This window comes from Apodemus sylvaticus, chromosome X (assembly GCF_947179515.1).
Source record: "Apodemus sylvaticus chromosome X, mApoSyl1.1, whole genome shotgun sequence".
Taxonomy (NCBI): Eukaryota; Metazoa; Chordata; class Mammalia; order Rodentia; family Muridae; genus Apodemus; species Apodemus sylvaticus.
Window position 1 is genome coordinate 134,662,089 of NC_067495.1, and position 144,179 is coordinate 134,806,267.

Sequence of the window (144,179 nt, forward strand, 5' to 3'; positions counted from 1 at the left end):
GTTTCTTTTTGTTCTAGGACTTTCAGGTGTGTCGTTAAGCTGCTAGTGTATGCTCTCTTCAATTTCTTTTTGGAGGCACTCAGGGCTATGAGTTTTCCTCTTAGCACTGCTTTCATTGTGTCCCAAAGATTTGGGTATGTTCTGCCTTCATTTTCATTAAATTCTAAAAAGTCTCTGATTTCTTTCCTAATTTCTTCTTTGGCCAAGGTGTCATTGAGTAGAGTATTGTTCAGCCTCCATGTGTATGTGGGCTTTCTGTTGTTTTTGTTGCTATTGAAAACCACTCTTACGCCATAGTGATCTGATAGGAGGCATGGCATTAGTTCGATCTTCTTATATTTGTTGAGGTCTGTCTTGTGACCAATTATATGGTCGATTTTGGAGAAGGAACCATGAGGTGCTGAGAAAAAGGTATATTCTTTTGCTTTAGGGTGAAATGTTCTATAAATATCAGTCAAATCCAATTGGTCCAAAGCTTCAATTAGTTTTACTGTGTCCCTGTTTAGTTTCTGTTTTTCCGATCGGTCCATTGAGGAGAGTGGAATGTTGAAGTCCCCCACAATTATTGTGTTAGGTGCAATGTGTGCTTTGAGCTTTAGTAAAGTTTCTTTTACGAATGAGGGTGCCCTTGCATTTGGAGCATAGATGTTCAGAATTGAAAGTTCTTCTTGGTGGATTTTTCCTTTGACCTGCAAGAAGTGTCCTTCTTTGTCTCTTTTGATGACTTTAGGTTGAAAGTCAATTTTATCTGATATTAGAATGGCTACTCCTGCTCGTTTCCTGTGACCATTGGCTTGTAAGATTGTCTTCCAGCCTTTTATTCTAAGGTAGTTTTTATCTTTGACACTGAGGTATGTCTCCTGTATGCAGCAAATTGTAGGGTCCTGTTTCCTTATTCAGTCTGTTAGTCTATGTCTTTTTATTGGGGAATTGAGACCATTGATGTTAAGAGATATTAAGGAGTAGTGATTATTACTTCCTGTCATTTTTGATGTTCTTTTTATATTTGAGTGGTTATCTTCTTTTGGGTTTGATGAAGGAAGGTAACTATCTTGCTTTTTCCAGGGGATAGTTTCCCTCCTTGTATTGGAGTTTTCCTCCTATTTTTCTTTGCAGAGCTGGGTTTGTGGAAAGATGTTGTGTAAATTTGGTTTTGTCATGGAATATCTTGGTTTCTCCATCTATGGTGAATGAGAGTTTTGCTGGGTATAGTAGTCTTGGCTGACATTTGTGTTCTCTTAGAGTCTGCATGAGATCTGCCCAGGATCTTCTAGCTTTCATGGTCTCTGGTGAGAAGTCTGGTGTGATTCTGATAGGTCTTCCTTCATATGTTACTTGGCCTTTTTCTCTTACTGCCTTTAATATTCTTTCTTTGTTTAGTGCATTTGGGGTTTTGATTATTATGTGACGGGAGGTATTTCTCCTCTGGTCCAGTCTGTTTGGAGTTCTGTAGGCTTCTTGTATATTCATAGGCATATGTCTCTTTAAGTTAGGAAAGTTTTCTTCCATAATTTTGTTGAAGATATTTGCTGGCCCTTTCTGTTGTAAATCTTCACTCTCATCTATACCTATAATCCTTAGGTTTGGTCTTCTCATTGTATCCTGGATTTCCTGGATGTTATGGGATACAAGCTTTTTGCATTTTGCATTTTCTTTGATAGTTGAGTCAATGGTTTCTATGGTATCTTCAGCATCTGAGATTCTTTCTTCCATCTCTTGTATTCTGTTGTTTATATTTGCATCTATGGCCCCTGATTTCTTCTCAAGGTTTTCTATCTCCAAAGTTGTCTCCCTTTGTGATTTCTTAGTTGTTTCTACTTCTGTTTTTATATCCAGGATGGTTTTGCTCAGTTCCATCATTTGTTTGTTTGTGTTTTCCTGTAATTCTTTAAGAGATTTTTGTGTTTCCTCTTTCATGACTTCTGCCTGTTGACTCAAGTTCTCCTGCATTTCTTTAAGTTTTTTGCCTTTCTTCGTTATTGGCTTCTATCTCTTGGGCCTTATTCTCCTGCATTTCTTTAAGTGTTTTTTGTGTTTCCATTATACGGGTTTCTAGCTTTTTCATGTTCCCCTGTATTTCTTTAATAGATTCATTCATGTCCTTTTTGTTTTCTTCTAGCAGCATCATGAACAGTGATTTTAAATCCAAATCTTGTTTCTCTGGTGTGTTGGCATAAGCAGGACTTGCTGATGTTGGAGAGTTTGGTTCAGATGCTGCCATATTGCCTAGATTTCTGTTAGTAGCGTTCCTGCGTTTGCCCTTTGCCATCTTGTTCTCTGGAGCTAGTTGGTCTTGTCTCTGGCTGGTGTTTCAGCCTCCTGAGAGGGTCTAGGGTTATTTCTGCAACACTGGATGGCAGGGTTTCCCCTGTTGCAGATTGCTGATGTGCTTTCCTCCTCTTGGGTGCCCTTGTAGCCCTAGTGTGTTTTGCCCCAGATTGTGTCTGTCAACCAGGTGGTGCCTGTTTGCTCCTTCAGGGAGTGCTGAGGGTGTATGCTGCAGGGACCTTTTCTGTGTGCTGATCACTCTGCTGGCCAGCGGAACTCCCAACCGGGTTGGTGCACACAAGGCTAGCCTTGCTGCTCAGGCCCTGAGTCTAGGCAAAAGCCTGGCAGGCCAATGTCTGAGCAAAGTTCCCCTCAGCTGTGAGTGTTAATTAGGTCTGTCTGGTGGTGAGGATGGTGGAGTGCGCGCGCTCCCTGAGAGTGCCTGGAGAGTCTGCTGGGCTAACAACCTCCTGGCCGGGTTGGTACACAGATGGCCCACCTAGCAGCCCAGGCCCTGGGGGCAGTCCAGGGCCTGACCGTCTGAGACCCCTGCTATGTCCGCCTCGGGCTAAGCCTGTTAGCCAGTTTGGTTTTGCCTGCTAGGACTCTCTGGCTTCCCGTAGGCAAAATGTCGGGGACAGGCACGCCTGCCCGGGCAAGCAACCTCCTGCCCGGGTTTGCACACCGGTGCCCCCCGCCCCCCCCCCTCCCACCAGCAAATTGCCTGGGTGCAGGCCAACGCCCGCCGGGCTTAGACCCCCGCGATGTTGGTCTCGGGTTGTATTTGCGTACCTCAGTCTGTCTGATTTCTCTGGTGTCCAAGAACCAATATGGAGGCCTGGCAGGAGGCAGAGTTTTGATGTCGATGTTGAACATTTCTTAAGGTGCTTCTCAGCCATCCAAAGTTCTTCAGGTAAAATTTTGTTTAGCTCTGTACCCCATTTTTAAATGGGGTTATTTGGTTCTCTGGGTTCTAACTTCTTGAGTTCTTTGTATATATTGGATATTAGCCCTCTGTCGGATTTAGGGTTGGTGAAGATCCTTTCCCAATCTGTTGGTTGCTGTTTTGTCCTTTTGACAGTGTCCTTTGACTTACAAAAACTTTATAATTTTATGAGGTCCCATTTGTCAGTTCTTGATCTTAGAGCATAAGCTATTGGTGTTCTATTCAGGAACTTTTCCCCTGTGCCCATGTCCTCAGGGGTCTTCCCCACTTTCTTTTCTATTTGTTTCAGTGTGTCAGGTTTTATGTGGCAGTCCTTGATCCACTTGGAGTTGAGCTTAGTACAAGGAGATAAGAATGGATCAATTCGCATTCTTCTGCATGCTGACCTCCAATTGAACCAGCACCATTTGTGGAAAAAGCTATCTTTTTTTCCACTGAATGTTTTCAGCTCCTTTGTCGAAGATCAAGTGACCATAGGTGTGTGGGTTCATTTCTGGGTCTTCCTTCCTATTCCACCAATCCACTTGCCTGTCATTGTACCAATACCATGCAGTATTTATCACTATTGTTCTGTAGTAATGTTTGAGGTCTGGGATAATGATTCCCCCCAGAAGTTCTTTTACTGTTGAGAATAGTTTTATCTATCCTGGGTTTTTTGTTATTCCAGATGAATTTGAGAATTGCTCTTTCTAACTCTATGAAGAACTGAGTTGGAATTTTGATGGGGATTGCACTGAATCTGTAGATTGCTTTTGGCAAGATGGCCATTTTAACTATATTAATCTTGTCAATCCCCGAGCATGGAAGATTTTTCCATTTTCTGAGGTCTTCTTCAATTTCCTTCTTCAGAGATCCGAGGTTCTTGTCATATAGATCTTTCACATGTTTGGGTAGAGTCACACGAAGATACTTTATGTTGTTTGTGGCTATTGTGGAGGGTGTCATTTCCCTAATTTCTTTCTCAGTCTGCTTCTCCTTTGAGTATAGGAAGGCTACTGATTCGCTTGAGTTGATTTTGTAACCAGGCAACCTGCTGAAGTTGTTTATCAGCTGTAGGAGTTCTCTGGTAGAGTTTTTTGAATCACTTAAGTATACTATCATATCATCTGCAAATAGTGATAGTTTGACTTCTTCCTTTCCAATTTGTATCCCTTTGACCTCCTTATGTTGTCTAATTGCTCTAGCTAGGACTTCAAGAATTATATTGAAAAGTATGGAGAGATGGGGCAGCCTTGTCTAGTCCCTGATTTTAGAGGGATTGCTTCAAGTTTCTCTCCATTTAGTTTGATGTTGGCTACCAGTTTGCTGAATATTGCTTTTACTATGTTTAGATATGGGCCTTGAATTCCTGCTCTTTCCAAGACTTTTAGCATGAAAAGAGTGAAGGTTAAGTTCATTGTTCCTCCAGGTCTACAAATTCCTGAATTAAGCAGGTGACCCCACCCTGCTGCCTGAGCAGTAGAGCCAAGGACTGCCAGAAGACTTCCCCAGAACTCAGCCTGGAGTCTAGGGGGAGGGGATTGCCCAAACTGTTAAAAGGTGTGACCTTGATTAAAGTTGGGGCCTCAGTCTGTAAACTATCGTCCTAGCCTCGTTCTGTTCTTTTCTCCCCTTGCCCATATATCCGCCAGGTTCTCTTCCAGCAACCCAGTTCATAGTAGCTGCAGGCAGCTACAGAATACAACAGATTGGTGCCAGAACACGGGGCTGGACACAGGAAGGCCTTCTGACGTGACCCTGTCTTGGCGAAGCTTCCCAGAAACGGAAAAAGATGGTATCCTGCATGGTGAGCAATTATATGTGCTAGAGGATATGGACTAAGTGAGGCCGTGTTGACCCAGCCCTGAACTACTCGCTTAGGAGGCAGACAGTGGAAAATGAGGTAGGAACTTTATAGGCATTTGTCCACAGCTTTTAAGAGCTGATTCAGGTGAAAAAGAAAAGGGTTTAAAAATAGGCATATGTCCGAAGCCTCCAAGAGCTGCTTTAAGAAAGTTTGAAAAATGAGAGAGTAAGAGAAAAGGAAAATGGATGTAATTGGATGCTTAACAAGCACGCTTTTCTTTCTGTGTATAGTTGTTTGTCCCTGGTGCACTGACCATTTGTCCATGTGTACATTTATGTCCTCTCCGTGTTTGTGTGTGAATGACTTTGTTTCATGTTAAAAAATAAAAATTGGTGAAAAATTTCATCTGCTGGCAGCCTCTTGAGCTGGCCACAGTTTGTGTGTGTGTGTGGGGGGGGGGGGGCTGATTTAAAGCAGTGCAGTGTGCTCACCTGGGAGGCAAACATAGCTGGGGGAAAAGCAGCTTTTTAAAAGGCCTCAAGTTTTGGGGAAAACTTTGATTTAACTTATGAGATTCCTGTAATTGCTTTGTTCTTGTTTTTAATTGGTCTTAATGGTATAAGGTTTTACATATCTTGACTATAGAGTTATAATAATAGAGGCTAAGTTGGAGCTGGTAGCTCAGAGTAGTAGCCATTTTGAACACGTGGCATGATGCAACCCAGGAAATACAGGCCTCTAAGATGCTTCTAAATTGGCATGGTGTTATGCCAATGTGTATGAATCTTAACCTAGAAATTAGACTTATATAGATTAAGATTTAAAATGAAGTCTCTTCAATTAGTTATACTGTCATACACTTGAACATAAAAACTGGCAGACAAAACTTGTGCTGTAAAAATAATGTGTTTGCCATTGATTTTAAAGAAAATAGATTGTTTAAAATTGGGTTTTGCTTCCAAAGTTGTAGTTATACTCTAATATTGCAAGAAAAAATTAAGAGTTACAATAAAAATTGCCAGTGTGCAGTCTAGTTAAAGGTTTGCAGTCTAGTTAAAGGCTCACGATTCTTAACATATTTTGTAATTAAGATAATTTTAAGAGTGATACAGCTGTGGCCATTATAGGCCTATTGCCACTTTTCCACAAGTTTATTGGCTACAATGGAAGAAGCAAAATTTAACCCTTCAAGATTAAAAAGGAGATCTCAGTGGAAATTTATTTGATATCATACAGACTCCTTTGATTACTATGAAACAACAGGTAGAATTTTTCTGGGAACCCTGAAATTACAAGTTCCTTTTGTTATTCAATCCTCAAAATGTCCTTGCAGGACAGGTGGGTTTGGGTTTGATCTTAGATAAAAGGCTCAGATTAGAACATATTTACATTTGAGGAACCTCATACAATGTCCTTGCCAAGGACTCAAGGTGGGTCCTTGGGCAGAGTAGAAACAAAATTATATTTGATTTATTGCAAAGCTTAGAACTGCCTCAGTGGAAGCTTGTAAGAAACTGCTTTTGTTTTACGGATCCCACCTAGGGAGTATTTGGCCTAAAGAACATTCTTGACACACTTATCCAGGTGTGGTTTAAAATGCAGGTCAAACTTATGAAAGGTTAATAAGGCAATGTAGAACTTATGAAGGCATTAAAATTTGGCCTGGCTACTCCATACAAAATTATTATAGATTTAAAGAGCTGTTTTTTTGTCTTGCATTCTGATAATTATAAAAGTATTTGCTTCAACCTTTAAAGAAACAATAAAGCAATTTCATTAGAAGTTTTTTTCCCCTCCAGGAATAGCTTATAGCCTTACCTTATGTGAGAAAAAATGTTTTGTCTCTGCTTCAGTACAAGAAGCTGGGATCTTAGATTTTTCAATATATTTTGTTCATGAAAGGTTTGTTACAGGCCTTTGCTTTCAACTACGGGTCTTTTAAATTTTTTAAGTAAATGATTTTCAAAGGTTGTTGGGATATATTAACTGGCTTTATCTTATATTAACCTCATCTTAAGCTTGCCATGGGAGGACTTTAACCTCTGTTTTCAAGGCAGAAAACGTTTGTTCCTTGTTTCAAACAACAATAAAATTGGTTATTACAAAGCATTGATGGTTGATCTATTACATGGCAACCCTTTTTAGGCAAGATTAATAGTTGTTATCCAAAAGATAATTTGTTACTATCAGAGTGCATGTTTGTTCCTTTGAGTTTCTCCCTGCTTCAGCAAAGATACTTGACTTGGGTTCTATAGTTCTATAGTGACTATTTTTAAGATGTTAAAATAGTAAATATATATATATCATGGTTTATAATTGCTTAAAATTGTTCCATTTTTAATACTGCTAATTCTTAATTTTTACAATTGTTTATGCAAATGTAATTCAAATTTAAAAAGATATGTTCTTTAAATGACTGTCCTCTGGATATCTAAGAGCTAATCCAAAGGCTGGAGAGACAGCCAAGGGTGCTGGGAGCCGAACTCTTGTATTTTATGGTTGTAAGACTGGAGAGATGGCTCAGCCGTAAAAGGATAGGCCCTCAATCATGGATTATGGGAGTTCAGATCCTAGGAACCAATGATGGCTCACAACCACCTAGGATGAGATCTGACGTCCTCTTCTGGTGTGTCTGAAGACAGCTATAATATACTTATATATAATTAATCTTTAAAAAGGTACCTGGACATGACCCCTTAAGGCAAGGCACATAAAATTTGTATCCTAGCCAGGCTATATAGAAATGATCTAATGTACAAGCATATTATTTATATCATTGAAAGGGTAATGGCTTAAAAAATAATTTTGTATTTTTGTGCACATCAAATTATAAAGATTTGTTCTTGATGTCCTCAGTTTCTACCTCTACCACATAATGGTGTTAATATTAGAGGACTTAATTAATTATTACAGATAAATGATACTCATATTTCTAATTTAAAAGATTAAAGCATGTGCATGTGACTAATAATTCATTTTTGGGCTTTCTAGTTGCAACTGCTTTAGCAAAATGCTACTGGGAATGCTACATTTATTTTCTATAATTACATAGTTATTGCCTATGTTATGGTATATGCTTTGTGTTCCAACTTAAATTAATGAAACAATATCTACTTGGAAGAGAGAAGAGAAGGGAAATTGTGTCCTCATGCATATCATTTACATTATTCTTGCATATATTTAAGAAAAATTTAAAATTTGGATGCCGAGGAACTCCCAGCTGAATGTATATGACATCCTGTAACTAGGCATACTGATGCCTGGATGAAATGAAGGAATTCACGTATCAACATATGCTATCATCCTGACTTAATATTGGGAAAGAAGGCATGTCTATGTTTTGTCCACAGAATGTTGCATAAGCATGCTAGCTGCCAGAGTGATTGGTGTGGCATGCTGAAGATATGCTGACTGTGTGCTTGCTGAATGTCCAGACAGTAGTAACATAAGAGCTATATTCCAGACTGATTTCCAGAGTGGTTGTACCAATTTGCAACCCCACCAGCAGTGGAGAAGTGTTCCTCTTTCTCCACATCCTCACCAATACCTGCTGTCTCCTGAATTTTTTTATCTTAGCTATTCTGACTGGTGTAAGGTGAAATCTCAGGGTTGTTTTGATTTGCATTTCCCTAATGACTAATGAAGTTGAGCATTTTTTAAGATGCTTCTCAGCCATCCGAAGTCCTTCAGGTGAAAATTCTTCACTTCCGGAGGATCCTGCTATACCACTCCTGGGCATATACCCAGAGGATTCCCCAACATGTAATAAGGATACGTGCTCCACTATGTTCATAGCAGCCCTATTTATAATAGCCAGAAGCTGGAAAGATCCCAGGTATCCCTCAACAGAAGAATGGATGCAAAAATTGTGATATATATACACAATGGAGTACTATTCAGCCATTAGAAACAATGAATTAATGAAATTCTTAGGCAAATGGATAGAGCTGGAGAACATCATACTAAGTGAGGTAACCCAGTCTCAAAAGATCAATCATGGTATACACTCACTAATAAGTGGATATTAGTCTAGAAAATTGGAATACCCAAAACCTAATCCACACATGAGGTACAAGAAGAACGGAGGAGTGGCCCCTGGTTCTGGAAAGAATCAGTGTAGCAGTATAGGGCAAAACCAGAACAGGAAAGTAGGAAGGGTTGGATGGGAGACCAGGGGGAGGGAAGGGGGCTTTTATGACTTTCGGGGAGTGGGGGGCCTGAAAAAGGGAAATCATTTGAAATGTAAATAAAAATATATCAAATAAAAAAAATAAAAAAAGAGCTATATTGGGTATATGTTCTTACCTTGCTTCAAGCTTTTAGACTTTGTGGGACAGAACATGGAGACTGTTATACTAGTTTAGAAAAATTAATCTAAAGAGGAGTTATAATGACTCATCTCTTTCCTTTAATGTGATCAGCTGACTCAACCATAGACTGGTCTAGAAATAAATCCAATATTGGAGATTCCAATTATGAAGATGGCTAATAATCATCTTCAGCCAGCTGAGTTAAGTTAAAATATAGTCTCCACTTTTCCTGAGAAGTAACAGCTTATCTCTTGATACACAAGGCTACTTCCCCCTGAGGCCAGGTTTTGTGTCTTTTATACCTCAGGGACATCACAGACAAGTTAATCCTGTTCCACCTTTAACTCTTGACCTTGTTTGTTAAACAGACTGGCTGTCTCCACCCAGGCTCACCTGGATGGAAAGATCTAGTGTCTGTTAAAGACACTTGCAGACCCCCTGGCTTCATAACTTACACAAGTGGATCTCCAAAAAGGGAGCCACATAGAATTCAGATCTATGTGTGTTTGTTTATGAGCAAACATGGTTACCAGTGAGAGGTGCAAGGCAAAGCACTGCGTGGGGAGGTGAATTTCTGCCTCTGAGTCCCCAGGAAGTGCACCTAATTACATAGGGGTTGATGTCGAAATGCTGTCCTTAAAATAATAAGGGAGCCTATTACCCCTCTTCTGCAAAAGTCTTCATATATTTAAGAGGAATTATGGCCAATACTTTCCCTCCTTGTTAAGACCTGCCTTCTTATGAAGGATGTTTATCCACTTGTTTTCTTTTTTTTCAATTAATTAATTTTTTTATTCGATATATTTTTATTTACATTTCCAATGGTTTCCCCTTTTCTAGCCCCCCCCCCCATTCTCTGAAAGTCCCATAAGCCCCTTCTCTCCCCCTGTCCTCCCACCCACCCCTTCCCACTTCCCCGTTCTGGTTTTGCCGAATACTGCTTCACTGAGTCTTTCCAGAACAAGGGGCCACTCCTCCGTTCTTCTTGTGCCTCATTTGATGTTTGGATTATGTTTTGGGTATTCCAGTTTTCTAGGTTAATATCCACTTATAAGTGAGTGCATACCATGATTGATCCTTTGAGACTGGGTTACCTCACTTAGTATGATGTTCTCTAGCTCCATCCATTTGCCTAAGAATTTCATGAATTCATTGTTTCTAATGGCTGAATAGTACTCCATTGTGTATATATACCACATTTTTTGCATCCATTCTTCTGTTGAGGGATACCTGGGTTCTTTCCAGCTTCTGGCAATTATAAATAGGGCTGCTATGAACATAGTGGAGCATGTATCCTTATTACATGCTGGGGAATCTTTTGGGTATATGCCCAGGAGTTATCCACTTGTTTTCCACCTCCTCATTTTCAAATTAATAAAAAGGGAGGAAATGTACAGAGCCATATTGGGGTATCATGCCACATGGTAGAAACTTGACATTGGCCAAAGGCAAGGGCTTCTGGCAGGAATCTAGCATTAGGGCATAATAGGGAAGTAGGTTATAGCAGGAATTTTTATCCTTAGGTGGAATGAAGGTGACATTGGTCAAGGTGAACTTCTCCTAGCCTTGGTTGAGCAGGGAATCCCGTGCTAGTCAGTATCCTGCTCCACCTAGGGAGTGGTGGTTAAGTTCATTGTTCCTCCAGGTCTACGAATTCCTGAATTAAGCAGGTGACCCACCCTGCTGCCTGAGCAGTAGAGCCAAGGACCACCAGAAAACTTCCCTGTAACTCAGCCTGGAGTCTGGGGGGAGGAGCTTGCTCAAACTGTTAAAAAGTCTGACCTAGATTAAAGTTGGGGCCTCGATCAGTAAACTATCGTCCTGGCCTCTTTCTTTTTGCCCCTTCCCCATCCAAACCTCAGCTTCTGTTACAGCAACCCAGTTCGTAGTAGCTGCAGGCAGCTACAGAATATAACAGAATACAACATTCTTCCATAATTTTGTTGAAGATATTTGCTGGCCCTTTAAGTTGTAAATCTTCTCTCTCGTCTATGCCTATAATTCTTAGGTTTGGCCTTCTCATTGTGTCCTGGATTTCCTGGATGTTTTGGGTTACAAGATTTTTGCATTTTGCATTTTCTTTGACTGTTGAGTCCATGGTTTCTTTGGTATCTTCAGCATCTGAGATTCTTTCTTCTATCTCTTGTATTCTGTTGTTGATATTTGCATCTATGGCCCCTGATTTCTTCCCAAGGTTTTCTATCTCCTAAGTTGTCTCCCTTTGAGTTTTCTTAGTTGTTTCTACTTCTGTTTTTAGATCCTGGATGGTTTTTCTCAGCTCCTTCACTTGCTTGTTTGTGTTTCCCTGTAATTCTTTAAGAGATTTTTGTGTTTCCTCTTTCATGAATTCTGCCTGTTGACCCAAGTTCTCCTGTATTTCTTTAAGTGATTTTTGCATTTCTTCCTTATTTGCTTCTATCTTTTGACCCATATTATCCTGAATTTATTTAAATGATTTTTGTGTTTCCCTTGTAAGGGCTTCTAACTTTTCATCCGTTTTGTCCTGAATTTCCTTAAGAGATTTATTTATGTCCTTCATGTGTTCCTCTAACAACATCATGACCAGTGATTTTAAATCCAAATCTTGTTTTTCTGGTGTGTTGAGGTATCTGGGACTTGCTGTTGTTGGAGAATTGGTTTCAGATGCTTCCATATTGCCTTGATTTCTGTTAGTAACATTCCTACGTTTGCCTTTTGTCATCTAGTTCTCACTGGTGTTAGTTGGTCTCGTCACTGACTGGTGCTTCAACCTCCTGTGAGCCTGTAAAGCTATTTCTGCAGCACTGGATGACTGTGTTTCCCCTGGCCCAGACTGTTGATGTGCTGCCCTCCTCTTGTGTGCCTTTGGAGCCCTGCTGAGTCTTTCCCCAAGCAATGTTATACTTGGGTTGTCTCATTGAACCTGGTGCTCCCCGTCTGCTCTGTCATGGAGAGAAGATGGTGGCAGAGAGTCACTCCAAGTGCTGATCACCACATAGGACAGAGGACCCACGACCAGCTGGCACATAGACGAACCGCTGATCTGCCCAGGCCCTGGGCACAGGCAGACCCCCAGCGTTTGCGCCCCCAGAGATCTTAAACTCAGGATATATCAGTACTTGGTGCTGCCCTTCTGCTCTGTCAGGGAGTGAAGATGGTGGCAGGGAGTCACTCCCTGTGCTGATCCCTCATGTAGGGCACTGAACCCACGACTGGCTGGCTCACAGAGGAAGCACCTATCTGCCCAGGACCTGGGTGCAGGCAGACCCCTGGCGGTTTGTGCCCCCAGAGATCTAAAACTCGGGCTATCTCAGTACCTGGTGCTGCCTTTCTGCTCTGTCAGGCAGCGAAGATGACATCCTGAATGCACACATTTTTTTTCAGCAATCAAAACAGCCAGTTCTCCATTGTCTTCTATTTCTTCTGTCTTCACTGACTTCTTGGCAATGTCAGCTAGGACCTGGACCTGATAAAATGTCCCCAGAGATGCAGGCCTTCAGTCCATCTCATCTCTGATATTTTTCTTTCTTTTCCCCTGAAGCAGTTGCATCCTGTCAACAACACTAGGTGTGAGGTCCAGCACAGCAAAAGAGGAGGGTCTTGGGAGGGTGGGAAGTTGAAGAGATTGCTAGGATTCACGAGCGGATAGGACATACTTTCCTCTTTCTGCACAAAAGATGTTTGGTAGGCAGTTGTCAGTAAGCATCCAGGCACATACTGGCATACATGGCCATACTGAGGCAGGTGGCACACAGGCTACATGTTGACAAACACACAGGCCTAAAGACAGACACACAGTATGCTGGTGAAGATGGAGGCAAGTCGCAGGCCTCTGGCCCCAAGACTGTATTTATACAGAATCACAAAATGTGGCATTTTGCCAATACCAGTTATTTAACAGATTGTTTTAGTGTTGTTTACTTTGGGGGTCCTAGGATATCAGGTACACAGACATACATTAGCTGACTCTTTGGATAGATATCCTCAGTGCTCCCATTTGTCTAAAAGTAAACTGGCCTTTACAGCCTTCCTTTTCTTATGGGTCTCAGTGTATAGCCTTGGCTGCCCTTGAATTCCCAAGATTTGTGTGCCTTTGCCTCCCACGTGCTGGGATTAAAGTGTATCACCATGTTCTATTGCTTCTTTGTGGTTTTATGAAAGTGTGTCTCTCTCTGGTCTGGAACTCACTGAGTAGGCTCTAGCAGGCTATCCAATGATTGAGGAATCTGATGTCTCAGCCTCCCCAGCTTTAGGACCACAAACCACAATGCGTAGCTAGCCTCACCTCCTTTTTGATTATGATGATGATGATTAGCAGCTCAAAGAATCAAACAGGATTTATGCATGCTAGCCAAGCATTCTATCACCTACCTCTCTTTCCAGCCCTCTTTCATATTTTCTCCTTTTTATTACAGGGTCTGGGATATCTAGGCTTCCTCAAACCCTCTGTAGCTTAGGAAAACCTTGATTTTTGTATCCTCCTGAATCAGTCTCTGGGTGTAGCTATCCTTACAGGCTAGTACCACAAGGCCTGCTCAGTAGATTTTTTTTAAAAAAAAGAGGAGTAAATAACGATCAGATTTGTGTTATCAGCTTAGAAGAAATATATCTGGAGAAACCGGGAAGAAAAAATGTCAAGGCAGGAAGCCTTGGAGATATTCTAGTCTGGCTCTATATGCACACTATAGACATAGTATGTCTTCTGGGGCTGGCACTTGATATACTATGGCACACTTGCTCCTTTTTGACCCTCCACAGTGCTGGTTTAAGAACATTCTTCATTATAGTAAGATTCCATGGTATGACAATATTTCTTTGACCCAATATTTATAATTGGTGTGTACACAATGAATTATTGGATACATAGACTCTTCTGTGGTGGTTTGAATAGGTTTGGCCCCCATCGACTTGTGTTTGAATGTTTGGACCATAGGTAATGGCACAATTGGGAGGTGTGACCTTGTTGGAGGAAGTGTGTCACTTTGGGAGTTTCCAGTGCTTAAGCCATGCACAGTTTGGAATTCCAGTTTCCTCCTGCCTGTCTGCAGAAGACAGTCTCTTTCTGGTTGCCTTTGGATCAAGATGTAGAACTCTCAGCTCCTTCTCAAGCACCACATCTCCCTGCACACTGCCATGCTTTTTCATCATGATGATAATGGACTAAACTTCTGAAAATGTAAGTAAGCCCTAATTAAATGTTCTCCTTTGTAAGAGTTGCCTTGGTCATGGTGTCTATTCACAGCAATAAAACCTTAACTAAGACATCTTATATCTTTACATGGTTAGAAACTTACGAAATGAACTGTTTGAGAACTAGTTGTTACATTAATATATTTATGCATTTTCTTTAATATGATCAGAACATCCTTGTTTGCTATCACGACATATCACAAATACTATGTTTTAGTTTCTATTTTTTAGGAGTATGGATGTTTTATTAGCATGTATGTGTGAGTACCACGTGTGTGTATGATGCCTATGGAGGCTAGAAGAAGCATTAAATCTTCTGGAACTGGAGTTTGATGGGTTGTGAACTGCTGAGAATTGAACCCATCTACTTTGGAAGAGTAGTCAATGCCCTTGTCCAGTGAGTCATCTCTCTATCTCCATGTTTTAGTTTCAGTTATTTTTCTATTGACATGATAAAACATCGTGACCCAGGCAATGTATAAAAAAAAATAATTGGAGCTCATGGTTCCAGAGGGTTAGAGTTCATGACCATCATGACAATGAGCACAGCAGCAGGCATGCATGAGGCATGGTACTGGAACAATAGCCAATAGCTCACATTCTGAGACAACCACCACAGTTCAGAGTGGGGTGGGTGGTAAGGAGAGAGGGAGTACTAACTGGAAATTGTATTCGTTTTTATAAAGCTCAGTGTCCAGCCCCAGTAGCATACCTTCTCCAACAAGGCCACATATAACAGTTCCCCCAACTGTGGCTACTTAATGAAATACATGAACCTATGGAGATCATCCTCATTCAACTTTATCAAGCCATATCACTGAGATTCAAACAAATATTGTCACAATCTCCTACCTTGAGATTCTTATGTTCCATATAACTTTTTGCATTGTTTAATTTTGAAATATTCTGAATTTTAACAGATGCATCTGATTATTTTTGTACTGCTACACACTTTACTTTTCCTTTTTCTACTATTTAATTTGACAACTCTTTTACATATTAGACCTTCTTTCTAGCCTCTTCATTTTTCTTTTATTATTATTATTATTTTATTTTTATTATTATTATTTCTTTATTATTATTTGTATTACTGTTAGTTCCCCCCACCCATTGTTTCTGATACAGTCTCATGTGGCCTAGGCTGGCCTGAAACTAGCTGTGTAGCCCAGGCTAACCCTGAATTTCTGATTCTCCTGCCTCCTGGTGGGATGAATAGCATGCTCCATGATTGGCTAGTCTCACCTAGCTAGGTAGACTAGGACAAATTAAGTTTTCCTCTCCTGGCTTCAGTTATTTCACATAAAATGGAGTTATCAATTAATTACTACCTTGCCATGGAAAATGGACACTGGAAAATTCCCATGAGACGATGAATGATTCATTATTGTAGCATGTACATGAAGTACTCCCTTTGTAAGTACCTATATTTCCAGAACTAAGGAGGTAAAGGCAGGAGGATCAGGGGGTTAAAAGTATGTAAGTAACCAGGGCACATCTTCGTAGTGTTTATCTGGTTTCTGGCTCTTTTCCAGTTCTTCCTACTTCCTGGTTCATATGAAGATAATTTTTTCAGCTACATCCTTCTGCCATGATGGCCTGCCTTACCACATGACCAGGCCTTAAATTTCTGAAAGCATGAGCCCCAATAAATCTTTGATCGTTTCAATTGTTTATTTTAGGTCTTTTGTAAGGGGAAGGAATGGTGATTCTTAGTAAACTAGAACTTTTTAACCTGTTAAAGAGCCCTATGAAAAAAATACATAGTTGATATCAACAGTAACAGAAGATTGATACCCCCCCATACACATACAGAAGATCATGGGAAGGAAGGCTGAGAAGCCCATCCTCTGCATTCTGTTCAGTATTCTATTGGAAATCCTGGCTAGTTCAACAGACCAAGAAAAAGAGAGAGACATACAGATTCAAAGGAAAATTAACCTCAGTACAGTGGTACCTGCCTTTAATTCTTGCATTTTAATCTCAGTCATCCCAGGCAGATCTACAAGAATAGAAAGAAAAGAGCCCCTGTTTGTGCACAGCAGACAGTATAAGCCAGGCCAGGTTGCACAGACATGTAATTCAAGTTCAGGGGCTGAGGCAAGGGCATTGCAATTACATTGTCTATATAAGCTATAGGGTAAGTTCAAGGTTAGCCTGGGAAACTTAGAGAGTCCTTGCCTCAAAAAAAAATAGAAATAAAGGAAAAAATATGTAGAAAAAATAAATAGAAATAAGAAAAAAAATAATTAGGGCTTCCATTGAACCATAGTAAACACCCTGGGAGGGGAGAGAGAGAGAGAAAGAGAGAGAGAGAGAGAGAGAGAGAGAGAGAGAGAGAGAGAGAGAGAGAGAGAGAGAAAAGGGAAGAAAGGAGGGGGAGGGAGGGAGAAAAGAGAAGAGAAGGAAGGAAGGAAGGAAGGAAGGAAGGAAGGAAGGAAGGAAGGAAGGAAAATCTTTTAAAACAAGTGCACAATGACTTCCAATAAAATCTCTGAGTTCAAGGCCAGTGTGGTCTATGTAGCAAGCTGCAGGCCAGCCGAGCCAGGACTATAGAGTGAGACATGTGTAAAATAAAATAAAATAACAAAAATTCCCCCAAAATCTGGTAGTCATATTTCAAAATAAATAGGTAAAATAATTTTAAGAAAAACAAAACAAAGACACTCTTACATTGTTTTGTTACCTCATTACAAAGACAGCTATTTAAAATCAAAGTACTCTATTGATTGTCCCCATTTTTTAAAAAAATATTTATTTTATTTATTATTCGCTTTACTTGTTCACTTTACTTATTCACTGCCACTGCCTCCCTCCTGATCATCCTCTCCCACAATCCTTTCCCCATCTTCCCTTCCCTTTTCCTCTGAGCAGGTGGGGGTGGGGGCGCTCCATGTGTAGAGATTTGATGTACTTCCCTTTTTTTGGATTTGTTTCCCCCCCCCCCCCCCCCCCCCAGACAGGGTTTCTCTGTGTAGCCCTGGCTGTCCTGGAACTCACTCTGTAGACCAGGCTGGCCTTGAACTCAGAAATCCGCCTGCCTCTGCCTCCCAAGTGCTGGGATTACAGGCATGCGCCACCATGTCCGGCTAGGACTCCCCTTTTTTTGAGACACGGTTTCATTATGTAGTTCTAGATAGCCTGAAATTAGCTACCTAGTTTCAGCTAGCTTCAAAGGTCCAGAGATTCGCCTGTCTAGGTCATCAGAATTCTGGGATTAAAGATGCCCATTGATGAATGGCTGTAAAATCTTTATACACACCCATACTCCTTCTAGTATATCTCACAAACTCTGCTGACAGAAAAGATAGGGGTGGATTGATAATAGTGTTAAGAGTATTTTCTTTTTCCAGCTTAATTACATTTATTTACTTGATTCGATGGGGGACATAAGCCATGTTAAGAGGAACTTGTGGAGGTTGAGGTAGGAGAACTTGTGTGTGTTGAGGGGAATTAGTTCTCTTCTTTTCCATGTTGTCGGCTGTTGGCATCAAACTGTTTCTCAGACTTAACAGAAAACACCTTTATTCACTGAACCTCCCCTCACCCCGCACCATAATTTTAGTTTTAGTGAAAAAAACCTCTCAAAAGTAAGACTTCATGAGGTTGAAACCACTAATACGGCCTCCCCTCCCCCACCTCCTCACTACGCCCCTGAGAGGTAGTTTGACACGTGGCTAAAATGGCGGGAAAGTTGGGCCTGTTTTCACGCAAGGTTCATGGGACACACGAATGCACGCATGCGCACTTCACGTGCTCACTAACTTCCGCCCTGGTGTCCTAGCAACAAGGTCTTCAGCCATAGGCTAACAAGAGCCTCTAACGGTTCTTCTGGAAAATTCTTATCCCCGCCCACTCATTGCTTCATTTCCTGGTGCGTCACATACCGTTCAGTTCCCATCTTGTGTCTCTTCAGGTTGCTTGTTCCTGAGACACTCTTTAAGATGGGTTTTCGTGGTCGCGACTGCGACATGGAAACCAAGCTCTGCCCTGGCCTCTACTGGCTGAAGTGTCAGCTGTTGCTGTTTTTCTTGGTCACTACCTGTGAAGCTTTCTTCTTCCCGGGCCTGGTTCCCATCACCTACTGTGAGGAGGGCCATTCCAACTCCTACTGTAAGGTGAGGAACAGAGGAAGAAAAGGGTCCAAGAAGGCCGCAGTGCCAAAGACACCGGATGGTCCCGGACCCACCATCCTACTTTTTTTATGGGTTCTGTTTTTGAAGCGTCTCCCCCGCCTCTCGGCCCATCCTCTCCCGCCTCCGGGCCCATCCTCTCCCGCCTCCGGGCCCATCCTCTCCCGCCTCCGGGCCCATCCTCTCCCGCCTCCGGGCCCATCCTCTCCCGCCTCCGGGCCCATCCTCTCCCGCCTCCGGGCCCATCCTCTCCCGCCTCCGGGCCCATCCTCTCCCGCCTCAGGGCCCATCCTCTCCCGCCTCCGGGCCCATCCTCTCCCGCCTCCGGGCCCATCCTCTCCCTCCTCCCGGCCCATCCTCTGTCTCCCGGCCTCCATCTCCTGACCCATCGTCTACCGCCTCCCGGCCCATCCTTTGCCTCCTCCCGGCCCATCCTCCGCCTCCCGGCCCATCCTCTACCCTCACTTTGCGGTGTATCCCCGCTGGTTTGCCTAGGCCGCAGGCCCTTCACCTGGCTCTTTGGCCTTAGGCCTCCGTTCTGCCCTGGTTCTGGCCTTGTGGCCTACTCCATTCTAGCCTCCTGAGGAATCATCTTTCTTCCTCCCCACCTCCCCTCACTCTTCAGTTCCACCTTCCTGCCCGAAGCCTGTCCTTTTCCCTCAGCTTCTCCATCCTCTTCCTCTCCCACTTGCTTTCCTCTCCTCAAGTCCTCTTACCCTCCCGCCATTTTCCCGCCATCCTCACTTATGGGAACTTTTCACCTCTGATTCTTGGTTACTCCCTCTGGCTGCCCTGGTCCTCCAAAATGTATTAACACTCATTGTACTGTCTGTTTCTACAAGCAGGCGAGCATTTGCCACGCAGGATGTTTAGTAAACTTTCAAGTAATGGAACTGTAGTCTCTGCACTCATAGGCCTTTTCCTCCCCACCCTCCCACCCTGAGTGCTTTTTAAGTCCGGATCTGCATCTACGCTAGCCTTGAACTCAGCATCTATTCAAATTCAGACTCAAATATGGGCTAATATGCTTTATTTTTATTCTTATTCTTATTATTCTTATTATTTAATTTTGGGGACTTGGTCTCCTGTAGCATAGTCTAGCGGTACCCACTGTCTCTCTGCTAATCACTGTGCTTCACCACAGTTTTTTTTTTTTTTTTTTTTTGTAAGAAGGTCTCACCATGAGACCTTGAATTGGTAATTATCATGCTTTCAAATTCTGCTTGCTAGGATGAAAGGCAGACAGGCATGCGCTTAGATGAACATCTTTGTCAATTTTTTTTTTCCTTGAGATTTGGTTTTCTTGAGTAGCCTAGGCTTATTTCCAACAATAGCCTACCACCCTTGTGTTTCAATCCTGTAGAATGTTGGGATTACAGGATATAACATTGTATATCCTGATTCTTTTTCTTCTTTCTTTATCCCTCTCCTCCTCCTCCTCTTGTTCTTTTTGTTTGTTTTTCATGACAGGGTTACTCTGTATAGCCCTGGCTGACTGGGAAATCACTCTGCAGACTAGGCTGGCCTTGAACTCACTCAGACCATCTGTGTTTGCACACCCCACATGCCAACACCAGTGCAAGGATAAAGGGAATATGCTACTACCACCCAGATTCTTTTTTTTTCTTTTCTTTTTTTTGGTTTTTTTGAATTTGTTTTTTTCCGAGACAGGGTTTCTCTGTGTAGCCCTGGCTGTCCTGGAACTCACTCTGTAGACCAGGCTGGCCTCCAACTCAGAAATCTGCCTGCCTCTGCCTCCCAGAGTGCTGGGATTACAGGCGTGCACCACCACTGCCCGGCACCACCCAGCTTTTTAAAAAATAATTTTTACTTTGTGTGTATTGGTATTTACCTTACATGTATGCCCATATGATGGTGTCAGGTCTCCTGGAATGTGAGGTACAGACAATTGTGAGTTGTCATTTAAATGCTGGATATTGAATCCTGGTCCTTTGAAAGGGCAGTCAGTGTTCTTAACCACTGACCACTGAGCCATTTCTCCAGTGTTTTTAAATTTAAATTTATTTTTATTTTTATATTTTTATTTATTTCATTTTTATATTTTTTTTTGTAAAGAGAAGGTTTCTTTTGTATAACACTGTCTAGTCTGGGGCTCAACATCAGTTTGCCTCTGTCTTGGATGTGCTGGGATTACAGGCTGCACCATAGCACGGGATTCCTGCTTCTTTTTATTATATTATTATTGTTGTCATTGTTATTATTGTTATTTGTATTTTTGAGATAGAGTTTCTCTGTAGCTATTATTATTATTATCATCATCATCATTATTATTATTATTTGCATTTTGAGACAGTTTCTCTATGTACCTCTGGCTGTCCTGGAACTCTGTAAACTGGCCCCTGCCTCCCAAGTGCTGGGATTAAAAGCCTGTACCACCAAGGCCTGCTCTTTTTATTCCTTTTTTAAATTTCTTTTTAACTTTTTCTTTCTTATTTTGCTCCTTTTTTCTTTAAAACAGCTGTGATTAGCTCAACTTTGTGCACCTTTCTTTTATTTATTTATTTAATTTATTTACATTTCAAGTGTTATACCCTTACCTTGTTTCCCCCTCTGGGAACCCCCCCCCCCCATCCCATCCTCTTCTCCCTGCTTCTGTGAGGGTGTTTGGGGGAGTTAGAGAAAGGACTGAAGGAGCTGAAGGGCTTTGCAGCACCTTTCTTAGTTTAACAAGAACTTGAAGGCTATTTTCTGTCATGGTATAGCTTTCCAGCTGTACTCTCCCATACTTTACTCTTTTCTCATTGTTTTACCCGCTTCCTTTCTCATTTTTTCTTTGCATTGCTTTTCATTTCCCCCCCCCCCCCCCCCCCCCGTCTGTCTCTGTTTTGCCTTTGCCCTTACTCTTTTCTTGTTTTGTTGTCCTTCCCCTATTTTTACTATTTCCGGTTCTTTAAATCTTCCTTTCCCTTCCTCTTTAGGTTCCATTCACTTTCTTTCCCCTTATGTTTCTCACTGAGGCTCTTTCCCCTTTCTTCCCTTTCCCTCTTCTCTCTTCCCATCTCTCTTTCTATTGTCTTCTGTTTTATTTCTTTTGTGTTTTCCCTTCATTTTCTACCTCCTCTTCCACTGCATTTCTGCATCTCATTCTGTCCTTTTCCCCTCTCCCTTTTCTTTGTTTCCCTGTCCATTTCTTCTCCCTCATTCTCCCTGTCTTCTTTCTCTGTTATGCTGCCTTGCTTCTGTTTTGCCCTTTCTTTTTAATTTCTTCATTATTACTTGTTTCTTTTTTTTGTTTTGTTTTACCTTAGTCAATGTCTTTCTCTTTCCTTTTCTATCTTTGTGTTTCCCTTTCTTTGTCTTTCTCACGTCTTCCTTATTCTTTTTTGTTCTCTTAAACTTTCATTATGTTGTGTTTATCTGAGACAGGGTCTCAGGTATTTCAGGCTGATTTCAAACTCGAGGCGTGGCCACGGATGCTCTTGGACTCTGATCTCCTGTATGTATCTTCCAAGTGATGAGATTACAGGTGTGCGCTGTTATTCCTGGCCTCGTGTCTTTCTTTCACTCCCCCATCCCCGTTTCTGTCTTTATTCTTCTCTCTCCTTTTCTGTTTTGTCTTTCACACGTTTCCTTTCCATTTGTTCTTACTTTTCTCCTTTTCTCTCTCACATTTTGTCTTTCTCTTTATCTTTCTGCATTTCCCTTTTTCTCTCTTATTTCTGTTTCATTTCCGTTCACATCCACTCGTTCTTTCTCTTTTTCTCCTATTGCTTTGTCTTCTCTCATTTTGTGTTTTTGTCCTTTCCTTCCTCTCCTATCTATATTTCTGTTTCTTTCCCCTTTTACCCTCCTCTTTCCCCCCTCACCTTCTGTTCCTCTTTCTTTTTTCCCATTTTCTTCCACCTCCCCCTTATCATGGTCTCCAACCTCTGCCCTCTCTCATCCCTTTCTTTTCCTCTCTCCCCTTCTTACCTTCCCTTTCTTTCTCTATGACTTGCCCCCCACACCTTGCTTTTTTCCCCTTTCCCTCTCCTGTCTTGCTTTGTAGCTGAGTCTGGCTTGATACTCACTATAAAGACCTGGCTGGCCTAGAACTCATGGGTGGTCCTCATGCCGCTGTCTCCATAGTGCTTCAATTACAGATGTGTGTCACCACTCCCAGATATCTATCCTCCCTTCCTTTCCCTCTCCTCCCCTCCCCTTTTCTTCCTCCCATACTTTTCTGTTTCTCTTTTTATTTCCTTCATTTTTTCTTTCTATGTTCAGTAGCTTCTTTCTCTATTTTTTCTCCCTTTCCTTTTCCTCTGACTTCATTTCTGTCTTTTTAAACTCTTGCTCTCTGCCCTCTTTTTGTTTCCCTCTTATCATTCTGTCTTTTTTGGTTTCTTCATTTCTTCTTCTGTCTTTCTCTCTTTTTAAACTCCCTCTCTTTTTAAGTTCTGAATCGTGGCTCTCATGGTTGTATGGTAAATGCCCTTAACTGCTTAACTCTTTGGAATTCATGCTCCTCTCCTACCTTCTCTTCCCCTCTCTCTCCCCTCCCCTCCTCTCCCCTCCCCTCCCCTGTCTATTTTGCCATTCTCTTTTCCCTTGCCTTTGTTTCTTTGTTCCTTTCTCCTCCCTCCCTTTTTGTTCCTATCTTGCTCTTTTCCTCTTTAACCCTCTCCCTCTAACTCTCCTCTTTCTTCACCTTCCATCTGTTTTCTCTCTCTTTTTGAGACAGGGTCTTACTGTGTCTCCCTGATTTACTTAGAACTCACTATGTAGCACAGCTGGCTACATCCGTCTTCTCCTGAGTGCTGGAATTACAGCTGTAAGGTACTTTGCCTGGCCTTGGTTTCTTCTTTTTCCCTCTTTCTTCATCTTTCCCCCTCCTTTATTTATTCCCATGAAGTTTGGGAAGGTCGGCAGACAATCTTTGGAGTTCTCTGTTTTCTTCTTCCACCTTTTCTTGGGTTCCAGGGATGGATCCCAGTTTGACTTTGAGCTCTGGATTCTTTACCTTGCACCTCTCTAGTCTCCAGGATTGCAGGTTTGCAGCCTGACATCTTCCTGACTCATCCTTAGCATTTGCTTTTGAGCTTGTGGGGACTCACAACTCACAGTTGTGGGGACACTTAAGTCAGGAAATTAGTCCTTTGTGTGGTACATGTTGCAAATACACTTTCCCAATTTGCATCCCCCTTTTGTCCTCTTACTGCTTTAGCTTGAACTTCAAATACTATATTGAATAGATAGGGAGAGAGTAGTCAGCCTTGAATTGTCTTGGGTTTTAATGAGATTTTTTTTTATTGAATATAATCTTCATTTACATTTCTTTTTTTTAATTTTTTTTATTCGATATAATTTATTTACATTTCAAATGATTTCCCCTTTTCTAGCCCCCCCACTCCCCGATAGTCCCGTAAGCCCCCTTCTCTTCCCCTGTCCTCCCTCCCACCCCTTCCCACTTCCCCGTTCTGGTTTTGCCGAATACTGTTTCACTGAGTCTTTCTTCATTTACATTTCTTTTTGTTGTTGGTGGTGGTGGTTTTTTTCCGAGCCAGGGTTACTCTGTGTAGCCCTGGCTGTCCTAAAACTCACTCTGTAGACTAGGCTGGCCGCGAATTCAGAAATCCATCTGCCTCTGCCACCTGGCTTCATTTACATTTCAAATGGTAAAACCTTTCCTGGTTTTATCCCTCCCCAACCCCCCCACCCCTCCTCCCACCCCCTGCCTCCAAGTATATGCCACTCCACCCAACCCACTCCCCCTCCCCCCTTGATTTCCCTTTGTTGGGGGCCTCTGTTGAGTCTTCCACCTGACCAAGGACCACGCCTCCCACTGATGCCCAACAAGATATTCCTCTGCCACACTTTTGGCTGGAACCATGTGTACCCCTTGGTTGATGGTTTAGTCCCTGGGAATCCATGGGGCTGTAAACCCCTTCAGCTCCTCGGGACCACCCTCCAGCTCCTCTATTGGGGACCCCACGCCCAGTCCAATGGTTGGCTGCTAGCATCTGCCTCTGTATTTGTAAGGCTCTAGCAGTGCCCCTTCAGGAAGAATTTATAACTGATGGTAGCAGCAGGAGACCAGAGTCCCTCTTTGGAAGCACCACTCATTGTATTATTAGTAAATGTTCTTTTTCTTTCTTTTAGTCCTCAATTCAGGTGTATGCTGATAAATTGTACTCAGTGGAAACTGTGATGTTCTATGACTATGATAGGTAAGTGTAGCATAAGTGTTTTAAAAAACATCTTCAGAGACTGGAGATGCTGAGGGGATTTGCTGCCTCAATTGTCAACTGGCCAGACCCCTGGAGCTCCTGGGGGGGGGGTATCACTGGAAACCAACCAAAGAATACACATGGAGGGACCCATGGCTCCAGCTGCATATATGGCAGAGGATGGCCTTGTTGGGTATCAATGGGAGGAGATGCCCTTGGGCCTGATGGTGTTTGATGCCCCAGTGTTGGGGAATGCCAGGGTGGGAAGTCAGGAGTGGGTGGGTGGATGGGGGAGCACCCTCACAGAGACAGGGGGAGGGGGGATGGGATGGGGGCTTCTGAAAGAGAGACCTGGAAGGGGAAAAACAATTGAAATGTAAATAAAGAAAATATCCAATAGAAAAAGAAAAAAATATAAATAAAAATACCTTCTGGGTTGTAGCTTGACTTTAAAACACTAAAATATGAGACAGGTTCATATTGAAGTTTTAGTGAGTGATGTTTTGTTTAGTAATGCTCTGTATGACATGATCAGCTTAGTATGGCTTAACACTTGGAAAAAAGAATTATCTATATTAGAGAAAAAAGACTAAGATGTCCTTTGGTATTTGTATCTTCTAAAATCAGATCTAACTTTCATTATAAGGCAAGGCTTAAATAGAAGGTAGCATGAATATTTAAAGTATATAAAATACCTTGGTTTTTCTGTCTTTTTAAAAATCTTCCTATTTATTTATTTACTTTACATCCTGATTGAAGCCCATCCCCCTCCTCCTCTCCCAGTCCAACCCTCAACTCCCTCCCCACATTCCCTCTTCCCCTTCTCCACTGAAAAGGGGAGACATCCCCCATTGGTACCAATCCACTTTAGAACATCAACTTACAGCAGGACTAGGTACATCCTCTCCCACTGACATCAGCCCAGCTAGGGGAAAAGGATCCAAAGGAAAGTAACAGAGTCAGAGTCAGCCCCAACTCCAGTTGTTTGGGGACCCACATGGAGACCATGCTGTAAATCTCCTGCATATGTGTAGGGGGCCTAGGTCCAGCCTTTGCTACATGGGATCAATCTTAAGTGGGCCAGTCATTGGTTATCCATTCCATCTGTTAATCTGTTTTCCATCTTTGTCCCTGCACATCTTGTACACAGAGCAAATTTTGGATCAAAGGTTTTTTGGATAGGGTTGGTGTCCCCCCTCCCCCTCCTTCCATTGGAAATCCCACCTGGCTACGGGAGGTGGCTACATCAGCTCTCTGTATACTCTGCTGCTTGAGTCTCAGCTAGGGTCACCCACATAGATTCCAGGGAGTTTCCTCTGTCCCTGGCTTCTCCTTAGATTGTACAGATCTTTTGCCATTTAAAATACATACACGATTTCTGTGTATTTGATTTTCTACTAAAGTCATCTTATATTCATAATAACTGAAAGAAAATTCTAATTTGTTTTATTTACTGAGTTTTTTTTGAGATTATATGGGAATATGTTTAGGGAAATCTTTGTTCGTTAAATTTGCTTTGACTAGAACTAATAATTTTTTTCTGAATATATTGAGTTAGAATTAATATGGACTTGAAACTGTTGGTTATTTATTTTTGTGTAATATAAAAGATAACCACCCAAATATTATGAGGTGTCTTTTTTCTTTTTCTTTTCTCCCAAGACAGGGTTTTTCTGTATATCCCTGACTATCCTGGAACTCACTTTGTAAACACAGATGGCCTTGAACTCACAGAGATTCTCCTGCCTCTGCCTTGCGAGTGCTGGAATAAAAGGTGTACACCACCTCTGCCAGGCCTGTGAATTTTTTTTAAATTGTCATTTCCTGTGTTAAAAAACTTCAAATTCAGTAACGAGCCTTTATGTAATGCATTTAGCAATTACACACACTAAAGAGAAATTTATATAGTGCGGCACATAGTTCATAATTGTACATAATCTTGGTCATAGTTTTATTTGCAGTCTTGTTAACGATAGAGACATTAGACAATTATAAAGATCAATTTCTTGCTGAGTATTAAAACACGGTACTTGAACTTCTTTCTTAGCTTTGACTTCTGTCAAGATTCTTTGAAGAGAACTCCCTCTGAAACTCTTGGACAAATCCTATCTGGAGAACAAGTAACATCATGCCCATACAAGGTTATTCAGCTGATCTTATTAGTATATCTTATTCTTGAAAGAATTTTCTCAAAAGTATTTAAAATTGAATCTCTGTTTTGAAGGAAAAAAGAAAAAAAAGAGAAACTCATGTTGATAGAGGAGTCTGTTAAAATATCTGTATTAGCTGGATCCATATAAAGGATAGAGACAGAGAGACAGAGAGACAGAGACAGAGACAGAGATAGGGAGAAAGTGTTTGGGCTCTAGGCATCACATAAGCTAAGCAGGTGCTCTATCACTGAACTTTGCTTCTAGCCTTTTTTATTTTGAGACAAATTCTATTGTGTAGCTCAAGTTAGGCTTGGAGTATCAAATGTATCCCAGGTTGTCATAGAATTTTGGAGCTGAGATTATAGATGTAGCCATCAGGTCCAACCTTTTTTCTGTTTTTCTTTATCGCCCAATGAGAGTGTCACACCCTATAGTCCAGATTGTCCTGAAATTCACAGCAATCCTACTTAGCACCACAATTTCTGCTATTCCAAGCATGAGCCATAATTTCTGGCTTGCATAAGGTTTAATTTCAAGGTTTTTTTGTTTTTGTCTTGTTTTTACTTTATAAAGAAAACTTCATATTTTGAGTTGGGTGATATAAGGAGATAAAACTGGATGCTGAATATACATTCATTTTACCCTCAATATCTTTTTTTTAAAATTTTTTCTGAGACAGGGTTTCTCTGTATAACCCTGGCTGTCCTGGAACTCACTCTCATTTCTCAAACTTAGAAATCCACCTGCCTTTGCCGCCCAAGTGCTGGGATTAAAGGCGTGCACCATCACCGCCGGCTACCTTCAATATTTTAAAGAATAGGAGGCTAAGACTATCTCAAAACAGCAATAATTAAAAACAAAGCAAAGCAACAACACACTAGAAACAGGAGGAAGAGATAGTTTAGTTGGTAAACTGCTTGTCACCAAGCCTAACAACATAAGATCAGTTCCTGGGATGCACGCAGTAGGAGAGATCTGACTTCTCCAAGTCGGCCTCTGATTGCCACGTATATATGTGTACATATGCATATATACAAACAAACAAATGCCATGGAAAAAAAAGAAGTGTACTTTGTCTCACAGTTCTGGAGGTGCAAGGCCCAAATAACACTGTATCAGCTCTGTTAAGGGCCCTCTGGTTTGATTCATAAAATGGTAGGCACATGTGTGAGTTTTTCCTTTAAGTTCACTAGGATTCATAGGAACCTAGGTAAAATATTAAGGTTTAGACAAAATGTTAAGGCCTAGGTAACAGTTACCTGGCTAGATTGCCATTATAAGTAAAGGTTCTCATGTATTTTAACTGTTACTAGGAAATTTTCTTTTTTTTTGGTTTTTTGAGACAGAGTTTTTCTGTATATATAGCCTTGGCTGCTTGGAACTCACTCTGTAGACCAGGCTGGCCTCAAACTCAGAAATCTGCCTGCCTCTGTCTCCCAAGTGCTGGGATTAAAGGGGTGTGCCACCACCGCCCTGCACTAAGAAATTTTCTAACTCCCAGTTTGATTATGTTTTCTGTTATGTTCTGTGCCCTTGAAAACCTATCACAATAGAAGTCAGTAGAAACGTTTTGTATAGTTACCCACAATAAGCATGGACCTGAAACAACCACCCAACAGCACTTCCTGCACCCATGTATTAAGTTTTTATGGTATATGCTGCCCCTGAGATTGACCCCCAAAACATTCAGTTAGGAAGACTTTACCCTAATGGCTCAATCTAATCACTTACTATGTGGCCCACATCAAAACAGTGTAGTCAGAGTAAATGTTCGACCTCTTAATTTCACTGTGACTTCAGGAAGTTAAGTTAATGATAAAGAATGATGCTGTATTAATTTGCGGGCACAAATCAGAGTCAGACCCTATAATATGATATGAGAAGACAAATCCTTCCCTTCAGTTTTAAAAGCATTTTATATTTATGACTAGAATAGTAACAGAACCTGAAACTGGAAAGAGACAGAGTTGAGAATGGTGGTAGACATATCTTTGAAGGGAAAAAATATACCTATAAGATAAACTGCTTAGTTGGGGACATTTGACTTATCACATTTAACCAAATTTCTTAATATTTTCACTTTGTATAGTTTTCTTTTAAAAAAGAAGAAACATGTAGAAAAGTCTGTGTAAAATCTTACGATCCAGACAATGAAGATGAAATGAACAAGTTGGCCTTTTTAAAGAGAGCAATAAAACAGAATTACCATCACCACTGGTATGTTCATCTAAAACTGTCTTTTTCACTCCATTTTAAAGTAATTTATATTTTACATTTTATGCATACTGGTGTTTTGCCTGCATATATATCTCTGTCAGAGTGTAAGATCTTGAAGTTACAGACAGTTGTGAGCTAGGTTGTGAGTTGTGGGTGCTAGGATTTGAGCCTGGGTTTTCTCAGAACCGTCAGTGCTCTTAACCACTGAATCATCTCTCCAGCCCCTAAGAGTAATTTAATTGACATATAAATTATGTTCTATTTTTGTGATATGAATTTGATTATAATTGAACTTAAATATGTGTAAAGTAACTTTAATGTTTTTCAATATGAAATGTTTATTAATCCTTTTATTTAAAATTATTCTTATTTAGGGTTATTGATAACACAGGAATAATATGGTGTTATGACACGGAAGATAAAGAACACCATTGCGTGTCAGGATTCCCAATAGGATGCTTTAATGTCCCAAGTGACGAAGTGAGAGGTTCTTGCTTGATTAATGTGAGTATTGCCAACTTACAACACGAGTACAAGTTAACTTAAGTTTTAATTTCTATTTTACTCATTTAGAAAATATTAATGGAGCTGGGCAGTGGTGGTGCACACCTTTAATCCCAGCACTCTGGGAGGCAGAGGCAGGCAGATTTCTGAGTTCGAGGCCAGCCTGGTCTACAGAGTGAGTTCCAGGACAGCCAGGGCTACATAGAGAAACCCTGTCTGGAAAAAAAAATCCAAAAAACCAAAAAAAAAAATATTAATGGGACAGCTAAGTCAAAGAAATAGGCTTGAAAAGAAATCAATGCAACAGTATGTCTGCTTCTGGTTCTCTGTATTTGTTTCCATCTACTGCAGGAGACAGCTTCTCTGATTATTACTGAGCAAGGCACTAATCTAGGAGTATAGCAGAATATCATTGTCATTTTATTGACACTATATTTTTTACACTAGTAGTGCTTGGTTTTGCCCTCGGTGTCTGAACTATCTAGTCTCTGGTTCTTCCTTACCCAAGCAGTGTTGGGCATGGATCCTGTCTTACAGAGTGTTCATTAAGTCAAATCAGAAAATTGGTTGGTTATTCTCATAAGATCTGGGCCACCATTGTTCTCACATAACTTACAGACAGGACAGATTATATAGGTCAAAGGTTTTGGAGTTGTGTTAGTGTCTATGCTTCTCTTTTGGTAGCCTGCTTAGTTTCAAGGTCCTAGTTTTGTTTTTTGAGTGGGTCTTATTGGCACCCAAACTATTTCTATTCTCCCTCCCTCCCACCACTCCCCTCCCTTCCCCTTGACTCCTTGTCTTTTTTCTTTCTCTCTTTTTCTTTCTCTCTTTCCTTCTCTCTGCCCTTCCTTCCTCCATCCCTTCCCTTCCTTTCTTTAAGACAGCATCTCATGTAGCCTGAGTTGGTCTTTTGCTTCTGAGTACTGGGTACACACTGCATTATAGGTATACACTGCATATGTCAACTTTTAATATATATTATGTGTTGAAACTTTGAGCAATGGTTAGGGATGAAGGGCAAGGGCAAAGTCGAGCATAGAAAAACAGCTAAGTTTCTGCCTTGATTTGTAGAGTTGTTAGCACTCGTGTTTCTTTTTGGTATGAAGGGTAGTTTATAGAAAAGTTTGGTCATTCATGTACTATTCTGGGGACTTTCCTGTAACTCTTGTATTATTTGCCTAGTTTTTACGTTTTTATTTTGTTGAGACAGGTTGAATTGGAACCCACTGTGTAGCCTAGGCTAGCCAGGAGCTCATGGGGAGTTTCTTGTCTCAGCCTCTTAAGTGCTAGCATTGCAGGTGTGATTGCAGATGTGTGCCACATGTCTGGTTTTTTTTTTTAACTTTTCTTTTTCCTTTTTAAGAGGTATACTAAAAACAGCACAGTAGCAATCTAAAAAGAGACCTAAGTACTCAAGGGAATATAAGTGTATTATAATGACAATATAATCAAACAAAGTTTTATGAATGATATTTATAAAAATGTCTTGGAAAAATTCTGCAGGGAGTTGCCATTGAAATCTTTGTACTCAAATGAAACTCAAGTGACTGGAATGTGAGTGCTTGTTTGTTTTAGACAGGGTCACATGCATCCCAAACTTGCCTTCAGCTCACTGTGTAGTCATTCTTGACTTCAGACTTCTGTTCTCCTGCCTTCTTTCCAAAAGGTGGGATTATAGATGTGTTCCACTGTATCAGGTTTGTGTAGTGTTTGGGGTCAAACCCAACACTTTGTGCGTATGAGGCAAGAACTCTACAAAGGAGCTACAGCCATAACCCAAGGATTATAATGTTGAAAACACCCACGATGACCTGGAATTTTCACACAGCTCCTGTGGAATGTGTACACTCTACCCTGGCCCCGATACACAGAATATATAAAAATGTAATAAAAACTCTTAAACCATAATGGTTTAACTATAGAAAACAAAGACTTTCTTTTCCTATAATCATTCTTCAGCATGTAAGTATCAAAGTAGTATATCTTTGGATTATACAGTGTTAGAATGTTTGATTAAAACACTTACTGTTTGAGGATCTGGAGATGTGACTTAGTAGAGTACTTGCCTAGCATGCATGAAGCCCTTGGCTTGATTTCCACCCCTCAAACTCAGCATTGTGACATAGACATATAATTCCAGTATATGAGAGCTAGAGGTAGGAGGATCAGGGTATTCCTTTGTCATACAATAAGGGGGAGTCCAGTCTGTGCTATACAAGACACTGAATTGAAAAATGTGTGCTTTGAGTTGCTGATTTACATTTCATAAAATAACAAAACAAACCCCTAGTACATGGATTTTGGCTTGGAATTAGTGTAGGATTACCCATAGTTTCCAAAACAGCATTTAACATATGTATGGCATTTCATATTCCATATTTATGTGATGTGGCATACTTAGTGTTGATTATAAAATCAAAATATTGCCGAATGCTGGGAAACGCTGAAGATATTATTTTCTAAAGTGTCAACAGTGTGCCAAGTTTTTAATTCTCTGTGTAAAAATAATTAAGCACATCAATTTTGTTAGTTTTAAAACATGCTTTTCTCTTTAATGAATGCTAAAATTATATGGTACCAAAGAATTAATTTCTTTTATGGTTTATCAGTAAAGGTTTGAGACAAGATTTTGTGAAGTTTGGCCTAAGCCCAAGTTGCTATGTAGCTGAGATGTCGTTTGAACTCATAATATTTCTGCCTTCTCCTCCTCTTCTTCCCCACTTCCATTTTATTGAACATAGACTTTTCTCATGCAGCATCTCTTGATTACAGGTCCCTTCTCTTTGATCCTCTCTATTCTTCCCCACATTTCTTCTCATACAGATCCATTCCCTTTTTCTCTCTCTGTTAGAAAAGAGCAGGCTTCTAAGAGATAACAGCAAAACACAGAATAAAATATAAATAGACAAAACAAAAACCATCACATAGAAATTGGACAAGGCAAATCAACAGAGTGAAATAAGAGAAGACACAAGAATCCGAGACCTACTCATTCCCACACAGGAATCCCATAAAAGCACTGACCTGGGCGCTATAATCCATTCACAGGGGAACTGCTGCAGACTCGTGCAGGTCCTGTGCTTGTTGCCTCAGTCTCTGTGAGTTCCTATGAGCTTTGCTCAGTTGATTTAGAGAACCTTGTTCTTCTATTGGCCTCTATCCCCTCTGGTTTTTATTACACTCTTTTTGCCTCCTCTTCTGTGATGTTCTCTGAGCTTTGGGGGTAGGGATTTGATGGAAACATTACATTTACAGGTGAGTATTCCATGGTTTTTCTGTATAATGTCTTGCTGTGGATCTCTGTATTTGTTCCCATTTGCTGCAGAAGGAAGTTTCTCTTATGACTGAAGGCTAAACTCATGGTTAAACTTTATACATTGATGACTTATTTCTTTTTAAGAAAGGCTCTCATTCTAGCCCAGGCCAGTCTGGAATTGGAGTCTGTTCTTTTGTCTTAGCCTCTAAAAAATATGTTTGAATCTATTGATACTTTATTACTTAATTTTATTACTCTGTATCCTTGTGTGATAAAAACTTAAAAAATGACATATCTATAAGTATTACAGTTTTACAATATTATTCCTTTAACAACTGTTTAATGCAGAGTTAACTAATACTTTAATTATTAGGCCAAATATTCATGGTTGTGGTTTTAAACTTATAGAAACATAGTTACTCTTCATATGCTTAAGAAATTTAGGTGTATTTGTGTTTTGCCTATGTGTATGTTAGTGTGCTATATGGATGCCTGATGTGTGTAAAGGTCAGAAAAGAGCATCAGGTCCCCTGGAACTAGAGTTAGAGTAGGTTATAAAATATCATGTGGATGTTGGGGAGTAAACCCCGCTCCTCGGCAAGACCAAGTGCTCTTTCCTGATGAACTCTCTCTCCATGTCCACAGGATATTTAAAAAAAAAGTATTAGTGTATCCATTTTTTATTCCATCATCAGGTTTTGTATTTTGTAGTTTCTAGGAAAAATTCAAAGTTTCAAAATTCTTTTATCTTTTTACAGCCTGAATTCAACAAAAATAATAGTTTGTACCTCTTCAACCACCTTGACATTACTATTACATATCACGTAGAAAGTGACACCAGCAAGGTTGCAAAGCTGATTAGTTCCAGAATTGATCCCAAAAGGTAAGAATAGGGTTTCTTTTATTTTGGTGGGTGCAGCAAACTTTATTGACGGTACTTAAGATAGCAGGAAGGGCTCCCTAGGCCCCTGCTGTTATTATGGGGATCTGGGACGAAAATTGTGAGGGAGATGCTCAGTGTTGGGCACCAAGTTGGGACAGGGACTCCTCAGCAACCAAGGGAGGGCTGCTCTCTTGCTCTCAGTGACCTTGCTGGGGTGGGCGGTCCAGGGCTTCTTACTCCTTGGAGGCCATGGAGGCCTGAGGCCCACCACCCTGTTGCTGTAGCTGCATTCATTGTCATACCAGGAAATGAGCTTTCCACAGTTGTCATTGAGTGCAATGCCAGCCCCAGCGTCAAAGGTGGAGTTGCTGTTGAAGTCGCAGGAGACAACCTGGTCCCCTGTGTAGCCCAGGATGCCCTTTAGTGGGTCCTCGGATGCTTGCTTTACCACCTTCTTGATGTCGTCATATTTGGCAGGTTTCTCTAGGAGGCATGTCAGATCCACAAAGTACTTCTAATGATTTAAAAATGGGTTTAAAAATGTAGATTTCTAACTTGATAGTTTTTACCTTTAAGATACCTAAGTGATATTATATCACATAGTACATTTGTTATCTGTAATCTGTCTGCTAAGAGCTGAATATCACACAATGTGAGGAAGAAGTAAAAAGAATAGATTTATTGAGAGTGTTCTAACTCTTCATTTCGTTGCTGTTTTAGTATAAAGGGGTTAATATAAATATATTTTGATTTGTTTTTCTTAAGAGGGAAGCTTTAGTATCAATAGATTTTTTTTAGGAAAGTGTCAGGTATTATCTGCTAATAATCAGGGCTCTTCACAGCTGAATAAGCAACCTCAAGAATTATTGAGTACTTTATCCCTAGACATATGTAAGAAGAGTCTGGAGACTAATTTTAAAGAGGCTGAAAAATTAGAGATGTGCCATTGTATTCTGAGTCCTAGTCCATTCCTAATGAATTGTTCATTTACCTCCAGTTGACATACCCAGAAGTTAGGTGGGTGAATCATATACAAACCTCTATTCACTTTTTTATGACAGCCAAACTAATTTACACTGCCATTAGTAATATATATGAGCAATATCTTTCATTGCTAAGTTTGGTGCTTTCTACATAGTAGGTTCTTACATGCCTTGGTGCTTACAAATACAATTTCTTCTTCATGTACTTAATATTCTATACCTACAGTTAAAGTTACATGATACTGCACTGAAGAACTTCGAGGAAAAATAAGAATTGCTAAAATTTATTTTCTTTCTATTCACAAGCAAAAGGAATGTTCTTAAGTGTAAAGTTTTAGGTAGTATATAGAGTTCCATTTGAGTGCTGGGAACATTTAGAAATAAAGGTATTTTAAATAATGAAGAACTATAGATGGATATGGTATTCAGTCTTGTAATCCAAAAATTTAAAGTCATGAGGTGGAAGCAGAAAGATAGTGAGTTTAAATAGAGTTTTAAATAAGGAACATAAGAGGAAGCTGTTTGTCTAGACTGCTATTATGTATCTAAATAACAATGAATTGAAAATTTTATATCAGTTTCATGTACAAAATCCCTCCCAATTTTTCTCTTTTATTAGCTATAAACATTCAGATGAAGACCACCTGACTTGCAATGAACCCCCTATGGAAATTCCTGAAGAAGATACAGAGATTTTGACTGTGGTGTACACATATTCTGTGAAATTTGAGGCAAGTATGGCATGCACTCACCTTATTATTTTCTAAATCAGGCACATAACGCCATTTATTTAATATTAAAGCTGAACCTTTCATAACCTTAAAAGTGTAGTGATGAGATTAGAGCATGTATTAGGCCCTAGTTCCTTCTTTAATCAATCTGCCTCTCTCTTTATCTTTCTCTCTCTTACTGCCCCTTCCTTTCTCTTCCCCTTCCACCCCTTTCCACTCCTTTCCTTCTCCCTCCATTGTCTGCGGTACCACATCTGTCCTTGAGCATTCTCTTCCCTTCATCTCTTAAGAGCTGGGATTATGGCTGTGCACCATGGTATCTGCTTTACATCTCATATCATTTAATTCTTTTCAGAAAATGTAAAGGAGCAGAAAATTTTATAGAGTTGGTGTGATTAATATGTGGGTCCCGAACACCTGGAGACAGGCTATCCTAAAGCTGTTGCTTAAACATAGGATATTTCCTTCTAGCTGGGCTGCTTTGTATGACCTCAGTGGGAAGCACCTGTCCTCTCAGTGACCTGAAGTTCCAGGGTGGGGGGGATATTCATGGGGGGGCCATCCCACCCACTCAGAGGAGAAAGGGATGGGGGACAAAGGGTGGGGGAAGGATTGTGGGAGGGGATGATCTGGAGTAGGGCAGTGAGTAGGATGTAAAGTGAATAAATAAACCATGAAATTAAATTTTAAAAAATATATGTAACATATGATGTATAATATATGATATATAATAATTATAATTATAAATTATATGTAAATATAAATAATTTATAATTATAAATATATAATTATATACTATATAAAGTTAATATATATTTTATTAATCATTTTATTCCTTTACATTTCAAATGCTATCCCCTTCCCAGTTTCCCCTTCACAAACCCCCATCCCATACTCCCTCTGCCCCTTCCCCTATGCCTTTATTAGGGTATTCCTCTATTCACTCACCCACTTCTGCCTCACCTCTGTAGCATTCCCCTACACTGGGGTATCTATCCAGCCTTCTCAGGACCAATGACTTCTCCCTTTGATGTCCAACAAGGCCATCCTCTGCTACATATGCAGCAATAGTCATAGATCCCTCCATAAATATTCTTTGGTTGGTGGTTTAGTCACTGGGAACTGTGTGGTTTGGCTAGTTGATATTGTTCTTCCTATGGAGTTGCAGTCCCCTTCAGTTCCTTCAGTACTTCCTCTACCTCTTCCATTGAGGTCCCGTGCTCAGTCTGATGGTTGGCTGTGGGTATCTGCGTTTGTATTGGTCTGGCTCTGGCAGAGCCTCGCAGGGAACAGCCTTATCAGGTTCCTGTCAGCAAGCACTTCTTGACATCAGCAATAGTGCCAGGGTTTGATGTCTGCAGATGGGATGGATCCCTTGGTGGGGCAGCCTCTGGATGCCCTTTCCTCAGCCTCTGCTCCATTTTTTTTTGTCTTGGTCTTTCTTCTGGACAGGAACAATTCTGGGTTAAAAATTTAGAGATGGGAGAGTAGCCCCATCCCTTAACTGTGAGCCCTGTCCATCTACTGGAGGTGGTCTCTACAGGTTCTATTTCCCCTTTATTGGGTATTTCTGTTAATGTCATCCCCATTGGGTCCTGGGAGCCTCTCACATCCCTGGTGTTTGGGACTTTCTAGAGGCTGCCCCCAGTTCCCCATCCCCCACTGCTACATATTTCTATTCAATTTTCTGATCTTGCCCCCCCCCCATTTTCCCTCCCTCCCCTCTCTCCCTCCCTCCCAAGTCCTACCCTCCCTCTACCTCCTGTGATTATTTTGTTCCTCCTTCTATGTAGGATTGAAGCATCCACACTTTGGTCTTCCATCTTAAACTCCATATGGTTTGTGGGTTGAATCCTGGGTATTCTGAGCTTTTTTCCTAATATCCACTTATCAGTGAATACATGTGTTCTTTTATGTCTGCATTACCTCACTCAGAATGATACTTCCTAGTTCCATCCATTTGCCTGTGAATTTAATGAAGTCATTGCTTTTAATAGCTGAGTTATATTCCATTGTGCAAATGTGCCATATTTTCTGTATCCATTCCTCTGTTGAGGGACATTTGGGGTGTTTCAAGCTTCTGGCTGTTATAAATAATGCAGCTATGAACATAGTGAAGCATTGTCCTTCTTATATGTTGGCGCCCAGCAGTAGTATAGCTGGATCTTCCGATAGTACTATGTCCTATTTTATAAGGAAACTCAGACTTATTTTCAGAGTGGGTGTATCAGCTTGCAATCCTACCAGGAACAGAGGATAGTTCCTCTTTCTCCATATCCTCTCCAGCATCTGAGTTTTTGACCTTGGCCATTCTGACTGGTGTAATATGGAATCTCAGGGTTGTTTTGATTTGCATTTCCCTGATGACTAAGAATGTTGAACATTTTCTAGGGGCTTCTCAACCATTCGGTATTCCTCAGTTGAGAATTCTTTGTTCAGCTTGGTACCACATTTTTAAATAGGGTTATTTGGTTCTAACTCAAGTCTAACTTGAGTTCTTTGTATATATTGGATATTGGTCCTCTATTGGATAGAGGGTTGGTAAAAATCTTTTCCTGATATGTAGATTGCTGTTTTGTCCTATTGACAGTGTCTTTTGCTTTGTCATATTGTGAGGTCCCATTTGTGAATTGTTGATCTTAGAACATAAGCCATTGGTGTTCTGTTCAGGAAAATTTCCCCTGTGCTGATGTGTTTGAGGCTCTTTCCCACTTTCTCTCCTATTAATTTCAGCATATCTGGTTTTGTGTGGAGGTTCTTGCTCCCCTTGGTCTTGAGCTTTGTACAAGGAGATAAGGATGTGTCAGTCTTCTGTAGTCTTCTACATGCTGACCTCCAGTTGAGTTAGCACCATTTGTTGAAAATGCTGTCCTTTTACCACTGGATGGTTTTAGTTCCTTTGTCAAAGATCAAGTGACCATAGGTGAGTGGGTTCATTTCTGGGTCTTCAGTTCTATTCCATTGATCTACCCATCTGTCTCTGTACCAGTACCATGTGGTTTTTGTTGTTGTTGTTATCGTTTTTTTTTTTTTTTTAATCACTATTGCTTTGTAGTTCAGCTTGATGTCAGGGAAGGTGATTCCCCCAGAAGTTCTATCTATCTATCTATCTACCTATCTATCTATCTATCTATCTATCTATCTATCTATCTATCTATTGGATATTTTCTTTCTTTACATTTCAAATGTTTCCCCCTTTTCAGGTTTCCCTTTCAGAAACCCCCATCCCATCCCCCCTGCCTATATGAGGGTGCTCCCTTACCCACCCACTCCCATCTTCTACACTGGGGCATTGAACACCCTCAGGCCCAAGGGCTGTTCCTCCCATTGATGTCCAGCAAGGCCATCCTCTGCCACATATGTGGCTGGAGCCATGGGTCCCTCCATGTGTATTCTTCCGTTGGTGGTCCAGTCCACAGGAGCTCTGGGGGGGTCTGGCTCTTTGACACTGTCTCGCCCCCCATGGGGCTGCAAACCCCCTCAGCTCCTGCAGTCCCTTCTCCAACTCCTCCATCGGGAGCTCTGTACTCAGTCCTATGGTTGGCTGCCAGCATCTGTCTCTGTCTCTGGCAGAGCCTCTCAGGAGACAGCCCTATCAGGCTCCTGTCAGCAAGTACTTCCTGGCATCCACAATAGCATCTAGGTTTGGTGGATGTAAATGGGATGGATCCCCAGGTATGTGTGGGGTTTGGGGTCTCTGGATGTCCTTTCCTTCAGTGTCTGCTCCACACTTTGATTCTATATTACCTCCTGTGAGTATTTTGTTCACCCTTCTAAGAAGCACTGAAACATTCACATTTTAGTCTTCCTTCTTTTTGGGCTTCATATGGTCTGTGAATTGAATCTTGGTTATTCCGAACTTGTGGGCTAATATCCATTTATCAGTGAGTACATACCATGCATATTCTTTTGTGACTGAGTTACCTCACTCAGGATGATATTTTCAAGTTCCATCCATTTGCCTGCAAATTACATGAAGTCATCATTTTTAATAGCTGAGTAATAATTCATTGTGTAAATTTCCCACATTTTATGTATCCGTTCCTCTGTTGAGGGACATCTGGGTTCTTTCTAGCTTCTGGTTATTATAAGTAAGGCTGCTATGAACATAGTGGAGCATGTGTATTTATTGCATGTTGGTCAAGAAGCCAGATCATTACCATGCAATTGGACAAAGGAACAAATACTTATCCAAATATGATTGGTTGTATTTTTAGTCTAGTTCTGACAAGGAAAGCACCAAGCTTGAAGCTCTGTCAGATGGGCTATGAAATGCAAATCAGATGGTCCTCAGCCTTTAAGTAGAACTCAGTCAGTGAGGTTCAGTGTAGACATGCAAGGCTGCATGGGACAGAAACCCATGCTTTATGGTTTTCTTCATGTCTGTGATTTCTTATGTTTATACTATTAACATTTTCCCAAGTATTAAACAATTAAATAAAACAGATGCCAATTAAACCAAATAGTTACCAAACTTTTCTGTTTTGGAGAGTTGGAAAAATACATGTAAACCCATTTGAAAGAAATGTGACCAGCAAGGAGATAGCTGTGAAGAATCTCACAAAGCAATCTGTCTGTCATGAGAGGACGCATGTAGTTTTGGAAATACTTTATGTGTATAAGTGTTTTACATGAATGTATGTGTGTGCACCATGTATGTTCAGTTTCCATGCAAGACAGAAGGGAGCATTGGATTCTTAAAACTATAATTACCAATGATTGTAAGCAACCATGCAGGTTCTTAGCAGAGCAGTTAGTGCTCTTAACCACTAAACCATTTCTTTAGACCCAAGGACCCAGGTTTTAGCCCAGGTCTAGTAGTTACTAGCTATTTCAGTAAGGGGTACTTTGCTGTAAAGAGACGCCATGACCATGCCAACTCTTTATATATATTATTAAACTAATAAAATTTATATATAACTCAATATTGACATTTTAAGTCATCAAAATAATTTATAATAGTTAAATGCCTCTTAAATATACATAGTATCTTCTGAAACTAAAAGTAATATGCACTCAACCAGTTTTTAAAATCTATTTGGAACATTACACATGATAGAAGTAGAAAAAAATCTCTTGTGAAGTCCTCTATGAAAGGAAATTTTGATAAGTTCCTGATTCTTTTTTTTATGATTATTTTCTTTTTTTTTTAATTTTTTTATTCGATATAATTTATTTACATTTCAAATGATTTCCCCTTTTCTAGCCCCCCCACTCCCCGAAAGTCCCGTAAGCCCCCTTCTCTCTCCCTGTCCTCCCACCCACCCCTTCCCACTTCCCCGTTCTGGTTTTGCCAAATACTGCTTCACTGAGTCTTTCCAGAACAAGGGGCCACTCCTCCTTTCTTCTTGTACCTCATTTGATGTGTGGATTATGTTTTGGGTATTCCAGTTTTCCTGATTCTTTTTTTTATGATTATTTTCTTTTTTTAAAAAATATTTTTATTTTCTATATTCTTTGTTTACATTCCAAATGATTTCCCCTTTCCCAGATCCCCCCATCCCCAAGAAGTTATTTTTTTTTCAAGAGCCAGGTAGGCCTGTACAGAGGGAGAGAAGGGGGCTTACGGGACTTTCGGTGAGTGGGGGGCTAGAAAAGTTCCTGATTCTTGACAGAAACCATTCCATCTCCAAGTGAAAATACTCAGCATAACTGTGGCTTCATAGAATAAATTGGGTAGTGTTCCCTCTGTTTCTATTTTGTATAATAGTTTGAAGAGTATTCGTATTAGGTCTTCTTTGAAGGTCTGATAGAACTCTATACTAAACCCATCTGGTCCTGAAATTTTCTTGGTTGGGAGACTTTTAATGACTGCTTCTGTTTCTTTAGGGGCTATGGACTGTTTAGACCATTTATCTGATCAAAATTTAACATTGGTATTTGGTATCTGTCTAGAAAATTGTACATTTCATCCAAATTTTCCAGTTGTTTTGAGGATAGGCTTTTGTAGTAGAATCTGATGGTTTTTTGAATTTCCTAAGTTTCTGTTATTATATCTCCCTTTTCACTTCTGATTTTGTTAATTTGGATACTGTCTCTGTGCCCTCTGGTTAGTCTAGCTAAAGATTTTTCTATCTTATTGATTTTTCTCAAAGAAGCAACTCCTGGTTGGTTTACTTGATGCTTTGTATAGTTCCTTCTGTTTCTACTTGATTGATTTAAGCCCTGAGTTTGATTATTTCCTGCCATCTACTCCTCTTGGGTATATTAGCTTCATTTTGTTCTAGAACTTTCAGGTGTGCTGTGAAGCTGCTAGTGTATAGACTTTCCAGCTTCTTTTTGGAGGCACTCAGAGCTATGATATTTTCTCTTAGCACTGCTTTCATTGTGTCCCATAAGTTCGGGTATGTTGCACCTTCATTTTCATTAAATCCTAAAAAGTCTTTATTTCTTTCTGTATTTCTTCTTGACCAAGTAATCATTGAGTAGGGCATTGTTCAGCTTCCATGTGTGTGTATGTGTCTGTGCATGTGTGTGTGTGTGTGTGTGCGTGCGCGTGCGCGCGCACGCGCGCGTGTGTGTGTGTGTGTGAGAGAGAGAGAGAGAGAGAGAGAGAGAGAGAGAGAGAGAGAGAGAGAGAGATTTCTATTGTTTTTGTAGTTATTGAAGACCAGCCTTAGTCTGTAGTGATCTATGCATGAGATTATTTCAACGTTCTTGTATCTGTTGAGGCCTGCATTGTGACCAATTAAATGGGCAATTTTGGAGAAGGTACCATGAGGTGCTGAGAAGAAGGTATATTCTTTGGTTTTAGGATGAAATGTTATATAGATAACTGTTAAATCCACTACTTCTGTTAGCTTCAATGTGTCTCTATTTAGTTTCTGTTTCCATGATCTGTCCATTGATGAGAGTGGGGTGTTGAAGTCTCCCATTATTGTTGTATGAGGTGCAATGTGTACTTTGAGCTTTAGTAAAGTTGCTTTTATGAATGTGGGTGTCTTTGCATTTGGAGCATAGATGTTCAGAATTGAGAGTTCTTCTTAGTAGATTTTTCCATTGATGATTATGGAGTGTCCTTCCTTATCCTTTTGGATAACTTTTGGTTGAAAGTTGATTTTATTTTATATTAGAAAGGCTACTCCAGCTTGTTTCTTGGGACCATTTGCTTGGTAAATTGTTTTCTGGCCCTTTACTCTGAGGTAGTGTCTGTTTTGGACACTGAGATGCATTTCCTGTATGCAGCAAAATGCTGGGTCCTGTTTAAGTATTCTGTCTGTTAGTTTGTATTTTTATTGGAGAATTGAGTCCATTGATATTAAGAGATATTAAGGAATAGTGATTGTTCCTTCCTGTTATTTTTGATGTTATTTTTATGTTTGTGTGGTTATATTCTTTTAGGTTTAGTGAAAGAAGCTTACCTTCTTGCTTTTTCTAGGGTGTAGTTTCACTCTCTGTGTTGGGGTTTTACATCTATTATCCTTTGTAGGTCTGGATTTGTAGAAAAATATTGTGTACATTTCATTTTGTCATGGAATATCTTGGTTTCTCTGTCTATGGCAATTGAGAGTTTTGCTGGTTATGGTAGTCTGGGTTGGCATTTGTGGTCTCTTAGGGTCTGTGAGATATCTGCTCAGGATCTTCTAGCTTTCCTCGTCTCTAGTGACGAGTCTGGTATAATTCTGATAGGTCTGCCTTTATATGTTACTTGACCTTTTTCCGTTATTACTTTTAATATTCTTTGTTTTGTGCATTTGGTGTTTTGATTATTATTTGACAGGAGGAATTTCTTTTCTCTTCCAATCTATTTGTAGTTCTGTAGGGCTTCTTGTATGTTTATGGGTACCTCTTTCTTTAGGTTAGTGAAGTTTTCTTCTATAATTTTGTTGAAGATATTTACTGGTGCTTTAAGTCGGAATCTTCACTCTATTCCATACCTATTATCCTTAAGATTGGTCTTCTCATTGTAACCTGGATTTCCTGGATGTTCTGGGTTAGGAGATTTTTGTATTTTGCATTTTCTTTGACTGTTGTGTCATTGTTTTCTATGGTATCTTCAGCACCTGAGAGATTCTTTTTTCTATCTCTTGTATTCTGTTGGTGATGCTTGTATCTGTGGCTCCTGATCTTTTTCTTAGGTTCTCTATCTCCAGGGCTGTCTCCCTTTGTGATTTCTTTATTGTTTCTATTTCCATTTTTTTTCCAGACAGGGTTTCTCTTTGTAGCCCTGGCTGTCCTGGAACTGACTCTGTAGACCAGGCTGGCCTTGAACTCAGAAATCTGCCTGTCTCTGCCTCCTAAGTGCTGGGATTAAAGGCGTGCACCACCACCACCCTGCTCTACTTCCATTTTTAGATCCTGGATGGTTTTGTTCAATTCCTTCACCTGTTTGGTTTTGTTTTCTTGAAATTCTTTAAGGGATTTTTGTCTTTCCTCTTTATGGACTTTTGCCTGCTTATCTGTGTTCTCCTGTATTTCTCTAAGGGAGTTATTTATGTCCTTCTTAAAATCCTCTATCATCATCATGAGATGTGATTTTAAACCAGACTCTTGCTTTTCTTGTGCATTGGGGTATACAGGGCTCTCTGTGGTGGGAGAACTGGTTTCTGATTATGCCAAGTAACTTCAGATTCTGTTGTTTATGTTCTTGCCCTTGCTTCTCACCATCTAGTTATCTCTGCTGTTAGATGGTCTTGCTCTCTCTGATGGAACTTGTCCCTTCTGCAACCCTGTGTGTCAGTACTTCTGGGTTATCAGTTCTCTCCAGGAGGAATTTGGGTATGGAGAACTGTGTCACAGGGTCAGTATTGGGGTATAGATGGAAACCTGAGGGATTCTGTCCCATACTGCTCCTTTGTTCCTGTGTCCTGAGGGTTCCAGGATGGTCCCTCTGAACAGAAGTGGCGGTCTTACCTGTGGTCTCAGGTGTTTCCACATTCCTGGGAGACCAGCTCTCTCTACTTGGTGTTTGGGTATGGAGTGCTGTGGCACAGGTTCAATCCTGGGTGCAGATGATAACCAGAAGTTATTAACACTATTGCTCTGTAGTACTGCTTGAGTACTGATTCCCCCGAAGTTCTTTTATTGTTAAGAATAGTTTTTGCTATCCTGTGTTTTTTGTTATTCCAGATGAATTTGAGAATTGCTCTTTTTATCTCTGAAGAGTTGAGTTGTATTTTGTCAAAGGCTTTTTCAGCATCTAATGAGATGATCACATAATATATGTATGACATATGATATATAAAAATAGAATTATAAATTATATGTACATATACATAATTTATAATGTTAGATTATAAATATATAAGTATAATGTATACTGTATAAAATTAATATATTATACATTATATATAATTTTCCTAGTGAATATTCTGTCTGATGGTTCTGTTTTCTCAAGTTTTAGTAAACTGCTTATTTTTATATTGTTTTTTATCTTTGCTTGATATTTTGGGGGAACAAAAGTATAGTATTTTTTCATTATATGGACTGTTTCAAGTGTAGTATGTATTACTACTGAAGGGTTATCTTAGTATGACCCAAGCTTCAGGTGCCACATGTGACTAGTACCTGTTCCTTTGGTGAAGGTATTGACCTCCACATGTGCAATTCCTGTCTCTGTCTTCCACACTTCCCGTAGTACAGAAAAGTTCATCACAGGCCCAGGACAAGGATTGATTCTAGACCCTGTAACTTGGTAAATTACAGTGTATTATCCTGCTTTGGACCATGAAAAGTCTTACATGTGCCTCTGGTATACAGGCAATCAAGAAATAGGATGGAGGGTTGTAGGTGTAATTGTGACATGAGGATGACAAAGGGACATAAACTGAAAGCCAAATTCTTTACAAATATTGAACTGCTTAATGGAGGTCAGTGCCATGCAGCAGGTACATTCCCCCAACTACCTGAGTCTCTGTATACCCAGGACTACTTCTGCGACGTTAATGCAGCCAGCTACCTGCACCTGCTATCTAGACTCAATAGTCTTTGAACTTGGGTGGGATTGGCAGCTTGAAACCCTGATCAGGCAGATATCAGCCACAGAGAATGAAGTCCAATTAGTTTTTTCAGGTTTTGTATTGGCTGTTTTGGAGATAGGAGAAGTGTTGAGATAGAATTTCACATTGTAAGATGGGCTGGCTTGGAACTAATGCTGCAGCATAGTCTGGCCTTAGATTTGTAGTGATTTCTGCTTTAGCCTCCTAAGTGTTGGGGTTATCAGTATGAACTTATGAACCATCATGCCTTCTTCTCTTTTTTTCTGTTTCCACCCCCCCCCCCTGCCCCCCGAGACAGGGTTTCTCTGTATAGCCCTGGCTGTCCTGGAACTCACTCTGTAGACCAGGCTGGCCTCGAACTCAGAAATCTGCCTGCCTCTGCCTCCCAGAGTGCTGAGATTACAGGCATGTGCCACCACCACCTGGCTTATGCCTTGTTCTTACTTTGTCTTTTATTTAAGAATCTTTGTAAATGCAATGTCTTCAGAGAATGATACATGTTCTCAAATAATACAAAACAATTTATAATACATTTATTCAAAAGGAAAGATGAATAATTTATATTACTATTTGACTAAACACTATTTTTATTACAAATATTTGAATTCTTATAAATTCGTTGCCTTCATTACTTTCTATTATGAATTATGGATATTGAGTGTCTATTAAGAATCATTGAATGCTTGTTGAAAATGCATGTGTTCATAATACTTTTATTTTATAAACTGTTTTATAGCATTGAAAGGTCTGAGACAGGACAGTCATGAATTGGAGGCTAGCCTAAGCTACATCGTGAAAGCCTATTTAAAAAAAAAAACAAATACTGCACTTCATGTACTCCTATTTTAACACAGTGTCCATTTAGTGAGAGAAAATATATGAAGTTTGGAGAGAAAGGTGGTAGGGAATATGGGAAGAGTTAGAGGGGAGGGGAGGGGATGAATTTGTTTAAAATTATGTTGTATGCTTGTATTATCCTCCCAAATAATTAAAAATGCAACCAAATAAAAATAACTGTAACATTAAAAAATTATCGAAAATAGATTCTTCTCTTATATTGTGCACAGTTTCCCCTTCCTCCTCTCCTCCCAGTTCCTCCCCTACCCGATGTCCCCTCCCCACCAGATCCACTCCTCCTTTTTTTCTTTAGAAAGGAATAAGCCTCCAAGAGACAACAAACACCACAAAACAAGGCGCAATGAGGAAGGACAAAAACCCTGATACTAAGGCTGAACAAGGCAACCCCATAGGAAGAAAAGAATCCAAGAGCAGACAGAAGAGTCAGAGTCAGAGATAAGAGTCCAGCTCCAACTGTTAGGGGTCACACAAAACACCAAGCTGTGAGCCATAGCACATGCAGAGGGCATGTTGCAGACCCCTGAGGTCCCTGTGTGCGCTGCTTCAGTTTATGAACCCATGTGGGCCTTACTGTTTTCATACTATCAAACAAAGATACATTTGCTTCATCCTAACGATGTATTTTTGTTGTAAATTCTAGTTAAATAAGCTTCGCTTATGAGCTAGCCTGAGACTCTACCTACTTTCACAGAACTGCCTGTTTGTTTTCTAGTGTGGAGTATGGAACTCAGGGCTTTGCCTGTGCTAGGCATGCTTTGTAACACTGGGATATACCTGTTAGCCTTATGACTTTTATTGGAAAGTGCAGTTCTGACATTCAGACAGCATAGGCCAATAGCTGATGAAGAGTCAGAAGATTTGTGGTCTGGCCTGCCTTAAACTAATATGACTCCAAGCAAGTTCATTCTCCCATTTACCTGGGGCCCCAGTTTCTTTCTAACAAAACGAGGAAGCTAAATTGGGTCAGGGGCTTTCAACTCTTATCAGATTGATGTCCTTTAATAACAGATGTTTTACAACTCTCCCAGTGCTATTCTACCATACTACTAATAGTTAATAGAAAACAAAACTTGTCTATGCATTTCATTTTAACTAGTACTAGTTAAATAATGACATTAAGGAGAAATAGTAGTAACTATTAATAAAATATCCTTTCTGTATTTTATCCATTTTATGTTTGGTCTATGTGTATGGTCATTGTCAGTGTGATAGTGGGTAGATAAGAATATTGCAAATTTTTGGCCCCAATACTGCTATTTTTCCAATGCTATGACTTTTTGAAAATGTCTGTCAATTTTGGTAACATTCCCAGACAAGTATAGTTATATTTTTCTCCCAGTTTACATGAGACAATGCCTTCTTGGGTGGGAATATTTAATGTGTATTGAAATCATATAAAATACCTTACAGAGCGGAGCTATAATCAAAGGGTAAGCAATCATAAGCAGTTTCTCACCTACATGAATTTTGGATGGGACACTTGAAAAGTGTGGGGGCACAGCACAATTCTTCTCACTCCTCTGTTATGCACATATCCCTGTGCACCGCAGGACACCCGGCTTTTTGAATGCCTGTAGCAGCTGCACGTTTTTACTCTGCCCTGTACTGCTCCCGGTTTCCTGTTGAAAACCATTGGTCTAAAGATAAAATTCCCTACAAAACTGAGTCCCTGTATAATTTCACACATCACATGGGATACTACATTATACATAAAGAAGTCTTTACCTCTGCCTTGTTGCTGTGTCATTGGTGCCATCTTGCCAGCTGGAAAAATATAATTTTGCTATATGAACTTCTCACTTTTTTAAAGTCAATTCTGTCTCATAGACATATCTCTTATAAGAATTGCTAGCTTACAAAAAGATTTTGATCCTTTGGCATAAAGACCAAGAATAATTAATTAATTAAACCAGATCAAAAGTAGGTTCTTTGTTACTTAGTTATCATTTTATATTTGTCATTTTGTTCTCATGTGCTTTATATTTGTAAAATAGTTTATTTTCTTTGGGATGACTAATACATGTTATGACACAGTATTTCCAGAAGATGGCAGTATTTGGTACAAAAATGATGCTTAAACACTACTGACGTTTTGGCTGAAAAATTTTTCCCATTTTTTGTTTTGTTTTGTTTTTGTTTGTTGTTTGTTTGAGATGGAGTCTCCTGTAATACAAGTTGTCTTGAACTCAACTATATAGCTGGGAATCACCATGCAATTGTAAAGAGCAAAGCAGTTGAGTTGTAGTAAACAAGTTGTCTTTTATTTAACTCAATATTGAGGCTGATTGTATATTTGTGTGTGTGTGTGTGTGTGTGTGTGTGTGTGTGTGTGTAGAGAGAGAGAGACAGAGACAGAGAGAGACAGAGAGAGAGAGTAAGTGTAAGAAAATTCTCTACCTTTATTCTATTATCCTTAATTTCTCTTTATGAAAGTGCAGCATTAATTTTTTTCTAATTTATCCTCCCAGAAAAATGTTTGCATCTGTAATAGACTTTCAAGTGGGAGTGAAATTTTTTAAAAATTAAAAATACTATTATGTGTGTGGAGGGAGGGAGAGAGAGAGAGAAAGTGAAAGTGTGTGTGTAGTGTGTAGGTCAGAGTACAATTTTGTGGAGTCTATTGTCTTCTTTACTTGTCCGTGGGTTATGGGAATCAAGTTTGCTTTGTGTTTATGCAGCAAATACCTGCTGGGCCATCTTGCCAGCTGGAAAAATATAACGTTGTTATATGTACTTTTCACTTTTCTAAAGCCAATTCTGTCTCATAGACATATCTTTTCCGGTGCACAGATCACCATCATCTAATTTTAATTCCAAAGAGCATTTTTGGTTGTAGGTATTTAATTTTACAAATATTACAGTGACTGATTATATAAAATTTTATGCACTTTTTTTGCAAGTATAAAAAGTTATGGCATAAATGGAAATAGGTCAGGATAAAAGGGAAAGGAAAAGTGTCTGATGGATTTGTGACTATAGCTAAAGTAATAGAAAGATGCTGTTTTTGTCGAATAGCACCAATTTTCTTCCTAGTTTGTACTTTTACTTTTTCATTTTTGGTTTGGAGACAGTCTTTCTTTATAGCCCTGGCTTCCTTCAACTTGCTATGTAGACTAGGCTGGCATTGAACTCACAGAGATCAATCTGATTTTGCCATCTGGTTCGATGAGGTTCAACATTACTAGGTGAAAGCAAGCTTCATATGTAAAGGTGGATATGGTGATTCCATGACGATGGAAATGGCAAAACTCCATGCAGAATAGGCTTCTTTGTGCTTAAGTCATTTGATTTTCTATTTCATTTAGGAAAGTAAAGCTACTGAGTGGTCCTCGGAAGAGGATAATGATTTGGAGACTACAACTGAAGCCAACCTTCAGTGGATTAGGTAAGCACTTCAGGAAATACATTCAGCGTAGCTTGAAGGTTGATAACTTTCTCTGATTTTTAGCTGGGGGTGGGACACACTGGTGATTGGGCCTGGGATCTTGAATACACAAGGAAGGGCCTCTACTCCTTGGTTGTCTCGTCCTCCTACAAATACCATTTAGCTATTACTGCTTCAAGACAGTCTCATGTATCCTGGGTTTGCCTTGAAGTTGCTGTATAGCCAAGGGTAGTTTTAAATTCTGGATCCTCCTGCTTGTTTTCCCCAAGGGTTAAGATACTTTCTTTTAAGTTAAGCTATTTTGTCACTACTGATGACACTGAGTGATATTTCTTTTGGGCTATTTCCCCCTCTCTTTCTCTGCTTCTGCCTCTGAACATATCTGGTGAAAAGAAAATATATTTTACATATACTAATGTTTATGCTGAAGGGAAAGGAACCTGTGATGTCATACATACTCAGTCTTCATGAGGACAACATCATGAGGACAACATGGGGTGGAGGTGGGCAATATATGACTGAAAGTAAACTTTATGCAATGGATGAAAACCAGAGTTGGGCATAGTGACACACACTAGTAATCCCAGTAGTTGGAGGACAGTAGCAGAAGAATAGGTCAACATAATGTGTAAAAAGTAGAAAGTAGGACAGATAGTAAACAAAAGAGAATGTGTTGTCTATGGGCTCAGATGGTCTGAGCAAATCCAAGACCAATTTGCTAGGTAATGGGAGGTTGGAATGCCATGAAAAACTGGAAAGAGATTGTTGAAAGGCTTAATATGATGAGTCAACAGTTTTTTTTTTTTTGCTTTTTTTTTATTCGATATATATTTTATTTACATTTCAAATGATTTCCCCTTTTCTAGCCCCCCCACTCCCCGAAAGTCCCGTAAGCCCCCTTCTCTCTCCCTGTCCTCCCACCCACCCCTTCCCACTTCCCAGTTCTGGTTTTGCCAAATACTGCTTCACTGAGTCTTTCCAGAACCAGGGGTCACTCCTCCTTTCTTCTTGTACCTCATTTGATGTGTGGATTATGTTTTGGGTATTCCAGTTTTCTAGGTTAATATCCACTTATTAGCGGGTGCATACCATGATTCACCTTTTGAGTCTGGGTTACCTCACTTAGTATGATGTTCTCTAGCTCCATCCATTTGCCTAAGAATTTCATGAATTCGTTGTTTCTAATGGCTGAATAGTACTCCATTGTGTAGATATACCACATTTTTTGCATCCACTCTTCTGTTGAGGGATACCTGGGTTCTTTCCAGCATCTGGCAATTACAAATAGGGCTGCTATGAACATAGTAGAACATGTATCCTTATTACATGGTGGGGAGTCTTCTGGGTATATGCCCAGGAGTGGTATAGCAGGATCTTCTGGAAGTGAGGTGCCCAGTTTTCGGAGGAACCCCAGACTGATTTCCAGAGTGGTTGTACCAATTTGCAACCCCACCAGCAGTGAAGGAGTGTTCCTCTTTCTCCACATCCTCTCCAACACCTGCTGTCTCCTGAATTTTTAATCTCAGCCATTCTGACTGGTGTAAGATGAAATCTCAGGGTTGTTTTGATTTGCATTTCCCTAATGACTAATGAAGTTGAGCATTTTTAAAGATGCTTCTCTGCCATCCGAAGTTATTCAGGTGAGAATTCTTTGTTTAACTCTGTACCCCATTTTTTAATAGGGTTGTTTGGTTTTCTGGAGTCTAACTTCTTGAGTTCTTTATATATATTGGATATTAGCCCTCTATCAAAAGGAGATTATCTTTTATTATTTGAAAGTTTCACACATGTCAACAACAGACCTGATAATGCACATTCCCAGCTCTTCCCTTTCTCCTCCTAGGCCCTGTAACATGTCCCCTCTCCTTTTTTGTGTGATATTAACATACTGAGTGGAATTAGTGCTAATTAATAAAAAGTTGACTGATTTTGTTGACTTGATCTTATGCAGTTAATCATAGCTGCAGAGAGGTTTGTTATACATGACTGTTATGTTCCAAAGACAGCATTTCACAGCACTTGCCTTTATCTTGTGGCTCTTATATTCTTTTCTTTTCTTTTCTTTTCTCTTCTTTGATGCTCCCTTGGGGGTAAGGGTTGATATAGATGTCCCATTTAAGGCTTGACACTCAATAGCCAGTTATTCTCAGCATTTTGGCCTCTGGATTAACTGCTGACCAGTGTAGACAGAAGCTTCTTCAGTCACGTTTGAGGGCAGAACTGATCTATGGATGTAAACATAAATATTTAGAAGGCAGTTTAACGGCATATCATTTAAATTCCCCTTCTTCCATGGCCTGTGACCTCTCTAGCCATAATGGGCTTCTGACTATCTGTATAACACCAGCCCTAAATTCCTTTCTGTGGAGAAGGCCTCAAATCTAATCCAGAAGCAGTTGGTTGCTCCAATAACTTTCATGCCACTATCTTGCCAGTGGGTACATATTACCTGGCAGTTCAGTAATTGGAGCATGCAGAATTGGCTGTAGGTATATCTTTGAAACTTTTCTCCCTAGAAGCTTGCCTAGTACCTTCTGTCACAATGAAAGCTAGTTAGTAGGGAAGAAGTTTTCAGGTCAGTTCAACCTCGACAAACAGCTCTCAAATTACCCATCTCATGAAAGCAGGTTATACAGCTTGGAGGAGGGTATGGAAATAATGTCTGGCAGAGAGAGTCCATTTATTTGACAGGATGTTCTTTTAGTTTCTGTTATCCTGAGTACCGGTATAATTTTCATGTGGCTAATGAAGTAGAAAGGTCTCTGCTTAAATTATGCTTCCACTGAAGTATCTTCCAAGTAAAAATAATCTTTAGGGACCTTCGAAAGGATCAAACCACATAATTGGAAATCTGACCATGGAAGGAGCAATTTCAGTGTGGGTTTGAGGGATACATAAACTGAGTCCACAATGATTGGGGTTGTTAGAAAAGGCTGACAATGAGAGAGGAAAAGTTGACAGCTTAGGAGATCATGTAGAGAAGAAGAGCAAATGTGTGTGTTTAGTGTTTGCTCTCTACATCTTGCATCTACTACATCATTCTCATTTTCTATAATGAGGCAACTGAGGGCAAAAGAAAGCTGTAAAAAGAAACTGAAAGTAAGGATACATACTGTGATACATACAGTCTTTGCAAGGTGCTGATTTTTCTTATATTCCATTGCCTTTAAAATGAGGTTAGCCTCTGACCCAAGTGGTTGCACACACTGTGATCCTAGCACTGGGGGAGTTTTGAGGCCAGTCTCACAAAGCAAGACCCCCCTAACCCCCCATCATAGAAGAAAGGGACTGAGAGAGAAAATGAATATGTTTTTCTCTTTATTTGTTATTACCTTCCTCTACCATATAGTGAATTTCTAGAGAAGTATTGTTTAGAAAGCACCTTATTGATCAAGCTACACAGACCCAGGAAGGCTCCTTGGAAAGAGATTTTTTAATTTTCTTTTATTTTCACACACACACACACACACACAAACACACAGCATGGAGGCTGTAGAGACACAGAGAGGCAAGGATAGAGAACACAGAGAAAGATTTCCTAATTTTTTTTTAAAAGACAGCATCTCTTAAACTAGGTGGTCCTTGAACTTGTAATCTTGCTTCAACCTCCAAATGATGGGGTTACATATCTACATTCCATGCCTATCCTATTCTTTGGAGATAGTCTCTCATCTATAGTATAAGCTGGTCATGAAAATAGGTATCATCTTACATCCTGGGATCATAAGCATGCATCACTGCTCTGTGTTACATATTTTTATTTTAATCTACAGACAGTAATTTTACTTATATATAGGGACAGTGTAGCATTTCAGTCAATATACATTGAAGTAACTGGAATATCTCTTACCTTAGATGCATGTTACTTTATTTTCTTGGGAGCATTCAAAACCATCTCCTGATTTTGAAATATACAGTAATCTTTGTGAGCCATATGTATCTTACTGTGTTACAGAAAATTAGAAATTATTATTTTTGGTCTCAATAAAATAGTACACATCTTTCTATTAACTGTTTTTTTTTTAAGTCATGTGTAGATTTGGCTGGGGGTTGACATGGCAGAATGTACTGGTTTTGATTTTAGAATTTAAAAAAGTTTTGATTTTAGAAACAGTAATAGTTGATAGGGAAATCCTTGGAGTTTTAGCTCTGACTCTCACAAATAAAAAACATCTTAGACAGTTGGCTAAGAAGAAGCCAGTAAGCCTGTGACCCTGAACTTTAGCTCCCATTTCCATGCTCCAAAAGTAAGTTTATGATACTGACACTGATGTACTTCTTATTTTTCCTTGGGGATAGATTTTTTAAAAAAAAAAAAATAATTGTGGTTACCACAATTCCTGTAGGAAATAAAGCCAGTCAAAATTCCAGCATGGATTAGGGAGAGAGACTCCAGAAGTCCTCCTTGCTAAGGAGCTCTTATTGGTAATGGGGGCTGCTGGGGGAGGCAGAGTCAGTTTTCTTTAGGGATGTGGCACCGGAGAGGCTGCCTGGCCTCCAGTAGATGCTCATACAGGCAGCACCATGTGGACACAGTGAGATGAAAGAAAAAGAGCACATGAAGCTGGGAAGGAATTGGAAGGCAGGAAATGGGGGAGGATTTCATCAAAACACACATCGATAATATTCTTAAAGAACAAAAAATCTCATCAATTTATTGTGCATGCATGTGTATAGCATGTGTAATTTGTGAGAGTCGGTTCTTTGTTTCCCCATGCGGGTTATAAGGATCTATCTAATTCAGGTCTTCAGGCTTTAGAGCAAGGTGCAGTGACTTCAGGAGCATTTCCAGGCTGGCCTCAAACTTGTGATTTTTCTATCTCAGCACCCCAAGTGTTATAACGAGCTGCTGGAGCACACCAGTATGTCTGTCTGTCCTGCAGGCACTTAGTCTCAAATTTCATTCTGGAAAGTGGATAGACTGGGTGATCATTGTGAATGTCATTTTCTTTTATAGTTCACATATTATCTATTTAGTGTTTAATTAAACAGTTTGAAATCAGTGGTGATTTCAAAGTCCCTGACAAGTCTGGCCTGGCAGCATCCTGTCACAGACAGGAAAATGCTCATGGCTCATGAGTGGACCTTCCCCAGTTATCTATAGGGAAATGATGCTAGCTCATGAAGCCCCACCCTTCCCTGAGTATCTGTAGGCAGTTAATGATTGCTGGGGAGGGAGAGATAATTTCTTCTATGGAGTAGCCAGTATTAAGGACACTACCAGTTCTCTTTATCTCGCATCTATGATCCTATAAGCAACCTTAATGGAATTCATCAGTGAATGAATGAATGAATGAAGCACGCTAGAAGAGAAAGAAACTAGGTTAGAAGAGGAGGGGATCAGTGGCAGGAGATGGGAAACAGGAGAGCTTAATGGGGTGAAAATGCTAAAAATACATGATATGTGTATGAAATAAATTTAAAATTGAACTTCTCAAAAGACCCACAAAACAAAAAATTTAAACAGAAATTCAGCATTTTTCTTTGAAAAATATTTTATTTCATTTGTCTTTGTTGCTTTTCTATTGCTGTGAGAAGACACAATGACCAAAGCAACTTATAAAGAAAACATTTCTTTGGAGGCTTGCTTCTAGTTTTAGAGGGTTAGCCCATGACCACCATGGTGGGGAGTTTGGCATTAGGCGACAGCCATGGCACTGGAGCAGTTGCCCACAGCTTAGACCTTTTCAGCAAGTTGCGGGCAGATAGGGAGAAACGTGGCAGATCATGGGCTTTTAAAACCTCAAAGCCACTGGGTAGTGGCAGTGGTGGTGGGTTACACCTTTAATCCCAGCACTTGGGAGGGAGAGGCCAGTGAATCTGTAAGTTCAAGGCCAGCCTGGTTTACAAAGCACATTCCAGGACAGCCAGAGCTACACAAAGAAACCCTGTCTTGGAAGGAAAAACAAAACAAAACTCAAAGCCCACTCCTAGTGATACACTTCCTGTAGCAAGGTAACACCTTCTAATTCTTCCTCCAACTAAGGACTAAGCATTCAAATATATGGGCCCTTCAGGGCCACTCCCATTCAAGCCACCACAGGCATTTTTATTTATTTGTGTAGAGTGTGTATGTGCAGGTGTGTGCTTGTGCTTGTGTGTGTGTGTGTGTGTGTGTGTGTAGAAAGAGACAGAGACAAAGGGGGAGAGAGAGAGAGAGAGGAGAGGAGAGAGAGAGACAGAGAGACAGAGAGAGAGACAGAGAGAGGGGGAGAGGGGGAGGGGAGAGAGAGAGAGGAGAGAGAGAGAGAGGAGAGAGAAAAGGAAGGCGAGAAAGAGAGAAAATACTTGAAGTCAGTTCCTTGCTGAAACCATATGGGTCTCAGGGATCAAACCTCAGACTGTCAGTCTTGGTGGCAGACACATTTACCTACTGAGCCACCTTGCCAACCTTAACTTGTTATTTCTTTCTGAACATTTCTAGACTTGTCAACTCCTTTTTTGTGGTACTTTCCTTATGTGGAGCGATGATTATCCTCATCTTAAGAAGTATCTGTAGAGACATTGCCAAATATAATCGTATAAAAATTTCTGTAAGTAAAATCTGCACATTTTGATTCAACTTGATATATGTTCTGCTTAGTTATCAGTTATTGAATTTCTACTAAGTGTATAGCACCTCGACTACAGCACATTTCTGCTGTCTAGAATTTTATATATTAGCAATTCACAACCTTTGTAATGCTGCGACCCTACCATGTAGTTAGTTCATCATGTTGTGTGACCCCCAACAATAAAATTTTTTTTACTACTTCATAACTATAACTTTGCTGCTGTTATAAATCATAATGTAAATATTTTTGTTTCCCAGTAGTCTTAGGTGACCCCTTATGAAACAGCATTCGATGCCCCACGGGGTTCTACTGCACATGTTGAGAGCCACTAAATTATGCAGTCAAAGTATAGAATTGTATAAGTTTGCTTAAAAGTACATGTTTATTTAAAGAATTGTTTGCCATTAATTCTGGTTATATTTTGTGTGTTTCTCATGATTATGAATATCACTTTTAAGAAACTCTTAATTGGCTTGAAACAAGATAGATACAGCAAACATTGCAAGGTAGTCTAATTTATGTTATACTGTATTTACAGATTTGGTTTTTGTAAACATTTGCAAATTGATGAATTTTAAATTTCTGTGCACCTATTGAGTTCCTTAGGTTAACTCATTTTGCTTGTTTTCTGAATATACTGCCAACTGTGTGTTTTATACAATTAACAAGCCCAGAACATAAATCAGAGTGATTTATTCTTGTAGTAGGTTCATATAGCATCCAGAAACCTGCTAAATCCATAGCCTTTACTTTCCAGTTAGTTTGTCTTGAGTGGAAAATTCCATTCCGGCTACCTTATCATATGAGCTTACATGTTTATTAAAGAATCTTTCACCTACAGCTATATGACCGGAGGCAGTTTGGTTGGAGGTTGATTCATGGGAGTGTTTTCAGGCTCCCAGAGCATGGAATGTTGCTGTCCATCCTTCTTGGTCAAGGAACACAAGTTTTCATAATGACATTTCTGTCTTTATGTGAGTACATTTAGGTATAGCTTAAATATTTGTAGTGAACTTGTGACATATATTAGGCTTTGATTCATAAGTACAAAATTAAAATTAAAGTGAAGAAAATTAATTTTTTATATTTATGTTTCTTTTCAAATTCCAAATGTTAAGTTTTTTTATTTATTTAATATAATCTAATCTTTATTTACATTTCAAATGATTTCCCCTTTCCTTGATCCCCCCTCCTCGCAATTCCTATAAGCCCTCTTCCCTTCCCCTGTTCCCCATCCACCCTTTCCCACTTTCCTGTTCTGGTATTCACTGACACTGCTGCACTGAGCCTTTCTAGAACCAGAGGCCACTCCTTCCTTCTTTGTGGACATCATCCAAATGTTAAGTTTAAGGATATTCCTATATCAGAAACCTTCCATAGCTTCTTCAATTCTAAATAATTTGTTTCAAACTCCAGCACAGCCAGGCATAGTGGCATACATCCAGCCCGTGAGAGGCAGAGACTGGCATATCTCTGAATTTTAGGCTAGCCTGGTCTACATAGTGAGTTCTAGGACAGACAGAATTTCATAATCAGACTCTTGACTCAAAAAATAAATAACCCTCCAAACCAAACCAAATAAAAACCCCCAAACTGGAGCATGCACTTCTTACCTTGTAAGATAGATGAACTTGTGAAATTGGTACCTGAGTTGAATCGTATTTTCAGTGGAATGGGGAAACACCCAGAACAAAGGCTAACACTAAAATCTCACAGCACGCTTAAGTGGAGGGTTTGGAGGGTTTGATTTGTCTGTTTTCTGTTTGTTTGTTTGTTTGGTTGTTTTGGTTTGGTTTTGATAAACTTTCTTATCAAACTGGTCTGGAGCTTAACAAGTAAAGTAGGCCCGCCAACCAGTGACCCCAGAGAGCCATCTGTCTGCCTTCTTAGAGCTTTGACCACAAGTGCACCACCATGCCCAGATGTTTTTTAGCACAGGTTCTTGATATTGAACTTGGGTCTTTGTACTTGCAAGGTAAGAATTTTGCAAACCTATGGCCTGAGCCCACAGGTACAACAGATCTTTAAGTGTATAGATGGAATGGAATTCTTTGTTTGTTTGTTTGTTTTTTACATCTTGCTTTTAATATTTACTTATGTAGAGTTTTATGTCACTAAGAATAAAATTGAACCTCTCATCATCTTTCTCCCTCCTCTCAATGATGATACTATAAATAGACACTTTTCACCACAACCAGTTCACGAAGCCCTGGGGATGAAACCCAGGACTTAGTGCCTTAGGCAAGCACTCTACTAATCAAGCTATATCCCCAGGCTTCTATTTTATTTTTTGAGTCAGGATCTCATGTAGCACATACTGGTCTAGATCTTTCTATGTAGCCAAGGCTAGCCTTCTCCTGATTCCCCTGCCTTCAATTCCCCAACTCTGGGATAAAAAGCGTGTGTCACCATGCCCAGCTATGGAGCTACATGTTTAGTAGTCATTCTGACAATGACCTGTGGATAATTTATGCGCAGAAGGTGGAGTTTGGCCCTGTTGTATAGCCTGAGTAATGATTTTGTAAGCAAAGCTGTTGCCGTAAGTGCCTTATTAGATGTTTCAGAGGACAGTGGTCATTTCAAATGGTCAATTTGAAGGCACTTTTCCCCTGAAACTAAATCTTCAATATTTTAATTCCTTACTTTGACATAATACAGAAAGAAGAACGTTTTGAGGGAAAAATAATTTGCTATCCTTAATATGACTATTGGAATAAGGAAAGGGAGATAGTATATGATTTTCATCTAGTGAAATTAAAGACTAATTCAATAGTTTTAGCTATCCTGGGTTTTTTGTTGTTCCAGATGAATTTGATAATTGCTCTTTCTAGCTCTGTGAAGAATTGAGTTGGGATTTTGATGGGTATTGCATTGAATCTGTATAGTGCTTTAGGCAAAATGGCCATTTTAACTATATTGATTCTGCCGATCCATGAGCATGGGAGGTTTTCCCATTTTTTGAGGTCTTCTTCCATTTCCTTCTTCAGAGTCTTGAAGTTCTTGTCATACAGATCTTTCACATGTTTGGTAAGAGTCACCCCAAGATACTTTATACTGTTTGTGGCTATTGTGAAGGGGGTCATTTCCCTAATTTCTTTCTCAGCCTGCTTATCCTTTGAGTATAGGAAGGCCACTGATTTGCTTGAGTTGACTTTATAACCTGCCACTTTGCTGAAGTTGTTTATCAGCTGTAGGAGCTCTCTAGTGGAGTTCTTTGGGTCACTTAGGTAGACGATCATGTCGTCTGCAAATAATGATAGTTTGACTTCTTCCTTTCCAATTTGTATCCCTTTGACCTCCTTATGTTGTCGAATTGCCCGAGCTAGTACCTCAAGTACAATATTGAAAAGATAAGGAGAAAGGGGGCAGCCTTGTCTGGTCCCTGATTTCAGTGGGATTGCTTCAAGTTTCTCTCCATTTAGTTTGATGCTGGCTACCGGTTTGCTGTATATTGCTTTTACTATGTTTAGGTATGGGCCTTGAATTCCTGTTCTCTCCAAGACTTTAAGCATGAAGGGATGCTGAATTTTGTCAAATGCTTTTTCAGCATCCAATGAAATGACCATGTGGTTTTGTTCTTTGAGTTTGTTTATGTAGTGGATTGTATTGATGGATTTCCGTATATTGAACCAACCCTGCATTCCTGGGATAAAGCCTACTTGATCATGGTGGATGATCGTTTTGATGTGTTCTTGGATTCGGTTGGCAAGAATTTTATTGAGTATTTTTGCATCGATGTTCATAAGGGAAATTGGTCTGAAGTTCTCTTTCTTTGTTGGATCTTTGTGTGGCTTTGGTATCAGCGTAATTGTGGCTTCGTAGAAGGAATTGGGTAGTGTTCCTTCTGTTTCTATTTTGTGGAATAGTTTGAAGAGTATTGGTGTTAACTCTTCTTTGAAGGTCTGGTAGAATTCTGCACTGAAGCCATCTGGAACAACAAAAAACCCAGGATAGCTAAAACTATTCTCAGCAACAAAAGGAAATCTGGGGGAATCAGTATCCCTGACCTCAAGCAATACTACAGAGCAATAGTGTTAAAAACTGCATGGTATTGGTACAGTGACAGACAGGAGGATCAATGGAACAGGATTGAAGATCCAGAAATGAACCCACACACCTATGGCCACTTGATCCTCGACAAAGAGGCTGAAAACATCCAATGGAAAAAAGATAGCCTTTTCAACAAATGGTGCTGGTTCAACTGGAGGTCAGCATGCAGAAGAATGCGAATTGATCCATCCTTGTCTCCTTGTACTAAGCTCAAATCCAAATGGATCAAGGACCTCCACATAAAGCCAGACACTCTGAAGCTAATAGAAAAAAAACTGGGGAAGACCCTTGAGGACATCGGTACAGGGAGAAAGTTTCTGAACAGAACACCAATAGCGTATGCTCTAAGAGCAAGAATTGACAAATGGGACCTCATAAAATTACAAAGTTTCTGTAAGGCAAAGGACACCATCAAGAGGACAAATCGGCAACCAACAAATTGGGAAAAGATCTTCACCAATCCTACATCAGATAGAGGGCTAATATCCAATATATATAAAGAACTCAAGAAGTTAGACTCCAGAAAACCAAACAACCCTATTAAAAAATGGGGTACAGAGTTAAACAAAGAATTCTCACCTGAAGAACTTCGGATGGCGGAGAAGCATCTTAAAAAATGCTCAACTTCATTAGTCATTAGGGAAATGCAAATCAAAACAACCCTAAGATTTCATCTTACACCAGTCAGAATGGCTAAGATTAAAAATTCAGGAGACAGCAGGTGTTGGAGAGGGTGTGGAGAAAGAGGAACACTCCTCCACTGCTGGTGGGGTTGCAAATTGGTACAACCACTCTGGAAATCAGTCTGGCGGTTCCTCCGAAAACTGGGCACCTTACTTCCAGAAGATCCTGCTATACCACTCCTGGGCATATACCCAGAAGACTCCCCACCATGTAATAAGGATACATGTTCTACTATGTTCATAGCAGCCCTATTTGTAATTGCCAGATGCTGGAAAGAACCCAGGTATCCCTCAACAGAAGAGTGGATGCAAAAAATGTGGTATATCTACACAATGGAGTACTATTCAGCCATTAGAAACAATGAATTCATGAAATTCTTAGGCAAATGGATGGAGCTAGAGAATATCATACTAAGTGAGGTAACCCAGACTCAAAAGGTGAATCATGGTATGCACTCACTAATAAGTGGATATTAACCTAGAAAACTGGAATACCCAAAACATAATCCACACATCAAATGAGGTACAAGAAGAAAGGAGGAGTGGCCCCTGGTTCTGGAAAGACTCAGTGAAACAGTATTCAGCAAAACCAGAACGGGGAAGTGGGAAGGGGTGGGTGGGAGGACAGGGGAAGAGAAGGGGGCTTGCGGGACTTTCGGGGAGTGGGGGGGCTAGAAAAGGGGAAATCATTTGAAATGTAAATAAATTATATCGAATAAAAAAAAAAAAGAAATAACTTAAAAAAAAAAAAAAAAAAAAGACTAATTCAAGTATGAAACTTCCATATAACTTAAACTGAAAACCAAACCTTTTCACTTAACAGATTGTTTGTTTGATTGCAACATGGTTTAAGTAGTACCCTTAGAACATCTCCTTGAATATTGTTTTACATAAAGCTTTAAATGGCAGTAATACTTAAGTTCTTAGACAGTTTTTAGGCTATTCTCATGCTATTTTGTTTTTCTGCCTTTAGTTTTGGCTGGCCTTGGTTTTCTTACTCCTGCTGATCCAAATGTTTTAGTGAGCTATGGTGTTGTGCTGTGGCTCCTACTGGAAATCCCTGCTGGATACGTGTCTGCCAAAATGTACAAGAGTAAGCATTACTGCTGTTATTATTCCAGAAAGTTGCTGTGTTAAATATAGGAATTAAAAGACCTTAAAGAAAAAAATCAGAAAAACATTACAAGGAATTTTAGCCAACATACTCAATTGTAATTATATTCTGATTACACTACTGTGTTGATAAAATGATATAATTCAAGACATTTCATTAACTAATCTGTTTTTTTTTTTTTTACTTCCTTAGCATTTAAAGGTGTAAACTGGAAGATGCATTTTTTGTTGACAACATTGTTATTTCCTGGGTTAGTATCTATATTCTTTTATCTCTATACAATTATGTTGTTTTTTTAGGTTTCACCTTGGGGAAAAACATATTGTATGCTATAATGAAGAGTAGGAAGGCGTTGAATGACTACTGTGTTTCTGTAGCTGCACTATTCCCTTACTTTTATGTCTGCATTCTTTCTGTCTTCTACATTTTAACTCTAGTACAGAGAGATAGCAATCATACATGTTCCATTTTGATCTTTGTTTCTGAAGCAGATTCTCAAAATACTTATCATACGTAAGCGTCTTGCATTACACATCATACTGTGGTGACAATTTATGTGTAGCATTTTGTTATTCTCCTTGTTGCTGTCTTCAGTGATTATTTTTTCCTGTCTCTCCTTGTCACCGCAGCATCATTAGTGACAGTTGTCGGTTTATTTATAGTCAATATGGAGGTGGGGCTGCTGCCATGCAGTGGTTGTGAGAGTAGTTCATTCAGTCCTTTAATGACTCTCTCTCTCTCTCTCTCTCTCACACACACACACACACACACACACACACACACACCTTCTCTCTCACCCCCTCTCTCTCCCTGTGTGTGTGTGTGTGTGTGTGTGTGTGTGTGTGTGTCTATGTCTGTGATTACAGGTATTTGATACTGCATTTGGCTATACGTAGTGCTGGAGATGAAAGGGGACTTCGAGCTTGCTAAGCAAACACTGTAATGATCAACATTACGTACTCCTCCTACTTTATTTCCTTGTCACATTTTGAGAGGTTTTTAAATGTGTATAACCCATTTCTCTGAAAACTATTTCTTGCAATGCTTGTCTTTTGTATAGTAAAAAATGTGAACACTGATGTGTCCTGTTTATCAGTTTTCTTTTATAGCTGTGCTTTTTGTTTTGTATAAATTGTATTACTTTTATTTTTTATAGCACTGGGAATTAAAATGAAAGCTTTGCACATGCAAGGCAGGTGCTTTTCTGTTGACATCTTTTCCAAAGCTGATTTGAATTTTGCTTTGTTTGGATTGTTTTGGTTTGAGACAGAGTCTCACTATGTGGCCCTGGCTGGCCTAGAACTTGCTCTGTATGTCAGATTGGCTTGTTTGTAGCAATCCCTGCTTTGTTCTCATAAGTATGGAGATTTGAAGCACCACATCCAGCTTTTATTTCACTTTCTAGATTTTGAAATTTTTCTGCTTCTTTTGCATTATCACCATTAAGTTTTTAATTTGTTCATTTTCTTAATTAGATATTTGCTTTATTTTTATAGTAATGATATGCCCTTTCCTTATTACCCCTCCAAAAACCTCCTGTTCCATTCCCTCCACCCCCTGCTTAGCAATCCTACCTCCCACTTTCCTAACCTAGCATTCCCCTACTGTGGGGCATCGAGCCTTCAAAGGACCAGTCTCTCCTCTCATTGATTTCTGAAAAGGCCATTCTTACTATATATGTAGCTGGAGCCATGGGTCCTTCCCCGTGTACTCTTTGGTTGTGGTTTAGTCCCTGGGAGCTCTGGAAGAACAGTTTAATAAATATTATTGGTCCTCCTATGGGGCTGCAAACCACTTCAGTTCCTTGGGTCCTTTCTCTAGCTGCTCCATTGGGGACCCTGTGCTCAGTCCATTGGTTGGCTGTGAGCCATGGGTATTTTGTTCCCCCTTCTAAGAAGGACCACACTTTGGTCTTCCTTTTTCTTTTCTTTTTTTTTACTCGATATCATTTTTTATTTATATTTCAAATGATTTCCCCTTTTCTAGCCCCCCACTCCCCGAAAGTCCCATAAGACCCTTTCTCTTCCCCTGTCCTCCCACCCACCCCTTCCCACTTCCCAGTTCTGGTTTTGCCAAATACTGCTTCACTGAGTCTTTCCAGAACAAGGGGCCACTCCTCCTTTCTTCTTGTACCTCATTTGATGTGTGGGTTATGTTTTGGGTATTCCAGTTTTCTAGGTTAATATCCACTTATTAGTGAGTGCATACTATGAGTCACCTTTTGAGTCTGGGTTGCCTCACTTAGTATGATGTTCTTTAGCTCCATCCATTTGCCTAAGAATTTCATGAATTCATTGTTTCTAATGGCTGAATAATACTCCATTGTGTAGATATACCACATTTTTTGCATCCACTCTTCTGTTGAGGGATACCTGGGTTCTTTCCAGCTTCTGGCAATTATAAATAGGGCTGCTATGAACATAGTGGAACATGTATCCTTATTACATGGTGGGGAATCCTCTGGGTATATGCCCAGGAGTGGTATAGCAGGATCTTCTGGAAGTGAGGTGCCCAGTTTTCGGAGGAACCCCCAGACTGATTTCCAGAGTGGTTGTACCAATTTGCAACCCCACCAGCAGTGGAGGAGTGTTCCTCTTTCTCCACACCCTCTCCAACACCTGCTGTCTCCTGAATTTTTAATCTTAGCCATTCTGACTGGTGTAAGGTGAAATCTCAGGGTTGTTTTGATTTGCATTTCCCTAATGACTAATGAAGTTGAGCATTTTTTAAGATGCTTCTCTGCCATCCGAAGTTCTTCAGCTGAGAATTCTTTAACTCTGTACCCCATTTTTTAATAGGGTTGTTTGGTTTTCTGGAGTCTAACTTCTTGAGTTCTTTATATATATTGGATATTAGCCCTCTATCTGATTTAGGATTGGTGAAGATCTTTTCCCAATTTGTTGGTTGCCGATTTGTCTTTTTGATGGTGTCCTTTGCCTTACAGAAACTTTGTAATTTTATGAGGTCCCATTTGTCAATTCTTGATCTTAGAGCATATGCTATTGGAGGTTAGCATGCAGAAGAATGTGAATTGATCCATCCTTGTCTCCTTGTACTAAGCTCAAATCCAAATGGATCAAGGACCTCCACATAAAGCCAGATACTCTGAAGCTAATAGAAAAGAAACTGGGGAAGACCCTTGAGGACATCGGTACAGAGAGAAAGTTTATGAACAGAACACCAATAGCATATGCTCTAAGATCAAGAATTGACAAATGGTCTTCCTTGTTCTTGAGCTTCATGCGGACTGTGAGTCTGTATCTTGGGTATTGTGAGCTTTTGGGCTAATATCCATTTATCAACGAGTACATACCATGTGTGTTCTTTTGTGACTGGGTTACCTCACTCAGGATGATATTTTCTTTTTTATTTTATTCGATATATTTTTTATTTACATTTCAAATGATTTCCCCTTTCCTGGCTCCCCACTCCCCGAAAGTCCCATAAGCCCTCTTCCCTCCCCCTGTTCCCCCATCCACTCCTTCCCTGTTCTGGTATTGCCCTATACTGCTACATTGAGCCTTTCCAGAACCAGGGGCCACTCATCCATTCTTCTTGGACATCATTTGATATGTGGATTATGACTTGGGTATTCCAAGTTTCTAGCTAATATCTACTTATCAGTGAGTGCATACCATGATTGATCTTCTGAGACTGGGTTACCTCACTTAGTATGATGTTCTCCAGCTCCATCCATTTGTCTAAGAATTTCATGAATTCATTGTTTCTAATGGCTGAATAATACTCCATTGTGTATATATACCACATTTTTGTAGGATATTTTCTAGTTCCATCCATTTGCCTAAGAATTTCATGAATTCATTGTTTTTAATAGCTGAGTAGTACTCCATTGTGTAAATGTAACACATTTTCTGTATCCATTCCTCTGTTGAGGGACATCTGGGTTCTTTCCAGTTTCTGGCTATTATAAATAAGGTTGCTATGTACATATTGGAGCATGTGTCCTTATTACATGTTGGAGCATCTTCTGGTATATGCTCAGGAATGGTATAGCTGGGTCCTCAAGTAGTGCAATGTCCAATTTTCTGAGGAACTGCCAGACTGATTTCCATAGTGGGTGTAGCAGCTTGCAACACCACCAGCAGTGGAGGAGTGTTCCTTTTTCTCCACATACTTGTCAGTATCTGCTGTCACCTGAATTTTTGATCTTAGCCATTCTGATTGGTGTGAGGTGGAATCTCAGGGTTGTGTTAGAGACAAGGTCATGCTATGTAACCTTGGCTAGGCTCAAATTTGAGTCAGTCTTCAGTTTCTTAAGTACTGCAATTCCTTGTGTGTATCAGTTCAGTTCAGTTTCTGTTTTTAATGTTCCTATGAAGCATAGCTTGCCAAGGACAGAGAATAGGTGGTTAACTGACACAGCAGTTGCTTAGCATGTTCTGTTACTTTTCTGTTGCTCTGATAAAATACCATAACTGAAGCAACTTATATACAGGACAAGGTTTTGTTTTGGCTTTATGGTCCCACAGTGAGAATCCACAGTGTTGGGTGGGATGGAGACCAGTGCCTGGAGCAGGAAGCTGTGAGATCACATCTTCAACTACAAGCACAAAACAGAGGCAGAACAAACTGGAATTGGAATTCTCCAAACCATTCCCCAGTGACATGCATCTTCTAGCAAGGCCTTACCTTCTAAAGGTGCTATAACATTCACAGGCATCACCACTAACTGCGGACCAAGTCTAGAAATGACTCAGCCTATAGGGTACATTTCTCTAACAGACCCATACCAAAACATCTTGTCTGTGTCTTAAGGATGCAATACCATCTCATTCTCTTAATATATTAATGAACTAAATGTATGTGTTTTGATGGATAGTGTCATTTCTTTCAAGTTTACTTTCTCATTTTGAAAATTGTTCTTAGTCTCTATTTTTCATGTTTTCTTCAAAGGTTTGACAATATTGCTGTATGAATATGTGTGAACATGTGTGCATACACTTTAAAGTGTGAGACTATTCAGGCATCGTGATCAGTCCCAGCAGTTGAAAGGCTAAAGCAGGAAGACACCCCCCTCCCCAAGTTTAAGGCTAGAATGCTCTAAATATGTTTTAGGCTAGGCTGAACTACAAAGGAAAACCCTGGAAAATATGTGGGAATAAAATAACAAGCACTGTCAATATATAGAAATGTGTGCAGACCTGGAGCTTCACTGGTGGTTTATCCAGACACTCCAGGCTTTATCTAAATTTACTGTGTGTGTGTGTGTGTCCATGCAAGCATGTGGTATGGTATGTGTTTGTGTGTGTGGAGAGATCAAGGGAAGACAATGAGTATCTTGCTTCTACAACTCTACACTTTATTGTTTTCTTTTTTTCTGGAAAACCCTTAGGACTTTTTGATCTTTAGGTTTTAAATATTTGGTCACTTTTTCAAGAGAACTATCTTCTAGTGTCCTATATGAGGAGTTACTATCTGATGGTTAGCTTTCTAAGTGGGGGCGTGGCATCTATGAATGCAGGCTTTAAAGTGCATTTGGATATTTAAATATTTTTGACTGTAGTAGTCAGTTTCTTTGCTGTCTGGTGTTCTCTAGCCCAGAGGCCCAGAGAAGAAGCCTCTGCTTGGAGGGAGGGAGGTGAGAAAATCTACTTCTCAAAAAGCTGTCACAAAATTCTCTTTCTTTAGTCACTTCCCACCTCTTCCCAATCCTCATAGAATCCCTGCTGCTGTCATTTTTCTGACCCTTTTATGGATTCTGTCGTGTGAATTGTTTTCTCTCACATTTCTCACTGCCTGCATGGTTTCAGACAGCCTATTGATTTTCCGGTACCCGTTTTCCTGTTCTCTCTACTTGGAGTAGATTCTAAAAGTGAATGCTTCTGTAAAACTTTGTTCTATCTGTATGTCTGTATGCTTCTGTGTTAGTATGCACATGCGCATGCTGGCATCTGCACCAGCCAGAAAAAAGCATCAGATCTCCTGAAGCTGGAGTTACAAGCAGTTGTGAACTGCCAAGGTGATGTGGGTGATAGGAACCAGACTTGAGTCCTCTTAAGACCACAAATCACTTCTTTTTTTCTATTCTTTTTGCACATTTTATGTTCTATTTCTTTAAATTTTTATTATTTATGTGTGTGCGCACACACATGCATATGCATGCAAATATGCACATGTACTTATGTGAATGATGATTATAGTGTGTGTGTGTGTGTGTGTGTGTGTGTGTGTGTGTGAGAGAGAGAGAGAGAGAGAGAGAGAGAGAGAGAGAGAGAGAGAGAGAGAGAGAAGGTATGGGTATACTTTGTGCCACAGCATGAGTGTGGTCAGAGAAAAACATTAGGGAGTCAGTTCTTTCCTCCCAGTGTGGGATCCAGGGATCGAATGTGGATCATCAGGTTTATGCAGCAGCTAATTTAATGGAGGAATTATCTTATTGATCCTTTAGTTTCTTTTCTGAGATGTGGTCTTACCATGGGTAGCCCATACTGGCCCAGTGCTTACTCTGTACAGACTAGTTTGTTTGGAGTTACTTACTGTTCATGAGATAGTGTCTCACTATATACCTGTGGCTGGTCCTGAACTAGCTATAAAACATGTTTTTTTTTTCTTCTTTTTTTCTTTTTTCTTTTGTTTTTTCGAGGCAGGGTTTTTCTGTGTAGCCCTGGATGTCCTGGAACTCACTCTGTAGACCAGGCTGGCCTCAAACTCAGAAATTCACCTGCCTCTGCCTCCCAAGTGCTGGGATTACAGGCATGTGCCACCACTGCCAGGCTGCTATAAAACCTGTTAAGTGCAAGTATCTTTATGCCCCTGCCTACCAAGTGATGGGCTTACAGGTGTGGTATATCACATCTAGCTCAGGAAGCACTCTTTTTATTGTTTATTCAGTTACTTTTAAATCAGTTAATTATTTTATTTATTTACATCCTCTGTCTCTGTCAGCTGCTGGTAGAGCCTCTCAGAGGGCAGCCATGTTAGACTCCTATCTGCAAGCACGACATTGGCATCAGTAATAGTGTCAGGGTTTAGTGCCTGCCATAAATCCCAAGTTGTGCTGGTCACTGGATGGACTTTCATTCTGTCTCTGCCCCATTTTTATCCCTGAATTTCTTGTAGACAGGAACAACTTTGAGTCTAAAGTTTTATAGGTGGTTTGGTGTCACCATCCCTCCACTGGAGGTCTTGTCTGACTATTAGAGGTGGTCTCTTTGGGCTCCCTATCCCCACTGTTGAGCATTTTGGCTAAGGTCACTCATATTGAATCCTGAGAGCTACCCCAGCCCAAGTCTCTGGGACTTTCTAGAGGTTCCACTCACCCCATACCTCCTGCAGCTGCTTATTTCCATTCATTTTTTTCTGGCCCTCTGGGCCTCTTTCCTGTCTTTCCCATATCTGACCCTGTCCCCTATTCCCCTCCCCTCCCCTCTCCCACTCAGGTCCCTCCCTCCCTCTGTCTCCCATGATTATTTTTTCCTTTCTAAGTGGGATTGGAGCATCCTTTCTTGGGCTTTCCTTCTTGTTTAACTTCTTTGACTTTGTGGGTTGTATCATGGATATTATGTACTTTTGGGCTAATATGCACTTACCAGTGAGTGGATACCATGCATGTCCTTTTAGGTCTGGGTTACCTCACACAGGATGATATTTTCAGCTCCATCCATTTGCCTGAAAAATTTATGAAGTCATTGTTTTTAATAGCTGAATAGTATCCCATTGTGTAAATGAACCATGATTTCTGTGTCTACTTTTTGATTGAGGGATATCTAGGTTGTTTCTAGTTTCTGACTATTATGAATAAAGCTGCTATGAACATAGTTGAGCAAGTGTCCTTGTGCTATGGTAGAGCATCCTTTGGGTGTATGCCCAGGAATGGTATAGCTGGGTCATCAGGTTAAACTATTTCCAATTTTCTGAGAAACAGCAAGATTGATTTTCAGAATTGTACTAGTTTTTAATCCCACCAGGAATGGAGGAGTGTTTCTCTTTCTCCACATCCTCACCAGCATGCCCTGTCATTTGAGTTTTTAATCGTAGCCATTCTGACTGATGGATGGTGGAATGTCAGGGTCATTTTGATTTGCCTTTCCACGAGGACTAAGGATGTTGAACATTTCTTTAATTCAAGATTCCTCTGTTGAGAATTCTGTTTAGCACTGTACCCCATTTTTAAAACTACACTTAATCACTTTACATCGTGGTCACTGCCCCCTCCCAGTCACCCACTCCCACCATCTGTCCCCAATCCCTCTTTCTTATCTGAGAGGGTAGAGGCTCCCCTGGGTATCCCCCACTATGGCTCTTCAGGTCTCTGCTAGGCTAGGCGCTTCCTTGCGCACTGAGGCCAGACAAGGCAGCCCAGCTAGAAGAACATAGCCCACAGACAAGCATCAGCTTTTGCCCCCATACATGTTGTTCGGGACCCACATGAAGACCAAACTGCACCTCTGCTGCATATGTACAGTGAGATCCAGCCCATGTATGCTCTTTGTTTGGTGGTTCAATCTGTGAGAGCTCCAAGGGTCCAGGTTGGTTGATGCTGGTGGTCTTCCTGTGGAATTCCTACCTGCTTCGGGGCCTGCAATCCTTCCTTCTATTCTTCTGTAAGAGTCCCCAAGCTTCATCCACTGTTTGGCTGTGGGTGTTTGCATCTGTCTGAGTCAGCTGCTATGTGGAGCCTCTCAGAGGACAACATCCTCCTGTCTGCAAGCATGACAGAGTATCATTACTCTGTTAGGGACTGGTGCTTGCCTATGGGTTGTGTCTTGGCCCCTTTCCCTCTTCTTCTTCAAAATAGTCTTCTCTTCTTACTTCTTCTTTATATTGACATATTCTCTTTTTAAGTCATCACATTAGATTACATTTAATATAATATTAATCAGCTATGATTTTAATTTTATGTAACAACATTTAGTAAGTCTTGTTACTGCATCCTGAGCTATTATTTAGAGAATTTGAATTGTTTCCCTCTATATTTTACAGTAGATGGTTCAGAGTTTTTTTTTTTTTTTTTTTTTTTTTTTTTTTTTTTTTTTTGCACTTTTCTTCATATTTTATAGAAGGCCTTAAAACATATGGACTTTTTTTAATATACCAAAGTACATCCAACTCTAATTCCTAAATAAATGTGTTACAATTTGTTGAAAATTTAAAGGCTTAATGGCAAAGTCCGGGGAAAGAAAGGATTAAGTAAGTTTATTTTACAAACTGGCTGAAAAATAACTTCAAGAAAGTCAATAAAATTCAGTATGGTCTCATCCTCCCTGACGAAGGAGGTGCCCGATTTGGAGGCGTGATGGCTATGTCCAGATAATCCCCTATTTGGAACTTCTGTGACTGCAGGGTCATGGAGTCATCAGTGCCCTTCCGGCCAGACATGGTGCTGCCAATCTCCTTAACTCGATATCCAGGTCTTTTAAGATCCATAAAAACAATTGCAAAATTGAAGTGTGTGCCCTTCTTTCTGGCTTCTGGGTAGACTTCCTTTACTAAACTAGTCAGTTCTTTCAAGGTTGCATCCATCCAGGTGTAGATCTGCAGCTCGCTCGAAGGCACGTTCCCGCGGGAGAACTCGTCCATTCGGTGGTGGCGGCCGTTGTTGGTGGTGAAGACCCGCAGCAGGAGCGGGCAGGTCTTCTCGCGGTCGATCGGCTTCTCCGGCTCCTTCTTAATTTCCTCCTGGGTAACGCGCGATTCCACCGCCATCTTCCGCCTTCGGCCCGGGAGACGCTCGCCCCGGTTCAGAGTTTTTTTAAATGAGTTTTGGGTCAATTTTTGCATGAGTTGAGAAATAAAGATAAGAGTTTCTGTTTTCTACACAATACTGGAAAACAGGATGCAGTTTTAAAATTCAGAAATCAGATATGGTTTATGGGCTATCTTATACAAATAATAAAATCTCATACTGGGGCTGTAGAATTTGCCAGTGGTTAAGAGGTTCAATTCCCAGAACCCACATGGCAGCTTACAACTGCCTGTAACTCCAGCTCAGGCTATATGACAGCTTCACACAGGTATGCATATATTAATATACATAAAATAAAAATAAAAATCCTAAGTTGAAAGAATTTCTCAGTTTATAAATTGATGTGGATTTGCATTTATATGCAATAAGACTATATCTATCTATCTACACATCAATATGTATATTTGCCCTTCCAAAAAACTTAAAAACTGTAAAAGTATTAGGTCAGAACCTTTCCTCTATGTAACCCTAAAAGTGATAAGTGTTAAGCTATGAGTATAAATCAGTGGGGAAAGAGAGCATATACAAGCTCCTGGGTTAAATCTTAGCATTGCAAAAGGAAGCACAAGGTGATAGACAAGGAAAATGCAACCTGATTTGGTGGCTATCTGTTGAGACATTACAGTGGAAGAAAGCTTGGATGCAACATTCAGTACTGGTTGAGTGACTTTGGTTAAGTCCCATAGCTTCTCTGAATGCCCATTTCCTTGCCTGTGGTGCCTTTTTTGCAGAGTTGTTTAGAGACATACGTGAACTGACTGTGAAACTGTTTTATGAGCTATGAAATGTTTTGTCCTTCAAGTCTCTTTGTGTGCTCTGTTCATTATTCTGCTCTAGTATTTCCACTGTTGCATTGTAATTTATCAGTCTTTGACTGACTCTATCACCAGTATCGTTTTTTGAAGCAAAATTGTTTCTCTCTTTGAACATCAGAACTTAGCATGTAAATACTCAGCAGATGCTCAGTGAATATGTAAATAAATGTTTCATGTGGAAGATGGACTCAGGTGATACAAGTTCAACTCTAGGTTTTCTGCTTCTCCTGCTATTACAACGTCTAGAAATAAGGTTGATATACACAGAAATTTTCAAAATGAAAATCATGATGTTGCAGAACAGTTAGTTGTTTAACTTTCACATTAACATTCTAGAGCATACTTCCAAAGAAAAATTGTTGGGATGGGTTAATTGAGTTTATATATAAGAAGGAAGATTGTGTCTTGTCAAGTGAGAAGCTGAAATTAATCTCAAAAGTAGGAAATTTGGCAAAGGAATATTATGTCTAAACAAATTCATTCAAGCAGAGAGGTATTAAAAATGTTGTGAGCAGTGTGGTTAAATCATCAAAAACCAAGCTTCCTTATAAGGTACAAAATGTTTTAAAGACACAAGGCAGAGGTTTTGTTATTGTTTGAAGGAATTTGAAGTTTTATTTACAGAAGAATTTTTTAAAGAGTAGACTAGATACACCTACTGAAAAGGGCATTACCAGGAAAGATCAAATATACAAAAGGGGACAGTGAAGTATAAATAGTAAAATGAAAACACAAAGAGTGGAAATTAGTTTAGAAGTGACCAAATGACTTATAATTGAAGAAGAGAACTTATCCAGCCCATGCCTAAGGCATTGAAAAGTGACAGGGAATATGAAAGCACCTTTAGAACTCTAGTTTTGTAATGTGCCTTGAAAGAATTAACAATGGAAGAGTCATTCTTGAAAAGTAGAATCAGTGTTGAACCTGGTGTGTCTCATGAGTGGCTACTTTGCCTTTCTCTCATGGTAGATGTGATTTTGGGGAGAGTTCTGGGATAGGTGCCTTATTATAGAGGTATTTTCAAAGGTTGTCATTCATTACAAACAAAGTCCATAGAAAGAGCCTGTTAGGAGCCTGGTGTGATGGGCATGACTTTAATCCTAGCACTCAGGAGGCAATAGTAGATAGACCTCTGTGAATTGGAGGCCAGCCTGGTCTAAAGACAGTTCCAGGATAGCCAAGGCTACAAAGAGAAAACCATCTCAAACACATGAACAAAAGTCTGTTATGAACTTGGTCAAGATGATGCCTAGAAGCAGAAATGTCTATGGTTTTCTTCAAAAAGACACTATTCAGATTTGCAGCTAGGTGCACTGATTACCTGACTGACTGAGACAGACACATAATTCTGACATGTTGATGCTGTCTTTGACATTAGAACTTGTCTTTGTACCTCATATTTTAATATTTTATAGAGGAGTATTTTAATAGAGGAGTTGAGTGGGGGAAACTTGCTCCTAAAAAGCTATCAGACATTAAAATCCAGACTATTTCTCTATAAAAAAAAACAATGGTAATTGTTGTGTGTATAATGTGTATATGTTGTGGTGGTGGGGTGTGTGTGTGTGTGTGACATGTGCCACAGGAAATGTGTAGAGGTCACAAGGCAACTTTGAGGATTGTTACTCTCCTCTTATGTGGGCTTGGGAGGTTGGACTCAAATCATGATAGTTTCATGGCAAGTGTCTTTTCCTACTGAACCATCTCACTAATCCATAGTGCTGCCTCTTCTCAGTTGTCCGGTTTTGAAAGTTCTTAGTATTTTTAAAAAAGATACTAATACAGAACTCTCCCCTCTCCCATAATACTTAGCTGGTGTCTGTGTCACTCATCCGGTTTCTCATTCTTGTTTCTGCCTCTTATCACCAGTTTTGCTGTTCTGTTTTGCTGCTTTTTAAGACATTTTATCAGATCTCTCTCTCTCTCTCTCTCTCTCTCTCTCTCTCTCTCTCTCTCTCTCTCTCTCTCTCTCTCTCCTCTCAACCATTTTATTGAGGTTTTAATTCCTCCTGTCATATTTTTAACTCCCAAGAGCTCTTTTATTACCCCAGAAGTCCTTAAAATTTTTGCTTCTTGTTTTATGGTTGTAATATCTCTGCTAATTGCTCCAAGGTTGCATGTGATAGATTTTTATAATCATTCTCCTAAGTTTGAAGGCTCATTCTCAAGGGAGTAGACCCTTCAGTCTTCTGCTGAGGTGGGAAAAGGATGTTATTGGTCTGTGGCTAGTGGGGAAGGGAATTTGTAGGTTTCTTACCTTCTTAAGCTAACTTTCATAAGTCTCTTTATGCATTCTTAGAGAAGGACTTGGCCTCTGAACATTATTTGGCCTTTTTGGAACTCTCAATATAAATTCACTTGCCTCTAAGCTTCCCTTGCTGTGAGGTTGGAAGGCAGGTTTCTCAGATATAATGACTTAGTTACTATTTGCTAGAGCTAAAATTTATTCCAGAGTTTTCAATTCTATATCATCCGAACTTTTGCAGTTATGACCTTTTATAATCCCTTTTAGTATAATGCAATGTTATCGGGGTTTTGAAAAGAAGCAGATTCAATGCATGAGTTTAACATTCTATCTTTAGTTAGACTCTTGTTAGTTAGATCTTTCTATCTTTTATGACAATTCCTTTATGTTTTAACTACCACATTAGATAGACTCTATTTTTGTCTTCTTTCTTTTGCCACCTTTTCCCATAGGTTGACTCCCCCAACACACACACACACACACACACACACACTGCTATATATTAATCTTCCTAAGAAATCACACTTAATTTTTAACAAATTGGAGTTTTAAATATCTTCCATTATTATTTTTTTTTATTTTTGAGCAGGTCAAACTTAGATAAAATAAAAGTGAGAAAGAACTCTTGAAAGTAGGAGAGGCTCCAAACTGTGAATAACCTTTAATTCATCCTTGATTTTTGATGGGATAAAGTCTATTTTCCTTAATATTCTGAGACTTCCATAAGTTAGTCTTTATCTACATTTTTCAACCTGGTATTTTAGGTATTCTAAAACAATCTACCCATTCCCACACTGACACTGAATTTTATCAGTATACTAATTTATTTGGAGCAAGTAGAGATACAATGAGTATTGCCTGGTGATGTAGCTAATACACTTAGTAGTTAATCTGTTGGCTTTGAGTATATTATATAGCCTATTTCAGTCTAGGTTCCAAATATATGCTTTCTATATACATTGTTTATTCATTGGGTTTATTATAGTCTATTAGTATATCAATCTATACCTTATTTAATTTCTGCTAGATTTTGAAGATGCAAAGATGAGAAGATTTATAAATCGTATTCTATAACAAATTACTATTACATGATAGCATGTTTAAGCCTAGACCAAGGACTGATTTGTATATTGTGATGTAATGTTTCTTGTAATTAAATAATCCCACCAAAAGAACATTTGCATTAAATGTTTATGACATTTTCCTGGAAGTATGCTGTATAAGGATATTCTCTATCCTCTTCCTCAGAATTGTCTTTGCTGATATCTTTATTATGAATCTAATTCTTTGGATGGAAGGTTCATCAGCTGCTATCTCCTTTCGTACACTGGCAAATCTCTTTGCATTGTGCTTTGGAGTTTCAACACCACTGACGTTTTTGGGCGTGTACTTCGGGAAAAAGGAAGAGGTAAAGTTTCAGAATACTCTTTAATATATTTCCCACATTGTAGGTTATTTACATTTCTTTTTATCTCTGATGGACAAAATTAAAAGGGCATATTATAGGAAAGCTGACGTCAAGTACCTTAGGAAATAGATGTTTGTATAGTGGGAGAAACAGTCATAAATGGGATGTTCAGTTACTGATGTGAAGTTAGCTTAATTCTTCATAAAGCGGAAAAAGGGAACAGGATCCCTAAAAATGACCAACTCAGGCCACATTACAGAGATTGCAAGTGGAAAGTTTAGAAAATGATGCAAAGGGAGATGGAGTTCTATAGGAAGCAGGAGACTGAAAATATTGACCACTGTTGACAAATTCATTGATAAATTTATCTAAAAGATACATTCTTAGGTAAAATTGGAGAGAAGTTTTAAATATGCCTATTTAACATTAGTATAGTTACAAGTAAATCTTGTCAAATAAGTCCTTTGAAATGTATTTGGAAAGGTAAATACTCAGGACTGTAGATGTAGATAAGTTGATAAGAATACTTGACTATCATGAGGAAGTCCTGGGTTCAATCCCTGGCAAAAATGGGCTTTGGTGACATATGCCTGTATGTAAACCACCACACCTGACTTCAAATGATAATATTTGTTATTTTAAAGAAAATATACCCCCAAATTATTTTGCCTGTTACTGTTTATGCTTTTATGTAACTATTAAAATCTTAAAAAGTATATATGTAAATGATGTACTGTGCTTCTGTTTACATTGTAATTTTATTGCACTGGATGATCTAGTTTTAGCCCCCAAGACATGCATGCTCCGTTCAAATTCAAGATTCTGGACTGTATTGCAATTATGACTATGAATTTGTTTCATTCACTCTTATTTTTATTTTTACACAGTTTGCGTTTCCAGTTCAGACACAACAGACCCCTGGTGTGGGTCCCCAAAGGGCTTTTTTTACAAAATCAATGATTACCATTATACTTGGTAGTCTTTTACCCTTTGGCTGTATTTTTCTGCAACTTTCTTACATTCTAAACCGTATTTGGTGAGTATTGTATCTCAGTAAACTCAAGTTTAGTTTAATACCTAATAATAGTGCATATTTATAGGGTAATAGTATAATATTTCAGAACTTGTATGTAATGTTCAAAGATAAAATCAAGAAGATGGAAAATGTATACAAAAATAAAATGAAGAGTAAGTTCTAATGTTCAAAAGCCTATTAGTTGCCTGTAAGTCCAGTGGATATAACAGCCTCTTTTGGTCTGACACACACACACACACACACACACACACACAATCTTTTTTAAAATGTTAGGTTTTAAAAGGAAGTAAAATGCAGTAGCTGTGTTGTTTTTTAATAATACTTTTGTACCATAGTCTTCGAAACAAACCTGTCCTGGAGTCTGTGGACTAGGCTGGCCCAGACAGATCCTCCTTGTCTTTTTCTTCCCAAATCCTGAGATTAAAGGTGTGTGCTGTGAGGCCTGGTTCAAACAGGTCTTTTAAGGCCTCAAAAATCAGCTTTAGTAGTGCCCATTAAAATTTATTTTTTTAAACTAGTGTCGTGACAAATTTTGTTTGAAAGGAAAGCAATAAAATCTGAGACCATCAGATTGGTTATGTAGTTCCATTAAGAGTGCCTGCTTAATATTCCTAAGGCCGTAAGTTTAAATTCAAAAAATAAATATGTCAAAAGAGTGTCAAAATGAGAATCAGTATTTTCTGCACTGAAAAAGGAGTGTGTATAACTTGTACATGTTTATTAATTATAGCACATTTCTCCTTAACCCTGATACTTATCCTCATGCCCAAACATATATTTCAATGTATACTTAAATTGGAGTAGTAATTTATGTTTTTCTCTGTGTTTTCAAATAGCTTTAAAAATTAATCATAATTAATTTATTTGTGCTGGGGACTGGAATTAGTGCCTTATGTGTTCAAAGCAGGTGCTCCATCACGGACTTTTAGCCCTAATGTTCTTTTTACTTTTACTTTAGAGATAGTCTCACTAAGTTACATAAACTGGGCTTGAATTTGTGAATTTCCTGCTTTAGCTTTTTGAGTAGCTGAGATTACAGGCTTGAACATTGATGCTTGGCTTCAGAAGATTTTTTTAAAAAATTCATTATTCTTCCCAATATAACCAGCTCAGCTATAATAATAAAGGCAGTCACTTAGTTCTTTTACTTTGTCCTAAATACAACCCACATACGTATTTTTAAAAGACACATGTATGAAGGAGTAATTGATAGAATTATGTGTGTCACATAATTTAGAGCTTCAAAGGCAAAGGCATACTTGATTCTGTAATTTTCTGGTATCTAATCTATCTATTGATATTTTTCACATTTACAATGTTTCATTTCTAAAAAAAAGAATGTATATTTTTAAATGTGTGTAGAAATATTGATGCATCCCAAGTGAGAACTTAGTTATGTAAACAGAGAAAGAAACATGGATAAATGGCTATACTCTCTTAGTCAGGGTTTCTATTCCTGCACAAACATCATGAGCAAGAAGTTGTGGAGGAAAGGGTTTATTGAGCTTACACTTCCACACTGCAGTTCATCACTAAAGGAAGTCAGGACTGGAATTCAAGCAGGTCAGGAAGCAAGAGCTGATACAGAGGCCATGGAGGGATGTTTCTTACTGGCTTGCTTCCCCTGGCTTGCTCAGCCTGCTCTCTTATAGAACCCAAGACTACCAGCCCAGAGGTGGTACCACCCACAAGGGGCCCTCCCCACTTGATCACTAATTGAGAAAATGCCCCACAGCTGGATCTCATGGAGGCACTTACCCAACTAAAGCTCCTTTCTCTGTGATAACTCCAGCCTGTGTCAAGTTGACACAAAAAACCAGCCAGTACACTTACTTGTATCTAGAAAATATGGTGCTCAAATCTGAAACTATGTTAGTAGGACATTGCTTTCAGTACTTATGGTTGGATGGAGGTTTGGAATAGCGTTTAAAGGCTGGCCAGCTGTGTTGGCACAGGCCTTTAATTCCAGCACTTGGGAGGCAGAGACAGCAGTTCTCTGTTTGAGGACAGCCTGGTCTACATAGTGAGTTCTAGTTTCAGGAAATCCAGAGTTATATAGAGAGACTCTGTCTCAGAAAGAGAAAGTATGTTGGTGTGTGGGGTGAATATTAGAGAATTCTTTGGTAGTCTTTTGGATAGATTTGGTAGATTTGAACTATATAATATTGAAAATTTTAAATTTTGTGCTTGCTTTTAGGTCTCCTCATATGTACTACCTGTTTGCCTTCTTTCTCTTACTCTTCTTAATTTTTATGATTTCCTGTTCAGAAGTTACAGTTCTGCTATGTTATTTTCGGCTGTGTGCTGAGGTAAAGACATAAATATTAATATTACTTAAGTATTCTAAACTTACATCATTGGAATTAGAGTGTGTACTCAGAAGGGTATTGAAATATATATTAACTTCATGGTTTTTATTACCTAGAAAAAGTTTTATATTATGTTTTCCTAATGATATATTTTGACTTCGATGTAGCTACTGAGTGCCACTTTGATGCAAGATTGAAAAAGAAAGTGATTTCTCTTTGAGTGGTTATGATAATTTCTGCTTGTTATTCAGTTAACATTGAAAAATATGACTGTGGGCGTGCTGACTTGAGTATAAAAGTATGGCGGTGGGTGACTGATTTGAGTTTAGACATGTAAAAGACCCACTGTAGTGGTTTTTAAAAATCATTAAAGGTTCCTTTGCAGTTTCAGTTAGGATTGTATTTTGTGGGATTGAGTTTGTTGCTTTACAGGTCCCTTTCCCCTCTTCACTTATGTAACACTTCTTCTTTACTTCATTCTCATGTGTTTTACAGCCCGATGCAACTTGAATGACTGGTAGTATAGTACAGTAGAGCATTGTTGGTTTTTATCAGTCTCCCTTTAAAAAATGATTTATTTTACTTATTTGGTGAGTGTGTGAGTGTGTGAGTGTGTGTGTGTGTGTGTGTGTGTGTGTGTTTGCATATGTATTGATATGTATTGTACTTAGCTAGTTAGTTAATGGTATATCCTCTGGTACATTTTTATCATAAAGGGAACGTGTAACAATTACTAAGGAGTGTAAAAGAACAAGCATATTGTGGGGATATTTTTATTCTTAGAAAATATTTGTGGCATCTTAAACATTAGTTATTAGCCAAAAGAACTCATGGTACCAAATATCAGTATACATGTGGCTAGAGTTTATTATAGAGAAAAAACACACATCATTGTGAGCAAGGGAAAAAAGACCCAGTTCAAATGACATGGCAAGACCAGGATGCATATTAACCTCAATCATGGGCCTCATGGATCCTGAAGTTAGCCAATGAAAAATTACTCCATTAGCTATAAGGTCCATCTTAAATTTAAAAAAAAAATTCTAAATAGTTTATTATTATTCTTTAATCTTTTTTTTACAGTCCAGTCATTATCTCCCCTCCTAGTTTGCCCTCTGACTTCCTCATCCCATTTCTTCTCTCTCCAACCCACCCCTGTTTTCAAGAGGATGTCTCCACATACCCTCCAACCCCACCAGACCTCCCCATTCCTTGGGGCGTCAAGTCTCTCACAGGTTAGGTGTGTCTTCTCTCACTGAGGCCAGACCAGGCAGTCCTTTGCTCTGTATATTACTTTTTCTTGTATCTGACCTAAGCCATAACCAGACACAGAACTTTTTCTAATAACGGGTTTTATTATGATGTTTTCTTACATCTTTAATTTTTTACATTATAATTACATTTCTTCCTTCTCTAAACTACATATCTTTCCATATACCCTTCCCTCCTTGTTCTTTTTTAAATGTGTGGTTTCTTTTATATTGTTTTTGTGTGTATATATATGTATACACAGATACACACACACACACACACACACACACACACACACACACACACACGCACGCACATTTTCCTAAATACAACTTGCTTACTTTGTTATGTTATTTGTTATATATGTTTTCAGGGCTAACCATTTGGTATGAAATAACAAATTAGTTTGTCTTCCCTAGGGAAGACTATTTGCCCAATTCTTTCTATGCCTTAGTTGCTTTTGTGATCTCATGGGCTCCCTTCCCCATCCACTTTTACATGTCTGTGAAACTTCTCTTTGCAATATATGGAGACCACTATAGCAAAACACACCAATCAAAACGCAGAATTGAGGAGCCCAGACCTAATAGTTACATATTTAAAACACTTCTATACCAAAGCTCAGGGAACCAATATGGAAGAGGGGATGGAAAGATTCTAAGAGCCAGAGGATCAGAGATTGCTATGGGATTTTTTCTCCTAGTAAGATCACAAGCTATACCTATAAAGTCTCACCAATATGACTGCCCACTCATGAGCTTTCCCCTTATCTATATAGTGTATTTAGTTAGATTTATGCCATAATCCTTTTATATACCCCACCACTCCTGAAATCCTTCCTCTTCCCAACTAGTTACCTTTCACTTTTTTCCACTTCTTTTCCTTTTTGGTAACACATAGGGTTTAGAGAGGATTTCTTACAGGAGCATGGGTGAGGGGTTATTTATAGGAACATGGGTAAATCACCAGTGGCTGTAGAACTGAGGAAAATACCTTTCCTTTTCCTAGTAATCTTTTTATATACTTGGTGCATTTATATACTTGGCAAGGGTGGGGCCTTTTGATTCCTTCCTTTCTCAGATAGAATGCTAATAAATAGTTCTAGTGTTGTACATGTCTGGTGCTGATAATTATAGTTTCTGTGAGTTCACTAGTGCAATGACCATGTTATGCACAGTAGAAAGTATTCTATAATACTCTACCCCTTCCTCTGATGGTTATTTTTTCTACTCCCTATTCCCTATGTGTCCTAAGATTCAGAGGTACTTATATACTTGTTCCATCTAGGGCTAAACAATATAAAATCTTACTACTACATTTGGTTGCCAACTAATACTAGATAGTGGGATCCTCTTACTGAAAAAAAAAACATATCATTTAGTCATCAGACATAAATAAATCAAACTGGTACTGACCTGGAACCCCCTTCTTTGTTGTCTGGTTCCTGTAGTACTGAAAGAGGACCCATAGACTGCTGGAGGATAAACTACTAAGTTTGAGATTTCATAGCTCTGATCATATTTTTATAAGGCAGATTGGAAAACTATTTTTTCAGAGTTAGCATTTAGGTTCAGCAAATACATAAAGTAAAAAATGGGGACTGGGAAAGTACATCAGTGGCTAAAGTGTTTGCTTTTGTCATTAACAGTTTTACTCAGCTATGGATACTTCTTGTTATAATACCAAACAGCCAGGTAGAACACTTGTCCATTGGTACAATAGTGGCAAGTCTGTTACTGTGGTAACCAATTACTTTCTGTTGGATTTGAGACACTCTGGACAGGAGGAAATGCATATCTGATATAGTAACCTTAGTCAACATTCTGTTTGGCCAGATTACAGTCCCTAGTGTGAAAGCCACTGCTATAGTTCTCCTTAATGGGCACAATGACATGCCATATTTCCTCCTGAATATTTTGTTTATTACAACAGATCAGTACTGCTCTCAACTTTGCTTGTATAGACTTAGCTTTTGCAGTATATGGTGGTTACTGTAGAAACTCCAAACTGGCCTCAGCATAACTCACATCAGTAAAGGAAGCTGAGCTGAATGCCTTCCAGGGCTCAGGCAGTCTTAAAATAGTATTCTTGAATTATAACGCCATTCTTAAGACTACACATGCCATATCTCTGGAAACAGTTTATAGAAGCTAAAACATCTCAAACAGGATATGAGTGTATGTTTAATTAAATTTCTTATGAAACTTTAACTTTTATTTTTTTTAGAAAATTTTATTTTATTGTTTATATGTATGAGTATTTTGACTGCATGTTTGTCTGTGCACCATGTGCGTACAGTATCTTCAGGGTTATGAAAAGGGAATCATATTCTCTGGAACTAGAGTTAGGTAAGAGTTATGAACTCTTAAACCTGGGTCCTCTAGAAGTATAGTTTGTGCTTTTCCTCACTGAGCCATCTCTCCAGCTACCACATTTTATTATTCTTAATTAATAATGTTATAGAGTTCATATTGTGTTATCGCAATAATTGCTAGACCATTTATTGTCAAGGTATCACCTAAATAGTATGTTTTTCTGTTTTAACAGGATTGCGGTTGGTGGTGGAGAGCCTTTTTGACCAGCAGTTTTACATCTGTTTATATTTTTATATATGCACTTCATTACTATTTTACCAAACTTCAAGTCTCTACCATTGGAAGTGCCTTTATGTACTTTGGATATGCATTTATCCTAGTGCTAGCTTTCTTCCTTTTCACTGGTAAGTGGCATCAGAATTATGTAGTATATTTTAGATTCTCTAAAGTGTCTTAGAGACAGATGAAATCTAATAAATGTCAACTAACTATTAGAGGAAGGAATAGGGAAAACAGTCACCATGCTCATTCATATGTTTTTGGCATCAAAGATTGTGAAGCCTGGGGAACTGGATGTACCTTATGTACTGAGTTGCAATATTTTTCCTGTGGAACCTTTTAATCAGCAGGATGTATTCCAAATGACAAAGTGGGTTAAATGTAACCAACTTTGAATTGTCTCCAGGTATAAAATTTAAGAGATTTATATAACTTTTGAATTATTAAAATTAAAGCAATTATTTGGTCATATACAATTATAAGTTAAGGTAAAGATATCTATATTTATAAAGATTAGTAAAATGATCGTTAATATTTTGGTTAAATGTAGTAGAAATGTTTTTCTTGCTTAGTGTTTGAATCAGGTGAAAAAATGAAATGTTTTTTTTAAATAGCTTAGTTGAAGATATAATGAAGTTGCAGAGGCATTAGACCTTCTGAATACAAAAGAGTTAATATTTTAGCTTGATTCACTACTAAGTTTGAGTTTTTGTAGCTCAGATCATATCATTTGTATAAGGCAGATTGGAGAACTTTATTTTCTCAGAGTTAGCATTTAGGTTCAGCAAATATATAAAGTAAAAAAAATGGGAGCTGGGAAAGTAAGTCAGTGTCTAAAAGTGTTTGCTGTACAGTCATGAAGGCCTGAGTACAGATCTTAATTCATTAGTCTTTAGTCATGGCAGGGAGCATGGTGGCATGGATGGGTGGATGGATGGTGCAGGAGAAGTGATCCACAAGCACATACACCATACACACACACACACACACACACACACACACACACACAAGTGCATGCGCACAGCTTGCTGTGGGAAGGACATACCACGTAATCCTTGAATCCTTTCAAAGAGTTCCATCTCATCTGCCAAGAACAAGTCTCAGTTTGGAGAGAATTTCTGAGAGAAAGGGTGTTTGAGAGTGGCTAAACAAATAACTCGAAGTCAAATCATGGGTCATAAGCTGGCAGCCTATCTTCTGCTCAAGACAACTTTCCAGATTGCTCTGTTTAAGACAATTCTCCAAGCAGTTCTCTCATCTTATTCTAAAACTTCTCTGGATCGCTCATCTCTTGCCTAGTTTTACATTTTACATATCAATTCAGTCATTATCCCAGGTTCTCTTTTGATTATCTCATGAATCAGCAGCCCATGACTTCCAGCCCCTTGATTCTTAGGAGACAGAAAACATATATTTTTAACATTGCAAAACAATTCAGAGATCTGCCTGCCCGTGTTAAGCATAGACAATAAGCTGAAATTACTGTTTATACCATGCCTGGGCCTAACCTTGGTCTGTCCTAGGCCAACCCTGAATTCAGGAATCTGCCTGCCTCTGTTAGCATAAACAAAAAACTTAGCTGGGTGGGATTTTTCTGTGATCAATACTCCCTAAATCTCCTTCTGACAATTTGACACATAATACAGCTGCCTCTGTTCCTTTAGATCTATGAAGCTCCTTATACAATTCATATTTCATCCTTATATTTTACATGGTTGAGAAGTTATATATTTTGGAGGCTGGAAAGATGGCTCCATGGTTAAGAGCACTAACTCTTCTTCTAGCGGTCCTGAGTTCAATTCCCAGAAACCACATGGTGGCTCACAGCCTATTGTAATGGGATCTGATGCCCTCTTCTGGTGTGGCTGAAGACAGTGACAGTATACTCACATATATAAAATAAATTAAAATAAAAAAGAAATATATTTTCAAACTCATGTTTTTAGAGTTCTTTTCTACAGCCCTAATGGCTGTCCTAAAGGTCCCAGCATTTACCATTTTGCTAAAGACATAGACACATTCTCAACTCCTGTACTTTTGCTGTTTCTAATTATCATGGAATCATTAATATTAACAGGGAGGACATTCCTTGAAGGAGGAATGTGAAAATTTGTACATTATTATACAAACAACCATTACATCCACAGCAGGCATTGGCACTCATGGAGGTCCATGCTTGCTGTCTCTGATCCAGTGGCAGGACCCATGTCATTCCAACCCTACCAGGGGACTTGGCACCCAGTTGACTAAGCATTTAAATAGATTCACCTATTTGTAAATGTAACTCTTATTCTCCAGTGGAAGCTGTTGTTTCCAAGGCTTATTGCCTCACTATGCTAACCTAGGTCTAGTCCTGGAAGCTTCTGTACATTTTTTCTATGCACAGAATGCTTTCAGCCTCTAAGACTTAGTGTTGAATAAGCTCACCACTTCCTAGTTCGTTCTGTTCCCTGGATGGCTGATTCAGCTCAGCTGTTCTGGCTCAAACTCATCTCCAACCTGACAGATTCAAACTGGCTTCTCTGGGCTTTGCCCTAATTGTTCTGCTTGGCCTCATACTATTGCAATGTGTTCTAATCTTCTGTCTACTTCTCATTCTCTGACTTCACCCTATGTCTTAGCTTGTTCTCTCTCTCTCTCTCTCTCTCTCTCTCTCTCTCTCTCTCTCTCTCTCTCTCTCTCTCTCTCTCTCCCCCCTCTCTCTCTCCCCTGTCTCTGTACAACTGTTCCAGTAAAACTGCCTCCTTACTTTCTGTACACTGCCCCTTAAGTAGCTTCGCTTTTCTGTCTATTCTCATAAGAGTTGGGCATAGCCTATTCTGTCGAATCTTTCTCGGATTCATTATTTTGCCTGGCACTCAGTTAGACATCATATTCAAATATGAGTGTTTCCTTCTACAAACTAACTTTTGTATCTTCATTGTTTGGGATTAAAGGGCATGCCTATGTTCTAGTCAGAGGGATTAAAGGTGTGGGCTTAGGGCTGGGCCACACCACAACTAAAAACAAGGTTTTTCAGTAAATAACACAGTCTCTGGGGTTCACAATCTGATAAAATATCCTATAGTACCTATGGAGTTATTCTTATTCACTCCATCACAACACACACCGTTGTGTAATTACACACAGAGGTACACACACACACACACAATCCTTCAGAAAAAGTAAACCTTACATGAGAAACTAGGCATCTTTATAGATTTATTTTTTAAAAAGTATACCTAAAATTGGATTACTTTTGATATACTGCTGGAATCATCTCCTTAGTAAAGATTCTGCAGGGTACCTATCATCACTTAGCTACCAGCATTTTTAGTTACAATGGAAGACCAGAACATTTTTCATCATTATAGCTTAACTCAATTCTACATGGTGTTTTCTTTTACTTTTATCTGAACTATGCAAATAGGGCTAAGGAGTGTAGCTCAGTGGCAGAGCACTTGACTAACATGTTCAAGATCAACTCTGAACATGCTTTAATTTCCAGAAGTACAAGAAAAAACATTATGCATATGAAACATAAGTGTACAATATGATGTGTTACCATAAACTGAAACAAAGCATCTTTGTAATTAGCACCCACAAAGATCATCAGCTCTGAAACTGCAGTTGGGTTTTACAAGTACAACCACTACCCTGACTTTTTTTATTTGAAGATTATCATGGAAAATTTTATATAGATATAATAATGGTAGGCATAAAAATATTCCTAATGCCACTGAAAGTGGAATTATAAACGTTTTCTGATAAAGTTGCAGATTTACATGGAAAATATTTCTGATAAAATGGAATAAATACATAGAAAAACATGTTAAAATTGAAGATTATTATGGAAATTATACAGATAAAATGGTAGGCATAAAAATAATTCTAAGTTGATTGAAAGTGGAATTATAAGCATTTTCAGGTAAAATTGAAGATTTACATGGAAAATATTTCTGATAAAATTCAAGAAATATATAAACAAACAACTTAAATTGACTATTTCATGGAAAATTATACAGATAAAATGGTAGATATAAAAAACCTTTCTAATTAATTGAAGGTGGAATTAAGAACATTTTGTGATAAAATCAGAGGTTTATATGGAAATCATTTCTGATAAAATAGAAGAAATATATAGAAAAACATGTTAAAATTGAAGATTATCGTGAAAAATAATGCAGATAAAATGGTAGACATAAAAAATTACTAAATTGATTGAAGGAGGAATTACAAATATTTTCTGATAAAATTGAAGATTTACATGAAAAATATTTCTGCTAGTCTATGTCTTTTTATTGGGGAATTGAGTCATTGTTGTTAAGAGATATTAAGGAATAGTGATTGTTGCTTCCTGTAATTTTTGATGTAATTTTTATGTTTGTGTGGGTATCTTCTTTTGGGTTTGTTGGAAGATTACTTTCTTGCTTTTTCTAGAGTGTAGTTTCCCTCCTTGTTTTGGTGTTTTCCATCTATTATCCTTTGTAGAGCTGGATTGTGGACAGATATAATATAAATTTGGTTTTATCATGGAATATCTTGGTTTCTCCATCTATGGTAATTGAGAGTTTTGCTGGATATAGTATCCTGGGCTGGCATTTGTGTTCTCTTACGGTCTGTATGACATCTGCCCAGGATCTTCTAGCTTTCATTGTCTCTGGTGAGAAGTCTGGTGTAATTCTGGTAGGTTGGCCTTTATAAGTTACTTGCCCTTACTGCTTTTAGTATTCTATCTTTGTTTAGTGCATTTTGTATTTGATTATTATGTGCCAGGAGGAGTTTCTGTTCTGGTCCAGTGTGTTTGGAGTTCTGAAGGCTTTTTGTATGTTCATGGGTATCTCTTTCTCTAGGTTAGGGAAGTTTTCTTCTATATTGTTGAAGATACTTACTGGCTCTTTAAGTTGGAAATCATCCCTCAATTCCTCCATACCTATTATCCTTAGGTTTGGTCTTCTCATTATGTCCTGGAGTTCCTGGATGTTTCAGGTTACAAGCTTTTTGCATTTTTCATTTTCTTTGACTGTTGAATCAATGTTTTCTATGGTATCTCTAGCACCTGAGGTTCTTTCTTCTATCTCTTGTATTCTGTTGTTGATGCTTGCATCTATGACTCTTGAATTCTTTCCAAGGTTTTCTATCTCCAGAGATGTCTCACTTTGTGATCTCTTAATTGTTTATACTTCTACTTTTAAATCCTGGATGGTTTTGTTCATTTCCTTGACTTGATTTTTTGTGTTTTTCTGTAATTCTTTAAGGAAATTTTGTTTCCTCTTTAAGGGCTTCTGCCTGTTGACCCATGGTCTCCTGTACTTCTTTAAGGGATGTTTGTGTTTCCTCTTTAAGGACTTTTACCTGTTGACTGATGTTCTCCTATATTTCTTTTTTTTTCTTTTTTTGGATTTGTTTTTTTGAGACAGGGTTTCTCTGTGTAGCCCTGGCTGTCATGGAACTCACTCTGTAGACCAGGCTGGCCTCGAACTCAGAAATCCGCCTGCCTCTGCCTCCCAGAGTGCTGGGATTACAGGAGTGCTCCACCACTGCCCGGCTTCTCCTATATTTCTTAAGGAAGTTTTTTAAGTCTTTCTTGAAATCCTCTATCTGGGCCTGGCTGTGGTGGGAGAACTGGGTTCTGATGTTGCCAAGTAGCCTTGGTTTCTGTTGGTAGGGCTCTTGTGCTTGCCTTTTGTCATCTGGTTATCTCTGGTGCTAGTTGGTCCTGCTGTCTCTGACTGGAGCTTGTTCCTCCTGTGAGCCTGTAAGCCTGTATCCGTATTCTTGGGAGACCAACTCTCTTCTGTCAGTGTCTGTGTACTGAAGGCTGTGGAGCTGCCTGGCTCCTTGGTGCAAATGGCAGCCTGAAGACCTCTGTCCCAGCTGCTCCACTAATCGTATGCCCTGTGTGCTCCTAGCTGTTCCCCTCCAGAGAGAAGGTGGAGATCTCACCCCAGTGCTCAGAAATGAAAGCACTGCTGGGAGATCACTCTCTCCTGGCAGGCCCTGCACAGGAGGATTTGAATATAGAGGTATGTACTTACATACAGAATAAACCGTTTTATGTCTGGTTTCTTTAGCAGATGCTTGTAAGAGTGATCATTACCAATCTTTGTAAATGGAGTCTAAATTCTTCATATATTTTGATTGGGATCACTCCATCATACCCCATGAGTTACTTATTTATGTAGTGTACAGTTAGATACATAGAAGTTTCCTCATATTCAAGTGACACCTGTCTAAGACCCCAGAGACTTTCTGAAACCATATATAATACTGAACAATGTATACATATGTACGCATGCACACACACAGAAGCACACTGTGTTTTCTTATACACACAAATCTGTAATTATTTACAAATCTTGCACAGTAAGAGATTAACAGTACTTGATAATAAAATAGAAAATTTAAAGCAATTTACAGTAATATGTGATTATGACACCTCACTTTCTTCTTAAATATCTTTTTTACTATTCTTTCTCTTTTTGTGATGATGTGAAATGATACAGTGTCTACCTGTTGAAATGGAGTAAATTATGTAGACATTTTATATGGCCTTTTATGCAAGGGTTAATCAAACAGGAACATTGTGTTTTGATAGTTGTTTTGAAAGCTGAGACACCTGCTAAATGGTAAGTAAAGGAGGTAGTATATATAGTAGAGTGGGCAAAGATGTAGGTTAGCCTAGACAGAACCAGGACAAAGAATGCAAGATTTCATCATACTATTCAGAGTGGCTCACAGTTTCCAACTTATGAATCATTTGTTTTGAAATTTGCTACTCAATATTTTTGGACTATTGTTGATTAATACCTGGCTTTTTATGTGTGTGTTCAGATAAAACTTAAATTCGCATATTTAGGTAACTAAAAAGCAAAGAAAAAAAAAAAAACGGCGAAGCCCAGATAAGAGGCATTTACTAGCCAAAAGACAATAACTTCTGGCTTTTTTTTCTTTCATTAACAAGTACTTTAAATCAAGTTGCCTTTTCCTGAGAACCATATTACAAGATTTGTTGGTTTTTTCCCTCTAAAATAGATGTAGTCTTGAATGGCTCTATTGTCTGATACATCTCCGTCCCCACTGGTGTCTCTACCACTTTCATTTTTGGTTCTCTTTTAATCGTAGTATGCTCACTAGTGACTTCCAATGATAAATAGGGTTCTCTCTCTTTAAAGATTTTATTTATTTTATGTGTGCAGGTATTTCACCTGCATGTGTGTTTGCACACCACATATGTGCAGTTCCATGGAGGCCAGATAGTGTTAGATCATCTGGAACTGGAGTTACGGATATATTGTTAGTAGCTGTATGTCTGCTGGGAATGAAAAATAGGTTCTCTGAAAGAGCAACCGGTGCTCTTAATGCTAACTCTCCAGCCCCGGATAATCTCTTGATAAAGCAAATTGACATTCTCTAATACATTCCTTAACTTCACTAACATTACTCATATTTTACATAATAGGTTTGAGTAATGTCATATGCATCATCTGCATTAGTCCCTGTGCCCCACTCTATGTTTCAGTGCTTTCATTTTTTCTGGCCTTTTAACTCTGACTTTATTACCCTTTTAATCCATTAGTCTTTCCTTTCTGTACTTTCACCTTTTACAGCTTACTCATTCCCATTGCTTATCTCCTCATTTCTCACTGCTCTCCATTCTCCATTCTGTATCTTCATCACCAACTGTACAGTTGCATGTTCCACTGATGCTCGTTCATGTCACACAAGTCTCCCAACTGAAGTGAGTGTCCCTGTTCCTCCAAAATATGCATCTTAATATTTTTCTCTCTCTCTCACTGTTGGACATTTGGATGGTTTGATCTTTATAGGTATTGTGCATGTAAACACAGTTATTATAAATTCACAGTTATGGTAACCATGTCATATATAGAAAATGACATTTCAAAGTACTCCCCCTCTCATGTCTCCCCAAGAATTGGAATTCCCTTGGGGACAGAACCTGTTAAACTGTTCATGAGTATCATTCTTGAATTGCATTAGGCATGGAAGACATGAGATAGATACTATCATGTTACCATGTTTCTGTATCCATTTTAATACTAAATTACAGGTGTGGGAACTATCTTAATTTAATTGTGGTTATCAGTCAGATCATGGAAACATTACATCATTAAGTGTGATTTTTGACATTATCTTTTTCAAAGATTTTTGAAGCTCTGCTTTATCTTAAATGGAGTCCAGTTTTTGTTACCTACTACTTCCTTATTAGCACGTGGCGTTCATTCCCTACAGTGTAGTTGATATACTCAGTTTCTCTCCACTGAAGAAAACTGTTTTTCCCCCTCCTTACAGCTATCAGTTACAAGCAGTTTCTTGGTTAGGAGTTGAGACCTTGTGTCACATTCCTTTCACCATTTTAGTATTTTGGCTTGAACTTGTGCAGCTCTTGTGTATGCTTATACAGTCTCTGTTAGTTCATATGTGCATCAGCCCTGATGTTTCTTGAAAAATTTTTTTCCTTCAAGTTATCCATCACTTCTGCCTCTTAAAATCATTTTGCCTCCTCTTCTGCATAGATCCATGAGCCTTGAGAGGAGTGATGTAATAAAGATATTGCATTTAGACGGAAGATTATAAAGTCTCTCACTCTCTGTAAATTGTCCATTTCTGTGCCTCTGTCTTAATTACCATCTACTGCAAGAAGAAACTTCTCTGATAAGGGCTGTATAATATCAATGGATATAGCAATATATTATTAGAAGTTATTTCATTGTCATTTCACTTTGCAGAATAGTAGTAGGATTTCCTGTAGGGTCTATAAACAACCTATCTAGTTTCAGGCTTTTGGCCTTATTAAAACATTGTTAGGTTTTAATTAGTTCTCTGTCCTGAAGTATGCCTTAAATCCAATTGAAAAGGAGGGGTGATTACTCTTACAATGTTTATGCTACTTGTGCACCAGTGAGTGTATCATGCAGGCCTGTCACTGTTGTAGCTCTTACAGTTCATAGTTGGGTAAGAGTCAATGATTGCTTTTCTACTCTAGAGATAGTATCTTCCAGTGCTATCTATGAACGGTTGTCAGTAAAGGTGAAGTATCTTTGGTGCTTGAATTTATTTCTGGCATCACAAGATGTATAGAACTTCATCTTTGAATATTAAGCATTGTGGCTGAAAAAAGATACTTTATGCCTAAGATTTCCACACTCACAGGAAGACAGGCAGACACTGATTCAAGCACGTGAGGCTTCTTTGTGCAATGTTTCCCCTTCCTTTGGATTATTTACTTAATATGGTCTTTGAAATAAGATGACAGAGCCAAATTCTTTTATGTTTCTTTATGCTTACTGCTATCAGCAAACCAGAATGGTTTCACTCTTGGCTGATGTTGAGTATTATTTGTAAATACAAGGTAGTTTCTTATTTTTTCATTAAGTATTTCATAGAATTGTGTTTCATTATTTTCTTTCAAACCAACAGAAGTCATGTGTTCTGTGGCTTGTGCTTTTCTATCCATTTTTTCATTTGGTAGTAGGCTTAAGATATGTAATGATAAATCAATAGAAGACTCAAGGAACAGAGAGATGTAGGATAGAACATAGTATTCTTCTTTTTAGAACATAATATTCTAAGAAAAGGTAAATGAATTTCAGTCAAGGTTGAAGGACTTATCTAAAATCTTAACTAGTCTTTGTTTTAAACATGCGTATTAAATATTTTGCTTTGATTTCCTTAGACTATGAGTGACAATGAGAAATATAGTTTTCTTTACATGATACAGCGGGAAGTGATAATGAAAGTGTTAAATGGGTATTGTGAATTTTTTGTTGCAGTTAAGTAATATAAGACTTGAGACTCTTCTTGTATATTTTATGTGACATAGTGTGCAAAATCCTAACTAGATAGACCTAACTGAACAGTTCTTAATGGCTGATATTTTTATCACATTTTTGATGTTTCAGCTTTAGAAAATTAGTAGAAATGACATATTCCTATATTGATGTAGTAGATATAAGGTCACAATAACTGACTGAGAACCAATATTTGAGCTTCCTTATCTTACAGCCTAAGTTATAATGTATAGGTCACATTATTACCCACTAAATAGGTGAGTAAACTGAAGCCCAGTTAGTGTGAAAAACACATGAGAAGCCCTTATATGGAACATTCAGTTTGTGTACACACACACACACACACACAATTTACTTCACATTCAGATCACAGCCACCTCCCAGTCTCCACTTCATACAGTCCCTCCAACTCCCAACTCCCCTTCACCTCTAAGAGAGTGGAGACCCCACCCTGGGTATTCCTCCACCCTGGCACATCAAGTCTTTGCAGGGCTGGGTACTTTTCCTCATGAGGCCAGACAAAGCATCCCAGTTAGGAGAATAGATTTCACAGACAGGCAATAGCTTTAGCAATAGGTCCCTGCTCCAGTTGTTGTGGAACCCACATGAAGATTGAGCTGTGCAGCTGCTGCATTTGTGTGGGGAGGCGTAGGTCCAGCCCGTGTATGCTCTTTGGTTGGTGGTTCAGTCTCTGAGAGCCCCAAGGATCCAGGTTAGTTGACTCTGTTGGTCTTCCTGTGGAGTTCCTATCCCCTTCAGCCTGCAGTCCTTCCCCCAACTCTTCTATTATAGTACCCAAGCTCCATTCAGAGATGTGGGTCTCTCCATCTGTTTTCAGTCAGCTGCTGTTTGGATCCTCTTAAAGGACAATAATGCTAAGCACCTGTCTACAAGCTTATCAATATAATTATTAGTGTCAGGGATTGGTGCTTGTTCATGGGGTGGGCCTCTAGTTGGGCTGATTGTTGGTTGGCCAGTCCCTTAGATTTTGCTCAGCACATCCGCCATCCCTGTATTTCTTGTAGACTGGAAAAATTTTGGGTAGAAGGTTTTGTGGGTGGGTTGGTTTCCCTATCCACCCACTGTGGTTCCTACCTGGCTACAGAAGGTAGCCTCTTCAGGTTCCATATCCCCACTGCTGTGACTCTCAGAGAAGATCACCCCTATTGATTCCTGGAAGTCTCTCTCATCCCAGGTCTCTGGCATGTCCTTGAGATGTTCCAGTCCCACAGCCCCCCACCTACAGATTTCCATTCATGCTCCTGGCCCTCTGGCCCTCTCTCCTGTCTCCCCACATCTGATCCCATTTCCCAGCTCCTTAGTGTGAATGAGCTTTTTCCTCTAATGTTAGCTCGTCAGTAGGATCTCTATGTCTTTCTAATTTAGGCTTGAGAGGACCCTTTTCTGAGAAAGTCCTCTCTGGCAGGCTTCCTTCTTGATACTCCTCAAGTTCTCCCTGTGTGCTATTTGATGCCTGCGAGTTCTCTTCATCAATAACATCTTTTATAAGCGTCCAGAGGCAGAGGGTAGTATTATCTGCCTTGGTGGCTCTTAGCACTTTTCCAATTTTTTCCCAGGTTCTCTTATCTAAAGTTCTTTTTTTCTCTTAGAACCATGGGCAACAAGAATCTATCTGATCTAAAACTCCTTCTAACCATTGTTTTTCAAACCCTTCTCCTTTCACCTGAAGCAGCTCTTGAAGGCTGCAGACAAAGGCCTATAAAGTTCCTATCCCATTTTCCACTGTCAACCCCTAAGCGAGTTCAGCGCTGGGTCAACGCTGTCCCACTTAGCCTGTGTCCTTCTGCACCTACAACAACAGTTTAAAAAGATAACATTTTAGACTAGCGCTAGTATTTAACTCCTGTAGTTGCTCACCATGCAGGGTACCATCTTTTTCCGTTTTCTACGAAGCTTCACCATGACAGGGTCACCTCAGGAGAACTTCCCTTATGCAGCCACATGTTCAGGCGCCATTCTGTAACTGCCCACAGTTACATTGAATGGGTTACCTGGAAGGGAAGCTGGGGATGTATGAGAAGGCAGCAAAAAAGAGACAGAGACCAAGATAACACCTGATATTCAAGGTCTCAAAGTTTAATGAACTCCCAATATATATAGGTAGAGGAAAAGGCTGGAAGCTTCTCATCAGAACTGGTTCAATTGCTCCACGGGTGGCTAGTGTTTCTCAGGAAACTGCAGGTCCTTGAAGATCAATAGGCTTCACCTTGGTCTGAGCGCTCCACCCTAGGTGGAGGGGATTATAGCTAACACAGGAGTTCGTGCTCAAAGGCTGAACGAGGAACTTCACATTGGTAGATGTCAAGTTCCTGCCAGGTGGCATGGTACCTCAATAAAGCTCTCTACACTTGGGAGTTAAGATATAAATTTCTTTACATCTAATACCATCTATAAAGATTATAGCCAATCTTGTAGAACATGCCTATAATATCAGCACTTGAAACAGTGAGGCAGAAGAATCTCAAGTTTGAGGCTAGTAATTTCACGGCCAGTTCTGAACTTCTCTCCAACAAAGACCCCCAAAATCATCAACCAAAGATTTCCCTATACTGCTGTATTAGTCTTTATATTATCATTTTGGTGACTATATTATTTTATCATTACTTAGGCTGAAGTATATAGATAATAACTTTTTTGAGGAGCATTTGGTTTGTTTGTAATTGTTGTTATATGTTTTTAAATATTTTTAAACCATAGTAATACGGTCAATTTTTTGCTAATAAGTATTTTTCTTTTATAAGATTGTGGGTTATTCTTTTTAACATGAATACTCAGAAATGGAATTTTTTCATGTTTATAATAACATAAGTTGATTTTAAAACTAATAGGTACTTTGGATATATATTCCATTTTATTATGTATAATGCTAATACCTTACATTTGTATCTCGGTGTGTATGTCTGTGTGTGGGTGCATGTGAATAGGTTAGACATTCATGTTAGGTGTCTTCCTCAATCTTTACAGTATTTTTTTTGAAACAGCTAATGAACCTGAAGCTAACCAATTGGCCATCCCATTTGGCTGATGAACTTTCAGAGTCCACATATTTCTGTTTTCCCAGTACTTGGATTATAGATGTACTACATAGCACCCAGAGTTTAAGGGGGGTGCTGAGGATCTGAACTCAGTTCCTCATTTTGTGTGGTATATGCTTACTGACTGAACCATTTTCACAGCCCTGGTTGCTTACAATTTCTAAACTTAGAAATATAATGCAAGAAATTTATATCAGAAGATAGCCTTGAGCTTCTTTTAAATGAAGAACATAAACTGATCATTTTTGTTTAATTTTGGCTCTGGTTAGAGACTCGCAGAATTCCATCAGAAGGATTCTCTCACCTGTTTGTTTATAGGTGACCACTTCTGGTCTCACTGCTCATTCTGATTGTGTAGCAAGAGAGACTGATGCTTTATCTTGTTTTGAGACAGGGTCTTACTCTATAGTCTCAGATGGCCTTGAATCAGTTTGATCTTCCTGCTCCAGCATCCCAGATGTTGGGAATACTGGTGTGTGCCACTGTGATAGCTGAGCCTGGTGACTTTCATTTATTAATATATACATCTTGAAATTTAAAGCTTTAGCAGCCTGCCTTGAAACAGACATATTTGTGTTTTTAAGAAAGTTTTTTTTATTTACTTACTCTGATACCTGGCTAACAGAAATCTTTTTCATTTGTTTTCAGGGACGATTGGATTTTTTTCTTGCTTCTTCTTTGTTACTGCACTCTACGGTGTGATGAAAGTGGATTAATGAACTTGTCCAACTATTTCAAAGCGCATAAGCCTTGCTTTCAAGCACTGTATCTGGTGGCATACATATATATGTGTGCTGCAAGTTACATTCAGTTAAACTGTTTATAAATGCAAAACCTCTCTGTCTGGCCTCAGTTTCTTTAATACAAAATACTGATTAGTGGAAGAAAATAGATTGGTAAAAAGAAGAATTCTAAGACATAGTTTCTTGGAAAGACAAAAAGATTTTATTTAAAATAATCAGCTCAGAGGAAACACATTTTAAGACACTTTAGTGGATTTCACATCGTGCACCCCAATCCCAACCATCTCTCTGAGTCTCCATATTCTCCCCCTAACCTTGCAACCTCCCTGCCAAAAGAAAAGAAAACATAAAAATTAAAGCAAACAAAACAAAAACATTTGACATGGAAGCTGCAGTATACTACGGTGTATCCCACAGTATACCTTTTTTTGTCCAAACAGCTTTACTCGGAAATGTTCACTGCAGTGAATCATTGGTCTGGTTTGAGGCCTCTGGCTTCTGTTACATTATCAATACTGGATCCTCACCAGGGTTCCTCTCAGCTATCATGTTGTTCAAAGAGATTCTTCAGCTTCAATTCCACAGGACTTTTCCCTTCACAAGCTGAAGGAGTGCATACATGGGGTAGATGTTGGGGTAGGCCAAACCAAAGCCCTGGATCTGGGCCTGGGTGGGAGTTAAGTTGTTCAGGCTGCCAGCTCTCCCACTTTGTTCAGGCAAGAGGCAGGGCCAGTTCTGCCTGCCTGTGGCAGCCAGCAAGGGGTGGGACTGGCTGTTCTGCAGGAGTCAGGTACAATGTGCTGTCTCGGTGAGGTACAGAGCCCACTAACTAGAGTGCTCCAGCGGGCAAGGGGCTAACTCAGGAAGCACATTTTTATTTTTTAAAAAATTATTGATTTATATTCCAGCTGTTGCCCCCCAACACACAGTTCCTCATCCTATTCCTCCTCCCCTTCACCTCTGAGAGGGTGCTCCCCCTCCCACCAGCCATTTTACTTCCCTGGGACCTCAAGTCTTGAGGATTAGGTGCATCTTCTCCCACTGAAACCAGACCAGGCAGTCCTCTGCTGTGTATGTGTTTGGGCCCTCAGACCAGCCCTTGTATGCTGCCTGGTTGGTGGTTCACTGTCTGAGGGAGCTCAGGGGTACAGGTTAGGTGAAACTTAAGGGGGCATCCTCCCCTTCATCTCCTTCAATCCTTCCACTAATTCAACCACAGGGGTCCCCAATTTCAGTCCAATGGTTGGGTATAAGTATCTGCATCTGTCTCAGTCAGCTGCTTGTAGGGCCTTTCAGAGGGCAGCCATGATATGTTCCTGTCTGTAAGCACATCATAGCACCAGTAATAGTGTCAGACCTTGGTGACCCCCCCAAGAGATGGATCCTAAGTTGGGCTAGTCACTGGGCTGCCTTTCCTTGAGTCTCTTCTCCATTTTTGTACCTGCAGTTCTTTAGACAGGAACAATTCTCGATCAGACATTTTTACTGTGAGTTGGTAACCCCAATCCCTCTACTTGATACCCTTTCTACCTGTTGAAGGTGGACTCTTCAAGTGCCCTCTCCCCATTGCTGAGCACTTTTGCTAAGGGTACCTCCATCGAGTCCTGATAGTCTCTTACCTCTGGGTCTCTGGTACTTTCAAGAGGGTCTCTCCCCACCCCTCAAGGCTGTATATTTCCATTCTTCTCCTGGCCCTCTGGGCTTCTCTTCTGTCCCCCCCCATACCTGATCCTGTTCCCCTTTTACCCTCCCCTCTCCCACCCAGCTCTCTCCCTTTTTCTGCCTTCCATGATTATTTTCTTCCCTCTTCTAAGTGGGATTGAAGCATCTTTACTTGGGCCTTACTGTTTGTTAAGCTTCTTACAGTCTTAAAAAGTACATTGGGTTTTTCACATGAAGTTTTTTCTCAGTTCTGCTTCCTGATGCTGTTTAGAGCACGTAGTTTCTCTGCCAGAAGCAAAGTTTCATTGGTATTATCTAACAACTTTTAGGTAAAATCTTTTTTTTCTAACTAAAGATGATACAAGCTATATGGTTGTTTTAAAAATGTGTTTTACTTTAGGTTACTGTATTAGGGTTCTCTAGAGTCACAGAAGGTATGGGTAGTCTCTATATAGTTAGGGAATTTGTTGATGACTTACAGTCTGTAGTCCAACTCCCCAACAATGGTCAGCAGCAGCTGTGGATGGAAGTCCAAGGATCTAGCAGTTGCTCAGTCCCACGAGGCAAGCAGGCAAGGAAGAGTGAGTCTTCCTTCTTCCAATGTCCTTATGTAGGTCTCCAGCAGAGGGCGTGGCCCAGATTAAAGGCATGTGCCACCACACCATTAATCCCAGATGACCTTGAACTCAGAGATCTCCCTGTCTTAATCTTCTGGAATTCATAGCCACTATGCTTCAAGATTTCCATGCCAAGATCCAGGTCAGAAACTTGTATCTCTGAGCCTCCAGATTAAGATCATAGGTGAGCCCTCCAATTCTGGATTGTAGTTCATTCCAGATATAGTCAAGTTGACAACCAGGAATAGCCACTACAGTTACTATTACTATGATGAAACATCATAACCAAAAGCAAGTTGGAGAGGAAATGGATTATTCACCTTACACTTCATCCACAGGTCATCATCAAAGGAAGTGAAGACGGGAACTCAAACAGGGCAAGAACATAAAGGCAAGAGCTGATCCATGGAGGGCGCTGCTTACTAACTTAATCTCCATGGCTTTGCTCAGCCTGCTTTCTTATAGAACCCAGGACCACCAGTCCAGGGAAGGCTTCACCCACAATGAGCTAGGTCCTCCCCCATCAATCACTAATTAAGAAAATACCCTACAGGTTTGCCTACAACCGCATCTGATAGAGGCATTCTTTCATTTGAGGCTCTCTTTCTGATGACTCTAGCTTTTGTCAAGTTGCCATAAAAGTGCTTAGTTTAAATTCTAGAGTTTATAAAAAAGTAGACACTGATGTCCTATTGCTCAGTTAATCCTACACATTTCCAGTTGTTTGTAGTCTATTTCCTGTAACTTAAAAATATATTTTGTCAGCCTGTTTATGTTTACTGTTCTTTGGAGGCCAAGAATGTTAAAATTTGACATTTATACATACATACATACATACATACATACATACATATACATAATACATATACATATGTGTATATAACTCCTCAATCTTGTTTGTAGTTTTGGAGGAACAGTCATGAAAATCTTCCATTTCATGTGGTAAATTTTATTGATAAATGTGTCTTGTTTGAGAAAATATTTGAATAGTAGGTACAAATACCCTTCAATTTATGAACATTCCGAGGCTATCCTAAAGCTGAGGAGTTTTCTTGTGTACCTGGATCAAAGGGCCCAAGGGCTCATTTTACCCTTCAGGAGAAGGGGGGGGGTAGACTGGGATGGAGTAGGAAGACATGATGAAATGAGAGGACAATTGGGAGTTGATTGGTTGACCACTGGAAGAAAATAAGTTATTATCTTAGTAGTTTAGCCTGTTTTTTATCTAAATTGGAAGGGTCTATATTATGGTCGATGACAAATGAGCACAAAGCCTATTGCAAATTTGTTGGAGGAGTGGGCACAGAAAACCACAAAAAGTCTCTTGACTAGCATTTTCAGATTTCTTATAATCTAGGTCTAGTCTATTAGATCTGCACGAGGAAAAAACCCCTGCCTTTACGAAGCTCATTGGAACTGATTCCATTATTCGAACCCTTTAAGCTGAATGGTGCCATGCTGAGCTTCAGGGAGTACTTTTACTAACAGGTTATCTGTCTAGTAGTTTTATGTGGGCTTCAATTTATTTGCATTGAAGATTCTTTTTCTAGAAAGGAAAATATATTCCTTCAGAAAAAAAATGTGTTATAGCCTGAGCAGTATTCAATGATTAAGATAAAAGTGGGTCTTCTGACAACCATCTTTGAACAACTCAGAAGAGTGTGTAAGTTACTATTGGCTTACTTTGGAGTTAGTAGAGAAGAGCTTTTAATTTGATTGAAATAGGGCTGAATAGCATCCTGAGCCTCTTATATGGGATCATGAATATCATCACTTCAGCACTATGAGCTCTGCAGTTCTTTACATTGTTCCTAATGAGAGTATTTGAAGAGAAGCTAATAGGACAATTAACTTTGTCTCATGAGGAAGAAGGGGTTCTTAAATATTAGACATATTAACCTATAATATCTGTGTACTGTTTTCATATGTGATGGCTGCTTCAGAGTTATTACTGCTATATGAAGCTGAGAATTGGAGAAGAATGCTTTTGCTCTCCTGTGCTATAGACCCTGGTGAAATGGGGCTAAACTGAGTGATGTGAGCATGGATAGTTAGACCAGGTTAAACTGAGAGGTGCTGAAGGGAATGCTCTGAGCTGAAATAAGAAAGCAAGGGCTTCCCTTGCTGCCAGGCAATGCAGGTACAGTGGGTGGGTGGACAGAAGAGACCCTGAGGCCCACTTCATAGCCCCCCTTACAGAAGAAATCAAGATGATGTGAAAGTATGTGGTGGAGAGATGGGAAAGACGAGCAGCTGAACAGTTTGAGTACTCTAAAGACAGGTGGGTCTAGAGATACAAGGGTCATGAGGAGCAGCCTGATATGAATATCCAGCCTTGCCACCCAAGGCCGTGGTGATGTCCTGGCCCATGTTGCTGTCAATGGCCTGTCTGGGTCCATGCACATAAGGCAGCAGTGTTCCATGTCGATGGCCCATGTTACCACGAAAGGGCATGTGGACTTTCCTGGTCTGGGCTGCTGCCTGGGTCTACGTAGATGTCCAAGGGATTGGCAGAGATGGCCCCAAACCTCAAACCTCAGTGGCTTGAGCACTTGGGAGAGCTGGCCTGAACCTCACCTGGGCAGCACAGTAGAGTTGGCCTTGGTGGTATGTGTGTGGGTGAGCCTGCACAAAGCATGAATGAGAGCAGAAGAGCTGGTCCTGCTCCTTTCTGACTGCTACATTGGGTGAGCTACCTGGAGCAGTACTGGAGAGCTGGCCCTGGTGGTATGGGTACAGGAGAGCTGGTGGGCTGACCAATTCAGCTACCACAATGCTCAGATCTAGGAGCCCTATCCAAACATCTACCCCATCTATGAATACCTGGAGCTCATGAAGGGGCCAATCCTGCAGATCCAAAGCTGCAGAATCTCCATGACATAGGGCAACAACAGGATTGCTGAGAGGAGTCCTGGTGATGGTCTTGTATTGATAGTGTAGCAGAAGCTAGGGGTATTGAACCAGACCAAGACTCATTGCAATGAAAATCCGTAAGTTAAGCTGTGTGGACAGTATATTGTGGGACACTGTGACACAGTACAACTCCCACAAAGAGACTTTGTTTTGTTTGTTTATACTTTATTTTATTTTATTTGGGGGGCATTGCAAGGGCAGAAGGTAGATATGAAGAGATGGGGAGATGAGTGGGATTGGGGTACATAATGTGAAAATCACAAAGAATAAGTAAAAAAAATGTTTAAAAAAAAAAGAAAGCAAAGTTTGAGCCTAGTGGAGGTGACTGAGGTAGTGGGTTTTACTGTTTATATTTTTAAAAAGAAACCCCACACCTGTCTGCAAGCAGAAGAGAATTTCACTAATAGTACTAGGGATTGTCCCTTGCCCGTGGAATGGGTCTCAAGTGGGGCCCATTAGTGGTTGTCCACTTCCTTAGTCTCTGCTCCATCCCCAATCCCTGCATTTCTTGTAGACAGGATAAGTTTGGGGTCTAAAATTTTATGGGTAGTTTGGTGATCCTATTCTTCCACTAGGGTTCTTGCCTGGCTACAGGAGGCAGCCTTGCCAGGCTCCATATCCCCACTAAGGACACCCCATTAGTTCTTAGTCACCTCCCCTATCCCAGGTCTCCGTGTCATCCTAGAGATGCCTCCCCTTCATCCCCTATATCAGTTAAAGATTTCCATTCATTCTCATGGTCCCCTGCCCTTCCCCATGCCTGACCCCTGTACCCCCACTCCCCTCGTTTTGCCCTCTTCCACCCAGTTCCCTCAGCTTCCACGACCACTCCTTTCCCCCATGAAGTGAGGCTCAAGCACCCTTGTTTGTGCCCTCCTTCCTGTCCAGCCTCCTTGGGTCTGTGGTGTACAGACCGGAGCTAGCATGGCTGTCCTCTGAGAGGCTCCACCCAGCAGCTGACTTGGACAGATGCAGACACCCACAGTCAAACACTGGATGGAGCTTGGGAGCTCTTATGGAAGAATAGGAGGAAGGACTGCAGGCCCTGAGGGGATAGGAACTCCACAGGAAGACCAACAGACTCAACTAACCTGGACCCTTTGGGCTTTCAGAGTCTGAGCCACCAACCAGAGAATATACATGGTTAGGTCTAGGCTTTTCCACACATATGTAGCAGACGTGCAGCTTGGTCTTCATGTGGATCCCGAACAACTGGAGCGGGGGCTGTCCCTAAAGCTGTTGCCTGTACGTGGGATATGTTCTTCAGGCTGGGCTGCCTTGTCTGACCTCAGGGTGAGAGGAGGAGCCTAGCCTCATAGAGACCTGAAGTACCAGGGTGGGGAGATATAGGGGGCAGGGCACAAGGTCAGATGATGCTCCAGGAGAGGGGTATGGGGTATGGGGGACAGTGAGCATGATGTAAAGTAAGTAATAAATATTAACTAACTAACTAATTAAAGAAACCTCACTTGGAGGGATGGCGCAGTGGTTAAGGGCGTTTGTTGTTCTTGCAGAGGGCCTGAGTTTGATGCTCCACACTGTCAGCTTATACCTGTCCATAACTCCAGCTCCAGGGGACTGGATACACTCTTATGACCTCTGAGGGCACCAGGCATGTGCATGCGCGCGTGCACATGCATGCACACACACACACACACACACACACACACACACACACACACACACACACATACCAGGCATGCACATAGTACACACACACATGCAGGCAGAGCACTCCAACACATGGAATTTGTAAAATCTAGTATTTTGAGATTAAAAAGCCCCCATCTGTTCCCTTTGGAATGAATGTGACACTAGAGAACCTTTGGAATCTGGCTTCATCCATGTTTTCTCTCTGCTCATCCCAGTTCACTCCGAAATGTATTCACATAGAACCAAACTAATGCTCCCCTTCCCAACAACTCCTTCTAATGGTCGATACCCTTTTAATTTTATTCTTATTTTGAAAAATGGTTTGTGTGTATGTATATGAATGCACACATGCATGCACATGTATGCAGTTGCCCATGGAGATAACCTGATGCAGTAAGTTGCTTATTTTGTCTCCATGTGTTTCCGTCTGTTCCCAAAGAGCACAATATAAGAACCAGATTCACACACAAAATGAAGCTTTATTTAGCATATTTCAGAATAATGTACCAAGGACAGATTTACAGCACCTATTTAAGAAACACGAAAAATATCAATAATATTTAAACCACAAACGTTAATCTCTCTTCATTCCCCAAGCAGGAGTCTGTTATTCCTGTCTGGTACTAAAGGCATCATAACCAGTTTAGAATGCATTCAATGAAAGTCAACCGATATATGAAACTGTGACTTTGGGCAGAGTGTCTGGGACTACATGCCCATGTAACAGCATCAATTCATAAATTTGATGGAATGTGAGGGGATTTCTCTTCTTGCTGACAGGTGGACAATAAAGTCCAACCCATTTGTGCACCTGAAGGTAAATTGTGCCAATGGGAACTTGGCCCCAGGACTATAGTTTTGAAAATCCTTTGAAAAGGCACTTTTAAATTACAAACCTTTTGTTTTAAAAGGAAACTTTTAAATTGAAAATGGAAAGTATTAAAGAGAACTGTTTTATTGACTGAGTGCACTTGTCCTATTGTTCTCAGTCTCAAAATAGCACGTGAAATTTGCTATTAAAGGCAGTTTTAGAAATGATTTAATGAGAATATATATAAATATATATCCTCTTGTAATACTTTTGTTTTTAAAATATAATAAAATAATCTGAGTTCTTTTGCAAATATATTTGATCTACAACTGTAACTCTTTAAACACCTGAGCTGCAATCCCTGCCCTCCCCCCACCCCCTGAATTCTCACTGTCTCTTTATTTAATACTGCATCTCATCTGAGACAGTCAAAGAGGAAAACAAAAACAAAAGCAAAACAGAGCAGCCTTCTTCTGGGGCTTGGCACTTCTCTAGAAAGACAGGGATCACCAACTATCAATTAGCTAAATTCAAGTTTGATTAACTTCCCAGTCAGGTACTGGTTCCTGTTTAGGTCTTGAAACTGCAGAATTCTTTTTCCTCCTGCTATCGGGACTCCAATAGCCTGTCCTGGGGTTCTTGCTCTTTTATGGGGAAAGGACTTGTCTTCTTTGATTTAGAGATCTATGTACTGAAGAAAACAGGCATACCAGTGCCGGTGGGGTGGAGAACTGCCAGTGAGAACTTCAACCAAGATGATAATTTAGTTCACATCTATTCCCAGCTGTACCAGAATAAGTTCTTGCTTGTCACGTACCAGGGATGTAAGGAATGAAAGGCACCTCTTCCCGCATACCACTGTGGAGCCATGTTATGTATCCTATAGTATACACTTTTAAAGGTAAATAAATGTACTATGTTCTACTTCAAAAAGTGACCAAATTGTGGGTCACATATAGAATAGTGCATGCAGTTTGTTAACTTGACATGTACACTCACATCAGTCACTTTACTGACGACACTAGCCACAAACACAATCTAATCTCTAGCACCTTATCTCCAAGAATGCATCTTATATACAGTTAGAGCTTACATGAGAAGAAATACACAAGAGAGCACAGCACTGACACAAGACAAAAGTACTAAATGTTCAAGAAAGTTATAGCTAATGAAGAGGGGGGAAATGCACTCACGTCTGAAACAGCAAACTAAAACCAATCTTGTTTTTCTCTCTTTTAGAGCTAAAGAAAGGCAGATATTAAACTTCATACGGCAGACCTTCTTAAGTGTACACATTGCTGTGCTTTCCCCTTAGTGTGTATACTGCTAAGATATGGAGGCTTTGGGAGGCAGGGATGGAAACCTAACTTCTATCAGCAGCCTTCGTGTTCTTTGAGAATTCTTACTCTACATACCAAAAAGTAGTGAACTTGCCAGTGACCTGGCAGTGGCCAAGTTCAGCATATTTGAGTTTTCCTGTATCTTTCTCTAACCATTTTTGCGACTTATAGCCTAAGCATGCTAATGTGCACATTAAACATGTGCCGTAGTGGGAGAGGTCATAGATAATTGGAACAGTGTCTGCTCTTCATGGGTTTTAGGCTACAGTTTGTTGTTTCCAGCACAAGTTTCTGCCTCCTCAGACGCCCAAACTTGGGAGTGGTGTGAGGCCTTTAGAAGCCTAGAGTAATAAGAAAAAAATAGAAACATGGTTAAGTAGGGAGAGTGTGAAAATGAGTGGAAGTGTGAGGGTTAATTTTAGATACGATGCCTTGTCTAAGGTTATCACAAGCTCTAAATTAGTGAAGTGGAATTTGATAACTTCTCATGGACATACTGATCTGACAGGCCATTGCAATATTATTTGGTTGCATCAACTCTCCTGCATTCTGAATATGGTAAACCGAAACATTCACAATTCACAACCATTTACCTCTCCTCCCTTGAGAAGCGCATGCTGGAATCTGTGAGGAGGAAGAAATAAAACGTTATTCTTGATACTTATATTCTCCCCTGCATTTGTACAGAGAACTTACAAGTTGTAGAGAGAGCCACAGTTTGAAAAGACATATATGCATGTAGGAAGGAATATATCTATCCTCATGCCCCACTTCATGTTTATTAGGGTACAGAGATAAAAGAGACTTCTTATAACTATAAAATTTATTGGCAGTGTAAGTTTTCTAGAACTTTGGCTATTCATACTTGAATTTCTTTCTTCCTTTTCCGTCTTTCTTCTTTCTTCCTTCTTGAAACCTGAAAATACTGTTTAATAAAAAAAAAAAGTCAGTTTGAAATAAAAGAAAATAGAACACAGTGGCTGTCAGAGAGCTAGAGACAGAAGGGAAATAGTAAAATAGTGGCCTGATTTCTTTTCTGCTGTTACCCAAATAGGAGACAGAAAACATTTGTGTCAATTATTCTTTTCCGTTTGTACAGTGGTCAGTCCCTGCCCATGTAGCAGGGTCGTGGAGGGTGGAGAGGAGAGGAGAGGAGAGAGAGAAAGAGAAAGAAACACAGAGTTGTGTAGCTCCATGGATATGTCTTGTTTCTCCACTTCTTCCTCATTTCAGGTTTGCCCTTTTCTGGATCCCTTTTGAAGATCTAGATACTGTCTTTATAGTCTAACTGTGCAATCCACCTTTGTTGCAGTTTGTATTGCAGTCTTTGCACCATACTGTGGGACTCTCCGATACAGAAATCTCCTCCTATGGTGATCCATCCACCTAGCTCTGCTTTTTGGGTTCCATAAGTGATTTGGTCAATTTCTTTTCTTTCAGCTGAACACAATATGTAGCCCTAGCCCATGAGTTCCTGACCTGAAGGCCAAAAAGTCCTTATGTCCGTCGGCATTGCTTTTCCTTTTACTCAGAGCTAAAGCTGACATGTTATAGCTCTGGGGAGACAGGCAGAATACCAAGAACAGTTCCAAACCAGATAGTCCTTGCTTTGGGAAATTTAGAGCCTGATATATGTATATCTGCTTTTCAAGAAAGATCCAAGTCCCTACTTCTTCCTTCTATTTATCTGCCATGTGGTGGGAAAGGATGCGTGTGCAACACCTTTGCCTGAAATGGTAAGCACTGGCACTAATGAGATTATGAGCGATGCACTGAAAAGAAAGCTGCTCTTGTGTTCTGTTTTTGCGTACAATTAATGTTTGCCTTACTGTTAACTTTAAGGTGAAGTAGCCGAATCGTGGGTGAGGACAGCCTTGCCTTCAGTACCTCCCTCTGTGCCAGCTTCCGTTTCATGAAGGTCAGGGTGGCTATCTTCCAGAGGGGGGCTTTTCTTACAGATTAACCTCTTCAGTACCTCTTGGATTTCCTTCTTGATGCTCTTGTGCATATACCCATAGACATATGGGTGGATGCAGCACTGCAGGAAAAAAAGCCAGATTATTATGGTGATCACCCACTGGGGGACCTGGGTATCAATATTCACCCACACAGCCAGCACTGCTAGAAAGCAGTAGGGCCCCAGAGATAGCACGTAGGAGAAAATGATGATGAAGATCACTCTAGCAGCTTTGCACTCATAGCATGGAGGCAAAGGTGGGTTGCTGGCTCTGTTCCGACGACTGGGTGGATCGCTCTCTGGGATGCGCATTGCCTCGACATCATCGTTGAAATGGATTTCATCCATGCCAAACTCTACATCATCTTCGCCCACGTCAATGTTGCACTGATTGGCATCTATGAGGCTGGTGTCTGCCTCTGGGCTGCTAGCCTGAAATTCAGTGATGACTTCCAGCCCCTCCATGCTGCCATTACTGACCTCTTCACTGCCCTTGGCCTCCATGATACCTGCACTGAAATCCAGGCTTCCTTTCCCGGTCTTCATGCTGCTGTCCTCGGCTACCATGGGACCCTCTTCTACGGTGCTGCTTTCCTTAGCCTGGGCCTGACCACCTCCATCTTGGCCCTGGAACTCATTCTCTTCCTGGAACTCATCCTGAAACTCATCCCTCTTCGTTGCTTCCTGTTCATTCTCATGCACCACAGAGTCCTTGACTCTCACCTTCAAGCGGTGGCTCTTGGCCTTAAACAGGAGAGCTTGCTGCCTCCGGGCTGCACCAAACACCACAGAATAGCAGGCAATCATGACACCCAGTGGAATAACGAGCAAGGATACCACACTGACAACGGTATAGGCAGGGCTGGCTCCCCAGATCATGGAACAGAAAGCATTACGGTCATCAAAAGTGGCGTGGCCCCAGCCATAGAGTGGAGGTGTGCTCTGCAAGAAGGCTGCAATCCAGGTGCCATAGAGAAGAATGTAACTACGCCGGTTGGTCATCTTGGATGGGTAGGAAAGAGGGTGGATGATTGTCAGGTAACGGTCTATTGACACCACCACAATGGTATTGACACTAGCAAAGGCAAATAAGTGGGTGAGGCTAACCAGGGCAGTGCAGAAGTGGATGTTGAGAGGCCAGAAGAAAGGAATGGCAGTGGATACCACCCAGGGGGCCACGAGAGCAACCTGCAGCAGGTCAGTGACAAGGAGGTTAAAAATGAACCGGTTGGTCACCTGCAGCAAGTTTGGCTTACGGTGCAATACATAACCCAGCACTACGTTACCCAGAAAGGCTACGCCAAGGATGACGAGCAGCACAACAGAGCGGATGATGCCGTGAGCTACACTAATCGGCATCTTGGAGAGGGGGAGGCACACTCGACTGCCGTTGTTCTCTTGAGTACTGTTGGTGCAGCTGGGTGGCATGGTGATGTCAGACAGGCAGAGAAGGAGGTCCAGCTTAGTATCTGTAAGAGTGTGCAAGGATATTGCACACTATCTATATTAAGGACGAAAGAAACATGTGGCCAGGGTTAGTGCCTTGCAGAGACAAGCCTTTGAGCCCAGCAGCATTGCTGCAGGACTCCTTTCTCAGATGCCTGTTCAGTCCTAACCCCTATCAGAGCAGTTTCTTTGGCTCCTTTTCTAACTCTTGGGGTCTCTTCTGTGTAGCAGGCTCTTTGTCTTATTTGTCCTTCCTGTTAGCAGCGAGCACGCCCTCAGCATGTCCCCTCCAACGTCTCTTGGGCTTTTATCTATCTCACTGACACATCTGTCTCACTGATACACGCACTTGCACCCTGGACCTGCCTGCCCATGTGTCTAGAATTCTCTCTCCAATGTCTTACTGCGGCACTTTCCCTCTGTACAGAGCATATGCCCCTGTTTCCACAGACATCGCCTCATCCTTCACTCTCTAGTCTGGTTTTCAATTCCCCACTAGCATGTGCATAGTCAGTCTATGTCTGGTTATGGCTGTTCTCTGTCTGATAATCCTCCCCCGCCTCTCTCCCTCTCTCCCTCTCTCCCTCCCCCTCCCTCTCTCTCCCTTCCTCCATTTTCTGTCTCTCACAGTCTCTCAGTCTCTGTGAATTTACCCTGTAGCTGTGCACACTCCTCTTTTCCTTGGGTCTCACCCCAACACCCGTGAGAGACCCAAGGCAAACACCTCTTTCTCTCCAGTTCTCTGTATCTCTTCCTGTCTTTCCATGATGGTGTTCTCAGCGCCTGAGTCCTGTGTCTTACCTCACCTTTCGCTCTCCTGGTCACTAACCCTCGGGTATCTCTAGGTATGCCCTCTGGCCCTTCTCTGCCTCTCATTCTCAGCACCCCATGCTACCACCAAACTCTTTCTCTGCCTCTTTTAAGGGGCACATATCCCTCTCTTTCAGCAGACTTCTCTGAGATACCACCGCCACCTTAGTTTTCCTCTAGCTGGCTCTTTATCTCCTTGTACCTTTCTCTGATGACTTTATCTTTCCATGGAAACCAGTTGCTGCCTTAGCCCCAAGGGCTTTATCGGATATAATGCAGTTTCTTAAAATCGCAGTGGTGGCTGGAGCATGCAAGGTGGATACCTATTACCCTGCCCCATGTCCAAAATTCACCATAGTCTCCAAAATTTACTGTATTCTCCAGCAGGCTATCAGTCTGCATGGTGGAGGGGTGGGGCTGAGAGGTGCGAGCTTGGAAGAGGGAAGAATAGGGAAAGAGGGGGGGTGAGCAAGGGCAGGGGCATGGCTCTGAGAGGGAGACCGAGCGAGATGCCTCTGGACAGGGAGAAAGGGAGAGAAGGGAAATGAGAGACATAAAGAAAAGAGACAGGGGTTTAGAAGGAGAACCAAGAAGGAATAGAATCTTAAAGTGGGAGGGGAAGGGGAGAATGGGAGAGAGTAGGGGGACAGGAGGAAACTGGAGCACGGAAGAGACGGAGAAAGAAAGAGCTAAATAGAGTAAAGAAAAAGATGTTGAGATGCAAGAACACAAGAAAGAAAACAAGAAAATTGGGGATAGGGAAAGGGAACAGGAAAGTGCGAGATATGCAAGGGTCACCTAAGAGCCCTAGCTGACCAACCATGCATGCCACCTGAGTAACCTTCTAGCCTTGGCAAAGGGGTGTCCTGGCGCTTGATGTAGGGGACCAGTTGGGATCTGGGACTTGATAAAACCAGAGCAGAACCCCGCAGCTTACCTGTTGCTGCTGAAATCGTAGCTCCGAAGAGCTGGGGACCGATCCCTCAGGGCTCGCCGAGCTCCTCTGACCACCTTTCGGGGCACAGGCGGCTGCGAGCTCGCACCGAGTGGAAGGAGCAGTGGGAGCAGCGGGCGCGGCGGGAGTGGGGCACCGAGCTTGTACCCGCACGTCCAACCAGCCAGCGCACAGCGCCACAAGCTCTGAGCTGTGGCGGGGGCGCGCGGCTTCTTAAGGCAGCGCGGTGCCCTCACCTTGAGGGGCCCCCCTCCCTTCTGTCCCCGCCTGCGCTGGTGACGCACGAGGCCCGAACCCAGAGGAGCTGGTGGCAGTGGCGGTGGGGCGGGAAGGAGGGAGGGAGGATGACTCGCCGATGGACCCACACAGATTCTGTCACCCTGCATCCAATTGCAGGCACTCGGATGCTCACAGACTGGAGTTGTCACCAGGGTGAATTTTCATGCATACTCACTCTACCTTTTAGCCCCTAGCTCCTAGCCCCTCGATTTTGGTCAGTGTCATGGGCCACTGGCTTTCAGAGTATTTATGGAGAGAGGGTAGGAAATTCTGGTCTTGACCTCTGAAGATCTTCCCCCAAATACAGGCCGCCCTCCGGTTCTCAGAGAGGAATCACGGCTTCGATTTTTCACTAGCTCCCATAAACAGCAGTGTTTTACCTGTAGGTTTCAGGACCATTTCACTTTCTATCTCAGACAAGCTGGGTAATTTATCTGCACTATTTCTTTAAAGCCTGCTTGCCAGTCTCTTTCTGTCTCTGTTTCTGTCCCTGTCTCTCTGTCTCTGTCTTTCCCTTCCTTCCTCCCTCCCTTTCTCTCATCTCCATCCCTCCTTCTCTGCCTCTCTCCTCCTTTTCTTTTCCTTCCTCTTTCCTTTTTCCTCTCCCTTCTTCCTGTAACACCTTCCTCTGTTTCCAGATGCAGCAGAACATAAGGGTACCCCAACCTTGTAAGTTAAGTACTGCTATTACTTCCACTTCCTAGAGACAGAAGTGGAAGCCAAGATTATATACTATTTGCCCAAGTTCGAGTAAATATCACACTTATTTGAGAAACTAAAATGTTCTGCTGTTTTGAAAATGTGTTCAGCATATATGCATAGCAGACCAGAGGAGTCGCTCTCTCCAATCCCTACCTTCGCAGGATAAGAGAGCATTTGGGAAGGTATTTTTAATGGATCAGGGATTGTTTTCACTTGGTTGCTTCCAAAAGAGGAAGAAACACCTTGTAGGCAGCAGAGGAGACAGATGCTCTGTTATATAGAAGTGCATGGTCAGAGATCTGGCTGCATGCCAAGGCTGAAAAATACAGAAGAAAGGCCGTGTGGTACTGTATTCTACAGACAGCATGGGAAAGCTTGAAGGTAAATCTGAGGACTTTAGGCTTTAATTTGACAGTCCTTGGAGAACTGTTAGAGATTTGTTTTATTTTGAGCAATTGAAAGTATACACAAATATAATGAGACTAACTAAATAAATTATTATGTTCTTATCACTCAACCTGAATACTGACACATGTGAAACCATTCTTGTTTATTGATATTTTTATTCACATGAAAGGGAATGTGATGAGGTTTCTGCTTTTCCATGTTCTCTCAGAAGCACCGCTTGGTTGGAGGCAGATGGGACTTGGATGGCAAAAGGGCAAAAGTGATTCTGCTATAGGAAACACAAGAAGGGCTTAACAGGCTACCCAAAATGGCCCAGCAGAGTCTCCAAGAAAGGGGAAATTAGCACTGGAGGGGAATAAGAGCCAGGACATATTATGGATGCTCCAGGATGACGACCATAGGATTCTGAGATAGTCATTGGTGGAACAAAAAAATATCCTCTCCTTTTCCCCCTACTTGCCTGTGGGACTGGGAGATGAGGCTGGTGCTTAATTATGTCCCAGGATGCTCTTTGGATTTTAAGTCCTGCTTTTTCTCTTAGATCGTTTGTCTTTTTCTGTTAGGCCTGATTTTATCTTCTGCTTGAATGGTAAAAAAGCTGCTCGTTTCTCCTGGAGACAGTTTCCACGATAATCCCCCACTATTATTAATTCTTAGCATCACACTGGCCATGGTGCAGAGTCTTAGGTGGCAAACCCAGTTAGGCATCATTTGGTTAGGACTGGATTAGTTTACAATTGCCTGGGAGGCAGTCGAGCTGCTTGCTGCAAATGGCCAGAGACACACTCCATTCTTTCCCACTCCCCTCCTCTTCCTTTTTACTGGGTTCTCTGAGAAAATCAGAAACCAGCAAAGAACAGAGATAACCTGCATAGGCATGTCGAAGGTTGGTGTTCCAGGACCAGCTCATGGAGTCTACAGCTATAGTTATGAGCACAGTGAGAGCTGATTAATTGGGATTGTGTGTGTGTGTGTGTGTCGGGGTTGGAGCGAGGTAAAACATTGCAATGTATCACATACTAACAAAACCAAGAAAAAGCTGGGGAGAAATGCAAGCTACTTTTGTGTATGGAGAGATGCAGGCCAGTGCTTCATTCTCAGATGATTTTCCACCTCATCCCTGAACAGACTTGGTGCCCTTGAATTTCAAAGACATCTGAATATCAATTCTTCAACATAGGGCACTGGGGGTACACTGAGGAAAGCATATGTGACTTTAAGCCCTGGTAGTTCAGATTTTTAATGACTTAAAGAACCCTACAACTAGAAAGTGTAGAACTACTTCCATAGTAGCAAACGGATGGGATTTAAAGGCTTAGAGGAGATTTCAAAATTCTACTAATAAGGGAAAGTCCTAGAGCCTAACTAAAGTCACAAGTTGTAGCGTTGGTTAGCAGCATGACAGCTTCCAACTTGTCAGATTAGGAACTCTAACTCATCTACTAACAATGAAAAGAGGGAAGGTGAGGGGTCTGTGTCCTGGCCAGGTGTTGGTTCTTTTTATTGGTGCTACTGCTGCTGCTGCTGCTGCTGCTGCTGCTGCTGACAATGATGACAACGAGGGCAATACCGATGACATAATTACCAAGAAGTCTTTGAATGACTACCAGGTACTATGCTTGCTTTACTATATTTAACCATTGAAGAAATTCTACTTTTGAGGATTAGGACTGTAGTTTTAGAGCCCACACTATCTTGTACAACATTAAGGGGAAAAAGGCTGGAGAGATTGCTCAGTGATTAAGATCAGTAACTGCTCTTCCAGAAAACCTGGGTTCAATTCCCAACACCCATGTAACAGCTTATATCATTCTGTAACTCCAGTTCCAAGGGGATACGATGCCCTTTTCTGGTCTCTGTGGGCACTACATGCACACAGTGCACAGATATACATGCAGGCAAAACATTACACACAAAATAAATGTCAAAAACAAAACAAGAAAGAAAAAAGCTACAAATTGTCCATTGTTTGAAAGGTTCTAAAAATATGAAATGAATATGTAGTTACAATGGTAATGTATTACAGAGCCATCACTTACAGAGAGGTTAGGTATGTATTATTTAAAGTAATACAGTAAGTGTTGAAGCTAATTGTCAAAACTGATTCTAGTTGAAATCAGAATTTCTTAGGCTGTTTTAGGGAGAGGGGAGATGGGTTATGGGACTTTTGGGGGAGGGGACCAGGAAAGGGAACAACATTTCAAAGGTAAATAAAGAATATATCTAATAAAAAATGGAAGGGTAAAGGCATCAGGGTTTATCAAGACTTAGGCAAGACAAAATGTTCAAGCTCAGGTAAAAAGGGACTAGAAATCACTGGACATGTGGGAGTACACATATGGCTACAAAAAAAAAAAAAAACACATGCCTCCCTACATAGGAAATTCACAATAAATCAATGGAGGAAATATATAGCTTTGTCCTGAAGTGAGTGCCATGCAAATGTTTTAATTTTTCAATGCTTTGAGCTATTCTGGTAGTATTTACTTTCAGACAACCCCTAGGAGTTATGTCTGCAAAATTCAATCAAAATGAAATAGCATCTAGGTGGGAGTTAATAATTGCCCATTCTGTAGCCTGGGGAAGCATGAAGTTTGGATTTCAAAGCAAAAATCTATCCAAATAAACTGGGTTGTAAGAGGAAACTGAGTAGAAAAAAATACTGTATGAGTGAAGGCTTGATTTCTGTCTTATTTCTGTGGCCAGCTTACAATGTAACTTTGGGAAGATGCCACCTTTCTTGATCTCTGTTTTATAATGTATCGAATGAAACCTGAGTGGAGATGGGTGGGAATGGGGATTCTGAGATGGGCAGGAGGAAACGGGGGAGGGGTATCTGCACAAGGGGGTACTGGGAAGATGGGGGCTGATAATGGGGTGTAAAGTGAATAAGTAAAGTACATTTAATAAAAAAGAATCTTACCAGTATATAACTCAGAATTCTTAACTTTTTATCTGGTATTACTAGTAATCTAAAATCTAGTCTAACCCAGAAATGTTTTTAATGGAGAGATACGTTCAGCTTCTAGCCATGGAAGATTAACAGGAGCTGAAGTTAGCTCTTTACCTCATGCAACTCTTAAAAAATGTGCAAAACACATGAAATAATGATTGTCAGACATTTGGGAAAAAATCCATAGAGGACAATAATCCTTAAAGGAAGGGTGAGTTGACCAGTTGTTCTAGTGTGTGACCTAGACTGAGTTCTCATCCAGCCCAGGCTGAACCTACATATCCCTAAATTGAAAAGACATTTTATATAGAAGTCAGGGTGTAAGGGTGGCCCCAAAAGAAAGCTCTGGAGTATACCATTGGTTTCATATTGATCACATTCACATGAAGAAACTGTACAAGGTCAGGACAAGAAGCACTCAGAAGGAAGAAAAGGGATTTCTAGAGCTCTCACAAGTCTAGGAGTTTCTTGGCTTCTCAATTGTCAGTCAGAAAAAGCCCTTATGATATCCAAGGCCATCAGGCTGAGTGCTCAGAAAAAAGGAAAAAAAAGATTGCCTCAATGACAGAGCCCAGTAGTGGAGTTTGTCTGGTCCATCATAAGAAAGCTTAAATCAAGCATTGAAAGGCTCCAACCATTTCCAAAAGACTCTGCTACAACTTAAAGCAAGGCTGATTAGTAGTTAAAGGGGTAGCCAGTACTCAACAATATAAAATTCCTCAAATCCAAAATCAAGAGAAATATCCTAAGGTATGCAAATTAGAAAAATGAGTCCTATAGTGCAAAGGAAAACTCTTCGGTGATAGCTGGAATAGATGAAAGAATTGGTAAGCAATTAGATTACAATAGCCTCTTACAATGCACTCTTCCTATGCTAAGAAGGCACATCTTACATCCATAGATAAAAAATGCAATGCCAGATATACAAACACACTGTATAATATTATTATAGTATATATACACATTAGAAACAATGAATTCATGAAATTCTTAGGCAAATGGATGGAGCTGGAGAACATCATACTAAGTGAGGTAATCCAGACTCAAAAGGTGAATCATGGTATGCACTCACTAATAAGTGGATATTAACCTAGAAAACTGGAATACCCAAAACATAATCCACACATCAAATGAGGTACAAGAAGAAAGGAGGAGTGGCCCCTTGTTCTGGAAAGACTCAGTGAAGCAGTACAGGGCAAAACCAGAACGGGGAAGTGGGAAGGGTTGGGTGGGAAAACAGGGGGAGGGATGGGGCTGATGGGACTTTCGAAGAGTGGGGGTCCAGAAAAGGGAAAATCATTTGAAATGTAAATAAAAAATATATCGAATAAAAAAAAAAGAAGTAATGGCTGGAGCTTTTCCAAATTTAATCAAAGTTCTAATCTCAAAGCTCCAAGAACCTCAACAAAATTCAAGTATAAGAAATGTAGAGAAAATTGAGCTAAGGCAAACCATAAAGCTTAGTTTCTCCCTAAGTACTCACCAAATAGTTAGTGAGGATCCAGAGACACTCTGCATCTTAATACTGTTTTTTGGAATGAAAAATAGTATAGCCATATTGAAAAGTAGTCTGATTAGTTTAAACAATGTTAAAGAAAAACAAAAATACTTGTCCACTTCAAAGTTGTAAATACCTCCATTTGTACAGACTAAACCCTGGGAGGATTCTTAATTTGTATCAATAGGTAGATGACATATACATACATGAAAATACTCTTCGGTCAATAAAGAGAAAGAAGTTTTAGTATATGGAACAATGGATGTTCATTAAAATAATGATTCCGAATGAAAGAAACTAGACACAAAAGATTATATATTGTATAATTCATTTATGTAAATTTCCAGAAATTCTAGCTAAAGTGATAAAAAGTAGATCAGTAGATGAGAGATGACAGGAGAGGAGGGAGGCTTAATTTAAAAGGTTCATGAAGAATCTTTTGGCGGTGACACAAATGTTCATCATCTTGAATGTGATGATAGTTTTATAAGAATATACTCCTATCAACAGTCATCAAATAGTACTTGTTAAGTATGTACAGTCTAATTTACATATGTTACACTGAAATAAAAAAATTTAAAGATCATAAAAAATAAAACTCAACACCCATGGTTTGCTTGCTGAAGTTCTTACTTCCAGTGTTAAGATACAGACTGGCATTCCCAAATAGAAGAAATCAAGCCTTCTAGAACCTCCACCTTGGCTCACACCTGTCTGTCTACCCCTGTGTTCTAGAAATCAGGATTTTTATTCTGTCTTCTCTATGAAAGCTCTGCCCAAATGCTTGCAGAATAGCATCCACCCTTTTGGAACTGCATCGCAGCCCCCAGTGACTGAGGATTTGCACTTGACCTCTTTTGGCTCAATTTCACGACTGCTGTGAGGTGGATGTTATGATTACAGATGGGAGACTGAAGCTAAGAAAGAAGCCAGCACTGACTTAGAATTAGTTACTCAAGACTATGTGGTGTGGTAGCTAAATTTATAGCTGACTGAGTTTACAGCCCTGGCATTTATATATTATGTCATTTTGCTTCTATATCCTAAGGGTTTTACTATGCCTCACTGACATGTAAGGGACTTTATCCATTTTATCTCATCTATGATTTAACAATTGTGAGCTGTGTTAATATCCTTATTGTACAGCTATGGAAACACAACACAGAGAAACTATACAACTTGCTTTCAATTAGCCCAACAACAGGTGGCTAACGCAGAACCTATTCTCTCTGGCTGCTCGGCTTACCATCATACATGCCCAGGACAGGCAAGATTTAGCTCCACTAATTTAGGAACCAGCCCTCCCTAATATATTTTTAGTCAATTTTCCCACAGGCAACAGTTTTCATGACCTGAAATACAGTGAGCACCTGGTGCCATGATGAATATACACCATTCCAAAACTTGTATTCCTCCAGTGGGGCTCCCATTTGATCAGAACAGACACAGCATTAATTAACACCAAACGTTTAAAGTATCAAATTTGTTCAACTTGTTATGGCTTTGAGTCAAATATCCAGGACTTGCTGGATTTTTCTAAGACTAGTTGATATTTTGTCTGTCGTTGCATTAAATCATTTTGAAGTTTGACTTCATGTAACAGTACAAGCAGTGATTCTGATGAGATAGGAATCAAAGAGTGAGTTCCAGCACAGCCAGGGCTACACAGAGAAACCCTGTCTCGAAAAAATCCAAAACAAAAACAAACAAAAAAAGAGATAGGAATCAAAAGAGCCCATAGCCTAAGCACAGAAAGGCTAGTTATCTCAGGTGCCCAGGTGTTTTGTTGAGCTGTTGGTGTGTTTTGTTGAGTTGAGAAATAGTACCCAAATACCTCAAAACAGTCCATAGGAAATAGAATAATTATTCTGCTACAAATAGGAAAATATTTCTGTTAGGATCAGAAATTAAATACTACAGAGCAATAGTGTTAACAACTGCATGGTATTGGTACAGGGACAGGCAGGAGGATCAATGGAACAGGATTGAAGATCCAGAAATGAACCCACACACCTATGGCCACTTGATCCTCGACAAAGAGGCTGAAAACATCCAATGGAAAAAAGATAGCCTTTTCAACAAATGGTGCTGGTTCAACTGGAGGTCAGCGTGCAGAAGAATGCGAATTGATCCATCCTTGTCTCCTTGTACTAAGCTCAAATCCAAATGGATCAAGGACCTCCACATAAAGCCAGACACTCTGAAGCTAATAGAAAAGAAACTGGGGAAGACCCTTGAGGACATCGGCACAGGGAGAAAGTTTCTGAACAGAACACCAATAGCGAATGCTCTAAGAGCAAGAATTGACAAATGGGACCTCATAAAATTACAAAGTTTCTGTAAGGCAAAGGACACCATCAAGAGGACAAATCGGCAACCAACAAATTGGGAAAAGATCTTCACCAATCCTACATCAGATAGGGGGCTAATATCCAATATATATAAAGAACTCAAGAAGTTAGACTCCAGAAAACCAAACAACCCTATTAAAAAATGGGGTACAGAGTTAAACAAAGAATTCTCGCCTGAAGAACTTCGGATGGCGGAGAAGCATCTTAAAAAATGCTCAACTTCATTAGTCATTAGGGAAATACAAATCAAAACAACCCTAAGATTTCATCTTACACCAGTCAGAATGGCTAAGATTAAAAATTCAGGAGACAGCAGGTGTTGGAGAGGGTGTGGAGAAAGAGGAACACTCCTCCACTGCTGGTGGGGTTGCAAATTGGTACAACCACTCTGGAAATCAGTCTGGCGGTTCCTCCGAAAACTGGGCACCTCACTTCCAGAAGATCCTGCTATACCACTCCTGGGCATATACCCAGAAGACTCCCCACCATGTAATAAGGATACATGTTCTACTATGTTCATAGCAGCCCTATTTGTAATTGCCAGATGCTGGAAAGAACCCAGGTATCCCTCAACAGAAGAGTGGATGCAAAAAATGTGGTATATCTACACAATGGAGTACTATTCAGCCATTAGAAACAATGAATTCATGAAATTCTTAGGCAAATGGATGGAGCTAGAGAATATCATACTAAGTGAGGTAACTCAGACTCAAAAGGTGAATCATGGTATGCACTCACTAATAAGTGGATATTAACCTAGAAAACTGGAATACCCAAAACATAATCCACACATCAAATGAGATACAAGAAGAAAGGAGGAGTGGCCCCTGGTTCTGGAAAGACTCAGTGAAACAGTATTCAGCAAAACCAGAACCGGGAAGTGGGAAGGGGTGGGTGGGAGGACAGGGGAAGAGAAGGGGGTTTGCGGGACTTTCGGGGAGTGGGGGGGCTAGAAAAGGGGAAATCATTTGAAATGTAAATAAATTATATCGAGTAAAAAAATGTTTTGGAAAAAAAAAATAAACCTCAATGCATGCCTAAAAAAAAAAAAAAAAAAAAAAAAAAAAAAAAAAAAAAAAAAAGAAGAAGAAGAAGAAGAAGAAGAAGAAATTAGCACCAGAGGAAGAAATAGCAACCTGCTCAGTCCATGTTAGCATTTGAAACCTGAATGTAAATTGTGACACTTTCTTAGATGGGGTTTACACAAAACCCTTCTAAAGGAGTGTTCTTGAGTCACAGTATAATGTCCAGAGTCAGTCTGAACTTGTCTGTGGGGAGTCAGTGTTAAATTTTACAAATAATAATTAAAAATCAAATGGCAAAATTATACTTAAATATATTATACTTAAAACCATGAAAATAGTCAGAGGATGCCATCTTCTTACTCTATCAACTTACATTACACTCCTTGGTCTGGTGGCTCCTTTGGTTTATTGTTTGTGGATGGTGCAAATACTCTGCTATAACAAGGAGCTCCAGGTTGCTCCCTCCCCTTACTCCACCCCTGCTGCCATTCACTGAAAGAGACCTGACTGCTTGAAAAATACTAGAGGAGTATTTTCCCTCATGGAAACACAGTACACTGTAAATAAAGGTATTTTTCCCTCTCTGAGAACCAGAAGTTAACTGTATACTGACAAACGCATCACTGCCTATAAAAGTGCTTTCCAGTATCAACTTCTACTTCTCTCTGGAATAGATCCAAGAATAGAATTCCTGGATTATGTTTTATTTATCAAAGGTATGCCAACTTATTTCCCATAACAAGCGAACCACTTCATGTTCTCACTTGCAGTGTGTTAGGGTTCTACATCCTCTTCCATACTTAATGAAGTTTCTTTTGTATTTTTAAAGTTATAGCTATCCTCCGGAATGTGAAGTGATAGCTTATTGTGATTTTGGTTTGCATTCTCCTACTAATGATGTCAAACATCTTTTCCCACGCTCATCGCCATTTATACATCTTTATTGAGAAATGTCTATTAAGATCCTGTTGAATTCTTTAAAAATATTTTTAACCCTCATAATACCATTTTTAAATGTGTATGGTGGTTCCTCATAGACAAGCCAATTTATACAAGGAGATCAGGGTACTTGTTCAACACGCAACTAGAACTGGTGCTAGAATGGAATGTATCTAACTTGGAAAGTTATGTTTTAGCCATTATAGCACAGTATTTGCAAGACCCTTGATCTTCCACTTGATCCTTAACAAATTCTTATCCAATGTCTGATGTTCTGGAGAAGTGCTGTGGCGTGGGTTCTACTTTGCCTGTCCCTGGATCTCTGTAGTCTCATCTTTCAAAGGAAGACTCTAAGTGAGATGACCTTTGAGTTACTCAGCTGGTCTAAATGCCAATAGGCCTTTTCATTCGGGATGCACGATTCTCAAGGAATTGCACAAAGAAGGCTTGATTGCTTGACTTGTTATTTTGAATGGTTAATGGAATTCTTTCTCAGTGCATTTTGTTATACTTGCCTACACTGATGCTCACCTGCTACTTTTCAGCCCACTCACCCAGCCTCTCAGCATCTTCCTGCAGTTCAATCTAAAAAGCTTAACGTGTTACTATCCAGAATGCTTGGGTGTTGCCTAGAAACCTGACATTTTTACTAGACTGACACTTTTTCTACATAGATTTTGAGTGTTTCAAATAAGACAGATCCCTCTACTAGTTTATGGGAGTCGGTCACAGTATCTACTCTTATCTCCATAAAGAAAGTCATATTTATGCCTGTTTCTTATCCCTGTATCTGTTGTTTGTTTCATTTATATGAAATGTGCAGGATATGTAAATTTAGAGAGAAACTAGATGAAGGATTCCATGGACTTTGTGTTATAGACAGATTGAAAACTTAGATGAATAAAGTTTAGAGGGTTTCTTTTTCTTTTTGAGATTTTACATATCTGTGACCATCCTATGATCACCCCAAACTCAGAGTGACTCAGAGTGACTGAACTCTCTGCCAAAAGCTTCTGTATTCATAGTCTTTCTTTTTTATCTAAGTGTGATCATCCTGCTTAAAACTTATTGGTCATTCTTGATTTTCTTCTGAGAGTGATTGTTCCTGTGGCCATTCAGTCCATCTTTATTATAAATAATGTTTTTTTCACCTGGCATGTGGGGTATTTTTTGTCCTTACCTTATAAAAGAAATAGCCTTGGCAACGGAGTCCTCCATTTAGGATAGGGTGCATCTTCTGACTGAAGTTCATGGGGAACATTTTAACTCTGAGTCTTAGTGAAAGGTAAGGCTGTCCTTAGGCTCTCAACAGAGACATTTGTCAATGTCTAGGCCAATGATTCGGATACTCCCAGTGGTAATTAAAACAGACTAGACATCTCTGTGATATTCAGTTTGGTGTGTGTTCAGTTTCTGGCTTCCCCAGTATGGCCATTTTCTAAACTGAGGGGTGTTCCACTAATTTGTCTTACTTTCGTTTCCCATCGGTAATACAAGACTAACCTTTATCCTTTGACTTTCAAGTACCTTGTCTGGTTCCTCTCCACTCCCGTTAGTCTCCTGTGATTTTAGTCTGTCTCTGTCCTTCAGCTTGTGGGGAATATCTGCTTCCTTTGCTTGGTGAATCATTCCATATGGAGAATTTTTTTTAATACTACCCATCATTTTTACTTAGCTACTTAGTTGGTTAATAATGTTTCTTTCCCAGTTCCTGGCATTTTGAAGTCATTGGCACACTATGGATTTTCAATGTGATATTTAAAACGAACAATTCTCAAAAGTCTCTTATGGTTATTGATGTTATCTGTTTCTAAAATTAATGTTTCTATTTGTTCGGGATTCCTTCTGCTATAATGAAGTAAGCATGAGGGGATTTTCTTTGGCTTTTCATCTTTACTGGGCTATTGGCTTTGGTTTTGCTGATCCTCATCCACAATTGCTTGATGTAATTTGTTACTGATGATAGGTTGTCCATAGGTGCCGAGGATTGAAGAACAAATTGGAGAAAGGCATGGGGTTATGTGGCTATCTGAAATATGAGAGAACCTGAGTTCTAGCCTATCTCAATTACTATATTTGCTCAAAATACCAAAACAAAGTATTACATACTGGGTGAGCAATAAACAACAGGGTTTTCTTTTTCGTAGTATAAAAGCTAAGAATTTGAGACCAGCTTATCAGCAGGGTTGAGTTATGGTGGATTGTGGTTCACTGTCTTCTTATTATGTCTTTCCATGGGAAGTGGACAGATAGAGAGCCCTCTGAAGTTCCTTTTATAAGGTTACTAATCCATTTCATGAAAGTGGATCTCTCTCGACCATTATAGCTCCCTAAGGCCCTGCTTCCTAATACAATCACGTTGGGGAGAGATAACATGTCAAAGAAACACCAACATTCCATCTTTTTGATGTTAGACCGTTTCCCTTCTGTTTAGAATTTCCTCATTTGAATGGGGCAATGAGCCCACAGGAGCATCAAAGACGTATACATTTTTTGTCCCAATGTTTCTATTCACAATATTTTCTGTATTAATGACCATAAGTAAGGAATTTGAAGATTGGCATAGCCACGGAAAAACTATGTGGATCCCTCTAGTATCTCTATGTTAAGTTCTGGATTCAGATATGTGTGGTTACTGAGACTGAGTTATCTGGTTCTGGAGAAAAGGTCTTAAAATAACATTTTCAATTCTATCATGTACTCTGCCTATTAAAATTTTCCCAAAGTGGTTTGTGATATACAGTTGTGTGACACTTTTCCTCTATTCACCCCTGATAGGGAACTCAAGATAGACTATAGTATAGACACCCCCAACATCTAGCTTAGTGAACCAGATTTTTACTGCGGTTACTTAAAGGAGCAGAGTGAGAGGTCATTTACAGGAATATGGCTGAGTGATCATTTTTGGGAGCAGAAATGATTCAAAGATAGATGCATCACCAAAGCCCACCCCAGTATGGTGACAGCTCACAAAGCTGGGAACCTGGAGCACACTGCACAGCCTGAAGGCATCTCACTAGGTTAAAGAATGTTTTTTGTAGGTACATCAGTTGCCATACACTGATTACAGCCAGTTCAGCTTCTCTCTGCTAGGTGACTCGCTTGTCTGAAAGTAACTTTCAGCATTCTCTTCTGTTTATATGCTTTGGAGAAGGGAGGGGCTAAGTGAATCTGGTCAATTTTGGGAACTTCCTGAAGCTAGTTTGAGTTTTTATCCTTTCTTAATAAGCTTCATTGCAGGATAGAATGTTTGAATTTTACAGGAAACTGCCGCACAATATACTCTACTGACCAAATTTATTGCTTCTTGAGAGCACAGTTGCAGGCCTTCTCTGAGCTCAGTGTTACCCTTACATCTTGGTCATTATGCTCTTATGGACTGGGACAAATGTGGATGTTCAACGAACTAGCAGAATTTACACCAATTCACTCATAGAAATTCCATAGCTGGGTAAATTGTATTAAGTCCTTCCAACACTGAAAGGGATGTCAATGAGTGCTACACGGGAGGAGTCTCCTAATACCTTAGGGTCAAGGAGCTTTTCTTGGTGAAAAGGTTGCTTATGTGTGTGGAATGGCTAGGAAATGTTTTTCTGTAAAAAAAAAAAAATTACTTTTCATCACACAATCACCAATATACTTAAAAAACATCTGCCCACTACAGAGAAAGGTAAATGAGTGTGAAAAATGAAAAGACCTCTAAAGTAAGAAACCTTCCCGAGAACTTAACCTGAGAAAAAGAGCGTAGGAGAGGTGAGGGAACGTCTCAGAGTTTTTCTCACCTTGATTTCTTGTTTCTCAATGGAGATGTCACGATTTCCTCTGAGAGAAAGTGTTTGTTCATCTATGTCACAGAGCTGTGGAAAACGTTAGGATCCAGAGAGGGCATGACAGCTCAGAATCCAAAGGTGTGTCTGTCCAGGTCACATTTGAAGAAGCTGCGCACGGACCGCTGGGAATATAGACTGTGCAATCTAGGTAGGTCCTTCTTTCTTGTAACTGAATTTTATCCAGTCAGCAACTAGAATGCCTTTTTTAATCCCATGCTGGGTTGATAACTGTTGGTACTATAGACCTCCAAAAGTGAATAATTATGTATACCAACAAGGATAGAGCTTAGTTTGGTACTTGTAGAGAACTTTTAGAGTCAAGGAGTAGAAGGAAAAAGACACCTGCTAATTGGGGTTAGTTGTGTCAACATAGGGCATCTGCTTAATATTATAAACTTACTTCAGTGTTGAAGCCACCCAAAAGCTGGAGTGGTGGCTAGAGAGTAACTATAACTGGAGTAGAGTCCTACTTTCCCTGTGGTGTACACAAGTGGATCGAGCCAATGGGGCATGGAGGATGAATAGATTTCTTTGCTTAAATGTAGCACTTTCCCTGCCTAAGGCAACCTGCCGTATCTGTAGGTGGTTGAGAATGCACTCATAGGGAAATAACCCAGGAAGCATTTATAATCAAGCATTTCAAAGGCAGTAGGCATGAACTAATGAAGCCACTTGCCATTACTTGCCTCACTTCAAGTAGGCAGAGACAGGTCTGGTCTTCCAGTCTGCTTCTTTCCCTCCACTTTCCTTTATCAGCATCATTATGGATAGGATTTGGTGACTATAATGAAGATGCTAAGGACTGTTGGCAAGCCTAGTGAAAAAGGCTTTCAGCATTGTGGTAGTTCCTTGAGTCACTTTACTTCACACTTAGGTGTCCTAACCCTTCTCTAGAGTTTGACTTGGCATATGCTCTCCAAGGATAGAGTGGGCCACTTCCCACCACATTCCTTCATTCTCATTTGATGAACTATGCTCCAGCTTTCAGGTCCAGCTCCTGGACCCATGTCCAGCAGAAACTACGCCAGAAGTGATATCAGTCTGGTTCAAGCTCCGTAGATTATCAAAAAAGGGCCTTGTGGAACATGTTATTAGATTCTACTGTGTTCATTTCAAGCTCAAATGATTTATTCTTCAATCCTTTATCCAGAGAACTTCAGTCAAATCATTTTGTGTGTTAGGTTCAGTTTTTGGTACGAATGTGTACTATTTAGACATGAAATTGGGCATCTAGCCCAAGGCTGATACCAAGGGTTTACTATGCTGGTACCAAGGGTTTTTGCCTAAAACTTTTACCAACTAGGCCATGTACATTATATTCCCTAGGATTTGGACTAGAGACTGTTAAGAACCTGGACCAATGGGTTGTAAGAGAGCAGGCAAGAAATATAAAGATCATGAATGGCAATGTGGAACTGAAGCAATGTATTGTGAGAGAAGCAGGCCATTGGAAAAGCCTTGTCCCTGATGACTTTCAATCTCTAAGCTCATTTCTTCTCTTTCAACTATCTTTATCATGGAAAATTTCAAGCTTTAGCTAAAACTAGTATCTTAATAAATCTTATACACTTATCACCAAGCCTAAGCAGTTACAAATTCATGGCAATCTTGTTTCATTTAACTTCCACCCATTCACTCCTCTCATTCCCTATGGCATTAAAAAGAGAACCCGCTTTTTTTTTTTTTTTTTTTTTTTTTTTTGTGGCACCATTTACATTCTATAAAAATCACTGATGTGAGAATAAAATTCAATGTCTTTATGTAAGTTTATAAAGTTGCAAAATATTACCACAATTAGGCCAACAAGGTGGCTCAGAAGGTAAAGTTGCTTTTTGCCAAGCCTGGGGACCTGAGTTCAATTCCTAAGACTTACATGCTAGAAGTAGAGAAATGACTTCTGAAAGTTGTTCTGTGACTTCCATATGTGTCCTGTGGCACATAGGGTACGTGCCTTTTCACCAACAAATTAAAAATTTAAATGTAGTATTTTTAAGACTACCATAATCTGATTTTAGATAATGATTACTCCAAGAAAATTCTTAGACCTATTCTTTTTACTTTTCCACTATTACTTAGCGACCACTGATCTTTGCTTTCTCTCTACATATTTACTCACAGCACTAATTCAATAGTCAAAAGAAGAGCTCAAATGTTCATCTATTGATGAACAGATAAAGAGAATGCGCAATTATCTCTAAAGACTTCACATTTGAAACTATATTTCTATATGTGGTGATTTGTTTTAAAGCTGATATAACAATAATTATTTTCTCAATAACATTTTATGGTTAAGTAATTTTTCATTAAGTAATATTTCACTGTATCAATATATCATATTTTCTTTCTCTACTCACTAGTAGATGAACATTTGGCTTTTTTCTACTTTGGGCTATGGTGATTAGTGTTTTACCATATTCTGAAGCAAACTCCAGATATATCATTTCATGTACATGCATTTCAATGTGTGTGTATGTGTGTGAGTTGAAATTAAACAGAGTAGTTTACTATTTAGAGGAGGAAAAATTTATTTTAGCTCACAGTTCCTATTTACAGTCCATCATAACATGGAAGCCATAGCATCCAGGAGTTTTGAGGGGACTGATTATATTGGATCCATAATCAGAAAGCAATGAATTCATGTATAGTTTGATCTCTCTACTTTTCTTCCTATTATGTTTAGCTTCATACATGTATACAGTATATTTAGCTTCCTCTCCTTTCGTGTCCTCTTCCATTTTTGTAATTCACTTAGTCCCTTTAGTGCTGCCAGCTCTTGATCTCATTCAGGTTTTGTGCAGGTAGCCATAACTGTGAGTTCATAAGTGTAATGGCCACACCATATCCAGAAGCCAGCATTTCATAGCACACTTCTCGCCTCTGGTTCTTATATTCTTTTTGCACCTTTTGTGATGTTCTTGAAACATGGATGGAGGATACTAATATATACATTCCTTTTGAGGATAAATACTCAGCAATCACTTATTCTCAGCACCTTGACCAGTTATATCTTGCTGCATCAACTGCTTCCCGCTTCAGAAAAAGGCTTCTCTGAAGAAGGTTGAGAGCATCCCAAGTCTGTAGGTCCACATGCAAACAACAGTTTGACAGCATGTAGTATGTTTTTTTCTAGTCTTATGACCTTCTGGGCCTTGGAATTTTGACCAGATTTACAGTACTGGGTATGGATCCCTATTAGTGGGTCTCAAATCCAATCAGAAAGCAGTTGGTTTCCCCATAACCTTCATGTCATTATTACATCAATTAGACATATATTGACAGGCAAGTCATAGGAGTCTTTTAAAGAGAAATACAACATCATCATCACATTTAAAATAGTAGAACATATCACAAACTCTCAAACAAATGTTGGAACATCTCTTAAATGCTATTGGAAATTTTCATTTCTTAGGTTTTTTTTTTTTTTTTTTTTTTAAGAGTTGGGTCTTAAATAAGCTCTACATATGACAATAGTTTGCTATGTGTCTTAAACCATTTTTACCGGATTCTCTCCTTCCAATTTATTTGTTGGAGGACTGAGATCATTTGTTCTGACAGAGTTGCCTGAAGTTTAAAGCTTGTTGATTGCGTTCCTGCAATGCCTTTTTGATGTGTCTCTGTGTCCTTTCTATTTCCCTGAAATTGGCAGTTTGATTGAAGCTTGATCAGATTCGCACTTGCCTTCTTCCTAGATGGTGCTGTGGTGCTTCCAACAGGAGGTTGATGATGACTGATTGTCTCTATTTCTGTGGTCTCAGCACCCACTGGGACTCATTGACTTGATTCATTCATTTTCGAGGTGGACTCTTTTTCCCAAGGCAGTTTGAATGAAACTCTCACTGTGCATTCAACCCAAAGCAGTCAACTAGCCTGAGGACCTCACATTTAAGCTGTGGTAGCAGCTCAGCATGAAGTGGTCAATCTGGACACTCTGAATGGGATCACTTGGGTAGTTTTTATGGTCTATGTAGATGCTCCATACCTTTAGAGTTTCGGGAGGCCCAGCTATTAGCTTCTATGGCATTCAAACTGCCCTGTGTCCTCACTTTTCAGGTCTATTCCGGTGTCCACTCTGCTCTTTTCAACATGTATGTCCATCACTCTTCAACTATTCTTCCTCACTACACATGTTCCATTTTCCCTGGTAGCCAACAGTCTGGATACCATCTTATAGAAGAATGAGGAAGTGCCCAGCTCAATGGGTCTAACCACAGTCTACGTAACTAGTAACTGGTAGACTACTGTATGCAAGTATGTCTACTTAACTTTAACCTATATATGTAATGTAAATGAGCTCTTCTAATCGAAGTTGCAAAAGAGAGATGAAATAGGGGCCCCACATGAAAAAAAGAAGATGAGGTATACACTGTACTGTACAAAGGAAACAGTTCAGATCTTTACAATATCTGTGGCCTCTTTTAAAATATAAATTATACCTGTCCCTAGACCTTACTGTTTTAAAGAAGTAAACGAAAAGCTAGAAAAAATATCATACACAGAGGAGTACTCATCATTCAATTTCACAACCCTGAGAGCCACTGCCAATCCAGTGATGGCAAGGCCTCTGCCCCACTGTTCTCATCAGCTATATACACAAGAGAGAATCAGAAAGGAAGACATGGAAATGAGAATGTTGCTGCATGAGGATTCATAGATTGTGCTGGGAAGAAGTCAGTAGTAGAAGAAGCTAGTGTGGGCTCGTGGCTGCTGGAAAGATATCAGACCTTGACATCTTATACTAGTATAAGACCTTGACGGCTTATACTAGTGTGGTTGTTGATGTTTTGTTCTGAGGCAAAGGAATACTTGTTCATTCCCTTGTGTGCTGAAAGGGAATGCGTGTTGCTCACACGTGTATTGCCACCCCCTAACTCAGGCAGGGAGCCTTTTTTTTTTAATTCGATATATTTTTTATTTACATTTCAAATGATTTCCCCTTTTCTAGCCCCCCCCCCACTCCCCGAAAGTCCCGTAAGCCCCCTTCTCTCCCCCTGTCCTCCCACCCACCCCTTCCCACTACCCCCATTCTGGTTTTGCCAAATACTGCTTCACTGAGTCTTTCCAGAACAGGGGGCCACTCTTCCTTTCTTCTTGTACCTCATTTGATGTGTGGATTTTGTTTTGGGTATTCCAGTTTTCTAGGTTAACATCCACTTATTAGTGAGTGCATACCATGATTCACCTTTTGAGTCTGGGTTACCTCACTTAGTATGATGTTCTCTAGCTCCATCCATTTGCCTAAGAATTTCATGAATTCATTGTTTCTAACGGCTGAATAGTACTCCATTGTGTAGATATACCACATTTTTTACATCCACTCTTCTGTTGAGGGATACCTGGGTTCTTTCCAGCATCTGGCAATTATAAATAGGGCTGCTATGAACATAGTAGAGCATTTATCCTTATTACATGGTGGGGAATCCTCTGGGTATATGCCCAGGAGTGGTATAGCAGGATCTTCTGGAAGTGAGGTGCCCAGGTTTTGGAGGAACCCCCAGACTGATTTCCAGAGTGGTTGTACCAATTTGCAACCCCACCAGCAGTGGAGGAGTGTTCCTCTTTCTCCACTTCCTCTCCAACACCTGCTGTCTCCTGAATTTTTAATCTTAGCCATTCTGACTGGTGTAAGGTGAAATCTCAGGGTTGTTTTGATTTGCATTTCCCTAATAACTAATGAAGTTGAGCATTTTTTAAGATGCTTCTCTGCCATCCGAAGTTCTTCAGGTGAGAATTCTTTGTTTAACTCTGTACCCCATTTTTTAATAGGGTTGTTTGGTTTTCTGGAGTCTAACTTCTTGAGTTCTTTATATATATTGGATATTAGCCCTCTATCTGATGTAGGATTGGTGAAGATCTTTTCCCAATTTGTTGGTTGACGATTTGTCCTTTTGATGGTGTCCTTTGCCTTACAGAAACTTTGTAATTTTATGAGGTCCCATTTGTCAATTCTTGATCTTAGAGCATACGCTATTGGTGTTCTGTTCAGAAACTTTCTCCCTGTACCGATGTCCTCAAGGGTCTTCCTCAGTTTCTTTTCTATTAGCTTCAGAGTGTCTGGCTTTATGTGGAGGTACTTGATCCATTTGGATTTGATCTTAGTACAAGGAGATAAGAATGGATCAATTCGCATTCTTCTGCATGCTGACCTCCAATTGATCCAGCACCATTTGTTGAAAAGGCTATCTTTTTTCCACTGGATGTTTTTGGCTCCTTTGTCGAAGATCAAGTGACCATAGGTGTGTGGATTCATTTCTGGATCTTCAATTCTATTCAATTGGTCCACTTGTCTGTCACTGTACCAATACCATGCAGTTTTTAACACTATTGCACTATAGTATTGCTTGAGGTCAGCGATACTGATTCCCCCAGAATTTCTTTTGTTGTTGAGAATAGTTTTAGCTATCCTGGGTTTTTTGTTATTCCAGATGAATTTGATAATTGCTCTTTCTAACTCTATAAAGAACTGAGTTGGGATTTTGATGGGTATTGCATTGAATCTGTATATTGCTTTTGGCAAAATAGGCCAGGAGCCTTAAAGCACTTTGAGATACAGCAGCCAAAGAGCATCCCAGGGTAGGGCGGGGACTTTTCTAAAATGGAAGCAGATTACAGTTAGAGATGATACTTTATGCACCATAGGAATCCTTTTTGCTTCAATATTTTTTGACAGTTTAAAGAAGGTTGCACACAGCCATTTGTACAGCTGGTTGTTGTTTTCATCAGGGAAGTGATGAACACGGGATAACTATGAACATGGGAAGAATTTATAACCCATTTGAGCCTCAGTTTCTCCATCTGCAACTGTGAACTAAGAATGTCTCTGGAGATTGTTTGGAGAATTAGATGATATAGTGTGCAAGCAGTCAGAACCCTGGTGCTGTCTTCAGCATGAAAACAGTTCCAGTCAAAACCCTCCTGGCTGTGTAGGGCCTCTGCATCAGTGAGATGGAGTGTAGTTTAGGACACAGCCAGCCCAGGAGCATGGAATGTGCCGAAAGATAGAGTCTGATGATGACAAATGCTCATCCTAGGCAATTTAAAAATGACATTTGCTTCAGCTTCTGTACATGCTGCAGATACTTCCCTTCTCTCATTGCCTTCTCTAGGTTGTTAATCTATAAGCTGGTCGGATGTTTCAGAGATGCTCAGACTTCTCCCGGTGGGCTGCTCAGGGAGACCTAGGGGCGGTGTGGGCAATGCAGCGAGCTGAGCTGAGGTTCAGGTGGCTTAGTCCAGACTACTGTTGGTTCACACTCTCTAAGAGGCCCTAATTCCCGCCCTCACCCACCTCAAGGCCACAGCAAGTAGAGCACAAGGCGCCCTCTGGTGCTCCATTGCCGCCACTGTGCGGATGTCAGAGGTCCGGATTAGCCTGGACCCTTTAAAGGGGATTTACTAAAACCACCCATGGGCACAGTGCGGCATACACTTCCTCAGACTTATAGGATGTAGACTTAGGGTCACTCTGCCTCCTTTATTCCTTTATCAAAACTACACCCAAACCCAGGGTATTTATTTTGCCGTAGCCATGTCCCCAGTGGCTCCTCACAGGAGCTGCTGCTCAGAGGTTCAGCCAAGGTTACCCGCTGCATCCTAAACTAACCAGGACTGAGGAGAGGGTGCCATTGTCCCTACAAGCCCTCTTTCTCCCAGGGCCTTTGGGGCTGTCATTTGCTGCCCTTGGGGCTGTCATTTGCTGCCCTTGTCACTGTTTTTTTTTTTTCTTTTTTGCTTAGGGGAAGAACTCTAAGGGGGGAGGGGCAAGCTGCCTTTAAGCAAACGACCCCAAAGTAAGTCCCTAGCACAGCCCCATGTCTTCAGAAGATGTTTTGGTGCCACAGGAGTTCCGGTGCTGCTGCTTTAGAAAAAGCTGGTATCTGATCAGACGCAGACATCGATTTCCACCCCCGCTCAGCTTCTGTCTACTGCTCGGCAAACTATTAAAGTAAACTGGATTTAACAAAGGGAAAATAAATTTGCAAGGACCTGCTGTGCCGAAATGTAGCTTGCTATCAGCACCGGTGCTTAACGAGGACTGAATTATCATTAAAATGTGGACAAAATTTATAGTGCATTGTTAATACTTCTGAAAGACAACATTCCAGGCGTTGTCTACCTCTCACTTCTGCAAATGTGGATGGGTTTCAAAATGGGTGTCTGGATCGCCTATGCGTTTTGAATGGCAATCTAATTGTCATTCATTTCTGAGTTTGGCCCTGGGGCTTGTAACACCAGCGCTCATTTTCCCTGCTCCCTGTTCTTAATGGCCCTGTCCAATCCTAATGAATTGTGGTATTCAATAGCAGAGGCTGTGAAGAGGTGTATTCATACCTGGAAATGGTAGAATGTTTTTAACTTCAACAGTGAGAATTATTACCATCTCAATTACATCATTATCTTCTCTTATATGAGTTTCCCCCTTCCCTCTCCTTTTAGATAAAGGGAACTGGAGAGTATCCCTTTAATATTAACTCAATCCAGATTCAGCACCTGTCACTAATGTCCTGGGAGTTTTGTTTGTTTATTGAAAGAAACTGTAAGAGATTGAAAGATCGGTAAGAGATTGAAAGATCTGTAAGAGATTGACAAGGGAGAATGCTAAGAGAAATATAGTTGCAAAACAAACAAACAAGCAAAACAACTGCTTGCTGCCTTCAAAAACTCCAAAGGATTTAGAATCACTTATATGGTAGGGAGCTTTTCATTTTGTAAAGATTTATTTTATTATTTTTAATTATGTGTGTGCCTTTGTGTTTCTTTATGTGTGTATGGCAGATGCCTGCAGAGTCCAGAAGGAGTTAGAGGCCTTAAAGGGTGGAGCTCCAGGTGGTTGGGAGCTGTCTTGTGTGGGTGCTGGGAACCAAACTCTGGTCCTCGTGGTGGGACATATGAACTTTTGACCACCGAGTCATCTCTCCAGTCCGTGTTTTCCCTCTCTCTTGTCATTGCTTTCCTCGTGTTTGTAATTTCATTGTTGCATATGTGTCAAGTTCAAGGCTCAAACCTGATTTCTTTTGCCAGTATCTAAGTGGCCCCTGGGCAATGGTGCAAAACTCTTGCAAGAAAGAGAACTGCAAAAACTACTAGCAGAATAGTGACAAGCTTACATACTTTGTAAAGTAGATGGGATGCCTGAGAGAAGTAACAAATGCTTGAGAGCCCCTCAGCGATCTATCAGTTTATTTTGTGTAATTAGCCTTCTTTGAAGATTGACTTAATAGGTGCATTTCAGAGTAGACCCACAGAATCGGCTATTTGGCTGTTTTCATGGCATCACTAGCAGTTTTGTAGGCAACAGCCATTATTTAGATCAAGGTCTTTGAACTCCAGACAAAGTAGTGAGGGCATGAAAGCAGGTCTGGGCCTTCTGATATCCTGGGGGTGTCTGGGAGTTAGAACTCGAGATCTTGGCTCTTTCAGTGTTTGCACTCTGACAAACACTGAAATCTTGGTTTCCTTGCAGGGACTGCAAGATCTTGGTTTCCTTGCAGGGACCTGGAGAAAAAACATTGTCTAGGTAGAGTAAGCATCTGAGAGGCTGAGGAAACTTGAAGCTCATAGAACTAGTTATTGTTACTGTTCTTTCTGCTGCACTGAACTTCTGTGAGTCCTCTATGGGGTTAGGACCATGGAGGGAAAGGAAGGTTGTCCATCAAAGTTCCTTTCATACAGAGATAATAAAAATGCAGTGACTCCAAGGAGAGGCAGAGCTTCATTCATGTGCATGGAAAGTAATGCCAGTATCATGATTGAATGGAACTATTTAAGACTATAAACCAGTGGGTAAGGCTGGACTAGAGAACAGAGGATTTGCCCTGAATTGGGCTGAATCATCATCAAATCTAAAACACAATGTAAGGAAAACAATCCTCCAAATGACGAGACAAACGGAAACAAGACAGAAGAGTAATGGTAGGTACACCAGAAAGAACTCCATGAGGGTTTGGAAAAGGGAGAAAACAGAAGCTTGTTCTGCAGAAACCCATCTGGGAGCATAGCCCCTTTGACGGGAGAGCACTGCAGTGGCTGCCTCTGCAGGGACCCTTTCTGCTTTAGCATTCCTGAGTAAACATGAAAATCTGTGGTTTTCACTAGAAGCTGAAATTGATATCTTCTCTGTAGAAGTAGACTGAGGGAAATATTTGCAGAGACAATGTTCTCCCTTCCTCATTATTATCCCTCAAATTGATTTTTTATTGAGAATAGCTTTCTATTCATACACACATTGCCCAACACAGAGAACATGCCTAATCATCAGACCAATTTTGATTCTTACCAGGCCACAAGTAGCCGGGTTGCTATGGTATCTGTCAGCATTGTTTTCACTATATAAGCTCTTGTAGAGCCTTTTCTGTAAAATCTGTGCGGGACTTCGATCCTTCCCTTACTTTTTTTTTTTTTTTTTTAAACAAATGTGTGACAGTTGTAGCATTTACAAAGCTTTCCTGGGCTACGTGTACCCCCCCCTCCCTCTTGTCAAGGATTAACAATGCCAGGGTAGCTGTGACATTGCACTTCTTTAAAACTCTTTATCAGGAGTTCTGTATAGATGACGACGTTGAATGTTGCATTCTTTTCTGCCTGGCTGAAAAAGTCAGCTTTTGCAAATACATTTGAGGGGAAATTAATCTGAAACTAAGTGGGAGTGAGGAAGGCACATGACATGTTACATAAGCTTCTAATACCTCTTCTCTTTTTCCAGATACAATTGAGAAAATCCCCTCTGTTACTAAAAGTCAATTTCTTCTGGAAGTGGCATTGGCTTTCATGACAAACATGATGGTATGTTTTCTACTAATTATTAATTGACAGCTTCTCCTTCTTCTGGCTGCCTTCAGGAAGAGTGGGAACAGCTTTTCACAACAAATTGGTTTGGAACTGGAGGTTGATGATGTTGTACATGCACCAAGACAGTATGAAAAGGCACAATTACATTATGAGGTTTTCTGGTCATAGCAGGGCAGGCACCAGACTAGAATCCACTCTAAAGATCTTCCCTTAACCTGTGGATCAGCACGGTTCTTATTTTCAGGGTCACATTCACAGTCACTTGGAGTTTAGGCATCTCTGGGTTGATGCAGTTCAACACATAACATATTTGAAAGACCTAGTATAACAAAAATGATGCAAAATAACACATTATGTGTCACTGGTTACACGCTGACATAAGAACTTTTAAAGCTACTATCAGGTTACATAAACATATTATTAAAACAAATAACACTTGTTTCTATTGACTTTTTAAAATTTGGCTATTAAAAATTATTAATAATTTATGTGTTTTACAATTTTTGTCACAGATTGTACTTCTATTAAGTAAGACTTCCCTAAAACAATAGTAGGCAATGTAAGGCCTGAACACCACATCCCTGCCTGCTGCCACTTCTGTAAATGAAGTTTTACTGGAACACAGCCATGTTCATTAGTGTGGAGATTGCCTATGGCTACTTCCATGCTGCAATGGAACACTGAATGCTTCTAAAATCTTACAATCTGGCCATGTACCGAAAAAGGTTGCTGATGTTTGCTCTTAAAGCATTGTTTTAATCCTGTCACTGCTGTGATCTGTGCATAATGGGAGCTGTCCATCCACCCTACCCCAGCTCTTATTGTGCCTCATTGTTCCTGGTGACCATTATTGACTATGTTCTTTGTGGCTAGGGGCTTCCCTGTTTGGCTCCTCCTAAAGAACTTTCATTGCCTAGGCCTGTCTGGTACACTAAGACCATAAAAGGGAGTCATTGAAAAGAGAGTCATTGACTTCCTTGAAATGTCCCAGACATCTGATTGGGGTTAGGATGGGGTATCAGGAGGAGGGATAGTGTAAATAGAACTGAGATTGAAATGGCTTCTGCTACATCTCATCAGATGTACGATGATGAAATGATATCCAGACAGTGCCAGGTTACTCCTGTAAGCACTTCAGGTTTGCATGGGTTTTGAACTAGTATTATTGTTTTGGATAACTGTAGCCATCATTTACTGAGAACTTATGTGTCAGGCCTTTTTGTTGAAGGCATTATCCATGGGACTATTTTGTATAATCTTCCCAAGGTGGGAGGGAAGTACAGTCAGTTCTGCTAGAGAGTCTTGTTTTGAAAATTGGGAATTCGCTCTAATGTGATTGATGTATTAGGGAATAATTTGAGCGTAACAAGAACTTTGGTTTTGCGTGGATGCCATTTCTTCTACTAGAAAACACCGGTATTAACACAATAAATTGTGCCTAGCTAGAGTGAACTAAATAGAAATGCATAAGATATATGTACATGTGCACAAGCACACATGCTCATGATACCTCAGTTCACCAAAATGTGTCCATCCCCACCTGCTGGTCCAGCCTTGCCAAGGTTGCTCCATTTGTTGCTTCACAAGAGCTCACTGACTGCAACGCTTCCAACCCTCCACTTCCACAAGCAAATTCCAGGTCCTTTAAACACGTGGGATTTAATGCAGGACCATGTGGTTGTGTTTACCAAGCCCCTATTTTTTAGGATGCAATTCTGTAGTACCACCTCTCTGACCACATAAATGTACAGTCTTTTACACATACTTTCACAAGGTGTGTTGATTTCTAGGGATACATATTGCTACCTTACAACAAAACTGACTGTACCATAATGATTCTCATTAAGAATGTAGACTTAAGAGGCAATGTTAACTACTGTAAAATGACAGAGCTGGGATGTATTTATTAGTTTATTATAAAACTTGGTGTTTGAATCTAGACCTCAACTCCCTGCTTTAAGATTTTAACTGTCTCATTGTATTGATTTACAGCCTACAAAATAAATTGTGTTTTGGACTATTTAAACTTTAAAAACAAAAATTGGAGAGATTTGATGCAAAGGAGGTAAAAGCCTTGAGTTTACTTGTGAGCCTTTTGATTTCAGGGGCTTTACAAATATACCTTGGGGTTTCATTGTTCTTTACATTTGTCCAATTTCAGGACTAAGGGTGAAGGGGAGACTGAGTGAATGAACAGGAGCCTCTTAAGGACACTTGGAGAGGAAATCAATTCTCTCCTTGCCTGCAGATGCAAACATAATGGAAGGATCTGGGCGTCATAGGAGACCACAGAGTGAGTCAGCAAATCAATACTGGTTTGTTTTTTTGAAAGCTAATGTGATGCTGTGATGTGTAATAATAACAGGAATACAACCTGCAGGAATCATAAAATATAACTTCTTAGCATTGATCAGAGCCTTATTAGAGTAGTGTGATCAGCTTGGGGTCTATAATTCAAGAGGGATATGAAAAAGTCAGAGGAAAGAGAGGGCAGTAGTGGCTTGTTCCTGAATCCTCTGTGCTGCAACGACTCTACACACAGACTCCCCCACCAATGTCACATTTTCGTGTTGAGATTAAGTCATAAGAGCCTATAGGCTTTGAGAGAGTGAGAATTGGGAGCTGGGCATGGGAAGAAGGGGTTTGTCCAGAAACAGAGAGCCGGAGTGGCAAAGCGGAGCAGGGCTTAGATCAATACACAGCAGAAAGCCAGAGCCTGTGCAGAGCTGCTGCAAAGGGACAGGGACTTAGCTCTGACCTAAGCCAGAAAGTGCTGTTTATACTGCAGCCTGGAGGAGGAGTGGGATTGTCAAGGGAAAATCAGAGTGGGTGGTTCCAACAGGGAAGTGTGAGGGCAGGACTAAGAAGTGGACTAGACCATTGATCTCTGGAATCGTTGGTCTGCTCAAAGCAAAAGGACTCATTAAAAGTCTGAATATGAAAGCGATGTGTAATTATTGCAAGGGATTTGGAAAATGAAGAAAGCAAAAGACTAGAATGTTAATTTCCTCCTGTCCTACCACCTAGAGATAAGGCACTGGTAACATTCTGGTGTTTTTCCTCCCAGCTTTTTTTGCTACTAATGTATGCAATAGTGTGCACAATAGATACTGCATTGTTCAAGAGATCTGGCTCCACAATGGTCTTCTTGGGTTGGATACACACTCAATCATTTATTAATTAAGATGTGTCTTTGGGCAAAGTCACCCATCCTTTTAGGTTTTCAGTCTTCTCACCTGTAAAAATTGTGACCATGCCACCTACTGTCTGACTCACAAGGATTGTGGGCGAGATTAAATAAGGCCATGGGAAGCCTAACATTGAGCTTTATAAGTAATGGTTTTAGTCATTTGATAACTATATTCTACAGGGCAGATTGCATGCTTCTAGTGCATTGAGCAAGGCACTATTATGTACCACGCACCTTTCTGGCGCTTTCATACTATAAGAAGGATCCAAAATATCGTGCATATTGCATATATAATTTTGTGTTTCCCTTGTCAATTTAAATTCTGAGTATTTCTCTGTGCTGTTAAATATTCGTTGAAATTACTATGTTCTCTGAGTACATAGTAGTCTTTTATATTATTTACCAAGTACCTGATTGCCAGGCAATTTTACCTATAAGATGAAAATAAAGCCTCTCATGTTTTAAAAACAGGAGAGGAGGGCGGTGGAGGAGGAAGAGACAGATGGACCTTGACAAAATCTTTCTGAAAAGCATTATGCCCTTTCACATCATAAACCTTTGAATCAAAACCCTTCCAAAAATCACACCAAAACTTTTTGACCAAGCAATTAGAAAGATTTTTATCAAGGTCCATCTGTCTCCTCCTCCTCCTCCCTCTTCTCCTGTATTTTTTTTTTTTTAATATTAGAGAGCTTTATTTTCATGTTTTCTAGTATGAGTATAATCTGTGGGGAAAGGAAACAACCTGCACCATTCAGAGTATAAACCATTTTCTTATATGGCAAGTCAAAGACAGATGCCCATAGTGTGGTGTTGTTAATACACAGGGAATAAAGAAGGCGAAAATGCACCATGCCTTTTCTTTCCATTCTCCTTTTCTTTCATGGTTGGTCTCTTCCTTCCTTATGTGCCTTATGCATCCACAAGAAGGAATGACCTGTGATGCACCACTAATATCATATTGTCAATGAGTTTAAATCATGAGAAATGTTGCCATCTAAAATAGACTCAGGGATCCAGACAAAGTTGTTTCTAAAGTTGGTATTTGGATACCCTGATGAAAGAGAGTTCCTCATGCAGCACATCACAGTATGGTGGCAATTGTCCTCTCTTTGAAAAGTATGGATAAGGTATTATCTGTGCTTCTAGGAGCTTGTCATTTAGTAAGACCATTTTTGTTAAAATAAATTTGTGTGTGTGTGTGTGTGTGTTTACATTTTTGATTGACACATGTGTGTGGAAGTCATAGGATACCATTTGGGAGACAGATTTCTTCTTCCTTCGGGTGGCTTTTGGCAGCAATCACCTTCATTCATTGAGCCTTCTCTCTGCCCCCCCCCACAGGGGAGACTATTTAAGACCCATAACTGTTCTGAGTAGATTAAGATACATGTATGAAGAGATATCTGGTATGATTTCCTGGCTGACTGCATGCGAAGTTTCAAAGCACGAAAAGACTTAACATTACAAGAAAATATTTGGCTTGAATAGCAGAGAATAAAAATGCTAAGTGCTGACATGAGGCGCTCTTTCAAAGGTGCTAAGTAGGGTATATGGAAAACCCAGAAAAGGGACGCTGTTTTGCATGCCTGTAGCTTTTGTCTTCCACACATGTAGTTCATGCTTCAGTTCCTGTACTCATGAATCCTGGAACATGGTTCTATCCATGAAGAAGGGTCAACTGATACATTTTTAAATGTGCACGAGTGATATCTGAGCTAGTATTGGTCCTGTATGAACCTGGTGAAAGGCTGATCATGAGTAAGAGGTACATGACATTCTGGAGAACATAAGTTACTGGAGGGCTAAATTGCCTCTCTAAGATGGGGTAGCCAATGTAAGAGTCACGATAAGACAACTGAAAGTCTTTGTCAGACAATTTGATGATGTGTTTTGTGTCCAAATGGTCACTCTGTGGTTTTGGTATATGGTCCCAAATTCTTTGACCCACTTTCAATTGAGGAGTGACAGTTCCACATTCATGTGGGAACTGACTTTGTTTAATTATTAAATTATCAGAAAATTTATGTCACTTCTAAGGATAGACATATAGAGCCACAGAGAAGCTACTAATCTACAATGTTCGTTCAAATACTCATCGTTATAAACAGTAACAATATTTAAGACGTAAAATATTGAAATCAGATAGCTACCCTGAAGCTACCAGATGGTAGAACCAACATAGAGGAAGGCTCTCCAGTGGACAGTTCAGCTAAACCAAACTTGTACATCATTCTACAACAGGTATCAGACATAAATATAGAAATCTTCAGATGATTCCACTTCTCACCTTTGCAGGTCTCTTTTCAGCTAACCAGATACCAAAGGAGCAGAGAAGAACTTTCTTTCCTCGTAACACTTCCCCCAATTCCTGACTGCCAGAATCTATGAACACAGGAAAAGGTTGGTTATGTTATCGTGTTAAATATATGGAGGTGTTTCCTTTACAACAGTGGATTATCAGAAAAGTCATTCGGTGTGACTTCTGAATAGAGAATGGATTGGGAGCAAAAGAGTTGAATTAGAGAGCTGCTGCTGTGGGGAGCGTAGCCTAGGCTAAGGCTGTGGAAGAGAAGGCAGAGAAAAGAATATATATTTGAAGTTAGGTAAAAAGTTAAATCCAAAGGACTAGGTGATATGTTGGGGATGGGGACTTAGAGAGAGCACGAAGTTCAAGATGACGCCTAGGTTTTAGTTTGAATGACTGCTTATACTGCAGTATAGAAAACAAGGGAGACTGAAGAAGGGACAAGAAGGAATAGGGGTGGAAGGATGTCACGTAGTTATACTTTGGACCTTAAAGGAGCATTTGCAGGAGTCATGAGAAAAGATGATGATGGCTTGGAGTTGGCCATTTCCAAAAGGGGAAGAGGAGAGAAGATGGTTATAAATCAAGAGCGATGAAAGAGGTGAGTCTCAGGACACAGAACTCAAAATTATAAAAGTGAAGGATATTGTGAATTAGATGAGATGGGTAATCTTGACTGACAACTTGGTTAGATTTAGAAATGTCTAGGAAGTGAATAAAGGACATTTTTAGATGTCTGTGGATGTGTCCAAGACTTACCTTGAATCTGGATGCCACCATTCCAGAGCATGTGAACCCAAATGGAATAAAAGGCAGGAAAAGAGAAAGCTATCTAGCACAGGTCCCCATGATAGGAACCGTTGTTTCATTGCAATCCATGCCTTGATTAGGCAGCCCTCTGAAACCATGAGCAAAATAAGTCTTCTTTATGTCAGGTATTCCTTCTCCTTCTCCTTCTCCTTCTCCTTCTCCTTCTCCTTCTCCTTCTCCTTCTCCTTCTCCTTCTCCTTCTCCTTCTCCTTCTCCTTCTCCTTCTCCTTCTCCTTTTCCTCCTCTTCCTCCTCCTCCTCCTCTCCTTCTCCTTCTCTTCCTCCTCCTCCTCCCCTCTTCCTCCTCCTTTCTTTTTCTTCATCACCTAACAGACTAGCTTTCATCAAAAATTGTCTGTCCATGCCGGGCAGTGGTGGCACACACCTTTAATCCCAGCACTTGGGAGGCAGAGGCAGAGGCAGATGGATTTCTGAGTTCGAGGCCAGCCTGGTCTACAGAGTGAGCTCCAGGACAGCCAGAGCTACACAAAGAAACCCTCTTTTGAATAACCAAAATATAAATTGTCTGTCCTCAAGTCACACCATTTAGGACAAGGTTATGTAAGTCAATATTCATACATAGAATAGTCAGAGAACAATTATAACTCAATAATAAGACAATTTAACAACATCGAACATAGAATTGTTTTAAGATTTGTTTTATTTTTAAGTATGTGTATGCGTTTGTGTGTCTGTGTATGGGTATGTATATATAAGGGGAGGTGCCACTGAAGGCCAGAAGATGGTTCTGGATGCCCTGTGGCCAGAGTTACATGTGGTTATGATCCATCTGACAGGGTCCTAGAAGCCAAACTGTACTCTTTGGTAAGAGTATTATTGACTCCTAACCCACCTCACTAGCTCCTGAGCATATGTTTTTAATAGATATTTCCCAAGAGCCATGGGACAAAAGGCTTATATAAGTGTGAACATTTTTATCAACATCTTTAGACATTATGCAATTAGAGCAACCATACAATGTTGATAGGATTGTAAAATTCCACAAACATTTTGGTGAAAATAAGTGAATATTTTCACATTTTACTCTGTCTACCCCCATGCAATGTTCTGGGTACTTACACCCAGAAATGAAATGGAAGTTTATCACCATAGAAAGGTCAGTCACTTATAAATGAAAGCTCATGGAAGCTTTTGTTAGACTACTCTCCTATTGGGATGATAGAACCCAAATGTCTAGCAACTAATGAAGGGACAAATTATCTTCTAATTACGTAATGGAGTTCTCCTCGGTAAAAAGAAAGGAAAATGTGCATAGGTGAATACCTATGGAATGAAAAATCCTTAGCAAAAGGAGTGAAATCCATTATTAGCCAATATTATTCTATTTACACGAAGCACTACAATATGCTATGGTGAAAACCGTCAGACCAGTGGTTAAGTCTAAGGTGTGTGTGTGTGTGTGTGTGTGTGTGTGTGTACTCATCAAAAGGAATGAGGAAAATTTCTGGGATTTTTAAAGTGTTTTATATCTTAGTAGGACTTTCAGTTATTTTGTGTATGATTTTGTGAAAATCTATCAAATGGTACCCTTAAAATGTACTTCTCTCTGGCAAGATCATCTTTATTGACTTGACCAAAAGAGCTACCTATTCCAACTTAGAGAGAACTTAAGATTCTGTTGAAGCACAAAAGATTCCTCCTGCCATCACCCTTTCTTCCTCTTTTTGCTTTACTCTCAAAATATAAGAAGGATCATTAGGAATGTGGCTGTACTTGGTGAGGTGAGAAATTTCTCGAGTGAGCCAAATCTCTCCAGTTCTCAGCTCTGCTCCAATGCTCTCTTCCTATCAGTTTATAGCTCTCTTCCATTCTGAACAAAACAGTCGTTAGACTTCAGATTTGCAAATTTGCCTAAGGACTTTTTATTATGATCAG

General features: G+C 40.0%; 3 protein-coding genes across 3 annotated transcripts; 1 reads left to right on the forward strand and 2 right to left on the reverse strand.

Annotated features, from left to right (window-relative positions):
• The first annotated feature begins 17,856 nt into the window (after positions 1-17,856).
• On the forward strand, positions 17,857-97,015 carry LOC127674700 (transmembrane 9 superfamily member 2-like). Its single transcript, XM_052170351.1, has 18 exons — positions 17,857-17,900; positions 18,393-18,594; positions 24,712-24,779; positions 26,827-26,920; positions 29,022-29,149; positions 29,524-29,653; positions 33,668-33,792; positions 35,395-35,506; positions 49,608-49,687; positions 56,112-56,220; positions 57,083-57,215; positions 61,948-62,067; positions 62,281-62,338; positions 76,103-76,262; positions 77,150-77,298; positions 79,496-79,607; positions 83,406-83,577; positions 96,948-97,015. Exons 1-18 carry the CDS (start codon positions 17,857-17,859, stop codon positions 97,013-97,015), a joined length of 2,064 nt encoding a protein of 687 aa, XP_052026311.1.
• Positions 71,218-71,781, reverse strand: LOC127674873 (histone deacetylase complex subunit SAP18). The gene has a single exon (XM_052170661.1). It carries the CDS (start codon positions 71,752-71,754, stop codon positions 71,293-71,295), a length of 462 nt encoding a protein of 153 aa, XP_052026621.1. The 5' UTR covers positions 71,755-71,781; the 3' UTR covers positions 71,218-71,292.
• Positions 97,016-107,875: 10,860 nt separating the features above from the next.
• On the reverse strand, positions 107,876-109,423 carry Gpr101 (G protein-coupled receptor 101). The gene has a single exon (XM_052170457.1). It carries the CDS (start codon positions 109,421-109,423, stop codon positions 107,876-107,878), a length of 1,548 nt encoding a protein of 515 aa, XP_052026417.1.
• Positions 109,424-144,179: the final 34,756 nt, after the last annotated feature.

What these genes read in the sequence shown, in the direction of transcription:
- LOC127674873 (XM_052170661.1), bottom strand. Translation starts at nt 71,754, where the DNA reads ATGGCGGTGGAATCGCGCGTTACCCAGGAGGAAATTAAGAAGGAGCCG.
- Gpr101 (XM_052170457.1), bottom strand. Translation starts at nt 109,423, where the DNA reads ATGCCACCCAGCTGCACCAACAGTACTCAAGAGAACAACGGCAGTCGA.
- LOC127674700 (XM_052170351.1), top strand. Translation starts at nt 17,857, where the DNA reads ATGGGGGACATAAGCCATGTTAAGAGGAACTTGTGGAGGTTGAG. An exon ending in ATTTTCGGCTGTGTGCTGAG is followed by an intron (nt 79,608 to 83,405) that starts GTAAAGACATAA and finishes CTGTTTTAACAG; the next exon opens with GATTGCGGTTGGTGGTGGAG. An exon ending in AGCTTTCTTCCTTTTCACTG is followed by an intron (nt 83,578 to 96,947) that starts GTAAGTGGCATC and finishes ATTTGTTTTCAG; the next exon opens with GGACGATTGGATTTTTTTCT.